Source organism: Hippocampus zosterae, chromosome 20 (genome assembly GCF_025434085.1).
Source record: "Hippocampus zosterae strain Florida chromosome 20, ASM2543408v3, whole genome shotgun sequence".
Taxonomy (NCBI): domain Eukaryota; kingdom Metazoa; phylum Chordata; class Actinopteri; order Syngnathiformes; family Syngnathidae; genus Hippocampus; species Hippocampus zosterae.
Genome location: NC_067470.1, coordinates 6,155,834 through 6,272,324, shown reverse-complemented (window position 1 = coordinate 6,272,324; position 116,491 = coordinate 6,155,834). Strand labels below are relative to the sequence as shown.

General features: G+C 43.9%; 9 protein-coding genes and 5 non-coding genes across 23 annotated transcripts; 10 read left to right on the top strand and 4 right to left on the bottom strand.

Annotated features, from left to right (window-relative positions):
• Nucleotides 1–419: 419 nt before the first annotated feature.
• On the bottom strand, nucleotides 420–9,948 carry rdh10a (retinol dehydrogenase 10a). Its single transcript, XM_052054224.1, has 6 exons — nucleotides 9,346–9,948; nucleotides 8,475–8,701; nucleotides 3,515–3,613; nucleotides 2,425–2,570; nucleotides 1,642–1,773; nucleotides 420–1,567 (listed from the first exon to the last, which is right to left on the bottom strand). Exons 1-6 carry the CDS (start codon nucleotides 9,629–9,631, stop codon nucleotides 1,444–1,446), a joined length of 1,014 nt encoding a protein of 337 aa, XP_051910184.1. The 5' UTR covers nucleotides 9,632–9,948; the 3' UTR covers nucleotides 420–1,443.
• A 1,613-nt stretch (nucleotides 9,949–11,561) lies between these two features.
• Nucleotides 11,562–17,826, top strand: LOC127593043 (60S ribosomal protein L7-like). 4 transcript variants are annotated; one of them, XR_007960298.1, is made up of 10 exons: nucleotides 11,562–11,669; nucleotides 12,139–12,238; nucleotides 12,332–12,498; nucleotides 12,857–12,994; nucleotides 13,688–13,797; nucleotides 14,317–14,532; nucleotides 15,754–15,871; nucleotides 16,324–16,431; nucleotides 16,540–16,595; nucleotides 16,972–17,826. XR_007960298.1 is itself a non-coding variant. In XM_052054231.1 (7 exons), the coding sequence occupies exons 1-6, from the start codon at nucleotides 11,656–11,658 to the stop codon at nucleotides 14,523–14,525; spliced, it is 738 nt and encodes a 245-aa protein (XP_051910191.1). In that variant the 5' UTR covers nucleotides 11,562–11,655; the 3' UTR covers nucleotides 14,526–14,532; nucleotides 14,740–14,788. The 4 variants fall into 4 exon arrangements, 3 of the variants coding, with proteins under 3 accessions (XP_051910191.1, XP_051910192.1, XP_051910193.1); XM_052054231.1 differs by lacking the exons at nucleotides 15,754–15,871; nucleotides 16,324–16,431; nucleotides 16,540–16,595; nucleotides 16,972–17,826 and adding an exon at nucleotides 14,740–14,788; XM_052054232.1 differs by lacking the exons at nucleotides 11,562–11,669; nucleotides 12,139–12,238; nucleotides 12,332–12,498; ... (1 more) ...; nucleotides 13,688–13,797; nucleotides 14,317–14,532 and adding an exon at nucleotides 15,014–15,379 and having other exon boundaries at nucleotides 16,540–16,597; nucleotides 16,959–17,826.
• On the top strand, nucleotides 12,698–12,788 carry LOC127593497 (small nucleolar SNORD12/SNORD106). The gene has a single exon (XR_007960428.1). It is a non-coding gene; the product is annotated as a small nucleolar SNORD12/SNORD106 (small nucleolar RNA).
• On the top strand, nucleotides 13,453–13,542 carry LOC127593502 (small nucleolar SNORD12/SNORD106). The gene has a single exon (XR_007960433.1). It is a non-coding gene; the product is annotated as a small nucleolar SNORD12/SNORD106 (small nucleolar RNA).
• LOC127593503 (small nucleolar SNORD12/SNORD106) lies at nucleotides 14,144–14,233 on the top strand. Its single transcript, XR_007960434.1, has one exon. It is a non-coding gene; the product is annotated as a small nucleolar SNORD12/SNORD106 (small nucleolar RNA).
• Nucleotides 14,574–14,664, top strand: LOC127593496 (small nucleolar SNORD12/SNORD106). The gene has a single exon (XR_007960427.1). It is a non-coding gene; the product is annotated as a small nucleolar SNORD12/SNORD106 (small nucleolar RNA).
• Nucleotides 17,827–18,167: 341 nt separating the features above from the next.
• pabpn1 (poly(A) binding protein, nuclear 1) lies at nucleotides 18,168–25,389 on the top strand. 3 transcript variants are annotated; one of them, XM_052054227.1, is made up of 7 exons: nucleotides 18,168–18,641; nucleotides 20,409–20,517; nucleotides 20,891–20,958; nucleotides 21,179–21,285; nucleotides 21,386–21,473; nucleotides 21,607–21,758; nucleotides 24,713–25,389. In XM_052054227.1, exons 1-7 carry the CDS (start codon nucleotides 18,507–18,509, stop codon nucleotides 24,900–24,902), a joined length of 849 nt encoding a protein of 282 aa, XP_051910187.1. In that variant the 5' UTR covers nucleotides 18,168–18,506; the 3' UTR covers nucleotides 24,903–25,389. The 3 variants fall into 3 exon arrangements, with proteins under 3 accessions (XP_051910187.1, XP_051910188.1, XP_051910189.1); XM_052054228.1 differs by lacking the exon at nucleotides 24,713–25,389 and adding an exon at nucleotides 23,680–23,940; XM_052054229.1 differs by lacking the exon at nucleotides 18,168–18,641 and adding an exon at nucleotides 18,905–19,074.
• Nucleotides 25,390–30,950: 5,561 nt separating this feature from the next.
• ngdn (neuroguidin, EIF4E binding protein) lies at nucleotides 30,951–33,973 on the bottom strand. The gene is made up of 11 exons (XM_052054225.1): nucleotides 33,953–33,973; nucleotides 33,628–33,687; nucleotides 33,356–33,427; nucleotides 32,737–32,874; nucleotides 32,570–32,654; nucleotides 32,439–32,491; nucleotides 32,251–32,353; nucleotides 31,755–31,929; nucleotides 31,515–31,668; nucleotides 31,250–31,316; nucleotides 30,951–31,075 (listed from the first exon to the last, which is right to left on the bottom strand). Exons 1-11 carry the CDS (start codon nucleotides 33,971–33,973, stop codon nucleotides 31,056–31,058), a joined length of 948 nt encoding a protein of 315 aa, XP_051910185.1. The 3' UTR covers nucleotides 30,951–31,055.
• Nucleotides 33,974–34,970: 997 nt separating this feature from the next.
• LOC127593046 (receptor activity-modifying protein 3-like) lies at nucleotides 34,971–79,487 on the top strand. 2 transcript variants are annotated; one of them, XM_052054238.1, is made up of 5 exons: nucleotides 34,971–34,984; nucleotides 66,475–66,702; nucleotides 73,421–73,450; nucleotides 73,542–73,701; nucleotides 77,678–79,487. In XM_052054238.1, exons 2-5 carry the CDS (start codon nucleotides 66,651–66,653, stop codon nucleotides 77,931–77,933), a joined length of 498 nt encoding a protein of 165 aa, XP_051910198.1. In that variant the 5' UTR covers nucleotides 34,971–34,984; nucleotides 66,475–66,650; the 3' UTR covers nucleotides 77,934–79,487. The 2 variants fall into 2 exon arrangements, with proteins under 2 accessions (XP_051910198.1, XP_051910197.1); XM_052054237.1 differs by lacking the exon at nucleotides 34,971–34,984 and having other exon boundaries at nucleotides 66,306–66,702.
• cebp1 (CCAAT/enhancer binding protein (C/EBP) 1) lies at nucleotides 35,059–37,735 on the top strand. 3 transcript variants are annotated; one of them, XM_052054236.1, is made up of 3 exons: nucleotides 35,059–35,174; nucleotides 36,029–36,280; nucleotides 36,365–37,735. In XM_052054236.1, the coding sequence occupies exons 1-3, from the start codon at nucleotides 35,172–35,174 to the stop codon at nucleotides 36,671–36,673; spliced, it is 564 nt and encodes a 187-aa protein (XP_051910196.1). In that variant the 5' UTR covers nucleotides 35,059–35,171; the 3' UTR covers nucleotides 36,674–37,735. The 3 variants fall into 3 exon arrangements, with proteins under 3 accessions (XP_051910196.1, XP_051910194.1, XP_051910195.1); XM_052054234.1 differs by having other exon boundaries at nucleotides 35,060–35,174; nucleotides 35,993–36,280; XM_052054235.1 differs by having other exon boundaries at nucleotides 35,061–35,174; nucleotides 35,996–36,280.
• Nucleotides 43,036–49,721, top strand: slc22a17 (solute carrier family 22 member 17). The gene is made up of 9 exons (XM_052054216.1): nucleotides 43,036–43,579; nucleotides 45,245–45,348; nucleotides 45,444–45,598; nucleotides 45,680–45,845; nucleotides 45,957–46,081; nucleotides 46,190–46,295; nucleotides 46,373–46,596; nucleotides 47,451–47,562; nucleotides 48,356–49,721. The coding sequence occupies exons 1-9, from the start codon at nucleotides 43,106–43,108 to the stop codon at nucleotides 48,630–48,632; spliced, it is 1,743 nt and encodes a 580-aa protein (XP_051910176.1). The 5' UTR covers nucleotides 43,036–43,105; the 3' UTR covers nucleotides 48,633–49,721.
• Nucleotides 51,982–64,900, bottom strand: zmp:0000000991 (mucin-17). 2 transcript variants are annotated; one of them, XM_052054207.1, is made up of 5 exons: nucleotides 64,571–64,900; nucleotides 60,635–60,714; nucleotides 60,247–60,400; nucleotides 58,873–58,918; nucleotides 51,982–58,147 (listed from the first exon to the last, which is right to left on the bottom strand). In XM_052054207.1, the coding sequence occupies exons 1-5, from the start codon at nucleotides 64,672–64,674 to the stop codon at nucleotides 53,216–53,218; spliced, it is 5,316 nt and encodes a 1,771-aa protein (XP_051910167.1). In that variant the 5' UTR covers nucleotides 64,675–64,900; the 3' UTR covers nucleotides 51,982–53,215. The 2 variants fall into 2 exon arrangements, with proteins under 2 accessions (XP_051910167.1, XP_051910168.1); XM_052054208.1 differs by lacking the exon at nucleotides 64,571–64,900 and adding an exon at nucleotides 62,344–62,481.
• A 17,522-nt stretch (nucleotides 79,488–97,009) lies between the features above and the next one.
• On the bottom strand, nucleotides 97,010–97,081 carry trnac-gca (transfer RNA cysteine (anticodon GCA)). Its single transcript has one exon. It is a non-coding gene; the product is annotated as a tRNA-Cys (tRNA).
• Nucleotides 97,082–97,319: 238 nt separating this feature from the next.
• Nucleotides 97,320–98,926, top strand: pomp (proteasome maturation protein). Its single transcript, XM_052054242.1, has 6 exons — nucleotides 97,320–97,474; nucleotides 97,751–97,848; nucleotides 97,962–98,022; nucleotides 98,370–98,471; nucleotides 98,566–98,659; nucleotides 98,736–98,926. Exons 1-6 carry the CDS (start codon nucleotides 97,472–97,474, stop codon nucleotides 98,801–98,803), a joined length of 426 nt encoding a protein of 141 aa, XP_051910202.1. The 5' UTR covers nucleotides 97,320–97,471; the 3' UTR covers nucleotides 98,804–98,926.
• The last annotated feature ends 17,565 nt before the right edge of the window (nucleotides 98,927–116,491 follow it).

The following is a 116,491-nucleotide window of genomic DNA, read 5'->3' as shown; positions in this document are numbered from 1 at the left end:
GCAGGATGAAGGGACGGGGGGAAAATTCTACAGATGCCTACAGAGGTAACGATTCACTGTGACTGTAAATTCAAATGTTTTCGTAGTGTCAAATAATGCGGTGTCTGTGTGTGTGTGTGTGTTTATATACACAATGTACATTATTTCACAGTTTGTTTTGCTAGCCCCATATTACGCAATGCCAAGCCACTGATTTGTGTCATCCTTCCTCATCATATTCTATTGTTGTGTTCCCGAACAAAAGACAACATGCCGATACCGCAACACACAAGGTTGGTGAGGCAGAATGACGAGAACACCTCAACAAAGAGAAACGGAGAAGACGGAAGCTCTCTTCGGGTGAGTCACCCCGTTCTGCGAAAGCGCACAAGCTTGTCACGCGTTGTGTAATGAAGAAGCAGTCCCAAAACACCACGTCATAATAATCTAAATCATTTTATTAATTTAAGTTAGGTAGAGACACTAAACATCGGAACCACACTTTGCTTTGCTATGGAGTGGTCTGCAGGAAACTACAAAAAAAAGTCATACTGTCAAAAAATAAAAAGGAAAAATAAAGAGGTAGAGAATTTAGGCTCATCACTGTGACCGAAGGAATGACGCCTATTGGAATGTCTTTTAAAAACGGTGTCCTCCCCATATTGCAAATATCCATACATGACACACAGTATAGGGAGACAGTCATTTGGGTTACTGGGCTACTCACAACATTCACAACACATTTTCAACTGGACAAACTGGCAGCACAGTGTTACTTTTTTTTTGGGAGGGGGGGGGGGGGGGTTGAAGAAGGAAAATAAAGAAATCTTTTCATCCGTTTCCCTCCAGCAATCACCTAGTAACAGATACTACGCCATGAACATACACATCCTCCATTTGAGAGGTGACTTGGACTGATTCATGAAGGGAAACTCGAGGGCTCCTTTAAAATATGTAAATTCATCGTTAATGTGTATTTCAGAATAGGCAGTGTAGAGAAAGCTTAGAAAATTACAGTGCAGGTCTACAAAAAAAAGTGAAGAAAGGTTTCTTGTTTTACTGTCTGTACAGTAACATACTGTATAGTTCCACATTGACACTAGATAAGGCTGGCGACTAAATAGTTAATTATTGGATACCGCTTCAAAACTAGTGACATTATACAGTATAGTTGTTTCTTTAAAAACACACACACACACACACACACACATACAAATGACAAATAAATCCATTGTGTAGTACACAGCTTTCTTTGTCCCAGAGGAACAATATGGTAAACCTTTGCATTTGCTCAATGCAAGTGCACCAGTCCAGATTCAGTCTTTTCACCTTGCCGCCATTTTCTTCCCAAGCCCCCACCCCGCCCTTTTTCAGTGGTTCTTCTCCTCGTGCTCGCAGGATTCGGCGTCACCCCCCCCCCCCCCTCCAACCCCTCTCCATTTTTTGTGTTGCAGACAGCGCCCCCTAGATCCCGTTCTTGGCCTCGTTGTTGTTCATGGCCTCCTTCCGCTGCGCCAGGAAAGGGTACATGCACTTGTCGGCACCGAGGAAGCGGTACATGCACACGATGGCCTCGAAGGGCAGGATGCTGCAGAGGCAGGAGACACAGGCGCTTAGTGGTGACGTTTGCTATGGTGGTGTCATGAGGGCGGAGGCGCTCACCTTTTCATGAAGTTGACCATATAGACAATGCGGGGCGTGCAGATCATGGGCTGGTCGGTGAGGATGGCGCGCATGGCCTGCTTGACGCAGAATTCAGGCTTCAAGGGAGGCAGAAAGGGTTCGATCTCCTTCCTGAGTACACGGTTAAAAGCCAAGAATTAACCCCAAACACTAAATCGAGAATTGAATAACCTCGTTTGTCATTCCGGACCCACACACACAACAGCTGACTAGATGCAGTATAGAGACATCATTTAAATGTTTTAAATAGCTTGAGTTAGTTATTCAAATTCACTTTTACAAAACCAAAAATATATTTGAACTCCTAGAAATGGTTTCAACTTTAAAATGTACACAAATAGACTCCATGTATTGTAGTGTCTCACACACACACACACACACAAATCAAACGTATTAGATTTGCGAATGACAAAAGTTCAAAAACCTTTCACCCATCCGTATTCTTGGATTTTTTTTTCCCAAACCTAACACGTATGCCGTTTCTTTTCAGGGCCTGGTGACTGAACTGGGAAGGTGCAAGGAGTTGGATGACAGGGTAGGCGGAGCTTTTTGCGCCAGGTGCACCTACTGGCAAGGCTCCCTGGGAAAGCCTGTTTGCTCTCTTTGTCGGCAACCACAAGGCACAAAAGAGGCAACTCTGACCGCTACTTTGAAGATCATACGCTATCCGTCAGCCCTCTTTAATGGGGTGAAAATCAGAGAGCGCAAACTCTTGCCAGATGCACCAAAAAGCCCCGTTCTCGCAAATACAAAAAGACTCACCTTATCCTACAACCTTTGAACATGCCCGTGTCCACCAGGTAAGGACACACCAACGTCATGTTGATGCCATCCTTCTCTGAGGCCTTAATTTCGTGACTCAGGGACTCGTGGAAGCCGATGGCGCCAAATTTACTTGCACAGTAATCCTGTAAAGGAAAAAAAAATTTTTTTTAATCCCTGTCAGGTTAGCCAAGAGCCCTCACGGAACAGACCAAGCCAGCAGGGGTGTTCATTAGCATTCTTCTGCCGGAGCTTCAGAAGTTTTGATGAGGTACCAAATGTTGTTTTGAGTGTACAGTAAGTTGAGGTGAGACCCCATGATAACCGTTTCTTAAACGTTACCTGAAAAACAACACATTTCACCACGGGTGGATGCTATTGTTGAAACGGTTTGATTCGATATAGTACAGCGCACTTTGAGAGCGTATGATGCAATGAGTATCTTGTTATTTTACAACGTGAATCAACTTGTCAGTAGGTGACTGTCAATGAGGCGTTTCCTTCAAAGATATCTCTCCCCAATAAAAGATGAGTCCATACATATCTGAACAACATACACTCCGAGGATAAATTGCATGTGGAAATTTTGAAATTTCATATGCAAATAGAACTTTGGACGGTGGCCTCACAGTGAATGAGCCACTTTTATAGCTTGAAGTTGTATTTCTGCTTATTAATTCATTGCAGTGTTTGGGGGGGGGGGGGGGTGGTTAAGTCTTTTAAAAAAAAAAGTGCACTGTGGAAGCCAGAGATTTTCCGTGGAAATCGGCAGTGACATGAATACAGTGTGAAGCGAGATGAAGATGTCTCTGTCGCCTGGGGAGCTGTCAGCTCATTGTGGAGTGCCCCTCAGACCCCCCCCCCCCCCCCCCCCCCCCCACTGTTGCACATAGAAGAATCTATAAGAGGCTCCCCCATGCTCATCTGTGTCCCTTAATTTAACGGGTGCAGGGGGGTGGGGGGGGGGCAAAAAGGGAGGGCCAAGCGTCTTCTTGCATTTGCTGTAAAAAGGATTGTGTTTTTGTTTTGGCTTTTTGGGATGGTGGGAACCACGAATGTGTGCTGTGCTGTGCTGTGTTGTGATACGAACCTCCACTCCAGCTGTGCTGAACAAACCCAAGGAACTGGCAACCGTCACAATGTGGCCGTGGTTCAGCTCCAGCATCTTGGGAAGAAACGCCTTGGTGGTCTGCGGGTGGGTAAGGGCGGGGGGGCACAGAGGACAGTGGAAAATCAAGTAAGTTCACTTGTGCCGAAGCCCTTTGATCACCCTTTTTCCCCTTCTTACTTCTCCATGGTGACGCACAAAGACGCTTCTGAATTCAAAAGATGCATAAAAATGAACAATGCAATATGAAAGAGTTGACTGTCTCTTTTTGACAGGTGTGTAAAGAAAAGAGTGGGAGGTGTCAGCACACCCCCTGCGCCCCTCCCTGCAGCCTTCAGGTATTCACCGGACAAGCAGGTATGTGATGCGACGCGTGTGTTTCAGTGCAATGTGTTCTTTTCCCACACGGATCTGATGGCCATTGTTGAAGCGGGCACTAAAGAGCTGGCGAGAGCACCAGTCACACAACTCAACACCTCACCACTTTTCATTCTTAAAGTCGACTCAACTTAAATCCCGTTCCAATTCAATTCACCAATATATATTCGGTGTCACCCCCCACCCACAATAATTTCTCCACTAAAGATCACGTGAGTTTTCTCTGAATTTATGTTCTCGCCTTCCGGTGGTCAGAGAAAAAGAAAATGCAGAAGGAATTTCAAAATCGACCCCGGGGGCAATAAGACATATTCAACATCAAACATGAAAAGTCCGTATCCTTGTTGTCTATTCCATTGCGCTTTTAAAAAAATATATATTTTTGCATTTATGTGCATGCAACTACTAATGCTCTTTGCCATTCAATGAAAACCAAGTGAGGGCAAGCAAATGCACTCGATTTGATTATGGATCGGCCCTTCGAGGCCCCCAGCGGGAGCCAATCAGCAGGTGTGACATGTGACTGCCATCATAGGAACTGACCAATCACTCTCCCGGCAGGGGGTCCCAAAAACAACCAGCAGGCCTTTTGTTGAGCGCCGTGCTGGATCTCCAGGCGGATATGCGCCGGCATAGCGAACAACAATAATTGTAGCAAGCCTGCAGTCACCCACACACACACATACACTTTGGCATTGCCACAAACTAAAAACATCAGCTAAGATCTGATAATCATAAAAGCAATACATTTATCCGAACGAGTACGCAAGAGAATTCACCCCTTAAAGTGGATCCATTTGACTCAATGCGTGCCACTATATTTCCAGTAAGTCTGTCGTTTTATGGCGTTGAAGCAGCAGGGAAGAAAAATGCACCTTCTCTCTAAACAAAACCAGGGGGAGGGTGGTACCAGATAGTACACTTGTGAATCCATGTGAGGGGGAGGGAAGGCCTTGTCGAAGCTGCGTCAGACCAGACACAGTATCTGCTGACGTTTCGGTTCCTTTTGCCAGGTAACGCAACTTGGAAGCAAAAAAGAGGAGAACTTTACCGTTTTGGATGGCGCCGTGGACAGATAGAAGCGCTTTGGGCGCACCTCGACACATCTGTACTCCCCCCCCCCCCCCAGACATTTTAGGCAGCTCATCAAAAATCTGAGGGGGCGGCGATGCACGCGATTCAGAATGGCGGCGGGCGAGGGAGGATGTTGCGTGCAAATGAAGCATTGACTTAAGATACGTCCCGACGCGACTTGAGCCAAACTTTCCCACTTCTACTGTAAACACTCAGAAAGCAGGGGATGGATCGCTCTGGCAGGAGGTTCCCTGAGGTGGGCCAACACTAATAACACATTCTGTGAAATACAGCGAAGACGCATTTATCACAGAGGATACCACCTACAATGGCTGGAGAAAAAAAAGTAATATTTTCACACTCTTTCAATAGAGTAAAATGTAGTTTTGAGTTATGCTCCTCCCACAAGTTTTTCAAGACATTTTTATTAAAATCACTTAAAATACGGCTTGTGTTGCAATAATAATAAAGCTCGCTTTGTTCCAACTCTCTTGAATTTTTTATTACTGTTAATTTGTCAGCCCTCCTTGAAGTTTGCTGTAAAACTGACAAAAAACAAAAGACAATTCAATATGATTTAACAGACCGGAATGTTTATCTAAAGCAGATATTAACAAAGGTCTGTTAGCTTCATGCTAATGCTTATATTTTCTCTCCTCTGTGGAAATTTAGCTAAGTTGGGGACCTGCCGGCTCTTTTTCTCTGACGCTGCATCTCGAGCTCGGCATGTACAGACTACACCAAAGGCGTGCCACTCTTAATTTTAGGCCGATTCTTCAAATACCCGCTGCTTAGAAATCTGCAAAATCACACGGGCACAAAAGATGAACCGCAATATAGGTTCTCTGTGACTCCAGAAGATGAGAAACTCATCGCCTCGCTAAAAATGGCCACGCCGCCTCTCATGGCAGCTCTCGGCATGCGGCCGTGACCCCTGCTGACCTATCAGACACAAAATGTGTGAAGGCAACCGGGGGGCTCGTGTCTTACATCAGAGCCGGGCATAATTGGGCCTCGGCGTTCCCTTGTTCCGCTAAATTACCCGCTGACACAGGCCTACGTGGAGCGGCCCCCGCCCCGCCGCTCCACCTAATTGCGGCGGTGGAAAGCACTGGGGTTCCGCACAAAAGCCTCTTGCACCTGGGATGTCAGGCTGCATTAGCGCCTCACCGACACGACTATGAACAAAATATTGGCCCCTCCAAGTTGGGCCAGATGGCCTCTTAATTAGGCTGACTTCTCCCGGAACAACAGGATGAGGCTGGAGACGGACGATCTGACATCACATCGTGGAATTTGATTCAGCTGCTGGCAGTTATAACTCATACTCCAAACGACGGGTACCAATAAATCGTACCATTGTGGTCCCATTCACCATGTTTTTTTTCCTGAAAATGAGAACAATGGTGTCGCCAACAGCACTGCTGGGTGGACCGTGAACACCCAATACCCTCGAGATTGTTCCACTCCCCCCCCCCCAAAAAAAAATCAGCTCGTCAAGGCGTCGCTTTGGAGTTTGACCCGCTGTAAATGATGATGCGCTGCGTTGGCATAGCTTCATGGAATCGTTTGTTCGGACTCTGGATTATGTCACTAGCATGGAAACTGAATTTAGTGCCTGTAGCTATAAAAACATGCTCGCGAAAAGGAATGATCTTACAAACAACTTGGTCCTTTTCAATCACTAAGACATGTGCAGGTATCCAGTAGCGTAGCCATGTCTGGTTTTACACAGGTGCACTGGGCTTGAGGACCCCCCCCCCCCACCCACACACACACACACACACACACACACACACACACACATACACATAAAACCAGTCAAGTAGGACCCTTCTGCCTGGCTGCCTCCATTCTCTGGCTACAGCAGGAATGCAGCCTGCAGAACTTGGCTCCTGTCGCCTGGCATCTCGTCAAGCGGATCCGCAGACAAGAAACCAATTGTCAGATAAAGTGGGTCAATAGCAGCTTACCATTACCCTCTCATCTCGCCCACCCTGCGGCCCGGTGTTGCCTCCTTTGCCCCGCTCTTTTCCCGCCACAACGCTGACGGCATATCATTCGGAAAAAACATCTTAACCGGCTCGAGATGCAGTGGGGGACAATCGGTCCTTCCAAAGTGTCCAACGGAAAAGTCAACTCTCGCCGTCTCAAAGAATAACTCCGAACAGACAGCTGACATGACCGATCCCCATCTGGACTAGTGAAAGCATCCTTAGACAGACTCACTGCTTTGAGAAGCCAGTGTGACAGACAGCTAGGGATCCAAGCTGCCCCCCCCCCCCGTCCCTCTTCAAGATACACGCTCTCTCACCATCCATATCTATTCCTCAAAGCTTTCCTCCCTGCAAAACTGTGTGACAAGTGTAGAAACAAAGTGTGGGTCTCCCCGAGGGACAAAATGAGTTATTATCAGCACGTTGGCATGATGGCTTTGCTCGTAAAATGACATTTCCTGCATGCTAAATCAGGTTCACTTGGCTACGCGTTAACCCAGGGGGGGTGCCTTTGAGGTGACGACCATGTTGTAAACCCGCTGTCATGATTTTGTGGGACCCCTCGCCATGCGTTTAGACACAACCGCGTGCCACTTCAGCCTTGACGTTTCCGCATTTTTAAAGCATGAGGGCTCCGCATTGCCCTCGATATCCATGTGTATGTTGGCATAATGAATTCCCACTGGGGAGTCATGCTATTTTAAGCCATAAGCTCTTCTTTCATAACGTATGCATGCAGCGCACCGCCTTCATGTGTTGATGTAGGAAAAGATGGCTGGTCTGAGTTCTATTCAAGCAGCTTGTGTTTTTAATGAACCACATCCCCGACTCAGGCTGTCTCCATTCATTAAGACCCTCTTTCATCAGAAGCGCACACGCACGCACTTTGGTGCATTTGTACTTCAAATCCCATTGACATGTTTTGCTCACGGATTCAATGGCACTTGAAAAATGTACCGCGATTGACTTGACTGACCTCAAATCAACGAACGACGTCACAAAGTGGACACACGGGTTCATTATGTGCCAGCTATTTATTTATTAGAAAAAAGACTGTGTGTGCCAGAAATCCAATTTCTGGCACACACATATCTGTATTCTTCTCACCGCTAAAAGAAATCTAAATGCACATCTGGGTTTTTTTTTTTCAATCTTGCAGAAAACAAATATGTCTTTTCCTCAAAAACACCCCACCAGGCAATCATCTCTGACTTAAGCCGCCTGAGACAAGAACAAGCCTGTGATTTCCTTCTCGTGGCATTCTAAAAATGCATAAACAACTATTTGAGGTCTTTTCTTATTCTCCGCGCATGATTCCAGCAGTGTCATACAAGCAACTCAAATCTGATGGTCTAGGTTGGCCCGGGACAAGATTAATCGTTGGCATGCATGTTCCAGTGGAAACAATACTGAGAAGTCGGCGTGGAATCTGAGCATATGGATACAATAATTGGTGTGTGTGTGTGTGTCGAGAGCATAGCGCATCACCTCACCCAGAAGTGTGCGTGGCAGTTGACCACCATGGTGCGTTCGATCAGCTCATCGGGGCATTCCAGGAGGTGGTAGCCCGACACCACGCCGGCGTTGTTGATGAGTATGTCCACCTCGCCCACCTCTCGACGCACCTTCTCTGCCGTGGAGTACACGCTCTCGCGCTTGCCCACGTCGCACGCGTACGTGTACACCTGGGGCTGAAATGGGGGCACTTCTTCAACGCCGCCTGAAGGAGTCACAGTGGATCAATGAAATGGTTGGCAATGTGATTATTTGACTGTTATCCTCTGCCAAGGATTTTTTTTTCATCGCCATGACTGTTGGTTGGCATTGAACAAAAGTATTTTTCACAAAAATTACTATTCAGGATTGCTGAATTAGGCCTTTTTTTGGGTGTGGGGGGGGGGGGGGGTACTTTTCTAAATTCCCAGTGCATAAACATCGCTGATTACATACATGGAAAACGTAAAATTTTAATTGCAGTCTATCATGGAGCATTTTTGTGACCAAATATTGAGTGATTTGCTGGAAAATTGCTTCCTTTTGTGACAGAAGAGGTGGGCATGCCATCTAGTGTGAAGGGGTAGAATTAGGATTTTGGGCGCCTCGGCACAGTTGGCATTCAACTTGAATCCGCGGGTTGCAGCACATTGTCGTATGCAATTAACAGACTGAATCATCAAATTACTGCAATGTCAGGCGAGTAAGATTACATAACGAGGGTACATTTCAGCGTGCAAGAACATTTCCCAGGACAGAATGCGGAGAGAACGTGCCTTAGGCACATTGCTGATTTCAGTTTAAATTAAATAATTTCAACAAAAAAGAGCGAGAGGGAGAGAGAGACTGTCATTAAATAACGCCACTTACCATCTTTGGACGTCGGCGTGTCCACTTCGTGGTAAATCTGCCGCACCATCTCTGCGGTCTCCTCGTTACTTTGGCTGTTAATGTCCCACAGCACCAGGATGGCTCTCCGCCGGGCGAACTCCTTGGCAAAGAGCCGCCCGAGGCCACTTCCAGCCCCAGTGATCACGCACACCTGTCCGGCCACGCTCTTCTCCTTGGGCCGCACCACCCACTTCGCCCCGGCTGTTACGAAAGCCCACAACACCTTCAGGATGACCACGAAGAACTCCGCGATGATGATCATCATGTTGGACAATTAGGTAAACCGAACAAAAATAAACGAGCAAGCGAGCGCGAGGGTTGTACGCTCTTTATGCAAACCGGAGACGAGGAGACGGCGACGACTTCGAGGATCTCGACGATTTTGAGAAACGAGAAGCCAGCGGGCGGAAAGTAGCCTACAAGTTCAGTCTAAAAGTTGAATGGGTGCACACTTTGAGCGTGCAAGCAACTCACTTCGAGGCTTCCCGCTCGCCTTCTCTGCTCCGTCTCATCCCGAAGCGCATCTCGGCTCGCTATTTATTCGGTCCTCCCATCAACACCGGACCCAATCGGACTGAGCCTTTCAGCGCCAGTTACGATGATGTGTCAGGAGCGCACAATGCACTCACTCAATGGGGGTGAAACCACAAAGCTTTGACTCAACACTAATCACATGACTTTTGTTATAGGAAGGAATTGGGGCGTCAACTATCTATCTATCTATCTTTCTATCTGTCCTATTTGGTCAAAAGGCACAAACAAGAAAATTCTAGAGTTCACGGACTTGTTGCGTAAGCATCTTGCGGTATTATCGTGGATACCGGTGGTGGCTGACAAGCAATAATTGCTTCATTGCAATGCGCGCATTGCGCAGCTTGAAAGTGGATCCATCACCCCTGAGAGACAAACGGGAAACGCCAGAGGATTTCAACTATGCGTGTCCTGCCTGTGTTTGTATGCTTTTGTCATCAATATAATTATTACTTAACGAAAGCTGCGGGGTGTGACCGGGACAAAACAAACGTGCTCGCACCACTAGATAAGTGGCGCACCTGAAGTGCGTTCAAAGTTCTTCTCCTCTTCAAATTGTGCAACCCGACTGCGGCACGCACGCTTCCCTCTATGCACGTGGTGGACGTGTCTGTGCTCCAAACCTTAATTTCATTTACACAGTTACTTGAAAAACAACTAATATGATTAAAGTACACGTATTCCGCTGTCGTAATGCATTTCTCCTGTTTAAAGAGCATGCGTTTAGCTGTATAGTCATGTAGCTTGAAAAAATTAAGTAAACCACCCAAAATGTAATTTGGCCAAATGTTGGCAGAGCTATGGATTTACTAACTAAAAATATTTGTTCTCATAATCACAGTTATGTATTCTAATTTGCATTACCAACGGAAACGAGTCCCCCAGACGCACTCCAATAGAGGATCTACTTGTAAAATAAAGCGAGAGCGCCCTCCTGCGAAAAACAAACGTAGAGCTGCCAAATGCCTTTTTCGTTTATTTTGCTAACCCGGTGTGCTGTGAGTACTGTAGTTTGTGTGGCGCACCACACGAGAAAAGGGATCACACTCATGCTGTCATGCAAAAAGAATGCCGGAGTGACATTTATTATGATTATTGTATTGTATTGTATTAATTGTTATTAGTATTATTATTATTGCTGCCGTTGTTGTTTCTGATAACACATCAAATATTACCATGCATTCTGTGAACATACATGTGCAAAAGAGTACACGATAAAAAAACCATGATAAAACGTGAATCAATTAACAAAGGTAACAAGCTGTGTCATTACGTATTGATAATAAGTAAACGAGGGTCTGCTGATGAACACGCTAATGGCTCCTGAATTAACATTTCGTAATTCACAATTTTATATTATTAAAACAAAACAAATAAGTTTCATAAAAACGGAATATGTTTATAATGCGGAAAATATATCACCACGATAATTATGAACTGCAAAAAAATAAAAAATCAGAATTCTTAAATATTAATGTATTGTCCAAACATTAACATTTGAGGTAACGTTACAGTTTACATGGTCTGGCAGCATGTAAATAGAATTGAATAAGTTATTTGGGAGAGGGGCATAAATTTATAGCATAGTTTTAAAACTAAATTGTCCCAAAAGTTTGTCCATTTAGATTTACATGATAAAGTACAGTACACGATATTCGTTCACAATTAATCAGGCAGCTAAGAGAACAGCTTCATTGGGTCCTGAAATCTTTAAGCTGCACATGCGCATCCTGAAATTTCTCTTTCTCGGTGGACGCCATGGCGGACGCAGAGTGAGTGTCTACTGCGAAGTTGAATCTGAATGAATCCTGTGATGAAATGCCGATGAAAATTATTTTAATCTTTGAGGGTATCATTTAGTTTATGTACCATGTTGCCTTGTTTGTATTGTAGAACATAGATGCATTGCATTGCCGTTTAGTCAACGTTTACACACCGTGAACAGAGTACAATATGGCTGTCTTTCCAGGTGGTAAAAGATATGTGGCAAAAGTTTCGCCGTGAAACATTTTAACGGGATAGCTGTTGGAAAAAGTTCGACGAACGCATACTTGGCGAATATTAATGATAGCCAACATGTAGTACTTATTGATGCCTTCCTGTAATGGAGCCGGTTAGCATGGCTGGCTTGCAAGTTCGCGTCCTCCCGACGCTAAATTGAGACCAAACTCTAACCACCTTCAATATGCGCGCACTGTTTTTTCATACCTAGTTTGACTCAAAAATCCCAATTTATTGCAGAAAAAAGGTGCCCTCGGTCCCCGAGAGCCTTTTGAAAAGGCGAAAGGCCTACGCCGCCAGCAAGGCCTTTCGCATAAAACGGCTGCTGGCAGTTAAAAAGGTAAACGGCAATGATCACACCAAGTGATGCTGGCGCAAGTGTAATGCTGTAAATGTGAGCTGCTAATACAGACGGACCTTATTTTTGTTTTAGGCCCGTAAAGCAGAACGAAAGGTCATCTACAAAAGGGCTGAGCAGTACCACAAGGAGTACAGGCAGATGTACAGGCGTGAGATCCGCTTTTCACGAACTGCCCGCAGTGTGGGAAACTATTATGTGCCAGCTGAGCCCAAATTGGCATTTGTCATCAGGATCAGAGGGTAAGTGAAGGCTGATCACCAGAACCGTAGTTGTTGGGTGTTTGCTATCAAGAGAAGTTTATCTGTCCGTGTTGTTTGTGCTGGAGCTGTAAAAGTTGGATTTCTTATGCCTACTTTAAACCAATTAAACTGTTGACCCTGAAAACGCAACTTGCGTTTTGAAATTCATATACCAGAGTCCATGTCCTGATGTTTGTCGCGTGTGGTTAATGATGACTACTCTTTCCCCGACTTATCGACTATGGTGATACAACCATTACACTAAGTCAGATTTGGTCTGAAACTACACAGAAAATCAAAAATAAGCAGGTGTTGCTCTACCCGTGTATTTTTTAAGGTAATGTACCATGCTTTACAGTATCAATGGCGTCAGCCCAAAGGTCCGCAAAGTTCTGCAGTTGATGCGTCTCCGTCAGATCTTCAACGGGGTGTTCGTCAAGCTTAACAAGGCTTCAATTAACATGCTCAGGATTGCAGAACCTTACATTGCATGGGGGTAAGTTCATTGCTGTTGATTGTGAATCTTGCTGTGAAACCTGTCGACTAGTGCCGTGTAAAACCTTGATGCGCTGATATCTGTATTGCTGCCAATATTCAACCTCCTAAAAATGCACAGATTCTGTGGTACTGATACTGCTTTACTAGCCATGTGTAGAATAAAGTACTTCTAGGTGAACATGGACAGCACTTGGCAGACGGCAAATAATTATGATCTGCTTGGGGATTGTTGGAGGCGGACATGCCAAAGGTTTTTGTCATGATTAGTTACCTTAAGTAGAAAATATATTTTGAGTTTTAAACTATGTTTGGTCAGACTAAAACAAATTTTCTCCATCATTGCAAGATGCAATGGCATCAAGTATTGGTACTCTGCATTAAGTACTCAAATATGAGGGCTTGTAGGGCAAGTGTCTCAAACGTATTGGTGCATCCTTACTAATAAAACACTATTGGAATGTGGTATGTGATGCAAAACTTTTTTCCCCGTCTTATCGACCATGGTGAAAACAAACTGAAATTGCCAGTTTTGTCTGAAACCACATTTCAATTTAAATAACATTCTCTGTGAATAAGTTCAAATAATGGCTACGGGATTTTTATCCCCAAGTGAAACTGCTGTTCCTACAATGATTACTTTTTAGTTACATATTTTTTTTCTTACCGAATGTTACACCTTGAAACATGCCAGATATCCCAACCTGAAGTCTGTGCGTGAGCTCATCTACAAACGTGGCCATGGCAAGATCAGGAAACAGCGTATTGCCCTTACAGACAACGTTTTGGTGAAGAACAACCTTGGTAATGCACACACTTCACCACGTGACAAACTAGGTTCACATTGCAGAGACCCCATCATATTTTTGGGCCATATATTTGACTGCTGTCTGAACAGCCAAGTTGCATAGATTTCGCCGCAAGCCAGCGAAAGGGCAATTGGCAGGGATATTGATTGTCTGTGAATTTACCAAAGTTGATTTCAGTAACTATATTTGACTTTTATTATATATTCTAAAAATGGATTTCACCCCCCCCCCCCCCCAAAAAAAACTAATTGAGTATTAAGACCTGCAGTGTGAACCTTGCCTTAGTTTGAATTGACTCGTTGCAGCTACTGCAACAGTTCAATCTGCATGTGGATACATTTATTGTGGTTAATGATGCACATTTTTTCCCCGTCTTATCGACAATGGTGAAAGAAAATTTAAACTTTGCCAGTTGTGTCTGAAACCACATTTGGAGTGCAAGATGTTACCAATGTTAAAACCATAGCTTTTACGCCATTCGCTGTTTACGTCATGTTTAAATGCTCACCTGCAGGTAAATATGGCATCATCTGCGTAGAGGACCTTATCCATGAGATTTACACCGTTGGCAAGAACTTCAAGTCTGCCAACAACTTCCTGTGGCCCTTCAAGCTGTCGTCACCTCGTGGTGGCATGAACAAGAAGACCACCCACTTTGTGGAAGGAGGTGATGCTGGCAACAGGGAGGATCAAATCAACAGAATGATCAGGAGGATGAACTAGTCCAGCAGTAAGTCGCAAAAGATGCTTGCCAACCAAATTGCTTCCTCAGATGTGATTAAGGATGCACTATTTTTTCCCCGTCTTATCGACTGTGGTGAAAACCAGCTAAAGTTAAGCCAATTTTGTCTGAAATCACATTTACCCATGAAGTCAACTTAAATGCTGTCCATCCATATGTTTGCTGCTCAAACTCAACATTTGTTTTTCCTTTCAGGTTTGTACAAGACTCTTCAATGTTCAATAAAAAAATCTTTTGGTGTTGACTGGCTTGTTGTCACTGTGTTCAAATTAGCATTATGGGCAGCTACACATTTGGCGTACAATAGTTGAAGTAGTAATTGATTCTCAGCTGAGACTAAAAGAAATCTTGTGTACAGGTACTTTAAGTAGTTGCTGTAAACATGGCATCAGTCTTATAAAGAGCTGTTAGACGTTTGAAGACTGTATCTAATGAAGTAGTCAGTCAGCCCTTAACGTTCCATTTGTTTACATGTGGAAAATTTGTTGACTGAACTGGAGGCTTCATGGTTGTCTTTTCGGAGCCATGGTAACGTGTCGTAAATTAGCCCAAGTGAAAAGCGGCTACTGTAAATCCGACAACAGTGAGTCACTTTCCACAAAGGCAATAGTGTACGGTTAAGTCGGAATGGATAACATGAAGTCGTTTCCTGACGTATCACTGCTGTCCACGGAAACTTATCTGGTTGAAGGACACGCAAATTGCGACCTTCGTGGACCCGGCTCAGGTGGTTGTCAGACGAAAGCGTTCGGCAGATGGGTGAGGAGATCTGCTTCGAGACGACCGCCTTTTCGACAACCAGTTCGGACCTTACCATCGTTTCAACCGTGCAAAGGTGACTGGATCCCCAAATTGTAACGCATACGCGACCGTAGCTTTGTGTGAAACGATAGCTGACAAACACGTTGTGCAGTAACGATCTCTATAATTTTCTGTTCGGCATCCCAAAATCCCACGTGTCCCTATGACTTAGTTTTATAATCCGTACTCTATCTGTGATGATGGGGGAGTCCGATTTCTACGGGTAACTAATGATCAGCTTGTTTTCGTGTTAAAACTACGGACCACAAGGTGACTGGGTGTAACTTGCCAAATGCCCGTAGATGGCGCCATTACCTTTATAATCAATAGCGGTCTGACGTCAATAATGATTCAATTTGACTTTTTGTACCCGATTTGAGCGAACATTTTTTTTGGGTGTTGCGTTAGAGAAGACAAGTGTCCTCCCTCCACTAGGAGGCAACCTACACCACCAAGAGAATATGCAGCTCTTTGGCTTCTCCAAGATGCTTTCAGACGGCCCTGGTTGGAGGCCCTTCACGTTGAGGTAACATCTCAATTGAGTGCATGACAGGTGATCTTTATCACAATGAGCGTATATTTAATTTGACTAATGTTTTGTGGGACAACTGAGAGGCGGGATGCTTTTAAAAAAATACTGTATGTGGCTGAATGCACCGTGAGTGACATGTGACGTAAGATTGGCGCGGAAGAATACCGGAAGACGAGGCAGCGGAAGTGTGTGGAGCAGGTGTGCTGAGAAGCGTGAGTGCCATAGGAAAGTGTTTGCTGCTCAAATAGGAGGGAAAGAAGCCACAGTTGAATAAGCAAATAAGACCTGTGTCTCCCCACTATGGTTGAAGTCACTAGACCGAGAGGTGAGTTACGGTTACGAATCGGGAGTTAAGGGCACTGACGATACACGTAAAAGGTTACATGTGCAAAACTCGCAAGTACACATGTCGGGTCTATTATCCCTTGTTTTTCTATTCCTTGCAGCTACTCTGAGGGGTACAAACCCAAAGTGAATCATGCTGCCTGTTTCCCATCTACGTTAGTCCTTCAAGGCTTGAGCACTTTTCCAGTGCAGAACTGCAAGTACAGCAGGTATCTGAGGATGGGGGTGGCATTCTGAAATAAATTGGTCATTGATAACTCTAAAATCGTTCTAGTTATAGTATAGTTCTCATGCCTCTCCGCTCGACATTTCTGCAGGGCCAAAGTGAATGATCCAGGCTATGACCTCCCCACAGTTCAAGACAATGTGACGAGTGAGTAAGCATATCAGATGTGGACTCAAAAGGAGTCTAACACCTACTGAAGAGGGAAACATTAACCTAACATGGTGAAGGTCCCCTTTCGCGAGATGTTTGTCTGTGGTGATGTTGTCCCTTCATCCAAAAGAACATGTATAAGTTTGAGGTTTTTTTATTAACCTGGGTGTTAATATAAATTCACAATCTGGCCCATTGCTCGTACCCTAAGTCTATCCCAACCCCTGATTAATACAATTAAGAGGTGCGTCTCTATACTTTTGCCCATAGAGTGTGCTTGTATATACATTTATCTTCATTTTAAATTGACAAAATGGATGCCCTTTTAACAGCATCTCCTCTCTACATTCTCTTATTGGTCATCCTCATGTAGGTCAGTCATACGCAGACCCCGTGATGGGAGCCTCCTGCTCCTTTCTCCATCGGATATCTGAGTTGTCCTGCTTGGAGGGTGAGACGGTGAGGCAGGAAAAGCTCAAGAGAACCAGCATGTCCAGAAAAGCCTCGTCATCTTGACAATCACTGCTACCCCAGTCAAAGTGGTCCAGAGGGGAAACAGACTTTGAGTCGATGCCGAGGACGGGCGAAGGACATCAAACCTTGAGGGCAACCTGTTCGTTTAAGTGGCTCCTTTTTTCTACTCTTTTGTCTTCATTGGTGCTCATTTTCTGCCTGACATGGTTAGCTGTTTTACTCTGTCATTAATTAACCTTTCAGCGTGTCAAAATCAATATATAAAGTATTGTATAGAGAGAGTATTGAAGATTGATTTTACAAACTTGATGCATGTTCTCCCCGGGCCTGCGTGGGTTTTCTCCGGGTGCGCCGGTTTCCTCCCACATTCCAAAAACATGCATAGAAGGCTGATTGAACACTCTAAATTGTCCCTAGGTGTGAGTGTGAGTGTGGATGGTTGTTCGTCTCTGTGTGCCCTGTGATTGGCTGGCAACCAATTCAGGGTGCCCCCCGCCTGCTGCCCGAAGACAGCTGGGATAGGCTCCAGCAAACCCCCCCCCCCCCCCCCCCCCGCCACCCGGGTGAGGATCAAGCGGCTCGGAAGATGAATGAATGAATGATGGAACAAACTTGCATTTTGATAATTGCAATGTGTGTTTGTCTCATCTCTACGCATGTCTTATACTTTCTCCCTTTCATAATGTTGCTGCTGTAAATTGGGAATTTCTCCATTGTGAGACAAATAAAAGTTTTCTTATCTTACCAGTCACAACTTTTTTTTGAGTGTTAAAATTATTAATCTGGAAGGTCCAAATAATGAAAGGCCCACAAATGTTAGGTGTTAGATTTTTTTTAATACATTCAAAATAATATATCTTAAAAAGTACTCAGAGAACATTTAAAATATATATCTCTGGCAATTATGCGCGATCGTGAGTAGCGTTTTTGAATGCTATATCTTTAATCCAATCAAAGTCTTCCATTCGTTTTGACACCCGGAAAAGCTACTTTATCAACCAATAGAAATGCGATGTGGAATAAAAAGGCTGACCCCATTCGTCCAATACTGACGCTATTTTCTCATACGTCCGTAATGACACTTTGCTCCGCCTCTGGCCTCCATTTCTGAAAAGAGCCCGCTGCCGATCACAAGTCTTCGCTCGTGTTTTTTTTAAACAGTTAATTCATTGAACTCGGCTCTGACGGGAATTCGGGCGATTATCTGGAGGTTGAGGTTCAAAACCAATGTTATACGTTTTACGATTTTACGCTATTCGAACGAGGGCCGAACCGTAGCTTGGATTTTATTGAACCTTTTAACTTTACTCGGCGTATTCTGCCTCTTCCCCCTCTCTCTTGACCGCCCCACTCACTCCCCCTCCCCCCTCGTGCGTGAGTTGGGGCCTGCTCCGTTGGTTTGGCCACGAGGCGCATTTACACTTGGTCGAAGCGATGGCGGAGTTCGGAAATGGGCTGGCGGAGGAATCGCTACTAGATTCTGACCCTGGACACCCCGAATTGGAAGACCCCGGAGTTGGTGACGAGGAGCCGGGATTAGAAGAGGGAGAGGCGGCAATAGAAGACCCGGTAAGTGAAGGGCATTGTTTCATTCGGTGCATGCCTACGCGAATAGCCATGCTCGTCAATTGCGATATCCCAACCATTGCGAAGCGCTCTTTGATCACGTTTAGCGTGGCTCTTGAATGCTATCGATTCCTCACAAAGATTTATGTCACATGTCGTGTGCGTGGCTATTACCGCCAGCTCGGTCTGAGCCGCCATTATGGTTCGCGCAGTGCAGTAGAATTGGGTGGTGACATGCGCGATATCGGCAGCCATCTTGGCGCTAGAGGGGCGCTAGTTTCTGCGCCAGGCGGCGAGACCGAGCCTCTGAATACAAATCGCCGCAAAGACTCAACACTGGGATGTTTGAGCTAGTCGGGGGCGAGGGTAGGACACGCCGCAACCACTGTGCACCGTCGCGTCAGTCTCCTTGATTGCGAAGCCGCCCTCGTTGACGGTAATGGCACGTTATTTGTGTGTGTGTGTCGCCTTTACACTTGACGGCTTCCTCGCTGCGGCATTTCAAGCACCAACGTCGAGACGTGGAAATGACCTAGCGACAACCGGCTAACATGCTAGCTTACCTTGGTCACCCTAACACAATACAGTCATCGTGCTAGACCCAGAACCCAACTCGGTCGCCCGCGAAACCATAAAATGCGCCCGTGTTTGTAGGGCCGAAGCGTATGACGCGGTTTGATGGACCGAGACGAAATGTGCGTCTGGCCAGGCAAAGCTCGCCGACAACACGAGATCTGGGTGGAGATGGCAGCCGTGATTGTCTTTTGAGTTCGCACCGTGCTGCGTGGCGAGCGTCCTTTAACGACTGGACGTGTTTGGCGTGAGGTGGAAAGAGACGGTTTTCATTTAAAACCGAGGGAGGATGCCCAGTTCACGCGACACGTTGATCTTTTAAGGCGTGTCTGCCAGCCAGACTCAATGCAATCGTTATTTTATTGCAGGGTCGTGCCTTCGTTTGCCATTTGTCTCATTTCCATTGAGACCTGACGCTGGCAAGCAAGCATGTGCCACAAGTCATTGTGTACACATGCGTTTACAGCAGCTATTTATCGTGGGTCATTGCATTTGGTTTATGTGCTGGATGTGTTTGTGACAGCATTGCCCTGAATGGAATTGGAATGACTCCCACTGCAATGCACCACTCTCTAGGAGGCTGCACGCTCACACGGGGACACTGTCGTCTGTGTGTTCCAAGCCCTATTTATTTTATTTTTTTAATTGTACAATAGCAGGCGTGAGGACTTGCAAACACACATTCCCATATTTGTGTGTGTGTGTGTGACAGAGATAATGCTGGTGTATAAATAAACAGTAAATTGGTTCAAAATATTGGGGTGAGTTTTTGTTTATTTAAACCCACATCTGATCTCATAAAATTCTCGAGTCTTATCAGTATTTGTGATTTCTCAGCATTAAAACGTTACAAAAGCACATCACGTCACTAACTAGCTGTAGAACTGAGGAAAATCGGAATATGGTCAAATGAAGTTATAGCTGGTACGGCCAAATACTTTATATTATATTTTGCAGCTTTAATGTTACTCAGGGTTTTATCTTGAGAAATGCGTGGCAGGTCCCATCAAATAATTCCCCGCCCTTTAAAGTTTTCGCAGGCAGCTGTTACCACAACTTTTCTGCATGTAGTCAATTAATGAAATAATACCCTGTAAGGCTTGTCATTCAGTAATCGTGAATCCATTATGGCGACAGCTTGTAATTCTTACTTCGATGTACGCTCAAAGGCTTCACCGACATTTGTATCTTCCGCAGGAGCTGGAGGCTATCAAAGCCCGTGTGAGAGAGATGGAGGAAGAGGCAGAGAAACTGAAGGAGTTGCAGAACGAGGTGGAGAAACAAATGAATCTAAGCCCTCCGCCAGGTAAATTTTCTATTTTTTTAGGAAGGGCTCTTTAGATGTTTGAAAATATGCATTGAACACAAAAATTAAGTATTGTATCCAATTAGTAGTGTTAGATACAGTATCTCTTTGTCTTTAATGGTGCACCGGACTTTACATGCACCTAATTTGTAATGTAGATTAAAGGAAATGGCTTTGAAGCACACATAAAACTCATCGGTGAGGATTTGACTGGCATTCACTGAGATTAAAGTGTTTTACAAAGCATGTTCAACAAGTTTGACAATTTCCAATGTATCTTTGATTAAAAATAATAATAATACTAATACAGTACTTACTTCAGCAAGCTGTTGATATTTTTGATCACTGTTTTTTTTTGTTCTGCCTTTTGTAGTCGGTCCAGTCATAATGTCGTTTGAGGAAAAAATGGAAGCAGATGGCCGATCGATATACGTCGGAAACGTGAGTAGCTTTTTTCTTAATTGTCATGCACACGGACAAAAATGCAGCTTTTGTTGTGACTCGGATTTTGTCAGAAAAGACACGGCTCCCACTTTTGTTGGTGTCCTCGCGGAATAGCTTCAGTCCTAGACGGCTTGTTTACAACAAATAAAATACCTAATTGTCGTTCTATTCAATTATGCGGGTCATGAAATCTTGAGCGCTTTGCTTTTTCCTTTAGGTGGATTATGGTGCGACTGCCGAGGAGCTGGAGGCCCACTTCCATGGATGCGGTTCAGTAAATAGAGTCACCATCTTGTGTGACAAATATACGGGGCATCCCAAAGGGTAAAGTATCGAAGTTGAGGTTCTCGCGTTCACATTGGTCTCTGCTATGTGTTCTGTCGGATCAAATATTTGCCCTCACTTGATGCTTTTTGTTCCACAGGTTTGCATATATCGAGTTTGCAGACAAAGAGTCTGTGAGGACAGCGATGGCTTTGGATGAGTCTCTGTTTAGAGGAAGACAGATAAAGGTAACAGTTGCAATGGGAGATTATTGTTTTGCATAGCATTGTATGATCGCGGCACGATGCTTTGACAATTGTCGACTGGACCACTAAAAGTTGGCGTCAAATGTTGAACCATCACCTTTTTTTTTCTTTCCAGGTCGGCGCAAAGAGAACAAACAGACCCGGCATCAGCACCACAGATCGCGGATTTTCCCGGGCTCGGTTCCGATCACGGGGGGGAAACTTTTCTTCACGCGCTCGCTACTACAGTGGCTACACACCGCCCAGAGGCAGAGGACGGGCCTTCAGGTCAGTGAACACTTTGGGGGAGGACACACTGCACCCGCATGAACATCATCTTCACTTGTTGCACTCAGAGAATGGTTGGGAAGACTTGCTATGACATGCGCTCATTTGCACACTTGGGAAATGTCACGTCTCATCTGCGGGCTTCATTGCATGGCATGGCCATTTCACGAAAAAGGGCATTGCACACACTGGGTTCCTCTCGGCTCCATTGACTGTCCATGGATCCAAAATCTGTATTCTTGTGATGTGCTCCTGAAAAGCAAATGTTTCAGAATAGCGTGTGACGACCCGCATGTTCCCATCCTCTCCTTCCAGCCCAGTAGAAACCAACTGCTCATTACTCCAGTTCCTCGGTTGCGTTTCCCTGTTGCGGATGATGAGCTTGCGTTTTACTTGGCGAATTTGGACTGAAACGCAAGACTTTCCCTATTGGGATCAAAACGACGGACAATAGCAAAGGCGCCACTTGTTCCAACACGGGCTTTCTCGATGGCGCCTTCCGTTTTAGGACTTTAGGAGATGCTCTCATTCGGAGTACTTTGTCAGCTCAGCGGTTGAGGTCCGGCCCGTCTTGGTGACATCCAAATTGACATATTCAGAGTTAAGGTACTCTATGTCTCAGTCTTTAAAGGCTACCCCCAATCAGTCATCACACTCCGTGCTGCTATCTATTGTCGGTTCTGGTAGCTGTGCTCAAAGGTCATAGCCGAAGTGCACGTTAATTTTCAGGGCCGTTCGAGTCACAAGTATAACTTTGAGGAACAATCATGTAAACTTTTGAGTCAAACTGCGCGCTAGATGAAGTGGCGGTTGAAAGGGAATTTGGTTCCCTTTGCAGTTTTGAAAAGTTTACCCCGCACATACAGAAAATGTTGATTTCTGTATTACATTAAAAGCCTTTTTGGGTGGTGGCCCCGCCAATTTATCGTACTGTCATGAAAAGGTCTTGGAAGATACCGCCGTACTCTGCAGTTGAATCAGAATTCAGACTGAGGCAAAGCGAAAGCGCAACATGAGTTGGCGTGTGTCGAATGTGATTGCATGCATAACATGTCATCTTTGCAAGTCGGAAGAGAAGAATCTGGGCGCGTGTGGGGTTTGGTTTTTATTGAGTATTTTTGATTTTATTTTATTTATTTTTTTTTTTTGTTTTAATGGCTCCCAACCTTTACGTTAGTGTGCACTCCCAGAGACAAAGGTTCATTACTGCAGCCTGATCTCAGCATCGGTCCACTGGTGTCTCTCTGCGTGTGTGTTGAAGAGGTGACCCCTGTTTGGGCTTTTGGAATAGTGTGCTTGGCTTTAGTGTGGGTTTGGCAAGTGATAATGCTGTGGTGTGTGCGTGCGCTGTGTTTTCATTTGAGTTTACCCCCACCCCCAGTGACCCCCCAATGGTGGCTCTCGCACGAATGGGAGCCCCCCTTTTGCACAGCTGGTTCATGAGGGAAATCTTGATGCTCCTCTCCATGAACAGCTGGGGCGTACCTCTCATTGTCAACGCCCCCATCACCCCCCCACAAAATGTTAATTTTGCAGACCAGAGTGGCACCATAGGTGGGGGTCATTCTTCAGGGGCTGTTGTGCAACGTGTCCAAAGAAGCTAGAGAGAGAGAAAGAGGGAGAGTGTACCTTTGCTACCCCCGTTTAACCCAGCCACACACCCGCTCACGTTGGTCTTGAAATTAAACACTCGCCCTTTTTTGGCAAAGCTGACCCAAGCTACTCTTGGCCCATTCCTCCGCACTCACATGTTGTATTGCTACACTGGCATAAAAGCAAATGTGCAACAGTGTAAAATGTTAAGTCTGCACCTCCGCCCTCAAGCGCGCACACCAAATTGAATACCACACCAGAAAATTGGTGTCCATCTTCTCAAGCCAACCAGAAAGAAACTCACCCTCTTTTTCTCTCTCTCTTCCAGGGGCCGAGGGCGAACATCGTGGTATTGCCCTTACTAAACACTCCAACCCCTCCCCTCCTTTTACTATCAACCCCTTTTCCAAAACACACACACACATACACACACACACTCTCTCACTCACACATTTACACACACTCGTACACATTACATACACTTTAAAATTGCCCTCCCCCTCCCCCTTTCCTTCCCCAACCCAAAAAAAAGAGAAGAGTTCCAGAAGAGAGAAACAAAAAGGAAAAAAAAGGAGAAAAAAAACCTGGACAGAGAGACTGACTGTCTGCAGTGTGCATTTGTATGTGAGCGTGCGTGTGCAGAGGTTGGTGCGACCCCCCCCTGGTAAGGTATACGCTGGCCTTTGGGTGCAAGAAGTATAATGGCAAGTTTTTTCTTTGTTTGTTTTTTTCTTTCTTGTTGCTTTGGGTGTGGGAATGTTGATGTGATGACATCTCAGGCTGCAGGCATGTCTCCTTTGGTCTGGCTGTGACATCCTGCTTCTACACCATCCACAGCCCACCCATTCTCCCCATTCACCTACCACCACTGGAAAAAAAAGCAACAAAAAGGGGGGGGTTACTTCTATGACAATTTTTTTTATTGTGTTGTTCTAATGTGAAATGTTGATTAGCCAGGCTCTTGATGTGTTTTAAGTCTTTTTGCTGTACCACCCTCTCCTGCTCCCCCTTTCCATCTCTTCTGACTCTTTTCACCTTATAGCCTCCCCAGATCAACGCCCCATGATTTATTTGTAGTTTTTTGTGTTCTTCACCACACTACTTTTTGGAAGGCGACTGACCCTCTTGCGGTGGAAAATTAGAAATGTGTATTTCTTTTATTATTCTGGAAAGTGGGGCTCTTCCCTGTGTGGCCATCTACCCACCATACGTTCATAGCGGTCTCCTGCTCGACAACCTGCGCTTTATTCTAATTTTTTGGCAGACAATGTTTTTATTTGGTGCAACCCCAGCCCGTGTGTCTCCTTCCTTTCTCTCACCCCTCCTCTCTCTGTATATTAGACCACTTCTTGTCGTTTCAGGTTTCAGGACCAGTGGAGGTTGACGACCCCTCCCCAGGTGGCGCCGCCGCCCCCCACTGTCTCCGCAGCGTCTCTCTCTCTCTCTGCTCCCGCTATGCACACTCACCCCATTCTCTCCGTGTGGGGGGGAGGGGGGCAGGGCGACCACAGGCCGGCCACAGGGGGCATTTACTACAACAGCAAACGCTGATGATGCTTTGGGGTTCCCCCCGTCCCCCACAACACACACACACACACGTTTAATTCGCACGACAGCACACTGCAGCACAGACACCACTTAACAAGTCGCTGGGCCAACCTGTGATTTTTATACATCGCCAACATAGTTGAAAGGCAGTTTTTCGGGAGTAAGAAAGGCAAGATGTTTTGTCTGTGTGCGTGTGTGTGTGTTTTGGGGATGGGGGGGGTACAGTCAGGCCCCATTCCATTCTGACATTGCGCAGTGCAGTCACGGCGTGTCAGAAGGGAGGCTGACCAGTTTGTGGCATTGATTAAGTTAACGGAGTGGGCAGATATTTTACGCAGGTTCAGCAGGGAGCGGTTCGAGTTGTGTGTTGACATTTCTCCTGGGTGAAAAAGAGGGACGCGGGGTTCAACAAAAACATTTTTTTTAAACTTTTTTTTTCTTAATTCATGGTTCTGTAATTACAAACAAAAATAAAGACCTGTAAAAAGTATGTTTCTGATGTGATTCATTCAAACAGTGCCACACATGATGAGCCATTTTAGTCAATGAAACAGCAAAAATACCAAATGGGATTTTATTTTTGTGCACCGCATTGGTGAATTTGACCGCTGAGCGACATTGTCGTACTTCCTATATTTACAACATTGTAACGACTGTCTTGCATACTATATAATGATATATATATATATATATATATATATGTGTGTATAGTACGGTGTTTTTAGTTAAAAAAAAAAACGACTATGGATAGACATTTTTTACAGCCAAAAAAAACAACCGTGTTTTGAGCCGAAAAAAACGACCATCTCTAGTAAGGTGTTTTTAGCCGAAAAAAAACGACCATCTATCGTAAGGCTTTTTTAGCCCCACCAAAAAACAACCATGTACAGTACGGTGGGGTTTTTTACCCTAAAAAAAAATCCTGTTTCGAAGTGCAGAGATAAACGCGCCAGCTTTCGGTCCATGCACCCTGGGTTCAAACCCCGCTCAATGACGTGTGAAGGTACATTGCTTTCTGCAAAACCTCTAGAGGGCATGTCAAATACACATAGTGCAGTTTGAGTCACCGATCCTGGTGGTGTAGAGGTATACATGTCTGTGTTCAGTCCAGGCAACCCCGGTTCAAACCCCGCTCAATCACGCTCAGTGTCAGTACACTTCGTTACCATTTCCTGCAAACCCTCGAGAGCAGGGTTCCCCAAACATTTGACCCGGCCCTCTAACCCTTCTGTTGTCCTCGGGTCAAAAGACCATGTATAGTAAGGCGTTTTTAGCCGAAAAAACGACTATGTATAGTAAGTCTTTTTTTAGCCGAAAAAAACGACCATGTAGTATGCCGTTTTTAGCCGAAAAAACGACCATGTATAGTAAGTCTTTTTTTAGCCAAAAAAAACGACCATGTAGTATGCCGTTTTTAGCCGAAAAAACGACCATGTATAGTAAGGCGTTTTTAGCCGAAAAAAACGACCATGGATAGTAAGGCGTTTTTAGCCGAAAAAAACAACCATGGATAGTAAGGCGTTTTTAGCCGAAAAAAACGACCATGGATAGTAAGGCGTTTTTAGCCGAAAAAAACGACCATGGATAGTAAGGCGTTTTTAGCCGAAAAAAACGACCATGGATAGTAAGGCGTTTTTAGCCAAAAAAAACGACCATGTAGTATGCCGTTTTTAGCCGAAAAAACGACCATGTATAGTAAGGCGTTTTTAGCCGAAAAAAACGACCATGGATAGTAAGGCGTTTTTAGCCGAAAAAAACGACCGTGGATAGTAAGGCGTTTTTAGCCAAAAAAACGACCATGTATATATAGCAAGGCGTTTTTAGCCGAAAAAACGACCGAAAAAACGACCATGTATAGTAAGGCGTTTTTAGCCAAAAAAAACGACCATGTATAGTAAGGCGTTTTTAGACGGAAAAAAACGACCATGTATAGTAAGGCGTTTTTAGCCGAAAAAAAACAACCATGTATAGTAAGGCGTTTTTAGCCCAAAAAAATAACGAAAAAAAACGACCATGTATAGTAAGGCGTTTCAAAACAAAAAAACGACCATGTATAGTAAGGCGTTTTTAGCCGAAAAAAACGACCATGTATAGTAAGGCGTTTTAAACCAAAAAAACGACCGAAAAAAACGACCATGTATAGTAAGGCGTTTTTAGCCAAAAAAAAAACGACCATGTATAGTAAGGCGTTTTTAGACGGAAAAAAAACGACCGTGTATAGTAAGGCGTTTTTAGCCGAAAAAAACAACCATGTATAGTAAGGCGTTTTTAGCCAAAAAAAATAACGAAAAAAAACGACCATGTATAGTAAGTCTTTTTTTAGCCGAAAAAAACGACCATGTAGTATGCCGTTTTTAGCCGAAAAAACGACCATGTATAGTAAGGCGTTTTTCGCCGAAAAAAACGACCATGGATAGTAAGGCGTTTCTGGCCGAAAAAAACGACCATGTATAGTAAGCCGTTTTTAGCCGAAAAAAAAGACCATGGTATAGTAAGGCGTTTTTAGCCGAAAAAAACGACCATGTATAGTAAGGCGTTTTTAGCCGAAAAAAACGACCATGGATAGTAAGGCGTTTTTAGCCGAAAAAAACGACCATGGTATAGTAAGGCGTTTTTAGCCGAAAAAAACGACCATGTATAGTAAGGCGTTTTTAGCCAAAAAAAATAACGAAAAAAAACGACCATGTATAGTAAGGCGTTTCAAAACAAAAAAACGACCATGTATAGTAAGGCGTTTTTAGCCGAAAAAAACGACCATGTATAGTAAGGCGTTTTTAGCCGAAAAAAACGACCATGTATAGTAAGGCGTTTTTAGCCAAAAAAAAAAACGACCATGTATAGTAAGGCGTTTTTAGACGGAAAAAAACGACCGTGTATAGTAAGGCGTTTTTAGCCGAAAAAAACAACCATGTATAGTAAGGCGTTTTTAGCCAAAAAAAATAACGAAAAAAACGACCATGTATAGTAAGTCTTTTTTTAGCCGAAAAAAACGACCATGTAGTATGCCGTTTTTAGCCGAAAAAACGACCATGTATAGTAAGGCGTTTTTAGCCGAAAAAAACGACCATGGATAGTAAGGCGTTTCTGGCCGAAAAAAACGACCATGTATAGTAAGCCGTTTTTAGCCGAAAAAAAAGACCATGGTATAGTAAGGCGTTTTTAGCCGAAAAAAATGACCATGTATAGTAAGGCGTTTTTAGCCGAAAAAAACGACCATGGATAGTAAGGTGTTTTTAGCCGAAAAAAACGACCATGGTATAGTAAGGCGTTTTTAGCCGAAAAAAACGACCATGTATAGTAAGGCGTTTTTAGCCGAAAAAAACGACCATGGATAGTAAGGCGTTTTTAGCCGAAAAAAACGACCATGGATAGTAAGCCGTTTTTAGCCGAAAAAAAAGACCATGGTATAGTAAGGCGTTTTTAGCCGAAAAAAACGACCATGTATAGTAAGGCGTTTTTAGCCGAAAAAAACGACCATGGATAGTAAGGCGTTTTTAGCCGAAAAAAACGACCATGGTATAGTAAGGCGTTTTTAGCCGAAAAAAACGACCATGTATAGTAAGGCGTTTTTAGCCGAAAAAAACGACCATGGATAGTAAGGCGTTTTTAGCCGAAAAAAACGACCATGGATAGTAAGCCGTTTTTAGCCGAAAAAAAAGACCATGGTATAGTAAGGCGTTTTTAGCCGAAAAAAACGACCATGTATAGTAAGGCGTTTTTAGCCGAAAAAAACGACCATGGATAGTAAGGCGTTTTTAGCCAAAAAAACGACCATGTATAGCAAGGCGTTTTTAGCCGAAAAAAACGACCGAAAAAACGACCATGTATAGTAAGGCGTTTTTAGCCAAAAAAAACGACCATGTATAGTAAGGCGTTTTTAGACGGAAAAAAACGACCATGTATAGTAAGGCGTTTTTAGCCGAAAAAAACAACCATGTATAGTAAGGCGTTTTTAGCCAAAAAAAATAACGAAAAAAAACGACCATGTATAGTAAGGCGTTTCAAAACAAAAAAACGACCATGTATAGTAAGGCGTTTTTAGCCGAAAAAAACGACCATGTATAGTAAGGCGTTTTAAACCAAAAAAACGACCGAAAAAAACGACCATGTATAGTAAGGCGTTTTTAGCCAAAAAAAAAACGACCATGTATAGTAAGGCGTTTTTAGACGGAAAAAAACGACCGTGTATAGTAAGGCGTTTTTAGCCGAAAAAAACAACCATGTATAGTAAGGCGTTTTTAGCCAAAAAAAATAACGAAAAAAAACGACCATGTATAGTAAGGCGTTTTTAGCCGAAAAAAAACGACCATGTATAGTAAGGCGTTTTAAACCAAAAAAACGACCGAAAAAAACGGCCAGGTATAGTAAGGCGTTTTTAGCTGAAAAAAAACGACCATGTATAGTAAGGCGTTTTTAGCCGAAAAAACACCATGTATAGTAAGGCGTTTTTAGCCGAAAAAAACGACCATGTATAGTAAGGCATTTTTAGCCGAAAAAAACGACCATGTATAGTAAGGCGTTTTTGACAGAAAAAAACGACCATGTATAGTAAGGCGTTTTTAGCCGAAAAAAACGACCATGTATAGTAAGGCGTTTTTAGCTGAAAAAAACGACCATGTATAGTAAGGTGTTTTTAGCCGAAAAAAACGACCATGTATAGTAAGGCGTTTTTAACCCCCCACAAAACAACCATATATAGTAAGGCGTTTTTAGCCGAAAAAAAACGACCATGTATAGTAAGGCGTTTTTAGCCCCCCAAAAAACACCATGTATAGTAAGGCGTTTTTGGCTGAAAAAAACGACCATGTATAGTAAGGTATTTTTAGCCGAAAAAAACGACCATGTATAGTAAGGCGCTTTTAGCCGAAAAAAACGACCATGTATAGTAAGGCGTTTTTAGCCGAAAAAAACGACCATGGATAGTAAGGCGTTTTTAGCCGAAAAAAACGACCATGGATAGTAAGGCGTTTTTAGCCGGAAAAAACCGACCATGTATAGTAAGGCGTTTTTAGCCGAAAAAAACGACCATGGATAGTAAGGCGTTTTTAGCCAAAAAAACGACCATGTATAGCAAGGCGTTTTTAGCCGAAAAAACGACCATGTATAGTAAGGCGTTTTTAGCCAAAAAAAACGACCATGTATAGTAAGGCTTTTTTAGCCGAAAAAAACCGACCATGTATAGTAAGGCGTTTTAAACCAAAAGAACGCCCATGTATAGTAAGGCGTTTTAAACCAAAAAACGACCATGTATAGTAAGGCGTTTTTAGCCGAAAAAACGACCATGTATAGTAAGGCGTTTTAGCCGAAAAAAACGACCATGTATAGTAAGGCGTTTTTAGCCCAAAAAAATACCGATAAAAACCACCATGTATAGTAAGCCGTTTTTTTCGGCTAAAAACGCCTTACTGCACGTGGTCGTTTTTTTCCGCTAAAAATGCCTTACTATATACATGGTCGTTTTTTTCGGCTAAAAACGGCATACTATATATACATGGTCGTTTTCTTCGGCTAAAAACGCCTTACTATACATGGTTTTTAGGGCTAAAAACGCCTTACTGCACATGGTCGTTTTTTTCGGCTAAAAATGCCTTAATATACATGTTCATTTTTTTCGGCTAAAAACGCCTTACTATACATGGTCGTTTTTTTCGGCTAAAAACGCCTTACTATACATGTTCGTTTTTTTTCGGCTAATAACGCTTTACTATACATTGTTGTTGTTCGGCCAAAAACGCCTTACTATACATGGTCGTTTCTTTCCATTGTTTTTTCGGCTAAAATTGCCTTACTATACATGGTCGTTTTTTTCGGTCTTTCTTTCCAGCTAAAAACGCCTTACTATTCAGTCGTTTTTTTCAGCTAAAAATACCTTACTATACATGGTCGTTTTTTCGGTCTTTCTTTCCGGCTAAAAACGCCTTACTATACATGGTCGTTTTTTTCGGCTAAAAACGCCTTACTATACACGGTTGTTTTTTCGGCTTAAACCAAGACCATCATCTTCATGAAGCTTTACTTTGCGTTTTTTGCACGGAGGAAGAAAGGACCGCATATATTTCAGTTATTTATTGTTTTTCAACCACATGGCAACAAAACCCCCCAAACATCTTTCTCTCCAAAACTTGGTTAAATCCAAGTGATGACAACTTCACGGATCTATCTGTGCTTCTTGAAGGCTATGGAGGAGAAAAAAAAAGATCAGAAAAGAAAAATTAACATCCACTCTTTTTGCATTTCCTCCATTAAAAAAGTGAAAAAGGGAGGGGAAAGACTTGACACATGGCCTGATTTGTATCATGCATTATAGCAATTAAATTTTAATGTGGCTGGTCTATTTGAAATGTCCTCACCTTTCCTTCTAGTTTTCTTTTTCACGATCTGTTTCTTCTTTTTCTTGGGCCGGGGGTCATCAGCATCCTGTGATTAGCCAGCAAGGACAAAGCGTTAGGACCAGAAACAAACTGTACATAAATGCATACATGTATACATGCACACAATTTATTCAAATACACCTGTTAATACTATTGCAATACATTTTTACAAGTTTTACTCATAGAAAAGAACCGATTTGGGTCTTCAAATCAAAAACTTTGCAAGGAAAGGACCACCGCTCACCTGGCCACCCTCACCACCCGTCAGCGCTGTGATGTCACCAAAGTGCGTGATGCCACCCAGCTGACCAGACATGGACATAATTCTTCGCTTGATGGTGTTTTTCTCTCGGCTGGGCACATTCAGTCGAACCATCATGGATTCCTCAAAATGTTTCCTGCGTTATTAGACAGGGGAGTGGGGGATGAGCATCAGTGTTCACATTCTATTAAACAAAGTGGATCCCGACCAAATAAAAATCACCTGTGTAGCTCCTCACGGCTCTCTCTCTCACTCTGAAAGTCCCGCCTTTCCCGGATCTCCTCGGGGGCGTCGCTGTACTGCTGCCTCAGCTCCTGAATCACGGAGCTTCTCAGCGCAGCACGCCGCTGGCGCTCCACCTGAGCTTTCTTCTTGTCTGCTTCTGTCATGTCGCCATCTAGTGGGTAAGGAGAGATCGCGCAAGTTTTCCCACAGTACTGTAAAGGCACATTTTCTCAACAGGATCCACCTTATCTGGCATGGCTGAAACAAACCCGTGCCGAAAATAAAAAAACGACATTATTTTGAAATGTCTTCATACTTTTGAATGTTTAACGCATGGGTGGCCCAACCTTTTTTGACCGCACGTGCACACATACATCTTATTGTTTGAAACAGTTGTTGATGAAAGAGAGAATCAAACAAGAACGTACTGGTTGGGCAGTCCTGGTTTCAAGGTTGTGGAGGGGATAAAACCGTTAAATATAATCAACATTACCATAGTATACAGCTGCAATCTTGGGTGGAATGTATTTCTTGTCACTGGAGGGGGCCACTTTCTTCGTCGATCCCTGGTTCTCTTCATCTTCAGACTCACTCAGCTGTTTCAAAATTTTATATAAGGTGAGCAACTATACAGGTAATTTCAGTGGAAACCTTTCTGAGTGTGAATGCCAGGTTGCGCACTTTGCTGATGAGATTCTCCGGGTTAGGCCGAAGCTGCAGCGGATCGTTTTCAGCTGTAAACACAAACGCAGTGTTTCATTCACTGGAACATGACTTAAGATATGCAGTCTCCAACTTGGACAACAACTTACCCAAACTGCCAGTGACAGCTGTGCGCACCAGTTTATCTATTTGGTATTTGAGTTTGTGGTCAAGAGGTCGCATCTTCTCCAGGACCTAAAACAAACAAAACCACAGGTCAAATACTACTCCTACTAATACAGAGTTACAGTGTAGTTAGTGGCAGTAAACGTCTTACCGTCCTGACCGTTACCACTCGGGTTAAGGCTTCGCTCTCCTTTATTTTTCCACCTTCTGTCTTGATGCTGATTAGGTGAGTGAGGTCTTGAAGATAGAAGAGTAGCAGGTGATAACGAAGGTCCAGAAATGACAAACCCTGCCTCAGAGAAGGAGAGAACACACAATGGCTAATAGGGACGGCGCAAGTGAAATCTATTTTAACACAAGTGAACCCTCACTAGAACGTGGTTCATTGCTTAGGGCGCAGCCGTATCACAGATTTTTAAGTTATAAAACAGTCAATAATAACGGTTTATTCAACTGTTGTTTGTTACTGTAATGAGAGGTTTGGTAACAAGAAACTGACAATGTGTCTCCTTTTGATTACATTTGAGCATTTTAAATTTTAGTAGAGATTTTAGCAAGTTGACATGCCAGATCTGGCCCCCGGGGGCCTTGAGTTTGATCTACTGGATTAGATGCGGCTGCAGCATAACCAGGAGTTGTTTGTCCAGAATTTGGCTTTGAGTACAGCATTGAGCCTTTTGTGAATCACGAAGTAAAATGTACTTAAACCTGCAGTTTTATGTATGTAAAGCATTGTGAGGACAAAATTTTACTTCCCATTCTGCACTCACCTTTGTCGTCTTAAATACACCGTCTTTAACTTTGGTGATCAGTTCTTGAACATGACTGGTAACTGCTGAAACCTAGAAAGTTGCGATCATATTAATGCATCGTATTAAGTAAATGGCATCACTTGACATTGTGTGTTCACCGGTGCATGAAACATAAAAAGAATATGTTATCAAATATGTTACGAATTTTTCATTTGCTGATATGCTAAGCATGCATTTATACTGATACGCTTTTTTCCATCTTAAAATAACGTAACACGCGACGAATGTACCTGCTCTGTGAGACTCTTCAGCAGGTTAACAGCTTTGGGCAAATCACTGTCGATCAAATCCTGCAAGAAAATTAAGTGGTTATGTTTTAAAAGGGAAACAAGAGTCAAAACGTCCAAATGGTGAGCGTGGGCAAATGTGTGTGTAGCTAACTGGCTAGCCAACGTCTTTATGACAAAACAATTATACTTTCCCATAAGCCTAGATTATATGCAACAACTCATTTCATCGGCCACGCCACAGTGAGGAATATACCAGCTAATACAACAACAATAATAACAGAAATAACAACTTGAAGTAAAAGTCAACTAGCACACGTTTACTCACATTGTCGACGGCAGAAGCCATTTTAGACTTGTTGAAATACGGAAGCGCAGTGGGACAAAAGTCTTATGGCGACATTCCATCCGACACAGAGATAAAAACGTCAAATACTTACGTACACGTTTTTCAAGTTTCTAACAAATACATTACAATGGCATGTTTAACCAAACAGGTATTAAATATAATTCATTATCAGTGAACGCCTGTGTATATATGTTAATCAAATACAAACCAAATTCCAATGAAGTTGCAGCATTGTGTTGAACATAAAACACGATACAGTACAATGATTTGCAAATTATCATCGACCTTTGTTAAACTGAATACTGTACACGACAAATACAAGACCACACACTACCATAAAATTAAAAGTTAATAATTGTTTGCCAAAAAGGGGTGTATTCAATTAAATATAGGTTGAACATGATTTGAAAATCATTGTATTGCATTAGTATTTGTGTTTAACACAACGTCCCGAATTCATTGGAATTGGGTTCTTAGGTATCAATAGCAAATATCACTTATCATCAGTGTTCACATGTTGACAGATGTTTACACTTGTGAATCATTATTACAATCATCCATCCATCTAACCATCAATTTTCTGATCTGCTTAATGATTATCCTCACAAGGTTTGCGGGGCGTGCTGGAGCCTAACCCAGTTGTCATCCGGCAGTCGGCAGTGTACAACCTGAACTGCTTGCCAGCCAATCTCAGGGCACACAAATCAGAACAACCTTTGGCGCTGACATTCACATCTAAGGACAATTTAGAGTGTTCCATTAGCCCGCCATGCATGTTGTTGGGAGTGTTGGAGGAAACCCCCGTACCCGGAGAAAAGCCAGGCAGGCAGGGGAAGAACATACAAACTCTGCACAGGAATACCAGAGCCGGAATCGAACCCAGCACCTCTGCACTGTGAGGCGGGCGTGCTAACCACTTGCCTTCTGTGCCGCTCATATTGACATCATACGTGGGTATATATTATGGGGACATTTTAATTCATAATTGTGTGTGCACGTGTGTATGTGTGTGTTAGAGTATGAGAGAGAGGGTGCGAGCAAGAGTGAGAGAGAACTGCGGTCGGAGGAGGTTGGTGTGGGGGTGGAAATTTGGGGAATCAAGCTTTTTTTTCCCCTCCCCTCAGACCATTTACCATCAAACTGTCAACCTGTATGATAACCTGCCAACATTATCTGAGTGTCTGAGGAGAAACTAGTCATGGTAAGTCTGGTCTTCACTTGTTTGGGGAATTGTATGCAGTTAATATTTCAACAAAAAAAAACTTACAGCAGCATACAGCTATTGAATGCGTAACAGCAATAATGTACCTTATTTAGTGAGCGTAGTGTGGTAAAATGGTCAAAATGGTTCTCAGTGGGATGAAGTCAAGTTCAAGAATACTGCAAATGGCTATTAATATAATTGATTCTTGATTGCGTTTCTGATGGTGTCAGTTGAAACGGAGAAATAATTGTTGAAACAGCTCTTGCAGTACATGTCATTGCTGCATTTAATTGTCTGGACAGTGTAGTGTTGGGAATAATAGCCTACATTTCTTTTTTTTTTTGGAAGGGGAAAAAAATAGTTTCCCCCGATTAAGGGGTGGTAATAAACTCCTATGACCAATGGAATTACAGAAATTACGCAATGGTATTTAATGTTTCTTCACTAAATTAAATCTCAATTGGAAAAAAAAAATTTTCTTGTGGTTGTTATGATATGTTTTGCAGCCTATTTGCATCTTTTACTGCCGTGGCACTTTTGTTCAGGGCTGTGACAGTTCGATTCGATATACTGCACATTTCAATGTTTTTTTTTTTTTCCTTTTTCATCAAGAAAGATGTTAATATGGAATCCATCTTGCCAATACCAACTTAAGCTTCACTAACATATTTAGTTTTCAGAGGTGACAACTGTGGGACATAATTGCATAAAGCAGACACGGAGTGGTTTTTTTCATGTTAATTCTTTTTCTTCTGCATCCAAACATTTGATCTTTTTTAAAAAAAAATAATTGATATTATGACATTGAAACCCAGCAGATGTGTGAATCCAGGGTGTCCTCTGTCATCCAGGAGTGGATGAATCCGTACCCGAATCAGGCCCATGTGACACTCAACCCAACGTCTTCAAGCCCAGCCGGGTCATCCAATTTGGTTTCAATGGACATGATAACATACAGCCAGTCTCAGGGACTGAGGGGCAGCAGTGAGGACAGAATGGACGAGCAGATGATGGGACTGTCGTACCTGCCGTACACGTCCTCTTGTCTCAGCAGCGCCACAAATTCCGGGAACCCACACCACAACCATGGCAGCAATTTGCAGGTGAGAGACAAGCGACGGGGTGCAGGTTGTACAGTATGTGATGTGTAAAATTTTGGAACTCTCTGTAAAACTTCGCATCCTCAGGAATTCCCTCCTCCTTTCATCTTGCCAACCATGCGTGCCCCGGTGGCCAAGAGGAGCATCAGCAAGGACAGCGCAGAGTACCGGCTGCGACGCGAGAGGAACAACATCGCGGTGCGGAAGAGTCGAGACAAGGCCCGCAGGAGGATCCTGATGACGCAGCAGAGGGCCCTGCAGCTGCAGGAGGAGAACCAGAAGCTGCAGATCAAGATCGGGCAGCTCTCACAGGAGCTGGACACTCTCAGACATATCCTGTCCCAGCAGCACCTACCGGGAAGTGAAGAGGGGGGCGCGGGGGTCCCCACCGTCTGAGCAAAGCCTTATAGAACAATAATCGGCCCGTCATATCGTACCCTCACCGGACTCTTCCTTAGGTACAGTGCTCAACACACTGATTAGACCACCTGTCATAAAAATGAGAAGAGTCCGTGCAGCATCATCAAGTGCTTCAGTGGACACTTTCCATTTCAAGAATGGACATCACATTATTTGACAATGTGATATTTTTCAGCCCAAAGAGCTTCTACTGTACATACGGTCGAATTCGCCATTACAAAACCCCCCCACGAAAAACAACTTTGCTCATTACCAATGCTGTTAATTTAGGGCAACGGTGGCCAATAAGCCTTACGCCGAATGGTGGTCTAATCATTCTGGTAAGCGTTTTAAACCTGCACAAACCGAGGAGAACCACTACAAAAACTGTATTCCAGTCGCGCATTGACAAAGATACCAATGCTGAGTTTGACTGGCAGCGCAATCTGCTTATGACTGTGAGCGAAGTGCACTGCACGCATCATCGGCTGTTTCTAATATTTTGGCACCCATGCGGCAAGTGCAAAATATTGCAGACATTTCTTTGCATGCCGCAGTGCAGTTCCACCACCGCAAACTGTTCCATCAAGCTCAGCATTATCATATCTTCCATTGAGGATAATAAATTGTGCATCTGTACCTCATCTTCTGGCTTGTTCGGTTTGATTCCTGTACAGGACATTGTGCGTTATGGTCATTTGTTGTAAAATGCATTTGAGGCTGATATTGCCCCAAGAGATACAAGATTCATCCTTTACAAGCAAATGTGGAATTAGTAAAGTTGCTGCGTATTTGGTTATTTTAGCTTCATTGTGGATGTTTTCTTTCCCCATGGCATTTGCTTCTTTCTAATGTGGACAATGTCTGTAAAAATATTTCATTCGGTACACCTGCGGCTGTATCAGATTAAAAATTTTGCCTTCGCAAAGACAGCAAAGATGATGACGCTCGATTTTAATTGACGTTTGTCAGAGAGATAATTTAACCAAACGGTTCTTATTATCGTGCCTATACTGTGCTGATGTTTATAACACCGCTAATAAAGATGGTTATCAAAATTGTTTTTGTCAAGGACCACTTTTTATTTTCACAGATTTGGCTATTTAATGAGAATCCGAAACAGAAAAAAACCCTGTTTCTTCAGGATTAAAAGACTTAGAGAGCAATTACCGTAATTTGTTATACGAGCATGCAGCTGACTCAGAAGCAGCATACGCACTGTATATTCATCATTTAGTAGATATTTATGCATGCATCCATGATCCTATAAATGCTGCATTGTAGAAAAAGTCACTGCTTGATGCCGGAGCTGCTGCAAAAGTGGTTACATTGCAGGCTGGAGTGAATTTCTGCTTTAAGGACTCAAATTTACAACAGATTTCAAAGAAACGTACGTGCAAATGGTTGCAGATGTGACATTGTTTGAACCGCAACGTACTTGATAATTGCAATACATTATCAAACGGGTAAAAGGAAAAAGACCAATATTTTGTCACTTCAAAATTCTCGCTCATAACAACAACAAAAATATTTTCAAAGAACGTTTGAAAGCAGCGTCTAACTAATCGACCGAAAGCTTGCATTTGGCTACTGATGTGCGGCTTTTGCACATTGCTTTTGCAGATTTGACATCAGCCAGCATGCAGTGAAAGGCCACATTCTTTCCTTCTCATAGATAAAGTTCTGATGCAAGCCAATGTATTCTCCGTCATTGCGTACATTAAGCGTGTGTTGTATGTTACATCAGGGAACATGGCATCCACCTGCCACATCATTTACCATAAGTCGTCTAGCCACAGAAACGGACGTCATGTCACGGACCGTTGTTCACTAGCGGTTTCCCTTTGTGAGATGGGTAAGATTTCGACACAGCGGAGAATGGAGATGAGGGAGCGTAGAGATCGTATCAGCGTTTCGGGCTGCCAGGGCCTTCCTGTGGCTGTGATGGTCGCGAAGGGACACAGAGATAGGAGATACAGAGGAGGGGGCTAGGGGAAGCCGCTGACACCCTCGTTTTATAGAAATATATCTGTCCAAGACCATTGTTATTTCTGGACTCATTTTCTAAACCTCAAAGTCTGACGTGGGCAAAGAGATCAGGGAGGGGGGGTGTTGAAAGCTTGAAACGACAACGTTCATTTCGGATAGGAGAGATCAAGATGATAAAAGATAAGGCAAATTAACTTTCGGTCCGTTCTTAATGCATTGCTATCCGTCAGTCTGTCTGTCTGTCTGATGAATGTCAGATTTTAAGACTCAATCTTAAAATGCAAACTGAAGGAACGCCTACGCTAAGTGTCTCACTTCTGAATCCTTTTCAAATGCCATGCCCACTGTCCTTTGTAATTGTGCCCCAGTCTTAGGACATGTATCTTGAAAGAAATCCACAAAATGGGTCCATATTTCGGACTTCAAATTGCTCACTGCGGAAAAACACACAACTCTGATTAGACAGCCACTTCTGTGATTCTGTGATCTATCTATCAATCGATCATGTTGCTGTGGTGAAACGCGAGACTACGCAGTGGCGATCACATATTTGAGCACCAAAGACTGACTTCTTGTTTGACCCGAGCGCGTCTGTTGAAATGTCCCGCAGTGTCGTGTGGGGCAATCTGTGGTCCTGTAGACTGCGACATCTCCACAGAGTGAGGAAAGACCGTATTTCATCTAATCCTCACCAAATTACCCAACACGCAGCAGCATATATGAACCACCACCACAACACTGCTAAGCATATCACTGATAGTCCAGTCGTTAGTTATTTTCAAAGTTCACTGGCACACTTTTAGGAATCAAATCACAGTGCCGGCGAACAAACCGCTAGAGGTGGCAAATGGAAAACTTTTCTTGAATCCTTTGAATCGTATACATGAGAGATACTCGCCTCTTTTGTTTCCCACCTCTTAAAACCACAATAGATACTATGAATCGATGAAGATCTAAACTGTGGTTAATTTTAACTCTCTCGATATACTTCTTTATTGCATCATAGCGCCAACCACAAAGGTTGAGGGGGGGAAAAAAGCGATATTATATATACAAAGGGTTAGAAAGAACAGATATCTTGGGAAAAATGAATAGTTAAGTACAGATGACTGGAAAGCTACTAAAGTATGAACAAAATATTTCTTCATTACTTTGCACCACTGATTATCGGTCTTCTCTTTGCATTAAGATGTGGATTTCCAATGAATTTCAAAAGTCTACACACCCTTGTTCATAAGCCTGGTTTTGAATGAAAAAATGAGACTGTGATAAATGATTTAAATAACTTTTTTCCATCATGAATATGACCAATAACCTGTACAATTCAACATGGGGGGGAAAAAACCCAACAGCAACAATCTTTTGTTCTTTATTACAAAAGGTATGTATTGTGCAAACACCCACAAGTGAAGCATGGTGGTGGCAGCATCATGAAGAGTGGCTGCTGTGCTTCAAATGCAAATGTAATCTTAGTCTATGCGGAGGGAATAATGAGCAGTTCCAAAAAACAGTCACTGTTAACACAAACTCTCCAGGCTTCATTTTTAGTCTTCCCTTTAAATGAGAGAATGGTAGCGAAAATGTGCGCAAATAAAATCTAATGCAGAAAAGAGAAGTCATTGGATTCTTGCAAAAACCAGTTCAGCTATTATGCGGGAAAGTGAAGAGGGCCCTTGGAAGAAGTCACTGACTGTGTGGCGCCACAATGTGGCAAACTAGTGTTCGTACAGTAGTTTTCCAATGATGACATTGGAATTTGCCATTTGTGGAAGCATTTGCTACACCAGATTCTTGTCCTGTCAATCATTTTAAAATAAAATGACATGCTAATTTGTAAATATCGGTTGGTTCCTTGAAAAAGTCTTTCCCTTCTTGTTAAAAAGTTACTTGATGTAACCGGTGCTAAAACTGAAGAACAATGTGAACATTGCTGACAATGACAATGTTTATTTGCCAAAAACAAATATGGAGGACAATTGTCCTCCATATTTTGAGGACACATCTCCAGCAGCGCATATCCCTGTTTGTTGTTTGTTTCGTCCTTTTAACGGTGTTTGTTGTTTTCTTCTTCTTTCTACCCACATTCTTGCTGCTGGAGGCTCTAAATTTCCCCAGTGTGGGACAAATAAAGGATTCTTATCTTATCTTATCTTATAGTCCTCAAACACATCGAGGAAAATGTGTATCTGTCCGTCTGTCATTTCTTACGAAATGATTGCTCTGCACCCGACAGACGACGTCTGGTCGCGCCGAGACAGCAGACGTCATCGTCATTTTGCCGATTGCAGCCGAAGTTTGCCGAAAGGCGAACCGCCGGCGGAGGCTCACACGAGCCTTCCCTCAGTGCAGTTCTCCACAAGCTCTTTGTCCGCGACCGGCTGGATGACGACATGCATTTGCCTCAGATGTTGCCTTTGGCAATACCTCGCTACTGACCGTCTTCTTATTTCGGATCGGAAGACCGAACCCGATCGGAAAATTATACCGAGGGAATAGAGGAGGAGCGTCACGCTCGGACTGCGTGTCGCCCGACTAGCTTCATCACCATTACGGCAGCTGCCAGTGTTAGCTGCAACACATCTAGCGCGTCCTTTTGTGGATCGGCGTCTTTATTTGTGTTTTCCCCTTACTTCCGTTGTTATCCAACAGTGATGTCGTTTTATTCGGGACTAGCGCACAAAGAAGACCCGCACACAAGCGAATGTGCGTTGACAGCCGTGGAAGTACTCTGAGCAGGCGCCGCGCGCACTCCGCAATGTTCGGGACGTTTGGAAGTGACGACGCCACACAGAAATAACACCATTCTAAAAAAAAAGGGTAAGTCATCGCGTGTTTTCCAGTCACGCAGTCACCGTGCTTGTCTATGCCCGCTGTGTTGCGTTGCGTTGGGGGCAGGTGTGCGTCTCACAGCTGGCCACTTCCTGCCCCTTTGGCTTACATTCCCTTCACGTTTTCCACCCCTCGTGAAAAAAAACAACAACTCTTATATAACCCCCGGGATTCCTCTGTGCAAGGTTTCCTGTGCAAGGAAACACTGGCTGCACCCAAACGAGAAGCGTTTGTAGTATCAACAAGGGAGGCTATCGTGCAATGGTGGCAAGTAACGAAGTACCGTACAATGACTTAAGACTCTGTCTGTCCCACTGAGGGTGGGGTAGGGGCTTCAAGTTGATGTACTTCAGTAGATTCTTCAGGTGTCTGGATTTATTTAACTGAATACTTTTGACTTGTGTTCCCTACATTTGATAGAGAAACAAATATCTGTGGTTTACTCCTTTGTTATAACAGACATATTTATGATTTTTTTCACATCCATGACGACATGATGTAAAAAAACACCTAAAAATAAGATTAAGATTAAGATATCCTTTATTTGTCCCACACTGGGGAAATCTGCAGTCTACTGCAGCAAGATTGTGGGTAGAAAGAAGAAAGAAGAAAAAACAAACACAGTTCAATTAATAGCAATATAAATACAAAATGGATAAGTCGCAGTGCTATTTACAATTGTTTTTCACATCATTTAAACATTATTATTATTATTATTTTAAATCCTTAAGACGTTCTATAACTCGGTGGTGGCCTCGGCCATCCATTATGGCATTGTCTGCTGGTCAGGCAGCATCTCGGCCCGGGACAGAAAGAGACTGGAGCGACTGGTCAGGAAGGCCAGTTCTGTCCTGGGTTGCTCCCTTGACACTCTGGAGGAGGTGGGCAACAGAAGGATGCTAACTAAGCTAAAAGCTATGATGGCCAGTCCCTCCCACGCCCTCCAGCCCGCCCTGACAGCACTTGGTAGCTCCTTCAGCCAGAGACTGTTACACCCGCGCTGCAAGAAGGAGAGATACCGACGCTCGTTCCTACCGACTGCTGTCAGGCTGATGAATAAAAAATAACAATCATAATAATAATAATAATTTTTATCCATTTGTGTTCATATTGTATTTAATTGAAAGATGTTTGTTGTTTTTTTCTCTTTCTCCTTTCTACATACATTCTTGCTGCTGGAGGCTGTAAATTTCCCCATTGTGGGACGAATAAAGGATATCTTATCTTATCTTATCTTAAATAGAGAGAAGTAATCGTTGTTGATTTCGTTTTTGGGGTCCTATAAGGTGGGGGGGGGGGGGAAACAGGTACAGCAGCAGCATGGAACAGATTTGGAGAAGCACGATGCATGACCTTTTTCTAGAGAATTATTTGATGTTCTCAGCTGCAAGAGGGATTCACGGCCAGTGCTTCGTCTCGGGCAAGCCTTAAAAACCGCCTGGCTGTGGCGTTCAAAAGTTCTCATCGTAATATGAAAAAAAAAAAATCACACACAAGTTAAGTGTGACTTGGAGGGAGCTTGTGATGATGTTCATGTGATGTATATTAAACCAGCGTATAATTCTCGCTCTCATAGGTCCTTGTTACATCTCCGCCTCCAGCACCTCCATCATGACATCGCCCGAGTCCCCCACGCTTGTGTCCCCTTCCCCATGTCCTGCTCCTCCTCCGTCTCTCCCCACGTCCCCCGTGCCATCCTCCCCCGCCCCGTCCTCCTCCTCCCTCCCGGTACCGCCCTCGCTGCCTCCCACTGGGGAAGTGATGGTCCTGGCCCTGGGGCGGAAGAAGCAAAGGGTCCTGATCGTTTTGTCCATCCTGCCAAATCTCTTCCTGGCCTTCCTGCTTTCCTCCGACCCCCTCATCACCCTGTCCTCGCCGCACCACTGCCACCTGCCGGGGCCGGCGCCGACGCCCGAGGTGCTGAACGTTTCCCTGCCATGGGAGAAGGGCCCGAGGCCCGGCGACAGCCGAGATCTTTCCCAGTGTAAGCAGTACGTCAACGGGAGCCAATCGGAGGTGGTCGATTGCCAGGCCGGCTGGGACTACAACATCACCGAAGGGCTGAGGAACAACATCGTAACTGAGGTAAAGCTCCGAACGGGAGCCTCCAGATTAAAGCGCCACATGGTTCTCAAAGGGAATTGTGTGTTTTTATTTTTCTCGCCGACGAGACAAACCTGTATTGCCCCATTAAATGGCAGCTGCTCATAATGTGCAGTCATGTCGAGAGTTTGACATCATCCGTCAATGCTGTTTTTTTTTCTCCAGGATGTCGCCTTTCAAGGTGAAACGGTCATAGATTCGATGGGTGCGTGAGGCCGACACGCGCAAGCGTTTTAAATATTTGATCACTATCACAGGTTAATCCTGTTGTCGGAGGCTTCTCTTACACACTCGGCCTCCTTCTCCTCTTTCGTTTTTTTTTTTTTTTTTTTGCTTCACTGGTCAGCTAGACCGAAAATGAAATCCTCGAGCCAGACGTTTTGTCTGGACCTTCCTTCATCAGTGTCTATGACAGCTGTGGCCCACAGTGCTTAATGTCAGAGTTGTCCCCCCCTTCATTCATCCCTCCCTCCTGAATGTGACCAGTCAGGGACATCTGGAGGCCATGCGCCTTTGGCTCTTTAAAAAAAGGCAACGGTGTCACTTAGATCATTCAAAAGGTCTGCGCTTTGCTTGTCGTTTCTCATTAAGCGTGCATATAATGCAAGTACAGGATAGTAAAACAGCATGTGTCCCCTGCACAAATACAAGCAGAATATAATTGTGTAATACAGCAGTAATAATGAAACAAAATAATGGTGCAAACTGGCGAACGCTAGACCGTACGCAATAATGGTCAGGCCTTCTCTTCAAAGTATTTTGGGATTTTGCCGCTGGCCTTTTGGCTTCCGCTCATTAAAGTTCAGCGCCTTTTAATTTTGTTTGGCCTGCTGCAGCTCCACATTGGAGCTGCTTTCTCTCCCTGGCCTTTGTGCGTGCGTTTCTACATATGCTTCGACACTGGTTGGTTGCGTGCCCGCACTGCGGACTGAGAAAGCACAAACGAAGCAGTTGCCGTTAGCAGGGATACGTTTCCAAATGGATTTCACTTAAGCAGAAGTGCTCCGGCGATTCCTGAGGGGGGCCGCAAGGGCATTGCTTTGCTCGGCAGGACTCGGGCATTCGTCCTTTGCCTGAGCGTCGGTCACAAAACTGGTCTGGGGAGTTTCTTATCTCGTTGCTGAGCATTTCCCGGTGTCCCCAGCGTGGCCTAATGTGCCTTGCTGCTGTGCGAGTCTGTGAATGAGCAACAGGACAGGCTGAGATGATTTGACACGCTTTTATGTTTCTGCACTCATGCTCCAATTAGGCAAAGGCTTTTCATCTGCAGCCGCCTTTTCCCGCTGTTTGTTGCTCTCTCTCGATCACTGAAAATCATTTTGGCTTTCGGCGTCGGGCAGACAGACTGCAACACGAGCAGCTCGGCTGTTAATGACAACCCGCGGCTTGCCTAAATGTGATTACAAGTCGTGTTTTTAACGAGCTTCCCGCTTCGGAGATGACGTCTTGCTACGCTTTTTTTCGGTCACGTTTTCTGTAAAAGAGATAAAAAGGTTCGTCCAACCCATTGTCAGAAGCCACCAAATGCGGCTTTGAAAACAGTTAGTCTCCCTTAGGTTCAATTCAAGCGAGTTGTTAGTCTTTCCCGAAACTCGAAGGCTGAATGGCACGCAGGAAGACATTTAATTCCCCCCTGTCTCTGTGCAGTGGGATCTGGTGTGTGATCGCTATTGGCTCGTACCTGTGGAGGAGGTGTGCTTCATCCTGGGGGCCCTGACTGGTTGCCTGGGCCTCGGTTTTGCTGCTGACAGGTGCACAAACAAACACACTTATACACACACACACACACACACACACACACACACAAAACAAGCACCTAACCACCGCCCGTTGGTTTGCTTCACAGAATCGGCCGCTCCAAGACTTTACTGACGTCACTCACCCTGTCAGTGCTGTTTGGCGTTTTGGTGTGCGTCTCCCCGTACCCTTCCATCTTCATCGTCATGCGCTTCTGTCTGGCGGCTGCGAGCGCCGGCGTCTACCTTACACTCTACGTCTCTCGTAAGTTTTTCACAAGCAAATACGTGATACCATTGGACATTTTTTTGACCTTGAGGTGATTGTGTTCGGTTGCTCTCTCAGGCCTGGAGTTGTGCGAGCCTTCACTGAGGCTGATCGCGACCGTACTGGCGGGGCTGATGACCGTTTCCGGGGAACTGCTGCTGCTGGCCGTGGCCCTCGGCTGTCAGTCCTGGAGAGGCTTTCTGGGAGCCGGTGCCGCTCCGCTCACCCTCTTCCTTAGCTATGGGTATGAGAGAGTTCAGATTCTTCACATTATTTAGACCTCATTTGTATTTTGGCATGTACATATTGATGCTGGGTAAAGGTCAGCTGTATTTCCGTGTCACTTGACCTGCAGCATTCCCGGAGTTTTTCCAGAGTCTCCTCGCTGGCTCCTGCTATCTGAAAGACACGGAGACATGAACTCCTTCAGCGAGAGGAGAAATTCAAACAGAGATGCGAGGGATGACGAGAGCTTCACGGGTGCGTGCGCGGTGACCGGGTTGGCTTGTGTCACGCTGATTCGTGGAATAGCACTTTGGTTATCCATTGGCTGTTGCCACCGTGCTCTTTTCTGTTCGTCCGCCCCAGAGCTCGATTCGGAACCGGCGCCCTCCTCGCGTCCCCGCTTGTCTTTCCCTGAGCTCTTCCACAGTAGGAACATCTGGAAGAACATTTGTGTGCTGGGCTTCACCTCGTGAGTCACATATTCATCCACGGTCTCCCTTGCTAAAATCATCACCATCTGGATGTTTGTCTCCACGCCGCCTTTAGATTCATCTCTCACGGCATCAGCCACTGCTACAGCTCTTTCCGAGGTGATGTGCGAGGCACGGCTCCCGGCTTCTATTGGACCTACCTTCTGTCCGTGTGCGCGGGCGGCGGCGCCTGGGTGTTGCTCTGGGCAACCGTCGACAGGTGCGGTCGCCGTGGCATCCTTCTGCTCTCCATGACGATGACGGGCCTGGCCTCCTTGATCCTCTTGGGACTCATGAAGTGTAAGCGGCATCATTTACTTTGACTTCAGCAAAGCATTCGCAAATTCCCATTTTTGCGGATTTTGCAACTCGGTGTATAGATTGGTGGCCCGCAATTTCTGGCCGCCCCGTCCGTTTTGGAGAAAATTCAGCCAGTGGTTGTGAAAATACGTTTCTATAGACATTCCAATGTTCACAGAAGGGCTTAGTCTCTCCCCTCTACATGGAGGGGCGTGGGGGGTCACCACTGTAATGGGTTTTAAGTCTCCTTAAAGTTCCAATAAAATTCTCTTCTCAATGTGACGTGACACGCCACAGAGTTGTTAAAAACTTGAAAAAAGTGATTGCAGCTTCCTTCTGGGTTTCCTCCAGTGCTACTAGCATGCAGCATCTCCCTCACGTGGCAAAAAATATACCGCATGAATAAAGCCAAATGATCACACGGTACAAGTTCAGGTCAGGTCGCCGCACTCACATTTGGAAGGTTCAAACCTGATTGAACCTGTGTTCACACTGTGGGAAATGTCAGCGCAACGAGAATGCCACTGACGTGACTCGTATGATATCATCGCAATCACGTCAAGAATCAAGGCACGTCCAGAGGAAGACACCGAGCACTTTGTGTTCCTTCTTCCTGGTATATGCCTTTTTTTTTCCTTCCAAGAAGAGGTTTGGTAATACCGCACCATGACTGTTACGTTAGCACTGACAGTTCTCTGTCAATTGATCAATGTACTGCGGCTTGACTGTATATCATCATCATGTAGGAGGAGGAGAAAAAGCCGATGTGGACAAGCGCAACGCAAAATGGATGAATGTCATTCTAAGGCCCGACAGTGAAGCGTCTCAATGACACGTTGCCTTTCCTCCTTCAGATCTCAGTGAGAACGCCATCACCGTTTTCTCCGTCATGGGCCTCTTCTCCTCGCAGGCTACTGCCTCCCTTTGCGTTCTCTTGACTGCAGAGATCATGCCTACCGTCGTCAGGTAGGAAGGCGCTTGATGATTATTCCTCGACTGCAGATGATGATGTATTTTTTGTTCATAATCGCTGTGCCAGCGACATGGTGGGAAGGGCAGATCTTTTTTTTTCTCTTCCACGAGGTAGCAGAAGGTATCGTTAGCCATTGTATCCACACGTTGCCCTTAATACAAGAGAATAGCTTTGCGTTTCCAAATTTGCAAGTAAATTGAGACGAGATCATCGTGACTTTAGTCTCTGCTCTACTTGGGGGGGCAAGGACCGTGCGCCGCCACAAACGTAGTGTAAATATGCAAGTATGGTGGCAAAGCACTACTTTTGTCGAAATGAAACACCTGAATTTGCTTCATTCTATAGTACAGGAGTGCTATAAGATTGCTGCAGAGCACCACCTTTGGCGTACTGAAGCTCCTCATCTCACTTGAACAAACAGTTCTGTAGCTCCTTGGCAGAAAGTGACTCTACAAGATGGCTTCAAAACACTACTTTTGTCCAAACGAACACACACACACACACACACACACACACACACAACACCCACCAACACAGCGTTTTGGCAGCAAGATGCCATAAGGTGGCGCCAAAGTAAAACTTGCTTTGACCTGAGCACAAACAGCAAATACAGTATGTGAATCGGGGATTAAAAAAAAAAACAGGTAACAGTTGAATTTATAAATGCTGAACCGCTAATATGCTTGTGCGCAATATTGATACATTTTTGTTTCGTGGCGTGCGACTGAGCACAAAAAGGTTGGGAAGCAAGCCTTTCAATGAAACGCTGAGGACGTGTGTCCACAGAGGGACGGGCGTGGGTGCCGTGCTGGCCTTAGGCTGCGTGGGGCGTCTCAGCTCGCCACTCATGGACCTGAGGAACCACTACGGCTACTTCCTGCACCACGTGGTCTATTCCTCTCTGGCCCTGCTGGCCGTGTTGTCTATTCTGCTCCTGCCTGAGAGCAAGAGGAAGCCGCTGCCGCAGACTTTGGCCGACGGGGAGCAGTACAGGCGCCCCCCGCTTGGCAGGAGGAGGCGGGACAACGTGCCACTGCTGGCTACGCCCAACCCAGAGACTTAAACAAGCCTGTAGGACTAGGAGGGGCTGTGTGCAATTCCACTGGAACATCCATATATGTAGATGGAGGAAGGAGAGTAGAGCGAGAAAAGGGCTGTCAAGATTTTGAACTCACGGTGATGATCCGCACATTGAACGTTGAAATCTTCCTAATATGAGCCTCTTCGTGCTTCGGCTCCCTCCAGCCATTTACCTCCATTGAAACGCACGAGGAACTCAGTCTTATCATCCATCACACACAGCCCTTGCTGGGCCGCATCCCAGCAAGCGCAAACCTGCAGCCCCCGCCATGGGTCATGTTTTGTTATTGTCGTGCTACACTTGTTCTCCGACACCTCCGCCTTCTGACGTACAGTAGAGAACACGGTTCTCAGATGTATCCTGTTACTCTATAAGGTGTTTGTTTGTTGTAAATACTTTTCTTGAAATGTAGGGTTTTTTTTTTTTAAGTGTGCCTGGAAAATGCGCACTTCCGTTCGCTATGCAGAGGAGAAGGTGGGGCATCGAGCACTTTGATACAACGCCTTCAAAAGTTCAAGGACAGTTGCCTAGCTACACACCCACGCAATCAGTATTAGGAGTCAAATTGAAAGTGTAAATCTGGCCCGGAGCCGGAGTATTTGGAATTTGGGGGTCTTTTTTTAACGCTTTTGTTCCTCAGAAGCTTACGGTACCTCTTTAGACGCAAAGTCTCAGCATGGACGTATCCGAATAAAAGTGGAGTAGAAGTTCACGCCGTGACTAAAAGAAGGTGAAGGTCTCGATGCAGTCGAAAAGGCCCTCTGACGAAGCTCCGCATTAGCTAAAGAAGGGCCCTGCGGGCTCCGTGTAATTCCTCCTCTTGACTTTTTTCTTGCTAATGTTGAATGTAGTGACTGCAGTCGATGTGTATGCTGTTGGGCTCACACGCCTCAATTGTGCACAGGAGCTGGGCATACCTGATTCAAGATTTTTTTTTTTGGCTGTTTCTTCACATTTTAGTACTTCCTCCGTTGAATTACCTTTTCCTGTGTCTACAAACACTGATTGTTCAATGCTGACCCAGTTAACTCTGTCACCTGATTTCACGTCCAATAAAACTGGTTATGTCAACGTTGTGCGTCTCTTGTTGGACTTTGACCAAATGGATCACTTATGTAAGATACACACAAATTGGCATTTGTTTGCATGTGGTTTGTTGTCGGAATGGGCAAGAACTTGCTCGACCTGCATTCGAGCTGTGTCAAAGCTACACATACACTATTTACATACATTATTTTGTAATGTCACAATTATTGCCACCTTTGAACCCACCCAATTTTTCTTCCTATAAACTGACTGTCCATTTACTTAAGGCTTTTTATTGGGCGTAATTTAAAATCAGGCAAAATGCTGAAGCCTGATCACAGTGTGAGCGCTCGCATAAACCTATTAATCCACTGGTGTCAAACTCAAGGCCCGTGGGCCAGGTCTGGCCCGTCATATAGTTTTACGTGGCCCGCGAAAGCAAAATTTCCAAATCGACTTCATGTTTTTTTGCTAAAACACCGAAATTGCAAGTTGTCTTGTAAAATCTGGAGATATTTCAGGCATTTTTGTTCCCACTCCCTCTGTAAAGTAAATGTAATATTTGAAAGGGTTTTACTACCGCCTGAATTCCAAATTGTCATTCGCCAGTTTTGTTGTGTGTATGTAACATGAGGCCATGCTACATTTGATTTGGTTTCGCGCTCACAAGGGACACAATGCAACCCCAGACAAAAAGGAGTTTGACATGCCTGCTCGAATCTGTTCAGGAATCTCTCTCTCTCCCTCTCCCTCTCTCTTGCACGGTGAAACGTGAGCTCGTCTGAAACGGACAGCCAATCACTACCCAAGGAAAGATGAAACGCATCAAAAGCATTAAAAGCAGTTAGAGGTTGTACGTAATGCGCACGCTGTTAACACAACCCTGCATGTGAAGGAATTGGAATCAAGGAGGGCACATTATTCCAGTCATGCCGTGCCTATTCAACTACTGGGAGTGTGCTCGTCCACCAGCCAAGCAGGTGCTGAACTCACAAAGGAAACACATGCATCAAAAACAACTTGGCAACAGAGACACAACTGGCCTATAATCCCATGCCATTTACCAACATGTTTAGGCACAGGATTCACACCAACGTGTCAAGAAAGGCACACGAAGATTAAGACAAATCGTTTTCTTCAACAAGAAAAACAAAACGTGTGATGAGTGTAAGACACGGCAGAAGGATAAATCACAACAAGGGCCGGAATGTTCCACCCAGTTCATGAAACAATGGCTGCAAGGCGAGAGTGGCATTTCTAACACAAAGGTGTGGAAGGCGGTGAACGTTGACAGTGTGGGAAAAAATGTTCCCGTAGGATACCAAGATTATTCAAAGTGCGATGAATTGCCTTATTGGTGAGGTGAAGTCAAGTTTCATTTATTTCTAGAGCCCTTAATCACAGTCTCAAAGGGCATCTTCACATGAATTCACAACACCCCCTGACCTTAAACCCCAAGAGGAAAAACAACAACAAAAAAACATCTGGGGAAAAATGAGAAACCTTGAGAAGGGGCCGCAGGTGGGAGAATCCCTCTAATGCATGGACCTTAAACTGGCTACCAAGGATATTGAATAACTGCTCACAAATTAATTTTTGCTCGTGAAATGTAAAATTAGAGCAACCAGAAAATTACTGGCTTTTTCCGAAGAAAGGACAAACAGAATGTTTTCAGGCAAAATCAATCTTTCCCATGCCTGACTGCTAGGGAAGATCAAACGTACAGAATATTAATTGCGGCACCTCCCTCCCCATGAAAGTTTATTGTTGTGTGAAAGCCAATACTGTTGACGTTTGCATGTGTCACTTGTGTAGAGAAGATCTTTATCGCCCCCAGAGTGGCCTGCTTGTTTTGGTCATGGAAAATGGAAAATGATAGAATCTGAATTTGACTTACGAAATATTACCATTTTGGTCCAGTACTAAAGTGCACACATTAAATTTCCAACACTTCAAGAACCAGTTGCAGGCATTAACCACTCTGCGCGAAGCCAACGTTAAAGTCCCGCTTTGTGACCAAAGCTGTGCTTTGCAAACGATGACATCATGTAATAAGGTTCTTCCAAATAAACGGCGTGCCCAATGAAGCAGCCACGCCTGCATGATGTCAGGTCTGTTGTCTCTAGGGCAACAACTATTTGGTCCAAAAACCATGAGACAGAAAGTGAATGGTGCCATCTATCACCCTAGCAAGTTGTGTTTTTACTGCAAAACAGACCTCCTGATGGAATGACTGTTGTCCTGTAATGATGACACGCTGAAGACAGTATTTGACAAAATGACATATTCCATTCCAAGAAAGAGCTTGTTGGAAACATTGCATTGATTTATAAAATGCATATATTTGGATGTTGAATTGTCAATGTGCAAATATTTAGTCTGGACAAACAATATCGGGCACCGTATACAGCACTTTGACAACAAATGCTAAAATTACAAACGGCAGTATGATCCCTTTACCAACTAAAAAAAATGTTACAAAAATAAACATAATTTAAAACATGAACATCAAATTCAAGAACACGATTTTAAAATTATTATTATTTTTAATTACCATAATCCTCCTTCACTAGTGGAGTTATTGCTTAGCAGCAGAAGAAACAGTATGGGTCTAGATGACCCTGATGCATTCAAGCAACAGGAGCATAAAAGCATAATACAGTGTTGTGGCTCTACCACCATTCACAACGTGACTTTAAAAAAATATATAATAATAAAAATAGTTCAACATGGAGAGATACCATTGTTTAGATCCGGAGTACTGCTATAAACACACAAAATATGAATAGCTCAAACTAAATTCCGTTCTCAAGAATCGGACGGACAACCACGAATCTCAGTGGAATAAAATGAATTCTTTATATCAAACATCAAAAAGGCCACAGCTGTAAATCCCGCACTGAAGCCATGCAACTGTCCAAAACGAGTGCTAAGCATCCATTATTTAGCAGAAATTTGCAACGCGTAATTGTCCGCACATACATCACTTTACGGTGTAGCCCCACAAAGTAGCGCTTCATTGATTCTGCCCTTGCTAAAATTTGAAGATTTTTGAAGTGACCATTTTTGTTTGTTTATGTACAGTGGACGGTGGGCAAGTCTAAATTTAGAGTTGCGAGCCATCTGTCTAAGTACCAGATTGTGCCACAACATGCCGGGCACCAATGAGATGCAGTAGTAATAGATGTAGTAGAAGAAGAAGAAGAACATCAAACTTTCTGTTGTGGTCACTTCGTATCACCAAGGGGGGCTGGGTCTGGAACGTAGCCACCGCAAATACAGGTTTCACTGTAAATAGAGGCCTGTAGCATGCTTACCCACTAAGTGTCGTCATGACAACACACTTGTATTTAGGCAGACAATGAAGATGAGCCACTTCAAGTCACTTGCCTTGACTGTCCGGCCACATTCGGATCTTTCTTTTGCACGTTCCTGTTGCTGTCTCGCCCTTCTTCTTCTTATTATTATTATTTTACAATATCAAGTCCTGGATCATGAATATCGAAGAGAAAGTAGCAATTGAATTGTGACTTTTTTTTTCACAATTCAGTCTCCTTTTCTTCGTCGTCACTTTTTTCTAAATAATATTCATCATCTGTCGTCGTGTCTGAGCTGCTGTCCGAGGACTCTTCAAATGTGCTTAGACTGGAGACGTAACCCCGAGAGGGCAAATGCCCCCTGGGGGATTGGCTTTCCAATGGTTCTGCATCGGAGCTGGGAAAATTAGGCGAGGAAAGGCTGGAGGGTTTGGACATGCGTCTGGTCTGTGGTGACAAAGGGGGTGTTGGAGGAGGAGTTGGGGGGCTCACTGTGTCCCAGTCAAAGTGACAAGTGTTCATGTTGGGGCTCCAGCGATGGGGCGACATTGATGCCGTGGTGTCTGCAGGTGGACAAACAGAAACACTTGAGCCCCGCTGGGCCAGACGGCGAGTCAGCGATCGAGGAAGAGATCTTGATCTCATTTGATCGGCCTCACCGTGGAAGTAGGACCGCATCCGACCAATTGATCTGTGATCGCAATTCTTCTCTAACCACTCCTTGAAATCCTCATCACCTCTTCCATGAATCGGGACGGATTCCGAGAGGTCGTCCACGCTCATGAATCTGGGGCCGGTGGAAATTCGCCCGGGCCCCGAAGGCCGACTGGAGAGTACAGAGCTCACAGAAACCGACCTCCCTGGCTCAATGCCATACTTTAAATCAGCATAGCACGATGCCTCGCCCTGTACCGGACCTGTACTCGGCAGACCCGCCGAGGCCCGGCTTCTCCGTGAACTCACCAGACCGATTCCTTCCCCCGGCTCACATGGCGGTGAAGTCTCCCTTCGCCGCTGCATCTTTGGGCTGTAGAAGACACTGTCGTCTGCCACATCGGTTGAGGAAAATGGCGAGTGTGGGGAAAGAGAGGAGAAGGGGGAGAATGGACTCTTGGAATTGGACGTCGATTTCCTTAACTTAGTACAGTGACCATCGCTGAGCTTCGGGCTTCTACTGCAACCAGGATCCGCACTGAGAAGAAACGGGTTTGTTGCTCTAGTCTTAGCATCATTCTGGTCAGATGGTGTTGTTGGACAAAAGCTTTCTTTGTCTTGGTCTTTGGGTTTGGGCTGGTCTGGCCAAATGAAGGACTCGTTGCCTGTCATAGATAAGGCTGGTATGAGGGAGGAACTGGTCTGTGCCAATTCTTCACCTTGTTTTGCCCTTCCACGGCCCTTCGGCTCGGCCGCTTGTTCTTCACGGCCAGCGGTTCTGTTGCCCTCAACCGTGGCATCGTTGGTATTGCCGGTATCGCTCAGCCCGCCCACAGACGCAGTTTCAGACGCTTGCCTCCATTTCCACGGCAATAGTTCGTCATCGGGGCGTTTGGTGCCGAATGTTTGCCTTAGTTTGTTGAGAACCTGGTCCATTTTATTCGAAGTTTTGTTGGCCTTCTCGCTTTCAGAGTTTGGCGTGCTGACACTTTTCTTCATAACAAAACGACGCCTCTTTGGGCTTTGCTCGTTGTTGCTCTCCACTGAGAAAAGTTTGAATTTACCCATCACACTCTCCTTCATTTTTTTGCTGCTGACTTCGTCACCCACAGACCGACTCTCTGTTGAGCTGCTGCCGCTTGAGCTTTGATTTGAATGACTCGGAGTTCTGTGCGTCTCTTCGCTTGGCTTTGCCGCCACAGAAGAGAGCATCTTTGTAAAAAATGGCAATGACTCAGGCTTTCTGTTCTCTGGAGGCGAAGCGGTTTTGTCCATTTTGGAACTCTGCAAAGTTTGGGGGATTTCATCAACTCTGCTCTCGATAAGTAATATGCCACCATTTTTCTGATTACGACAGATACGCTTGTAGCTGTTATTGTTTATTTCACCTGTTTGCGAAACACCGTGCAAGACATGTTCACCTGCAAAGATTGGGGTGCTGATGGGCGGTGTATTGGGGACTTTTGATGTTTGGCATGTGGAGCCGGTGGGAAAAGAATCTGGTTTGGAATGAAGCGGAGGACCGGCATTTTCTTTCTGTGGGAAACCAGAAACGTTCTTAAGAGGAACAACTTGAATCTGTGATAACATTTTGGTCTGCAGAGGAGAAGACAGGAGAGGTTTGGGGGAATTTACGAGTGACGTTTTTGAGTTAGATGAGATTGCATCTGCAACCGGATGAGAAAGTAAGGGATGATTTGAGGTATAATTTGAGGTGGAGTTAACATTTTGGAAAAGTGACGTCCTCGGAGTTGCCTTCTTAGTTTCACTACGGCTGGAGATGAGAGAGGAGTACGGTGGCGGGCTGTAGCGTATCTTGTATCCATTTGCAAAGTCGGGCGAGGGCGCGGTTGAATAATACAGGAATTCATCGGCCTGCAATGACCGAGACCTCCGCAGTGGGGATGGAATTGCGTCTCTTCTCTCTTGGACAAAACTCATTGCATCGGTGGGGTTTTGTTGCGATTCTCCTCCCTCTCTCAAGGTCTGATCCGCAGAGTCAGAAGACAAAGATCGATACTTCTCTCCTTCCCCCACCTGCAAGCTCGAGGTCTTGCGTGACGCGCTGCAAAGGGGAGTGGTTTTTGGGTTTGGACTGCTTAATCTTAGAAAAGAGAAGATGGATGGGGCTCTGCTAAGTCGCTGAGACATCGAGCGAGATAGTGGACTCGTCAGGACAGATGGATCGGGACTCTTTGTAGGTTCAGAGTTCTCTGAATCCTCCCACATGACATGCTTCACTCTCTTTCCGTATCCTTGGGCGGATTTTTTGTGGTCTTTTTCGGATTGGTTAGTTAATATTCCTCCCACTTTTCGGTTCGGACTGATTGCGGTGGCAGGAGGTGTTTGCGGATGTGATGTTACGGCAGGAATACTGGTACAAGTCATCTGGGTGGGAGTCATTGTTGCGGCTGGGGAAGGAGTCACAGATGCAGGGCTACGGTTTGTTTCCGAAGAGTCATTTACCATCGGAACATGGTGGGAGACATCTTTTGGTTGCAAAGGCTTTGTAGTGGCGGCATAGCTCCTTCTAAAGCCAAGAGGCGTGGCGGTGATGGGGGCTGTATTGGGGACTTTTGATGTTTGGGATGTGGAGCCGGTCGGAAAAGAATCTGGTTTGGAATGAAGCGGAGGACCGGCATTTTCTTTCTGTGAGAAACCAGATACATTCTTAAGAGGAACAACCTGAATCTTGAGAGTGTCGGTGCTCTCAAGAAATAAACACGGGTTCATCGGCTTGCTTTGGTGAGCGTTATTTGTTCTGTCGTCGATCTTAGGAGGCGCAGATCGATTTGGATTGAACAAAGAGGGCGCAAATGCAGTCACGTGAGCTTGAAATGAGCCATTACTTGCATCATGCCTCATGGAATCTCTTGGTTGACTGAGAGTCGAGTGCCTGTCAGGCAAATGTTGAGACTTGCGCAGTTCTACTTTTTTTGAACTGGATTCATGCAATTGTTTGGCAAGTCTTACTTTGTCAAATGAATCATCAGAGTACTTCTCTTTGACTCGAGCGGGCCCTCCCTTTTGTGGCTTCATCACAGCATTGGTGCTATCATTGCTACAATTGGAACTTTGACATTGGAGCTGAAGACTTTTGTTATTCGTCAGACTTGGAGCTGCTGTGTCACAGTTATTGTTCGGTAAAGGAATTAAGGGTGTGTGTGGCTTGCTTATGATGTTGGGTGTGTCGGAGAGAATTGAAATTGGACTGCCCTTCTGGCTATTTTCTTGCCACCGGGAAGTAGATGACCCAGGTGTGTTTCTGGAAGGTGCGCCGCTCTCTGAGAGCACACCGGAGTCGCGTTGTATACGTTGATGTGGAGATGCATCCCTATCAAAAAAGAGATTCGAACCTCTGCCCGAACCGATCCAATTCCGATCGTTGTCCGACGCTCTTCGACTGACAAATGTCTGTCCGGACCATGAAAGACTTGGCTGTTCCCGAGTCATCGGTTGTGGTTGTTCGGGTGTGTCAGTTGATACTTTGTTGACGGTCAAAGAGGAAAACAAGCTTGCTTTCGATGTGCCTCTGTGATTATTCAATGAGGAGGAACTAAATGCTTCCGTCTCGGACGCCCTGGAAGAAGCGGACAAAGACGAGGGGAGTGGCTTAAACTTTTCCCTCTCAAGTGTGTTGTGCAAGCTTTGGGGCACGTGTGTTGAGAACGGTTGAGCATCTTGGCCAGTCTTCAAGGACAGTGGCTTGACCTCAGACGGAGTCGGGTTATTGGAGTTCATGCTTTGACTGTTTATTCGTCGTAGTGACAGAAGGAGACCGCTTGTTGTTGGTTTTGAGCTCAAAGATGAGCGGCGCACCAGATGACCGTCTTGTGGAGTCCTCTTTTGCCCATAGAGGTCCCAGCTCGTACTTGCCTGCGCTTTCTTGATTTCTCTCTCTTTAGAGCTCCCATCCAACGAGATTGTTCGAGCAACGTTACTCTGTAATTCATAGTCCAAATTTTGGAGAACACTTTTAGTGGACCAGCCTGTTGTGTTCTGCCTGGTACTCAGAAACGGAATTCTTGGCTGGGTCTGCGTGACGTTAAACGCCCTCGTCGCACCACTTTGAGACCACTGAGAGTCATCTTGCGGACGACTTGCTTTCGGGTTTGCCGCATCTGGAAGACTTGCCAAAGTTTCCAAACTGCCCGTTGCCTCGAACCTTTTGGAGCGCCGCAGTCGGCCGCTCCAAGTAGGAGCGAGAACTGTCACCATACCAGAAGACAACATGACTTCACCGGGGTTAGACAGCTCCTCCACATCAGTTGGTTTCTCAAGATCGGCCCGGCCCTTAATCGTTTGCTCCAATTCAGATGATCCGCAGGCAGTTGTTCTTGGTTGCGATCCACATTGAAGACTACTTCTGAACTTACGACTGCTGCACACAACCGTGATAATGTCTTCGTCCTTCTCAGCCAGAAATGTTATCTTTTGCGGTAGCGGAGACTGGCTTGTTACTTCTCTGGAAGTGTCAGGTCGCGAAGTTGGTTTCTTCACCTGTGAAAACACAAACTACTCATTGGTAACCAAAGGTTGTTCTCTCCCAAAAAAATTATGTATGTTTCTGTTACGGAAACAACACACTATTTCCAAAAATGCATGGTTATTGATACATTTGGTGATGAGCCTGGATAAGCAGTTGACATCAGGTTCCGATGTAAAGGTCAACAAGAAAGGTCAGATGGAATTAAACGGGCAGGCAATTAATTAATACGATTTTTTTTTGTCGAGACCTCCGGCCCAATTCCACACATGAAATTGAAACGTAACCCACAGAAATCTGCGTCCTCTGTTCGACACAGAAGACCTCTGTGACAAATGCGTCAGACAGGCGACAATAACCAGCCGCAATTGTTTTTCTTTTAGCGACTATAGCGCGGTTGCAAGTGTGCAGTTTCTGTTCCCAAGGTGGATTAAACTAAAAATATTCAGGCCTGGACAAACTGGTTATTTAGAAGTACGTAACGCACCCTGCCCTTTCTTATTCAATCTGTGATGATTTAAAGAGGATACAATGACACTACATTCGTTAGGTCATGCTCTGAAATTAAAAACATTTGGTAATTACAATGTATTGAAGTTCTTTTAAAAGGCCCTAATTTGATGTACTGAGCGTCACTGGAAAGACTATACTGGGAATAAATTGTGCAGTGTTTATCCTATTCTCTTTCACAGGCAAAATGACAAATTTCATTTCATCGACCATGATAACCGATCTTCACCTGAGAGTCGATGCCCACCGTTCTACACCTCTGTGGCTCACTTGAACTGAAAGAGAAAGCAAAGGTTTGATTGGCTTCCGAAACGCTCAACAGGAGTCTCATTCAAGAAATGAGCAATTGCAATAAACCCGATCTACGGCGCAATCCGTGCACTCGGGGAGGCAAATCTTGCAAAATCGTTCGACGGGTGATTGAAAACGCTGAAAGTTTGGGATGGATTAGATGTTGAACATTTAGCGCCGCAATGCCGAGCAACACGACAGCCGGCATTCCTTTCCGCCGTCACTAAACAGTTTTCACACACTCGAGTCACACCTGTCTCCAATTCTGGCAGCACTTTGAAGGAATGCGCGTCTGCGACATGCCGGTAAAGATCACACAGAACCACACAGGCTCTCTCTTCGACGCACGCTTCCAGACGCCGACGGTGTATCCTGGAAGGGTGCGTTTTGGGTGAACTGAACATCGTTAGAGTTCAGGTGAAAGGGTGTGTCTTCAACAGAAATGGAAATTCAAAATCTGACGACAGGCGACGACAGATATGTCCACGTCCATGAGGCGATAATCGAGGGACTTTCTCATTGAGGGCGGTGCGGGTTGTTATTTTAGTTGGATAGTTTTCGTTGATATTGTTCAGGGATTGATGAATCAAGACGGTATTTTGCCAAGGTTGCAATAAAGTAGCAATGCAAAAACACTCCCAAATTTCAGGTTGGCATTTGAATTCTGGTAATGAATTATTCATGTAAAACTGAAAAAGTCAAACACAGCTTCACTACGCACAGATTGAAATCATGAATGATTGATTTTATTGTATTTTTTTTCAATCATTTGGGTGGTTAAAGCCACTGAAAGCCCCAAGTTGTCCATCTCAATAACTCGAAATATCATGCAACAATCACAAGTATTTTTCATGTAAAAGTAATGAGGCAGGAATCGCCCTACTAAAAAGTATTTTCCCCATGCGCTTATCAAGTATATTTAATCATGAATTTCAGTTCTGGAATTGAACTACTGAAACGCGTTTCAATTTGGATAGGAAACTTTGACATTTACATTGAACTTTTCTACGATATCCCACTTTATTGAGCTGCTTAGTGGTCATCCAAACATTTATATTGCCAGGATGAATCTCGTGCTGTTTGTTAAAGTCAAGTACGGATGTTTTCATGTCAACATTTCTCTCACGACGTCTGTGCCTGGCTCAGCATATTGCAGTATGTGTGTGTGTGTGTGTGTGTGTGTGTGTGTGTGTGTGTGTGTGTGTGTGTGTGCGGCATCCTTGCCATGCTTCAACTACTCGAGTGTGCACGCATGAACAGATCTGAAATGCTGTCGTGAAATTAGGTCGCGCTTTCTATGCTCAGCGCTTACCTATATACGCAGGATTCTTGCTTCCTCTTGAGGCTGATCTCCGATTTATCCAGGTCCAGGTTGGTGGAGACTGTTAAAACAATACAGGTGGCGTATCTGGACCCACGATCGACATCCACCTCTCGTCTTGATCCGTCTGCTCCAAGTGTGAGTGCTGCAATGCATTCAGGGCGACTGCTTAGACTTTGAAAAAAGCCAATGGGAAAAGATGGATTGTGAGCACGCCACTCCCAAAAAGGTAAAAGACACACAAAATCATTCACCGTGGAGCACCAAGTCAGTCAGACTTGCGAGATATCAACCTGCCCAGTTAGGCGCAACCGCAAAAAAACAGTCGGGGAGCAGACCGCATTAAAGCTTAATGCTGAATGTCAGATGCGTCTTTCACCTTTGGGCTTTCTCTCATGTGTGATGATGGCACGGCGGTGAGGAGGCGGAAGACGTGCAGTTTCATACCCGTCCCACTGTCTGCAAAGTCAGATCAAAATAATCAGTCATTAGAAAAGACAATAAGACCTAATTTTGAGGGACAACGTCAGAGAGGAATTAGTCTGCGTCATCTTTTTTGGGCTGCGGTTTTGCATCTATCCATTCATTTTCTAATCCGCTTCTCCTCACGAGGGTCGCGGGCGTGCTGGAGTCCATCCCCAGCCGTCTCCGGCCAGTAAGCGGGGTACACCCCCGACTGGTTGCCAGACAATCGCAAGGCACACAACCATTCACGCTCACACCTCGGGACAATTCAAGTGTTCCATTACCCTACCATGCATGCATGTTATTGGAATGTGGAAGGAATCCGGAATACCCGGAGAAAAGCCACGCAGGCACGGGGAGAGCATGTAAACTCCGCGGCCTGAATCGAACCCTGCACCCCTGCACTGCGAGGCCGACGTGCAGTGCAGTGCAGTAGAAATGTATCTCATGCTGAGTGGTAAGGATGAGCAATTTTGAAAAATAACCAACCCGCCCCCTCCCAATACTGCAATTATGACTAAGTATGCACATGTTTTTTTCAAGGATTGTCTTCCCACATATTTTTTTGAACATAGAAAAGCAAGAAATGGATCTGTTTGACAGTACACTGTCGGATTTATTCTCTGTAAATGTTTTAGTCTAATAGGTTAGGCTTAAATGTAAATTTCCCCAGGGTGGGACGAATAAAGGATATCTTATCTTATCTTACCCGAAAATAAAGCCAAATGAAGCACGAATGAATATGACAGAATGGTTCCATTATTAATGATTAAGATTAAGAAAGAAAACCTTTATTAGTCTCGTAATGGAGAAATTCCAGACCGAGAGGAAATGAAGTTTGCATTGGGCTCAGGTTGAAAAGCGCACAACGTGACCTGATGCACAGTCAAGCTAAACTCGGTGATGCATCGGCCCAAATGTGGAGCAACAGCAGATCCACAGCCGCCCATTCTGGGGAGCGCAGGCTTTTCTCATGCAAATGTTATCGTCTTCTTTGAACTACAAGCACCACGGTGCCAAGAAGTACAAACATCAAGTGCTGGATTTCTTCCATCTTTGGCTTTTGTTTTATTGCATCGGGTTCCTGTTCATTGTTGAAGCCGATGACAGGTTTCAACCAGAAATGACGTCACGTTATTTAAACTGTTTTTCCTTGTTTGCAGAGGGGGGTAAAGCAAAATAGCTCCCTGACAGCGTCAATCAAAGTATTATGATGTTGTCATGTTGGGATGTCAAACTTTTGTCTTGCCTCCTATTACACTTTGCAGGTTTATCGAATGAAGTGCGTCGATGTGTGGTGCAATGTCTTTCTTCCAAGAAATGACCCGCTCCATTCTTTTAGATCTCCGTCGTAGATCAGCTTGCTCATGTAATCAGTTTGACTGATAAGCGGCCGTTATGTAATCGCGCCACCCTTTCTTTTACGCGCGGATAACGGAGCTTCAAAACACCCACTTAAGATTGCTGCTCAAGTGCGCGTATGCCGATCCCACACCACTGTAACAACTCTCGGCGAGCACGACGACACGACAAAGACGAACGAGGCATTCGCGCAAACGTGACCCCGCACGTTAGGGCAACAGTTATGCGGCATGATTTTAGAAGTGAGAGAGGAAGTCCGACCGTCATCCGTTTGCCGTTGAACTTTGTGCCAAGGCGTCAAATGAGCGGCACGTCATAAATCGCTCCGACAAAAGCAAAGTGCCCAAGGTCACGCGTCTGACACAGCTGCTCTTCAGCGCATAATGTCTGGCTCACAAAAGAAGACTTGCATGACCCGACAGGAGAGACGGTTACAAAGAGGGGAGGAACGTGTTGAGCTCAACACACCTTTCATGCGGACATCTTTTGGTCCTGACACTCCCGCAGGCCATGAGAAGAAATCAAAACACTTCACACACGCTCGACACTGAACTCTCAACGCTTCTTCGCCATCATCGCGTTCGACCAGCAAGCCTGAGGAACATTCAGAGGAGCGCTGTGGAGATGTCCATCTCTGGACATTTTCTGTTATATTTTCCACCCTAAAACACACCAATTTCCCTGGGGGGGTCCATAAACTATTCAGTCTGTCATTAGTAACTGCTACAGTAATAAGCTTGCCAAGTACAGACTTGAAAGAGACAAACCAGCAAAGCTCAGGGCATCCACTGTAGGCTTTCTGTGTTTATTATTTTTTCCGTCGTGGTTTTGCACACACACCAACCTGCCACAGTATTAGGAACATTCATTCATTCATTCGTCTTCCTAACCGCTTGATCCTCACTAGGGTCGCGGGGGGTGCTGGAGCCCATCCCAGCCGTCTCCGGGCAGTAGGCGGGGGACACCCTGAATCGGTTGCCAGCCAATCGCAGGGCACACAGAGACGAACAACCATCCACGCTCACACTCACACCTAGTGACAATTTAGAGTGTTCAATCAGCCTGCCATGCATATTTTTGGAATGTGGGAGGAAACCGGAGAACCCGGAGAAAACCCACGCAGGCCCGGGGAGAACATGCAAACTCCACACAGGGAGGCCGGAGCTGGAATCGAACCCGGTACCTCTGCACTGTGAAGCCGACGTGCTAACCACTGGACTACCGGGCCGCCCGTATTAGGAACACTCAAACACAATACATTCTGCTTTTACAAAGTTATTCGTCTTTTGTTGACACCAACCACGACTCACAACATGCTGTTCCCAGTATTTGCGTATCGTAACGTGCACGTTATCACAACTGTACGAATTATGTCACCGTTTGCTTTTATGGCTTTCAGGTTGATGACAAATTGTTTTCTTTGACAGGCTCGTTAATCTGCAACATTGCGTGTGAGCTATGTCGGCTCCGGTTTAAGGGCCGCACTACTGGTGGGTGGGTGGGTGGATGGCCTTTTCAGGCAACTAACACTTACATAACCACAAGGATCCCGACCGAACTAAGTGTGGGTGTGTACTCGACACGGACAAACACGTAATTGAGATGTTCCAACTGTAAACGATTTATACCCTAAATGTCTCTTCCCAGCACATTTTTAATACCTTGCAATGATGAGAGACGTGAAAGTGATTCCTGGGCAAAATCAGATTTGTTTGATAACGACCCACACCTCCACTCTGTCACGCTTTGAGAAGAGACAGCAAATCCTTCAGCCTGTAAATGGCTTGAAGTGCAAAGAAGTGGAAGTTGCGCAGCCAGTGGCTTTGTGTATCCATGGTGATAGTTCTGTTGCAGATCTGAATGTGCATCGGAAAGTGCCTCAAAAATATCATTTGAGAATTCAATCGCGCGCACACGTACGAAGCTTCTATGAACAGACATGCAAAATATCCACTTCTGAGGAAAGGACGGCACGTGTGTTTGCCCCAAAATAAAAAAAAAAGAAAGAAAAATCCAAATCCACAATCATGATGTGATGCACATGCTTTGAAGAGGTTTAAAATCGACTTTTTACTAAATGAATCGCTCGACTGTCGATGTTTGCTTGCATTTATGAGATTGCACCAAACCACTAAAATATTAAAGTATGGACAAATGTAGCGTCTCTCGCTGGACATTAACAAAAAAGAAAAAAAAACCCGAAGAGAGTCAATAACCAGAATGCCGAACGACTTGGAATAACTTCACGGTGAGTGAAAGAAGTGTTTTGACCAGTTACAGCAGATGCAGGAGCATCATGGACAAGTTGAACATTTAAACACGGAGTTCATAAACGAGGTTCAGCGCCAGTAACTACTCGGCTACTCCAGCCCAACAGCCGCAACGCGAGGAAGGAAAAGAAGGGCGAAATCTACACACAACGAAACAAGCGTAGCATAAAGCTCTCCGAAACAAATATAAATACATATTCCAATCGATTCGGACTCACCGTGCAGTCGAACTCCGCGCTACGTGTGCATCGCCGTCCGGAGGCGTCGCCGTCTCTCCTCGAACTGTCAGCTCGGAGTGTACTGCGTCACTTGTTGTTGGCATTCTATTTGAACCGGTTCGGCGATCCAGGTTGACTAGACACGCGCATCTTAAAACACGACGTGTGGAATTTACACCCGTAGCGTGAACGACCGGAGTCGAGCAGCCGTCTACCGCAGTCAACGGGCAAGAAATCCAAACGCGACCTGCTGGTCAAGAGCACGCATGGAACTTCCCCCCCCTGCAATAAACCACAGCACAGATAGCGAAAGTACGTAGACTGTGCTCAAGTGAAAGTCCAAGTACTTGAGTAATAACGATGAACTCCTTTAAAAAGTACGAACAAACAAAATCTCAGTTACGGCTCTGCACATGAAATACATTCCCTCGTTTAACTTGCAGCGTTCTGAAATAAAGGGGAGGGGGTGGGGATTTTATGAATCAATATGCACCACTTCATTCCTACACATCTTCGCAAATATTAACATTTTCAAATGATCACTTCATTGGGGAGCTCGTTTTAGAACAGGCTCCTCATGTTCCTTGGGGGGGGGCACTGCGTTGGTGACCCCCTGCGCTCTCTAAATGGGTGTGAATTGATTCAGGTAATTAACCAAATAACAGTCAAAAAACGGGAGACGACAACAACATAAGAGAGAAGATAAAAAAGTATATATTTGTACAGTTAATTTGGCTTTAAGGGGGTTGGAAAGTAAATCAAATTATTTTGCCCGGCCACTGCCGGAATGCAAACGTCGCATCATGAACTCACATCATTATTAATGCGTGCCCTGGCTCAACATTGCCATCTAGTGGATTGATAAGAAATTACACAAAACTGTGGGTTTACTGCACAGTGAAAGGAGTTTTACTTGAGATAGGCCGTGCATCTGGTAGCTGGGCTCTCACATGTTAATACTACTCCCGTTATGTTACAATTATACAGCACAAAACGGTTCCATTTACATCATCTGGAGCAGTAATATTCATCTCATGACACGAGAAAAACATAGTCTAGTGCTCGTCGAATATGGTACTGTATTAAGAAATGTTGCCCTGGCCAGAGGAGCCAGAGGATGAAGACTGTGGGTCTGGTATTTGGCCTCCTGAGATGAATTTGGAATCTGACTCGTAAAATAAACAGTCCCATTGCTCATATAAATGACATCGGCCAGCACGAGTGGTTCTGACAGCCCTGGCCAGATACAGTATCGTGTACAGTATAAACAACATTTGACAATTCCGTGTCACCAGTGAAGCAAAACTACTAACTGGAACGTGACACAAGTTTAGTAAATGCGCCCGAGAAAGTGGAAATATTGATAGTACGGCACAATAGGTGACTTAAATTATATTTGGGTTAATTGTGCATTTGTGGGCTAAAAGTTGAACTCGTATTGGAGAACGTTTTACGAGAAGTGCATCCCAGTGGTGTGACTTGTCAGGGTTTGCTGAGATGAAATGTCCACAAGAGGTCAGTGTTGTCACGTTAGATTTTCTTTTTTTGGGGGGGGGCGGGGGGGACAGGCACAGTAGTTCCACATTTAATTGGCAGGAAAAATAGTCAATAAAGCGCGGAACGGAACAATGCCATTAATAACATCCAATAATGGACGATCGGTGTTGTATTTATCTGGAAAAAAAAGAACGAATTGCACTGATTGAGACGCGCCTAAAAGGTTCGTCGTGATGGCAGGGGAGTTCAATTCAATTGCACCGCTCCTCCTCTTCCACCTCCCCCCTCACCGGGATGCGGGACTGGTGCTGAGCTCTGACTCCTCGCCACAGACAAGTCTCGATTATCATCACGGGGATCACGCACAGGAATTTTGTCTTTTTGGTTGTGTATGTGTGGGTGGGGAGGGGGGCGCTTTCTCGGATTGCCATTCGAATCCTTTTTCGGTTGTCTCGAGTCAGCTGGCGGCATGACGGAACTTGCTTTTGCGTGTGAGGGATAATAATGGTCCGCTTCAAATGTACATTTTTACCCAGCTGAAGCCGAGCTTTCATTCCGAGTCCAACTGGATCCACACAGCGGGATGGATACAAATGAGTTTGCAGTGCTGAAACTTTTTGTTGTTGGCATTTTGGGTGAGTGCACTTGTTTTTCACCCCCGCATTCAAAACGAGAAAATACAAACTAGAACGTATCATTTAAAATGATTTGATGCCATATTTATCCCACTCACAAAAATGAACACACCGCACTGCATTCGTTTCACCCGCACCTTCCGCCAGAATGTAGAAGAATATTTAATTGTCTGACACAGTGTCATGCTGAAAGCAGTATATACATTTTTGCATCTTTCATATGAGTAGATAAGTTAACCGAAATACTTGAAAGATCTCTCAGTATGATGTAGCGCAGCTCCGCGCGGAAATGTACGATTGTTTTGAGCGCAACGTTCAATTGGAACCCATTGGATTGCGCACGTGTACTTTAAAACGCTTCACCTAAGCAGAGTGTTCTCCGTATTTTAACTCCCAAAGACGTTTTTAAACGTCTTTTCAGACTTGGTCCAGAATTGGCTGGTACTGAATGAGTTAATTGTTGCACTTATTCAACAGAAACATCGCAGACTGGCGTATGAATTTGTTTTTTGGGCAATGGCATGTTTATTTTGTACACGCGCTTTGCGCGTATCATCTTTTTCTTGAAGTAGTTCAGAGCAAACCGACGGAAAGTGTTGGTTGCGGCCAAAATAGGGCCCAAATTGGTTTGTGATGCCTTGAGCCTATTCCACATGTGACAGCATTCTTGATTAATCAATTGATATTGTTAGCAACAATTTTGGGATTAGAATTTGAACAACTGTGATGGTTTACAGTTGAGGGCTGATTTGATCTGAGGGCTGATTTGATCTGAAGCACAATGAACCCTGCAAATTTGTGGTTTGGCATTTAGCAATTTTATCTGGTTAAGCATTTTATTGAGTTATTTTTTTGTGGGGAACCTATCCTCCCTTCACTTAGACTGGACATTTCCGCCATTTCGTGTCCGTTGACTCATCAGGGAACGCTGGACTGTCCTGAAATTGAAAAGTGAAATGAAAAGTCATCAGGCCGCGAAAGGATGCGCTTTCATCGGTGCTCCCGGGACCACAAAAGTGGTTGATGGTGATAAAGAGGGGGGGGGGGCCGAGGGGAGTCGCTCACCAACGCGGCCTGGCTATCAGGAGCCGATTGCGTCCTGAAGAGTCAGCCTCGGCGTCACATTACCCGACGCTGCCCGACATTACACGGCGTCCGCACTTGACACGAGTTGCCGAATTCCAATTTCAAGCATTTTGCCTTTGTCATTTCCGTCAGATTGTGACACAACGCGGGAGGACGAGCTCACACCGAGTTGAGTCCGACTTTTTTTGCCATTTGAAAAACTCGTAGCAGACTTGAGGATGTGGTCTGTGTTTGGCTTTCACTTGGGACCTCCCCCTCGGTGGATGACAGCCACGTGACAGCTGCGGCCTTTACGGCAGTGCTCAGACATCGTGCTCGCATTGACATCCCCCCCCCCCCCCTTTGCTTCTGGTACAATGCAAAAAACACGCAGGACAGATTGATATGGTTGCATCAAATGGCAAGAAATACCGTCCGTGCCGCAGGGATTTCCCCATCGTGGCCCCAGGTCTAGACAAGATTTTCCCATCAAGCGTCCCTGTTGGGAGAGGGAAAGCGGTGTGAGAGCGGTTTGTTTCAGAGAAACAAGTCACCGAGTCCCTGTGATCTGTTACTTTCACAGCGAGGCCTGCGCTTTGCATCTGTGTACTGTAAGTCCTCCGTCTGGACTATGGAAGGAGAGGAAGGAGTCCTACTGAGTGCCAAGAAGCGTCTTGTCCTTCATTCTCCGGGAAAAAAGCCTCGCTGACATGAGAAAGAAACCTTGCGGGCTTTTTGTTTTGTTTTTTTTGACGTGCTGAATTTTGGCCCGTTGTATTCTACAATGTGCAGGCGGCTAAATCTTTGCGCTTTGTTTTGTTTCTCGATCTCTCCGGCCATTTTGGAGAGCGTTGAACTGTAGCCTACTGTGGCCGATTTAGGGCAAGAGACAAAACCGGCTGATAAATATTCACCCGTCGAGGAAAATTCAGCAGCTACAAGCCGCACGTGGTTCGGTTCCACTTATCGAGCCGGCTCATGGCGGATGCGGCGACTCGCAACAGCCGCTCTCATCGATCACCGGCGTGGCTGACAGCAAGCGGCGAAATTTGACTGCGAATGCGAGCTATGGCAATCGCCTTGCCCGTGACATCATCTTGCCCCATTTCCTTCTCTGAACGATGAGGTTTCCTCCCCAAATGCCGCCGCTCGTAAATTGAAGTATGAGACAGCAAACCCAGTTCCATGTTTGGACCAGCGGGCAGCACATCGATCATATTACCGCAAATAAAACGCTCGACTTGATTTGCCTTTTTAAGCCCGCTCGTGGCAGAGGAGAAGCAAGTGGCAGAGAACAATGAGCTCTACCTTTCTCTCAGAAGATCATCAAAAATCAGATGGGGAGGGGGGTTCCAAACGTCATGGTTGGATGGGTCAGTATTTGTCAGTAAGTGCGCAAAGTCGAATTTGAGTGACTCGATGATTGGTGGTTCTTATTGGCATGTTGGCCATTTTTGACCAAAGCGAGAGCGCTTCCGCGTTTTGGCTCTGCAGTTGCTGCCAGGCTGTGTCAGCTTGACTTTTTGTCCTCACAGACAGACAATGTGGGGGGAGGACGGCGTCTCTCACAACCATGAAGTGCCGTTGCGTCTTTGAATGAGTACCAAGGGGGGAAAAATGCTTGATGTCAGTTGATCCGCAGCCGAAAGACAATTGAGGTTTAATGTCCTACTTCTTTTTGAACATCTGTTCTTTTGAAACGCATGACAACGTTACTACTGTTCGGCGTGTTTAGTGGAATCGGGCACGTTGATGTCTGTCATGATGTCATGCCAAACAACAAATGTTGGACTTTTGTAAGCTGAGAGTGTTCTGTTCCAGCTTTGGGGTTTGTTTTTTTTTGCTTCATCAATGAGGCAACAGAAGTAAGATGCTTTGGTCTATTTTTGGTCTGAAATGTTTTCGAAATGCCACATTTGAGTTGTGTGGAGGTGTATGAGGATTCTGACGAGAGTCTGAATGGCGTTAACTTAAGACCTCTGCGGATTGTTTATACCGGTGGCGCTCGTTAACCGCTGGAGGTCGCGTTCCTTTGTTCCTCTGTTTTGTGGCATCATAAACCTTAGAGGCCAACTCCACACAATATTTGGACAACGATTCAAATCACAGTCGGCAAACGACACGCTGTTGCGATTCAAACGAGAAGAACATCTCCTGAAGGCTACCAGTTGATTTCGCAGAGCTCATGTTTTGAAATCCATTCAACTCTCAACCTGCCTTTCCTGACATCTGCCGCACTTCAGGGAATTGGTTGAAACGCCAGCCGCCACCGGCGATCCGCCTCGCTTACCTCAAGCAGATGACCCCTAGGCTTTGTTTGAGCGTCTGTGAGTCCACCCCCCCCCCCCCCCCCCAGACTCAAAAGAAGGAATCGCAAATCAGGAAGGAAGACATTCTTCCCGGCAGCGTGTGTGTTACCGAGCGGTTCGCATGTCTGCCTCGTTGCTTCAAAGTCTGTCTTTGAGGTTGATCTTTTGTGGCCTTCCTGGGCGAGGTTTGCGTGTTCTTCTCGTGTGCGCATGGATTTTCTTCCTCCCATCACATGTCCAAATACACGCATGGTTGGTGGGACGGATTCTGGCTCACCCAGAGTCCCTGATCAGGGCCAGTCGAGGCGACCGGTGCTCGATGTCACACTTTTATATAATACTTGGAATAACTGCAGCATGTACAAACAAAACGTGTGTCAGAGTCACACATCAAGACTGTAAATATTCACGTCACATTCACATTTTGTATCAGTGCAGAGTTACAAGCAATCAAATAGAGAGTGCCAAAGAAGCCACTGAATAAACGCCAAGATAAAATATGATGCAACATGTAGTGGATTAAAGGCCTTCAGATCTGATGGCGCATTAAGCCCTGGCGCTCAGCCCCGAATGCCCGTTTTAACGTCCCTAAACGAAAAATTCGATTACGGTACATTGACGACAACTGCTGGAAGTTCCAATTCGAATCACTCAAACAAAAGCTGACTACACACATTTCCTCACTTGTCCGACGCATCACCCGCACGGCAATTCGGAAACCGATTTGCCGGGATTTTTTATCAACGAGACGCACGTTTCAAAAATGCGGAACGTGGAAATTTTTACTTTGCGTCACACTAAATTGTATGCGGTATGCAGTCGATCCCTCGCATGCAAAGGCCATAATTGTTCGGAAATCTTGCAAAGCCACCTTCTTGATAACTCTTATTCTCATTAGGTTGTGTTTACACTCCGCTCGCGTAATTATTGTCTCTGCTTGTAAAACAAACACCGGCAACAAAAGCAACAATCTCTTGTGCTCTGAATATTTGCTGAAACGTGCGTGACTTTGGTTGTTCAGGAAGTTGAGTGAGCATCAGGCCTTTCCTATCCCAATTAAGCGATGAGATTAGAAAGGCGGGAGGCAAGTCGCTCTCGGGCATAGACACGCACTCGCACAACTTCATATCCTGTTTGGGATGCTGAAGACCCCCCCCTCCGAGTAAATACGTGCAGTACCTCCCCACGGCGATGCAAGTCACTTGCACCTAATGATGAAGACAATTAGATTGACCACCAAGAAGCACCTCTTTGGCCGGGCTTCAATGACCTCCGGAATCAATCGACGCATTCATTCATCTTCCATTTCCTCTCCTCATTTCTCTCTCTCGAGGCAAACAAACGTTGGATGGATGGCAACGGTGCCAAAAGCCCATCCATCATTCATCCCCGAGTGAAACGAGCACAGTTGCTGATGTTGTTTTTGAAAGGCCAGCTTGACTTTTATTTTCAAAGATTGTTTTAATAACGGCTCTCTCCAGGGGGGGACTGGATGTGAACTGGCCGTTAAGGAGGCTCGACGCTGAAGCCGATAAGCCGCGTAAACGACAAAGAGGCTGCTGGCTGGATTGCCCTCTTCCTTTTCGGGAGTCATCACTTTCACAGATGAATTTATGAATGCGCTTTCATATGTGAGTCGGTGAATATACTATTCAAAAGCGTGATGTAAACATTGCATCGGGTAGTCAAAGTTTGGCCTCCACCTGCATCCTCTCACACACCTTAAGTGACCCTAAATGTGATTCCAAATGAACGCTAAGTGTGTCTTATTTGGATTTCATACACCAAGTACACGTTTCAATTTCGTTGTATAAGAATTTACTGCCGCTTAGTGAAATTCTCTCTTTTGGCACTCTGCCGGGCACGATCCACTGGGTGAAACTAAATTCTTTGCACGCACTTTGCTGCTGCTCATACGGCTCATGAAGCACAGGTACTGTCGATTTAGAATCACAAATGCCGTCCAACATGAAAAAAATGACAAAAGGAAATTGTAATAACTTAAAAGTGGTTTCTGGCCTCATACCCAATAACTATAAAAAAAATTCTAAAAAAAGAGTGACCCCCACCACTTTGTAAAACTATTTAACAACATTGGTTCTATGAAAAAAAAAAATCTCTTCTTCGTCACTTCTTCAAACATTTCAGCAGCAGTGGGACCAGAATGTAATCCCGCAAATACATAATGCTGTGGCATATTTTGGCACGGCATTTGTCTTTAGAAGCTTTGCGCTATTCCAAGCAGTTTTCTTATCAACGGCTGCAGATGGGATATTTGTTTAGACGGATCGCTGGCGTGGGAGCAAGATGTATTTATACTGAGTGAGGACGGATGCTATTGTTGGACTCGCCGTCAAGAGGATTTTTGTTCACGGAAATGAAAGGCAAGAGAAAACCTTGAATGACATTCTATTGTAATTATGATAATAATTATATTCATTCATGCAAAGACACCAATCACGTTCATGATTTCCGTCAATATTTAGGGGACAAATAAATGCCAATATGCAAGACTTTGTCCTCCATCTGTAAATCTCTGCCAGTGTTTACATTTTCAAATGATCGCTTCTACAACATTCTCTAAAAAAAAAAAAAAAAAGCACCATGTCCCATCACTGGTAACCTATGTTTAGTGGGGGCTACTCATGTGGTCCTGGGGGCTACCTGGTTTGATTTTCCTTATACATTGGACTGCGGAAAGGGTTGCCTTTGCTCTAATCTCTCCAGCCAGCCGTTTCACAATTGCGCTTGGGTGTGATGCAACGAAAGGGAACGGAATGAGCGTGACTCAATCGCTGTCTGAATCCAGCAAGGAGGAACGCTTGGCATGTTTCAGAGAAACACCTCCATGTGTAACGCACGAGACTGTTCTCGTGGGAATTTAGTCGGCTGTCATGCGTAGACAAGAAGTCATGCACATGTTTTTCAAGTTAGTTGATGTGTGTGTGTGTGTGTTTTAAAAATTATGACATTGTAATAATGTGCACTAAGTCTTAAACAAAATGATTCCTCAGCGAAATAAAACATTTTATGCCAACATTATGGGGCAGCACGTCGCCCCCGTGTGTGTGTGTGTGTGTGTGTGTGTGTGTGTGTGTGTGTGTTTTGTGATCTTTGCAAAGTTAACATGGCCATTGACACAACAACGCTAGTTGCATGCAACATGATCAGAATGATGCAAATGGCAGAGGGGGATGAAAACATGGAGGGCTAAAGGTTAGGGAGACAGATGTGCATGTCAGAAAAAAAAAGAAATAAGCTGTTTATGGCTTATTTCCAATTAAATTCACCATGTCTTTTCACCAGAAGCCAACACTGAATTTTTTGGTTTGTTTTATTTGCAGTCAATGCCTGGATGGTGGGTGGCTTTTCAGGTAAGCGGGTATCCACTCATTCAATCAAAGTTGGATTCAACCAAATGTGTGTAGCGTATTCATTATTTTCTCCCCACATCTTACTTGCCAGCGACTGAGAGTTTCCACATCGAACCCACTTCTGCCAGGCCGGGGAGAGCCTGCAACGAGTCACGCTTGGAGTGGGAAGTGGAGGTCTGTGGCGAAGACTTCAAGCGCGATATGGCTCACATAGACCCTCAGTATTGGTGCAACCTCACCCACTTTATCAGGTACTTATCGGCATTTTACGTATGTTTTTATGACCGATTGCAGCAATGTGTAAGTGCACAATGTTCAAAGTTTAGGAATACTTTACGCCAGATTGGTCTGAATATCGGACATCGACATGTTGGTTTCCAAAGTGGCAAATTTTGAAAAGGACCTTTGCTCAGACCCATACTGAATATTTTCCCCCCAAAGACAGCCTTGCTACGATCAAATCTGTCACCGTCCCGAAAACGTTGAGATAGGAGAAATAAAAACATACATTTCCATTTGTAATACTTTAGAACAGATTTACTTATTGACTAGCATCACTGTTGGATTTGTCATTCTACATTCAACTGCTTGCTACACACATTTTTAAGCAGATGTCATCACTAATTGTACTTGACGGATAACACATGCAGTATATTGCACACAAGCACAGATGCACTGCAAATGTTTATACCATACTGTATTTAGAATTAGTTTTGCTCCCCCCCCCCCCGCCCAAAAGTAGGACTCTTAAGAAGCACTTCACCCTCAGCAATCTGTCTACCGCTAAACTTTTCACCTAATTTCTCTCTTCTGATCTTTGAACTTGCGTGCCTGCGACTGCAGGCTGAGAGAGAGGAGCAAGACGAGAGGTGACTTGTCGGACAAACGTGGACGATCAAAACGGCTCCCTTTTAATGACCACAAGATGAATATGATGGAGTAAATCCAGGAGGATGATGACCAATATTTCACATACCACGTCTGCTTGAGTGCTCAAATTAGCTTCTTGAACTTGGTCGTGCAGACAGATGTTTGATTTGAGGCGTGCTAGGAAACATCTGAAAAGATGACGAGGAGCACATACGGGAAGGCACCGCTGCGTTTCAAAGAGGACATGATATATATATATATGGGGTTGGGGGGGGTAGGTGTAGGAAAAGCAGAGGCTTTCGTGATATATATTACTGCATTATACGAACTTGTCATTTTGCGATTTGTCTAGAACAAGAGAAAAAAAATTGGCCCCGGATATCGTGGGAGAGTGCAAGTTCTGAACTCGGTCCAAGTCTGTATTATTTTAAAGTCTCCCCTGACTTTCTCCTTTTGACTTTCAGCAGAATTGACACAGGAAGCACACTGTTGCATCACTTGACTTTCAAACCATTATGCCTTTGCTTTGGGAAATGACACACGTGTTTGCTGGCAATTAGAGAGCGGAAGCGAGTGGCGAGTCACAAGAGCGGCGACCCATGCAGAGACATGTCCTGATTGTAATTTGCAGGCGACGCACGTGAGCTCACGCAGCAGGGCGGCGGGGATCTGTGGAGGAGTCTTGAGAGAATGGCATCCGTACTGAGATTGCCTCGAACGAGGGAACCGGAGCGGCGAGAGAGGCTCAGGCTCAGAGAGCAAAGCACCTCATGTTTAAACAAGCGGTGACCCCTGCAGGGCTTTTTGCGCTTTCCCATGGCGCAACTGCTGCACAAACAACTCAGATGAGGTTTTTAGCTTGTCGTATAAAGTGAGTCGGCTGGAAGCCTCGATGTTTCTGCCTGCAATTATGGGAATCCATCATTTACCTCCTCATGACTTTTGAATTGATTTGCCGCTCGGAGAGGCTTCACGTTTCAGGGGCGGGAAGTCTTAAGGAGCCGTGGTGCCACCTTATCGGGATTTGAGATAATGGAAAGATGTCTGGCACCCAGGAGGGCCGCTTGCGATTGCTCAGTCACAAATACAACTATCTGATCGTTTACTCTGAGAAGGAAAACCTAATCTTACCTTGTTAAGCAAAAGCAGCGAAAGTGTTGCACTGTTGCTGAAACAGATTCATGGACTGTTTTTTTTGGCCTAGCCACCATCAGGTTTGTTTCGCAATTTTGAGAGTTGAAAATTGAAATGTGTACCACAATCATCTATTATCCTTTTGTCACCATAGCATTTTTTAAAATATTGACAGAGTAACATATTTTTACCCATGCATTTGAAATTTTAAGAATGCGTGTTCCTTTAAAATTGCCCGTCCAGTTAATAAAAGATTTATGCAAACAAATGCTTCCTATTTACATGATTTCGAATGAGAATTTTTTTCCCCTTCTAATTCTGAGATCGAACTCTGTTCAACCTTAGCGATTCCACTTTAAATGCACTCCACGCTAAAGGGCACATTGAATATTTTACATCGTAATGGCCTCCAGAGACTTACCGGTGGTGTTGCAACCAAACATGAATCGAGTCAAGTACTTTGGGAGCTCTCCGAACAGATGAAATGCACGTGTCTAAACATTTGCATTGTTAAGTACGAAACATAAGAATATTGTGGGACGATGCATTTTAATGGTTTATCATACACCCCCAAAAGAGTTATTGACAAATTTCAAACTCCATCATGAATGCAGTAATAATATAATGTAACATTGCACAATTTTTGGCTTGATTGCATAACACCTTTAAAAGAAAAAAAATCTGGTAGACTCATAACATACAAGCAAAAAAAAAAAAAAAAAAAAAAACCTAAACCCTACACATCACAAATGACCAGTCAACAAGCAAGTTATCCATTTTGTAAGTCCACAGTCAGACACATACCACAAATGCACACTGTACTCATCATAATAGCCATCCCTAATTCATTAAATGTGTCCTTTTACACCCTCTTCAGCAGTCCCCACCACCCCTTTACTCCCCCCAAAACAAAAAGCGCCATCATAAAAATCACTTGCTTATGTGACATACTGACGTAATCGTTTTAGGGACCTGGTGTCCTTTCCCAACACCACCTATTCCGACACACCAGCATTCACTGAAATACGAGACGGTCATTTTCATCTTGTTTATCATCCCCCCCCAACCCCCCCTGAGTTCAGGTTGAAGAGGAAGCAAAATCCTTCTTTTATGGCTGACATCTGGTGCCTTTGCCACTGCCCGGCAGAATATAGCACATGTACATCTATGTGCAGTACAACCCCCTTGCAGACACAAACCAGATACATCTCTGACAGGCAGCCGAGTTGATTAGGTTAGCGGCGTTTAAGCAAAGCGCCTTCAAAACAATAGTGACGGCTTGACGTCAGAGGGCACACATTCGTGCAGTCCAAGGCGGGCATTTGGGGTGACGGCTCATATATTAGCGGCCAGGTCGGCCTCTCAGGAGTTTATGGCTCAGTCAAGAGGCTTCCAAGCTTACCATGATACATGTTTGATATTCCATAAGTGAACACCTTCAACCAGTATTTGATAATTGTTCAATATTTTTGCCTTAGAAACCCGACACCTGTCCACCCATTCATTTTCTATGCTACTTGTGCTCATTAGGGTTGGACACGGTGCCGTCCAAAACCCACAGGTCAGATTCAAGGAATTTCATGGTGCATCCCATTCTCGAGGGGGTGATCAGTTTTATCATTTATGATGACTTCATCATGAATGAGCAGCCTTCCAGTCAGTTCACTTCTTCATGCCGACGCCGCTGTGATTCACAAATCTCGTACTCCTTACCTGTGAAGCCACCGAGTGTTAAGCGAGGTACTTCAAGTGTTCACTGGTGGACAAGTAAAGTACCCGAAGGATTGGCCGTTTTGGATGAAGGCAGAGGGACGGGGCTGGTTTTAACGGATTTGTCAGAGTTCCGCTCTAAGCCTTTATGAAGCCTCTGAACCGCTCCGCTCGCTTGTTGCGACAAATAGGATTGCCGGGCCAAAAAGGGAGTACAAGGCAATACATTCCATGTCACTGTGATGGATTATTTGCTCTCAATGCCAGTAACTCTGACGCCGCTGTAGTAGTTTTGCATCAGAAAGCTTCTCATTAAAAGTACTTTGAGTCTTAATAGAGGGAAAAATGCTCACTTCTTCCATCATGAACGTATTAATACTGTGATTCCTGAACACCGGTCCATGTAGTATAAGTATTTCATCCGTAAATCTGACACTATTCAACCTTGAGCCTTGCTTCCAAATTGAAGATTTTCCGATAATCCTTTCAATTTGTGCTTCATTTTCTCCACAGTGAGTACCACATCTTCACGTTGTGCACAGAGACCAAATCCCTCACTGTCCACTGCTACTGGCCCAATCCTCTGGTGGAGAGCTACATCATTCGCATTCACAAGCACTTTTTCTCCAACTGCACCTTGGAGCAGGTGGTATGGGTGGACCCTCCGGACAACACGCTGACCATCCTCATCCTAATTCCCGTTTTCCTCACCTTGGCTATGATTGCTGTGGTGGTGTGGTGTAGCAAGAGGAGCGACAACCTGGCTTAGAAGGAGCCATACCACGATGGAGAAGGGCAGATCGATTCTGAATGAAAGACAATCAAAACATCCGTGTACACAATGAAGCGGCGGTTGAGAGATTTGAGAGTTTGAGTTAGTTGGGCATTTGGTCTGCAGATGTTCCAGCGATCCACCATCTCAAGGTCTTGATACAACGTGAACGAGTTTCAACATTTGAGGTTGCCTTCACACGAGCATCCTGTGATATATTTACGTCAAACTCAATTCCCCATCTTCAATGTGATTCATTTGGTTTTGTGTGAACAAATTATTGGACCAAAGCAAAGCAACTCCACCTTCATCCTATTCAAATGGCAAATTAAAGAATCAGCAAAGACCTAAAAGACATAATTGTGACGCCAAGTGCTCATGTGTCCTTTTTAGCACGTTTGCAATGCATGATAGATATACTGTACATTTTTGGATAGTCAGGACATCACGGAAAGAAGGGGGCGTTTGTGCCATCGTACGCAGCCGACCACTGGTCAATCGAAGCGGCTTCCCTTTTTCTCTTTAAATTCAGGACGGCCCAAGCACAAACAGAGCTCGATATTGCGGAAGCAGAAATTGACTGGCTGGGGTCCGTGCTTGAGATTGGCGCAGGCAAAATGTGTTTAAAAAGGGTAAACTGCAAGATCTCCCCTTGCAGATGATGTCGTTGGTCATGCTTGTGACTTGGGCAATCGAAAACAGTCTTGCACCACCGATTGGGCATCCGCAAGATGGTCCGGAGAGGTGCAATGCGGTCCCAAACATGATAGACTAAAGTACCATAAAATACCATACCAAGCCATCATGTTGATTGTCTTGAATAGTCTCAAACCCAAACGTTGATGCCACAAAGAGTTTCAAACCCCCTGTGCCTCTTGCACCAAAGACATTCACGATAAAATGTATTTCCCAACGATTCCATTCCACTGTTTGTACAAACTACAACGTGCTTGACCAAAACCGGTAGATGGAGTTTGCTAACTTCCAATCATGAGGATTGTGTGTGTGTGTGTTTTTTTTGTGCTTGATATGAAGCTGTTCCTTCAGGCACTGGTTGCTCATCCAACCTCTGGAAAGAGGTCGTGTATATTTGCCAAACTTTCAAGCTATTTATTGTATTTGCCTTAGAGTTATTTGTACATGTCCGGTGTGAAACAAGATGACCTGTTGAGGTTTTGAGCATTACAATGGAGGAATCGACTGGCCAGACGGAGACCAGTGGCCTTGGACATTCTCGTCAGTCAGAGCACTGTAACGTAAGCTGAAGGCCAAAGGATCCGGTGCTGGAACTCTTTCAAATCATGGGAAATAAAATTCCCGGTGGACAGCATTTTCAACACGACACATGAAAGGATGAAAAGGAACCCAAAGTTGGACTTAAAGGGATTCTGTAAATTTCCATACACTGCTGAGTTACTCAAGGGACAGTCATCACTGGAAAGGACAAACAAACATGAGACGACACTTGGATCAACCATTTTGAGTCTCTTGTGGCTGTTGTATAAGAGTGTAACTTATCAGACACTGAATAGAATAAAGTACTGAATACACCGTAGCTGTGAAATCGCATCTTCCTGATCATGGTTTTCTCTCTTTATTTTTTTTTTGAAGTGGTACAAACAAGTTACAACCAAACAATCACTGTTCAGGACCCTCAAAACTGTTTTGAAAGATTCTATTGCATTCCACTTCTCAACTTTTCACCTCAAAGCCCTAACAGCAACAATCATTTCAACATTTCTAAAAAATATACTCTTGCAATCATTTGTAAAGCAATAATACTTGAATCGAATGATTTCATCCTGGTTTTGGAGGATCTACTCCCAGCACCACGCAGTCGGTCCAACATCCTACAATGTTCTTTCAAACATTGTACCCCAGTTACAGTAAAAAGGGACAGCAATATAAGCATCTGTGTGTTGCATTAGCAGTTTGTGCTCGTTGGTGGCTGGATATGGATCATTTCCAAAAGCATTATAATAGAAATGGAATCCAACCAACAATACCAGCCCTGATTTTCACTTGCAACTCTATAACAATCCTCACTTTATTGCTCCTAATTGTTCTTTGACGTCAACAATACCTCTTACGTTTGGGAGTGGGTGAATTTTTTTATCCTCCAGAGAATTTCTTCTTGGAAACACATTGTCCTGAATTGGCTCATTGGTCCTCTGGAAGTGTTTATTCAAGCACGGAGACATCATTCTTTTCTGAAGCCAACAATACCGATGTGTGCAAACGTCCAGACGTCTGAATAGATAACAAATTTGCTACGCGTCAACCTACAAAACAATGAGAAGAAAAGCAAGGAACGCCGTTTGCATCTTATCGTAGTATTGTGTAAATACAGTGTCAAACAAGGCAGTCGTCGCTGGCAGCGGCCGATGGTCAATGATGTTGGTTTTGTTGTCGACACCCACATTAATCCCGAACCAGCGAGCCCAGAGGACAAAACCGGAAACCACAAACTCCGTGAGCACAATACAATGCCGGTATCATAAGTTACTATCTAAACAAACACACGCTAACACGCAGGGCACTATTTATTCCACCAGAACATCAGGAAAGAACCAGAGAGATTTTGTTTCTTCGCAGACATAAAACAACAGTGTTTATAGACGCATGCTGAAGGGACCTTAGTTGACGAGAGGCGGGGCCTAGCGTTGCAGGTTCCCCGAAGAATGCTTTTCCACAAAGCCTCCATGGCCAGCCACTTGGCGGCAGGAAGGATATTAAAGCTTTTTCCCAGAGTTGACAGAAGAATACAGGGAAGTGGGTTGACCCAGTGCTTTTTGACCAAAAGCGACGCAGGAAGTATGAGGGTGCCATTCAACTTCCATGCAGAGTTGCTTTTACATGACGAATCAACTTGTGGCAGAGCTGATGAACAAGCCGGGGACTTTCTGGCATTAGTGCAAAGAGGGCGACTACTTTGTGGTGCAACTTCAAGCCACAATGTCTAACAAACTGAATGTGGTTATACCATCTCAGCCTTGACCAATGCAAGCAATCTGCATCGTCAACAACCCCCCGGGCACCCCCACATCCCACACCCTCCTCCTATCCAAGAGGCTACGGAGCATCCAGAGTAGTACAGGGAAGCCATGACTTGTTTGGCTGTTCTCATCAGCTCTGTTCCTTTCACTCATATCATGTGTGCCTCGTTATTTCGCCAGTTTGCGTTAGTTTCTTTTTTTTTTTTTTCAGCCTTTGGGTCATCGTTGATGTGGTTCGTCACATGAATTTTGTTGCAGCATTCAGAATGAATCGCCTGACATGTATTACAGATTTGGAAATGGATTTTTGAACCTAATTTCCGGACAAATTGACTCAGATTCAAAGAATCTGCACAACATTCAAGGAATGATTCCCTTGCAGCGGTCACCATGGTGATCAATGCTGTAACTGCTGTTTCTAATCTCCAACATGTGATTTGTCTGCTTACGGGCATAATTGGATGCATTGCAAACGCTCTATCAAAAATGCGCCTTTAAAAATGTAATGTCGAGGAAATTAATGCCTACCGAAGACTTTACCTTTACTAGAACACAATTTGTTGGGTGGTATTCAATAGAATGGTCTAAAAGCTTTTTTTTTGGGGGGGGGGGCATTTTTTTTCCCCACAAATTTATTGCAACAAATATTCATACTACCTCGGTGGTCTGTTTTGATTCCGCAATGACTTCCCGAAAAAAAAAAAAAATCGGTGACAGCTGTCCTGAATGAATAGCGGACCCGGAAAAAAAAAGGAAGAGTTCTCACAAGTCACTAAAGCAGACCGCACACTAACACACAGTTTCCCACAGTAAAATTGCTCCAAAGCACATGACCCAAACAGGACATCCTCCCAATCTTTAGCCCGCTTTTCGTTCCCACTCTCACCCTACTACTGCACACTCATCATTCTCTCGTGCTCACTCTTTAACCTCATTTTCTGCTATGATGAGTGCCGAAGGAGGTCACTCGCGAGAGCTCGCCATTATTGCGCCACCTCAGTTACTGTAGCTTCAAATGTTATCAATCTTCTAATTTGGTCTTTCATTTTAGTTTCGATTTGAAAATTATTTGGCTCTCCAAAGACCCCGCTTCATGACTAATATTCAAATACAGCAGCATAGTAGGCCTAGGTGTTGATCCAAAACAAGACAAAGTTTTATTGCTAAAAGCTGTATTTACTATTATCAGCCACTGGAACAGAAAGCATACTTTCGACTCTGTAAAAACAATTATTACTTATCTATTTAATTAAAATATTAAACACAGTCAAATTCTTTCAAAATAATAATAATAAAATTTTCCTTAAAAAATGTAACACAAGTGTGTCTTACTGGAAAGTTAAATACAACTGAACAGTACTTTGGCAATGATTCTTTTTTGCCACTAGAGGGAGGGTTTTCTGCTCAGATATTTTAGGATTGAAACACAATGAAATGCTTCCACGACCAAACTGTACTGTTGAGCAATGTTGTCACCAAACACATCTTCATAGTTGGCCTTTCTTTCTTTTACTGCTACCCAAATGATGACTGACGAACGTTTCCACGTCGGCACAAAGGTATCATGTTAAACATCATGACATACTTTATATTCCGCGTGCGGCTATTTTGACATGATTTGCTCTCCCTGTAATCGTCTGTCATGCTTTCGCTATTTTCATGTTTGTCTTTACCTCGTCATCCTCCTCCTCCTTCCTTCTCCTTTCCCCCAGTGACCTGAGTGGCCCTCCCTGTTGGACTCCCCCATTCACCATACAGCTGGACTCAGTCTCTATTTTTCTCTCTCTCACACACACACACACACACACACACACAAATGATGTAATTTGGTGACTTCAAATGTGTTTTACCACTCCGACCAACAAGTTTGAGGCAATGTTATGTTCTTTGCCATTTGCACGAGTTATGCAACAATCAGCTCTCTTGTTTTTCCACTTAAACCCTTTTATTGTAAGTCACTCTGCTACCCGGAAATGTGTATAATGCAACCTTGCAAAAATCTTTCAAGCCCTATAGGGCAGATTCTCAAGAGATCCTTTGTGTGACTTTTCAACGTTGAGAGCAGATCTGAGTTTGGAGTAGTGTGACTTCAGGATCACATTGTGCCAAAAGCAGTGAGGTCTACACTTGAACCGACAGCAAGGAGAAGACGAACAGAGGCTCCCCGATTCTACTCCACAAATAGTCATTCTCACAGAGCAAGTGGAATTTATGGCTGCATGAATTATTTTGCGTTCTCTATTTATGTGCTGCAGCAAATCCAACTTCTTGTACAAGTGATCAGAGACATCCGTTTGTCCTTGACCAATGCCTTCTTCACCCCCCCATGTCGACTGCTTGCACTCCCGTTTTTAATGTACTGTATAATACATGCAAAACAAATGGCGGTAAATGTGTACATGTCGTAAGTAAATCCAGGAACGGTGTCAAATCATTGCGTGTTAAGTGTCTCATGTCTTTTGAAAGTTGATCCAAAGTATGCTGCTGTAAATACGAAAGTAGAATCAAAGGAGACTTTTTTTTTCTTCTAAAAGTAGAGTTCCCTGCGTTGGATCTTCCTGTTTACACGCACCTTCACATTTACACGCCAGCGCTCCTTTACATGATAACCACTCGTTGTTTTTACAGAAGAAATCGGTAGCCGCACGCGTGACATGGATCTCGCACAGTCATACCACGCTTGACCTCACACAATGCAACAGTCAACCACTTGAACTATTTGAATAAACAAGATTTCCTATGACATCATCCAGTCATCCAGCCCCTAAGAGTCTATTATTTGAGAGGAAAGACATTCTCGCTGGAATGCAAAAGGGCCCCTGATTTATTTGTATGCACCTAAATGAGCCAGTCAGTGGTTCATATTGCACCCTTCTGTCAGGCCCGTCGTGGTTGCGGGACGGCCTGCATTAGAATGGATGACAGAGGACCGAGGCCCAAGATGAGGCAATGAATCAAAGACAATAATTCCATCACGCCATTTCTCCCATCTTTTTTTTATGTTAATTCTTTTTAAGGGGAAAATTGATGAAGGTGATTACTTTTGGACACCAAGGGAGGATCGACTGACTGCAAAGAGCAGAAGATAATCTTTTAGATTCTTCACATTACCCCACCAGGCAATGGGAGTTATCGCGAGACGCAACCGCTGCAGCATCTCCTTCACAGCAAGCATTTCACATGTCACTTTTGATCATTTTTTTGTGATTTGAGTCAATGTGCTGCATTACCTCTGAAAGTAACCAACGCGTTAACACTAAATCATGCTGCGTACGTTAAACAAAGAACTCACCCCGTTTTTATGATGGTGGAGTCTCCATAGTCAGACATCCCTGTGGGGTGTAAAAATTGCAATTCAAATTTCGGGGAAAAATATGCCTCACAAACTCATCGGCAACCGTGACGTCAGCGTGTCCCCGCAGACTTCAGCCCAACAAGCAAAGGAATAACTCTGTGCTTGTGCACTTTGGCTTTTCTTTGATAGATAATTTTTTTGGAACACTGACTACTCAAAGAGCAAGCACAACAAGAGACATGACAAGTTCTGCCGGAACTTCTGAGGGATCTTTTTCTTGAATGTCTGCTATCCAAACATACCAGAACACTGTGTTATCCCAGTTCGGACTATTTAATGACACCAAGAAGATTGAGTAAAGGGGCCTGTTGCGGATACAAATGATTCCTCAACTCAACTGTATTTATCGTGCACTTTAAACCAACCACCGATGTATACCTAGTGCAGTTCATGGAGTGAAAATATTTCATACAACAATTAACAGTCAATGAATAATGAAGACAGCAGAAAACACAGAAACAGACAAACTAAAAACCAAGTCACATGCCGAGTCAAAAACCAAAGGATATAAATGAGATTGAAGACGAGTTTTAAAGATGGGCAGCCATCTTTAAATGCATGATTTTTATTTCTCATTTTTGCCCAACAGTCAACTTTTACACCTCGAGGTCGTTAAGACCAAGTGTCCTTGGTCACTATGGTAATGCGAACAATGCATAACCATCGGGCCACCTCACGTCTCATCCTCCACTAAAAGCCTTATTAAACATCTGTTACCAAGCAACCAGAGCAGATGTGAAACACGGTGACAGCTATGATGCGTGTGCTATTTGGGAAGCTCATTAAACAAAAGCCTTCATTTGTGGCCCGCACGAAGTCTGCGTCGGAGTACTTTACTGATCTTCACTTGCCTTGCGGCAAAACAACACGCCGACGCGGGATCAAGGTGATGAAGTTTAATGACAAATATGCCGTGAGCACAAACACAGCTTTTTTTTGCTGCACGATCCTATTAAAGTGCTGATATAATGCGTGTGCAGCAAAAGACACACGGTGCGATGTGTCATCTGCGCTGAGAGGACAAAGATTATACTACAGGACCTGTTCTATGTGTGCATTCAAAGAGTGGATAGAAATAAAAGTCATGGCGTGGATGATACGGACACGTTCACATGAAAACATCTCTCGGCGCGGGTGTGGACGTTTTGGGCTTTCCCACCAAACAAAAGCTGACAGCTAAATGGATCTACGGTGTTCACAGCAAGAACGCTGAGAGAATGTTGGACAGCGCTCTGAATTATTGAGCAGGCACATGTATCTTTGGGAAAAGAAGGTCAAATCGTGCGGTAAGTTACTCAGTCAACCAAGGTGACCGGGATAAAACGGATTAAGCGCAAATATTGCGGAGATATGAGTCTTTCTATTTTCATGTGCTTATCTGAGGTCGGCTCGTGGGAGCAGCAACCGAAAGCGGGACATCTGCGCCAAGGTGCAGATGCACCGTCAACGAAAACAGAGCCCAGAGGGGGGTCTGCGGTTCATTTCAGGAAAAGAGAAAAAAAAAAAAAGCATGACAATTCTTTTCAACGGCAATTCTAAAAGCCTCGCCGTGACTTTGCACATTCAGAGAATTTATCATGGAACAATCTTGTTCTCACTTTCGGAACTTTGAAACGCTCCAGAGACCGCAAACTCACCATCAGTCAAACTCATCCATTTTATGACACAGCGAGCGGGAAGAGTGGAAAAATTCATCCCCAGGCCAATAAAGTGCTGCTGGATAAACAGAAAGTCTGCAAAACTGCACGTTGATGGCTTTCCTCACCATGTGACATATGACGCAGATCCTCCCTTCCGGGGGAAGGTCACCGATGCCGTTGACCTCTTGTTGGGGACATACGGGAATTCTGTTTATGTTGCATCAAGGTTTATTTATCACGCAGAAGCCCTGAATGGATGGCGACTGCTGCCGTAGACCGTATAGCAGGGGACTCAAACTCAGGTCCTAGAGGGCCGCTGCCCTGCATGCTTTCCAAGTCTCCCCGTTACAACACACCTGATTCAAATGATCAGCAAGCTCTGTGGAAGCCTGACGTTGAACCTGTTCATTTGAATCAGGTGTCTGTCACCTAAAGCAAACCGAAGTGGTGCCTAAAACCAAAAGAAGAACTTTCCAGGCTGATTTCCCTGCGTACTTGCTGGGATCCTTTCACTCGATCTGAGATCCCTTATTTATCTGCGCAGGTCCATATTTCCTTTTGTCTCTCCGGACCGTATTGCATTTGTTGGGAAGGATGTTTGGCTTTTTCGAATGTTTGGGCTAAAGGTCCTGTGGAGATGTGTTGTGTATACACACAGATAATGCTGTTTGCCTTGAGCGCTGGCCTGCATCCTGCCTGGAGGACGACACGAGAGAAACACAATGGACGCCCGTGGATCTTCCTCGGGGGTCCCACGCTGCTTAATATCGCCTCATCCCACTGACATGGGCCTTTATCCATTGATTGTATGTGGCGTGCTCATAAGGCCAATTGAATTGAAGAAAACCGATAGGAGATACCACTAATAATAATGCACATTAAATGAAAACGTTTGAGTACAAGTCGTAGTGGTACGATACATTCTAAATCCCAAAAATGTCATTTCAAAGTCAGGGCTGGTAAAGCACAGTCACCTCACTGCTTTCACCCCAACAGGACAGCACGGAAAGTTAAAAATAGTGTCACGTCTGAAAAACCACAGTAGTCATCAGTGTCACTTCTGTCTCTCTGATCTGTCAAAAATCAAGCGGTGAGATGAAAAATCTATATCCCGGCCCTCTGTGCCGTGCAGGGATATCATATGATATGATAGCTTTTTGCCAGCCTATGCCAAGGAACATTCACTTCGGTCCCCAAAATTTAACCTACATGGGTGTTTTAGAGGAGGATTTTGTAACGTAGCAACGATAAGCGCTAGAGTGAAGGAAATGAGGTCATTGGCACAAGCACATCTGGTGCATTCGTGCAAAGTGCTCGAAACGTGATGGACGTCTGGAAAACGACTTCCTACTCGCATAGAATTTGGTGGTGATGCATCTGTCCCTTTACTCTTTTGCCGATTCATCATTTTTTCTTTGTTGTTTTTTTTTTTAATTCACGTTGCTTGTCATGTCATGATCTGCCCCCATAGCTCTTATTTTTGTCACTCCTCACACGCCGCAAATAATACTTTTTAATGGATGTGCAAAATCCACCAACAGAAGCGCAGACTGCCACAAATATCCATGTTTTAATGTTATTTTTGTTTAATAACAGTAAACAAAATTGACAAATTAATTGTAGGAAATGTCATTACAACCCTAATCAATATTCAGGATGTTTTTTTTTTTTTTGCAGTCACTCCAGCATGCATAGACTCAGGTGAGAGGTGATGTTACAAATGTAATCAAAAGCATTTATAACGTCATCAAGATTGAGAGTCTATAATAAATAGAAACCTTTCAAGTGGAACCGAACAAAAGGACTACAAATCCCAGCGGTCAACCCGGAAGTAATGCCCCCTCACTTTCATCTCTGGCCGCAAATGCAAAAATCGTCATTCAAACTTTCCAATGCAGCCGGACAAACGTGACGTGTCAACACTCCAACAAAACACAACTAAGCATGGACACCACTGCAATTGCATGTCTTAACTTGATAACTTTTACCGACGTTGTTTAAACGCTACTCCAGCGAGTGTTTGCACTGCCGATTGCGAATAGCAAGTATAACGTTCAGCGATGCAGCGTTTACCACGGCCACAAAGCAAAGCAGACAAACAAAGCAAGCAAGCATGATCGAATCTAAAAGATAATTCACCAGATCTGACAAAGAAAAGCGGACATGAAAAAACGTAGCTTACCATTGGAGTTCTGCTGGCGAGGAAGTGAGTGATTTCCTTTTGAATCAAACTGCGATTTTTTTTAAAGGATCATATGAATGGTCACCTGTCAGTCGCAGCCCCGCCCCATCTCAAATCAGCAGGTAAATCCAACAGTCGTGGAAAGCTCACGTTAGCGTCAGCGACTAAAGTTCGAATTGACTCACGTCTTGCAATGCTGAATAATAGGAACGATTATTAACTATGACATTTAGGTTGCTTTCCACTTCGCTTGCTTTCTGACCCATTTTCTGCTTAAATTGGGTGTATTTGTCATTCAATGCAATACAGTTTCTCATTACTTGTTTGAGTCATATTCTGCAGATACATATTCATGACCAAATGTGTTGGCAAATCTTTGCGTGACCACGCTCCTAGTCCTGGAAACACTGAAAGCATTTTTAGTAATGCAGATCCCCTACACTGAATAGCTGCTCTGCTTTTCAGTCAAGTGGAACCAAAATGCCAGAAACAAACAATTTGCACACACGCCGCTTTGTGCTGCTGATGCCTGCATGACAAGCCTTCACACGTTCCATAATCATGCACATCATTAAAAACTCAAAAATTGACTATATATATATATATATATATATATATATATATATATATATATATATATATATATATCTGCGGGTGCTCCGGTTTCCTCCCACATTCCAAAAATGTGCGCGGCAGGCTGATTGAACACTCTAAATTGTCCCTAGGTGTGAGTGTGAGTGCGAATGGTTGTTCGTCCTCTGTGTGCCCTGCGATTGGCTGGCAACCGATTCAGGGTGTCCCCCGCCTACTGCCCGGAGACAGCTGGGATAGGCTCCAGCACCCCCCGCGACCCTAGTGAGGATCAAGCGGTTAGGAAGATGAATGAATGAATGAATGAAAATATATATATATATATATATATGGAAGCCCGGTAGTCCAGTGGTTAGCACGTGGGCTTCGCAGTGCAGAGGTACCGGGTTCGATTCCAGCTCCGGCCTCCCTGTGTGGAGTTTGCATGTTCTCCCCGGGCCTGCGTGGGTTTTCTCCGGGTGCTCCGGTTTCCTCCCACATTCCAAAAAAACATGCGTGGCAGGCTAATTGAACACTCTAAATTGTCCCTAGGTGTGAATGTGAGCGTGGATGGTTGTTCGTCTCTGTGTGCCCTGCGATTGGCTGGCGACCGATTCAGGGTGTCCCCCGCCTACTGCCCGAAGACAGCTGGGATAGGCTCCAGCACCCCCCGCGACCCTAGCGAGGATCAAGCGGTACGGAAGATGAATGAATGAATGAATATATATATATATATATATATATATATATATATATATATATATATATATATATATATATATATATATATATATATATATATATATATGTGTGTGTGTGTGTGTGTGTGTGTATACACATACACATACACATGTGACATACACATACACACACACATATATATATATATATATATATATATATATATATATATATATATATATATATATATATGTGTGTGTATAGATATATATATATATATGTGTGTGTGTGTGTATACATATACATACACCCCTCACTGTATATAAATTGAAGCAAATTTAACAATACAGATTTGAAAGGGCGCAGCGCTCGGTAAAAGAAGCCGCCTCCAAGCATTAGATTAGTTGTCGCATTTCACTCTGACATCAGTCGAGAGGAAAAAGCTCCCGGCATTAAATTGCACAAGAAGTGAGTGTAAACTTGATGTCAGGCAATAAAAGCGATGCTTATATAAGTGCAGCTATTCATTTATCTGGTCGAAATGTTTGTGCATGGTCGCCCTTGCCTGAATTATGAATCCTGTCTCTGAGTCGCAGGGCTTTGCATCCATTTGTTTTGATGTCTACTCTTCACAAGTGTACCGCTGTGTGACCTTTTGCTAATAGCATGTGTGCCGTCCATAACCCATTTTCTGACCCCCTCTTTTGTGAGTCTTGCTTATTGACTTAAGCTTGCTGCGTGGATGGTTGGATGGATGGATTCCTTGCGGAAACTGATTATCGACTTGTTGTCGTGGCAATTATGCGCATCATAAAATTATATAATCACATGGAGCAAGCTGTTGCGCAAAATGTCTCCTGCATTGCTTGCATAATTGATAAATGACGAATCAGAACTTTTATCAAGGTTGGATTGGCTCCACTTGTGGGGTTTCAACCCGTTTCCACGCTTCGTTTATCTACACATTCAGAGGCATGGTTATAATCACCTTACTTAAGCGCGGCTTTGGCTCAAGTTTAAGGGATTGAAGAGAACTCAAGCAAAAGAAATCCATGTCTTTTAAGATGCACTGTGACAATGTTCTGCATTGCTGTGTCCCTGTGACACTAAAGAGGAAAACTTGCACAAGCTTGGGTTGTTGCACCAAAACATATACCGAACTCCATCAAGAAATTCCATCAGATCACTGTCTGATGTTTTTTTTTTCCTTTGGGAGCAATTTAGCCATGTCCCTCGGGACAAATGTTCTTATGAAAGACATCAATCACCACCGTGCGGAGATAAATGGACAAAAAGAAAAGCTACGGGGCTATAAATGCAAATTCTTACATGTATGCAGGTCAGCATATTGCGGTGTTCCATCATAAGAATTGGACAGATTCCACTCTGTGCTAGGTTGACTTCTTGACGACACCAGACTTGTCCCCAAGGTTTTACAGAAGTATTTCTGAAGTGTCTCACACAAACAAAAAACTATTCGAGGAATGAATGACAGCGCGGTGAGTTGAATGTTGATAAATGTGATTATGATGGAATTTGGTTGATTTACACAGCTTCATTTTTTTGAATAGCAACCGTTTTATGAGTGTGCTGCTCTGCAAAAACTCAAACCTCTCTCCAGCGAGAGAGTCACAGACGCAATCCCTGAGAACGTTTTCAAACCCATCCTGCTGAAATGGCTTCTTTTGGCTGTGTACTGCCTCATGGGTTCTTTGCACATGAGTGTCACGACCCACTGACTCGTGGATGGCAGCAACTGGTTGAGGGAGTGCCCGCTCTTATTCATTTCCGGTCAAATGTGTCTTGTTGGGAAAGTACAGTCATGAGACAGTCTGCTGGCAGGAGCTGCTTTCGCCTGCTCCTGCTGTTAAGGCATTTTGTTGAAGTGTGGGTGTGCGTGTGTGTGTGTGTGTGTGTGTGTGTGTGTGTGTGTGTGTGTGTGTGCACGCACCAAAATGTGAAATAATGAGTCAAAGTCTCTTGTGGGTTCAGATAACCCCTGCACAATAAGCCAACATACCTGACTGAAAAATCGTGAGCACTGGACAAAACAGTACAGGCCTAATTGTAATGTTTAAGGTAAATTATCAGTAGATACAATATGGTGCTGAATATCATTCCTGAAAAAAATATATATGTATATACCGATATATATATATATATTAAATATATATATATATATATATATATATATATATATATATATGTATATGTATGTACCGGTATATATGTACTGTATATTTGGCCACTTAAGAGAAACGGCCAAGAAAAGTGTCATCCATTGTGGTGTGGATCGGATTTTAATCATGTCTTGAGATGAAAACCAGCCTCTAACCACTTTCAAACACTTTAATTAAGTGTATCAGCCTGACTGCCAAATCTCCCACAGGGACTCCTATCTGGTGTTGAAAAAGCCTTCACAACAATACCAACCTCGGAGTGCCGTTAAATAGGGTGGAGAAAAAAAAGAGATATCCACCTTTTATTAAACCAACAATAAGATGAAGAAAAATGTCACATTTGTCCTGAAAGCTTTAAGTTAAATCCGAAAGTACAAGCACAAAGTAAAAGTGCTGCTTATTACAGTCACTCTTTTCAGGATGCGTACCACACTTGCGTCATATAAAAGCCATTGCTTATTTGTCGCACAGAGCTCACATCAATACAGTTGCTCATTAGAATATGTTCAGATCTTTTTTTTTTCTTTTAACTTTTAAAGATTCGCTAATTGCCAAGAGAATATGTCAAAGGCTCAAGGCAAACTATTTTGCATTATGCAAGATTTGAAATGCTTGCACTGGTGGTGCTTTATTAATTAAAGCATATCCAAATATGTTGGGTAATTCGGAATACGTTGTGGCAACATTTTATGTACAGTATTAGCGTAGTCAACATTGGAAAACAACTATTTCTTGCCCGCAAGAGGATACATTGTCCAGAGCACACACAAAAAACGCGGTATACAAGGTTTTCTGTCAATCTCTGGAACCTCCTCGCTCTCCTAACATGTTTCTTAACAGTCACTTGGAGTAGAGCTGCCAAAAATAACTTATACATATTAATATCGTCACTCCATTGAGACTTAATATTTTGAATCGCAATCCCTAAGCCTATTTTGTAAAAGACGGTTAATTAAATGAGCGAGGCACTTGTTGGGGATCCATGCTGCGCTCCGACGGCTTCAAATTCTGAATACATTCATGAGGATAAAACATAAAAAGCAATTAAGCAACCAAGAGAAGATTGGCTTTGAATTGAGAGGAAGCAGATTGTTCCTGATGAATGAATCGAGGAGGGCGAAGACAAAGCAAAGAGGAAGATGTAATTATGGTACAAGTTGATTACGGCGATGGGAAGAGGCGAGGCTGATTACTTACGGCTGCAGAGCATCATAAGATTAAACTGGACGTAAATCAGAAAAGGGACAGGGCGCTATCATTATAACACACCATCTGTTTCATCTCACAATTCATCTTCTCTGCTAGATTCTTGTAAAGAGCAAAAGTGCCCCCCCCTCCCCCATCCCCGCCCCACCCGTTACCCCATATTTCTAAAATATCCAAAATTCTAAAGAGAATGATGTGTGATCTGTCTCTTTTGGCGCATTTCAATTCAACGTTGGAGGGCAGAGACACTTACCTTATTTTGGTAATTCCACAAATACAACACCCGGCTGTCTACATTTCAGGGAAATGAATGAGCACTCCCGGGAAATTGCATTTGGGAGTCCTCGCCTGTTTTTTTTTTCTATAACCCCAAACTGCATAACGGCTGATATAATATACGATTCGGGCAGATTAGTGGCATGCAATAACCCAATGTGCGGTGGTCTCCGTCCATTAACCTACAATGATATAATCCTTCTTTGTCCGCCATTATTCGACGGCTGCATTATGGTGTGACAGTTTTGAGATTACGCTATTGCATATTTGATAGATATTCTAATGCCATTACTTTCCAGGCTACATCAGCAGTTTGTGTGCATGCTGGCGCTGTGCAATGAGAGCCACGCACGCATGTCAGCATATACAAAGCCCTAAAGAGAAAAACTGCTGAGTTGTTTGGAACGAGTAACATACTTTCGCTGCTTATTATAATTTTTTTTCAATGTTTATAATTGTGACAACTATCAGGGATGGCTTTTTTTTAACTGATTCAGAATGTAAATTCTGCTTTTACGAAGTGAAGGTAGCGTTCCCCCCCCCCCCCCCCCCCCCCCAGCCATGTTGACAGCTGGTACATAAAATGAATATGAATGCGTCATATTGACGGAATACGCTATTTAGTTCTAAAATATATGACCTTTTCTATTATTGGTATCGCACATCACCTGGAATGAAATGATCTGTTATCCTGTATGACTTATTACAATCTGATGATAAAATATGGACCTGAAGTCCTACAAGCATCCAGATGCCAAACAGTACTTTCATTAAAATAAAGTTCTCATTATTCAGCATTCATTCTGCTCCCTACCTCCCCTTGAAAAAGTATTTTTCTTCCCCATTACATGTCGCTTAAAGACACATTTTGGCCATCTACTCTCAGCATTACCCCAGATGAACTCAGAGGGGTTTTGTTGCTACTTTTCAGACCACTGGATCCAGAAGTGACGCACTGACTAATTCTTGCTATTTCAGTCTTCAAACTTCCCCAGCTATGAGCTTGAGTGTTCTTCTATAACTATGAAGGAAACCCTGACATGGGCTGCTAAAAATAATGCATGTGTGTTGAACGCAAGAGCGTCTGCGTGCTCCTGATATCTGAAAATGTGAAGCATAGGGCTCGAGCTTTTTGGCGCCTGCAGAAATACAAGAAAAAGTAGGAAGCACCTGATGCTGCTCTCACAATACTCAACATGCACACATGTGACTGTGTCCAGCAAAAAAAAAAAAAAAAAAGCTCTCTGCTGAACATGACCCACAATTATTTTGGCCACAGACTCACAGTGATAGAAAAACTGCGTCTATGGAATCCATGACCAATGTAATTCTATCTTTGGAGGATTCACTGGAATACAACACCGTATTATGCTGCAATAAATTTGAGCATGATTAAATTACACATTTTAAATGAAAAACATGAATGAAGCCAAGTAAAGAAGAACATTACTGTTTGTGAAAGGAGCATTTACGAGGCGACGGTGTTTACTGACGGGTATTTGTTGACGCTCGATTGCATCCCGGTAGGGAAAGGAAAGCTTGATCTAATGAGGCCCGGAATCCTGACAAGTAACTGGTTAAAAAAAAAAAGAGTCAAATAATGAACCTTAAAAATGCTTCCTTTCTGTGAATGTGAGTGTGTGTGTGCTTCTAAATATCTGGGTATCATCTCCATCCCATGGTTAAAATTCAAAGCTAAGCTCCGACTAATGACGAACAATCCCTCACTGGACTCCTGATGTGAACTCGGAGATATGATCAGATCATAACTTGGCTGTGATTGTGAGCTAGCTGAGTTCATTATGCATGCTGTGATTAGATCCAATAATAGTACAGGAGGTGATTGTGGAAATTTGCCGGTTCACGGTGTCCCCCTTGCCCAAAGTCAGCTGGGATAGGCTGCGGCAGAACAGAACAGACCACGCAGCTTTATGTGACTTGACAAGGCAACACTGACACAAGAAAAAACATTTGAACTCCCCAAATGTCACACGGTGACCCCACCAGGTTATCAAAGCAACGGCTTCCAAAGGCCCTTCGGCTAAGTAAAACCAAAGAATCAGCACGCATGGCTCTCAGTATTGCCAACAATATTAAATAATATCGAGGCAGGCTGCTGTGGGTACAACGCGCCGCATGGATTGTCACAGCCACTTTCTCATTTGCAGTCAGTCAGCAGAATACCACAAAACCTTTTGGCATTTATTCAACAAAAAAAAATCTTTACACATATAGTACTCGATGCCAAAAAATAGGATATATATGAAACACATGGCAAGATAGCTAAAATGAAAAATGTTTAAATCACGCTACTTCACCGAGTAGGACAAATGCACGGGCGGACCAGTACTGAGAGGACCTGACCACCCGACCGACTCCAGCAAAGGATGACTTTTAACTAGATGTGGAATGAAATTGATGAAGTGCTCGAACGTGCTGAACATCATTAAGAGCTTGGGTACTGCCGTTCTTTCCTTGGTCCATTGCTGCCGTCATTTGCCCGTATGGTGGTACTGCATTCAGTGTGAGCTTTGAAGCAATACAGTACTTAGAAATCGATTACATTGAGTTCAGCGTAGTGGTTCATTCGCCTGGTTTTAATACTTACAGCTGGGATAGACTCCAGATCACCTGTGACCCTGAACAGGATAAACGCGAATCGGAAATGGATGGATATTTTAATGCGAGTTGTTATCTAAACGGCTAAATAACAATCTGTACCTATTCTGGTTTGCAAGGCATTACCGTGCCCAGTTAATTTGTTATGTAATCTGCATTTTCATGCAGACTTTATAATGGTGCAAAATGGATATTCGGCTAATCAATGGAGCAGGTTGATTATTTTTCTTTTGTCAGTAATTTTACACGTGCACATTTTATAAAAGCACGTTTTTTTTCTGTCTTTTTAAAATGCGAAATGCAAAGCGAGGCGATGACATAATGGATGCCATTGGGTGGAATTCAAAGCTTCAGCCTGGACGCGGGCCTCTCTAATCATTACACGAGAGAAAAGAAGATTGGCAGAAAAGTGCTGTCTGTGTGTTACTCTCAAATACGCCATGAGCTGCATACACGCTCACGCACACACACAATAATGAACCGCAATCTGCAATTTGAATGGACAGTGTCCAGAAACGTACTCATTTAATGATATATTTACTATTGTGGCCATATTATACATGGCTGTAGAAATACGCTACATCATAGTGAGAACTGTTCTTGTAAGAGATAAAATGATAATCGCCTCTCAGTATGACTCAATACAGTTCCACACTTCAGAGACAGCGATGGCAAAGCGGCAGTATGTTAAAGAAGTGATTCAAAAGAGGTCAGTGGCTCTGCTGACCTGATTTCCTCCGGCAGCTCATAGCTTCAGGTCTGTGAATATACCCTACTACTTCGACTTTGGCTCTTAATAATAAATTCACTTGGCACTTTTTGGGCCAATGAGCTGAAAAGAGATTGCAGGGGTAATTGTGTGTGAGTGTGTGTCCATGCGTGACTGTATCTTCACTGTCCGTGAGTGTAACTTACTAACCAAAGTGATTTTGAGCAAGAGGTGGGGTACATACTGATCTTGTCCCCAGACAGGTTTATTCCTAAAATGTAGATTTGATATTGTACATACTAGATTTGTTTTTGCTGCAGTATTTAGGTGTTCGTGTTTATACTAGTTTCAATCAAAAAATGTGCTTTTAGCCTTCAACTACAGAGAGGCGGGAGAGTAATTAAAAATTATGAGTGTGGATATTGTTTTTTTTTAGAAAATGAGGGGGCACCCGGATTCCTATTGATATGCTCTACCACTGAGCCATACCCCCATCTTACTGACAATGTCACTGTTTATAATATAAAGGAATCACTAATAGAAATAACGGGATTTGTCGAACTGCAATTCAGACGCTCTAAAAATAAACTATACCCTCCAAAATGAACTATAAACAAAATTATGAGTGTGTATATTGTTTTTTCTTTTTTTAGAAAATGAGGGGGCACCCGGATTTGAACCGGGGACCTATTGATCTGCAGTCAATTGCTCTACCACTGAGCCATACCCCCATCTGACCAACTATGTCACTGTTTATAATATAAAGGAATCACTAATAGAAATAACGATTTGTCGAGCTGCAATTCAGACGCTCTAAAAATAAACTATACCCTCCAAAAGGAACTATACACATCATTAGCGACAACATTAGACGTGTGTGGTATGGTATCTTATGCCAAGTTAATGCAAATATATTTTCACTCGTCGGTATTCTTTATTGCAACAAAACAAAAAGTTTTCGGCGATAACAAAATCGGAGGCTGGAGCTAAAATACAGTATTCGAGAACGATAGAGGGGGGAAAAAGCTTGACGCATACTCCGTAACGTCACGCCGGATATGGCGTCTTAAAAATGCGACGCATTTTAGTATTAACTCCAAAGCGCAAGTCGTCGAATCATAATGGTACCTCGATTCACTTTCTTCCTGTCGTTAATGTAAAGTAATACTACTAATATGACATTGACTGCTATCTTTAGTTATACTATGTGTGGTGTCCTCTGCAGCCATCATCAATGCAGCACCATTTATTGTGAATATGATTAGTCACTGGAGCTAACGCTCGTTAGCTTGCGCTTAACATACGGGTTGCTTCCCTAAACGTAGATTGATTGAATTGAGAATTTCCTGTGTTTAATTCTGCCATGTGAAATACTAACAAATGTCTGGGATGAATATCAGAATTCTCGAGGTATCCAGTCTCAGCTGAAAGAGAGCGTACCAGTGGCTGGCTTTTGTCCACCGGGGGCTTACGGCGTTCACGATACGCTGCGCAATGGGTGAGTTACGATATATAACATCCAGTATATACAGAATAAATACTTTTTATATTTCGTTAAAATTGGACGTGAACACGTGACGTCTTATTTATACGTTGTCGTTTACTGATTAGTTTCAACAATGTAAACACTGAGATCATCCCTGGACATCCACTGGAGCTGTCAGAAAAAAATGTAAGTTGATTCTAATAACGACTCACTTTAGGATCCAGAAGCTTATTTGGATTCTCCTTTTTTATGTTTCGTTGTATCCAGAGAGCTGGCAAAACACAGTGGTACCTTGATGCCCAGACACCTTTTTTTAAAGAACACAAAAAGTGACACATAAACTGAACGCTTAACCCGTGATGTTTTCAATAATACTGTGCAGCAATTTTATGCTGCCTTCCAGCCAAAAAAGACGGACAAAGAGTTCCATCAACCATCACCAAAAAATATAAAACAAATTCTTTGTGTAATTTGTTGATGCAAGTATTTTCTGTTGACCCGTTAATGCTGTGATGTGTTTCCATGGTGAACAGTTCCAGTTGAACCAGGACAAGATGAATTTCTCTTCACTCAGAAACATCCAAGGTCTTCATGCCCCACTTAAATTGCAGATGGAATATAGGGCAGCAAGACAGGTAACGTTGAGAGAGCTTCTGTGTACGTTGACACCTGAGCGGTTTCTTTCTTTATATTTCCATTGTTGCCTTTTGTTTCCTCCTCTGGTTCCAGATCCAGCGTCTGCCGTTCTTACAGAGCTCCAACCTAGCATTGGACACGCTCAGGGGCAGTGATGAATCCATCGGCTTTGAGGACATCCTCAATGGTGATGTGCACGCAAACTCATTGACATTCAGAATTGTCAAATTTGTTGCTAACCAGTCATACTTTTTTCCCCCCAGACCCAGCACAGAGTGAAATAATGGGTGAGCCGCACATGATGGTGGAATGCAAGCTGGGGTTGTTTTAGAAGATGACAAATTCATGTTGTTATATGCTTGTTTTATCTCATGAAACTGATGATGAGATAACCAGCATCGCTTTTCTATTATTCCAAACAAGTTGGCAGTTATAATAAATGTCACTAAAAACACTCATACTGTGATTGTTTTGATTGTATGATGGGGATGAATGTGTTTTGCAACATATGAATCAACAGTTTTGTTTTTAGTTTGAAGAAATTAATTTCTGCAATTTGAAGGTACAGTAACTGCTTTCTATCATTATCAATACATGGGGTAAAGCCTGAAATTCCTCATTACGTTAACCAACTTTTCTGACACTGACCACGAAAACACAAAGTATTGCACAAGACAGTGTGAACGTGAAATCAGGCACATTAACTAAACATCCAAATCTTGTCCCGTTTTTTTATGTAAACACCCATGTAAATTGGAAATTCATTCATTTTAGAACTATATAATCCCATGTTTCTGTCTCTTCCTTTTTCATGATGAAAAGGAGTTTGTCTTGTCTTAGTTAAAGCATGAAGGCACAAAAACGTTGAGAGTGCAGTGCAAAAGGGAAACGGTTGAAGCCCAAATTGTTTCGTTTTTTTAAAATTAGTTTTTACAATTATCATTAAGTTGCGCTGACATATATAGTAACAATGGATGAATTATCAAATTGATAGATACATAGGTCTCTATAGGGCAGTGGTCACCAACATGGTGCCCGCGGGCACCAGGTAGCCCGTGAAGACCACTTTAGTAGCCCGCCAGTGCCTGGACATTGTGATTTGCTAGTAGAAATTATGATTTAAAAATGCAAACATTGGCAGTACTGTGAGACATTTCGAAACACGATCAAAGTCTGACAATTTAAATCATCAAGTATTAAAAATAACACATCCTCATATTATTGAAGGTATTTTGGACAAATATGTTATTTCAGACGTGTATCAATTTGGTAGCCCTTCACACAATCGGTACACATGAAGTTGCTCTCACCCTCAAAAATGTTGGTGACACCTGCTATAGGGGAATTAAATTGTATAGCAAGATTCATATATTCATTCATATTATTAGTATGGATAAAATTACCCAAGTGAAAAAAATGCAGTCTAACGGAAGAATTCTGATTTAATCAGTAAAATGTATATATTTTTTCAAATAAAAATGATAACAGTGCTCCGGTAACGTTTTTTTAAAAGGCTAGTCAAGGCCGGCGGTGAGGGAGGGGAGAGAAGAAACGTAGAGGTTCTGTAACTCACTGAAGCAATCAATTGTGATCTCACCGCCATCGGACCAGCCGTGGGAAGTTGATAGTCTTTTGGTATATAAATACTATTATGTTGGTACGTAGTTAAGTATTGGTGTCAACATAGCATTTTAACACATAAAAATGCACGCAATAAAGTACATTCTAAAAAAATAAGCATGTATATTTTTACGTTCTAATATTTCATTTTAAATTAAATTAACTATCATTCAACGCTGGGGAGTGAATTACCGGGCATTCTGGGTAACGGTCACACAAGCGCAGTGGGCAGCTGCAGGATATCCGGAAAACAGTGAAAGCAAAACGAAGCAGTGTGTTTTCCCCCTTTATCTTGACGTTAGTAAAAGAACAACTTAACGCTTTCCCTGATCCTCCAATGGTTCTCCCGTTTTCATTTTTCCATATTTGGAGGCAATCGAGGTGACCCTTTGACGCACGTCATTTATGTTGTTCACAAGAGCATCCGTCAGGTGACAGTATTGAGCCAAACTGGATCAACTCAGCCACGTTCATTTTGATCCCGCACAACAGGTCTGTGATTAAAAAAAAAGTGAATTCTCAGATATTGCACTTTGAAGATTACACCTTACACCCATAAACGGGACATAATAACCAATGTTCATTAAGTAGTTTAAATTGGCATCATTTAAGATTGTAAAGGAGATTTTTTTTTTACACAGCTGAATCTGATCATCTTGCTCAGCCTTCCCTCAGTCAATTTTACTAGTACTGCCATCTAAAATGAATGTAGGCCAACTTGAATATATGAGTATATGGTGTAATTTGCATTTACTTGCCTTTACGTGTTGTGTTTTTGGGTGACACTGGAAGAATTTGGCACATAAATTAATGGGACAAATAAAGGATATCTTAATAAAACAGGATACAGGTACTGATGAGTTTGTCACAAGTGCTCCTTTCTCTCTTGCTGCGTGGTAATTGCTCAACAAATCACATGACAGCTGTAAGGAGTGAAGAAGAGCCAGCAGGCCTCATCGGCACTCACCATTTGGGAGTGGGTTGCCATAGCCACAGACCCACTTCAACTGGCTGAGAGTGGGATTAGTCTTAATTAACGCTAATGATCAGACAACTGAATGCAATTCATTTGATTGAGCCTAATGATTTCACTTAGTCATTTGTAACAGGGAATCAATACATTTCCCTTACAGTGCAGTTAAGGTAAAAAAAAAATACCATCTCCTTTGGTCGATAATTTTGTTTATTCTCATGGACGGTGATCACAAGCTAGGCTGTGACTGGGGGCATTGTAGAATCGAAATGTGCTACCTAGTGTCAGGCTTTGTCTCAGCCGTAGGTCACGGTCCCTCCAACGATATCTTGACCCTAAACAAATACTTTGTAGTTACAGCACCCAATAATGGCAAAGAACAAAGCACTGGATTTTTCTGACCTTTAACAAACTCTGTTGAAAGGCAACGATCACAAACCCTGCAATTTGTTTAAATGTTCATTCAATGATGCTGTGTTCAAACCATTTCTGATGTTTTTCGTCTTCTTACACAATTTAACACAGCTTCCCACACACACCTTCTCTAAGAAAGTCTCCGCGCCCACTCTATCGTCAAATGCCAACCACCCTCCTGGCATTTTGCTTTTGTTTCCACGCGCCATCTGCCACTAAAGGGACGCAGGCATCATCTTGTAGATTAACAAAATGTCATACCTGCCTCTCACTCTTTAATTTTCGTCTTTTGTCGACTGATGGGAAAATATGATCAAATCCAAATTTCCAGCCCAAGTAATTGTTGGACTGCTAATTGTAAACTTGACCTATATAACATGGATATGAATACAGTGTGTCCCCTATATTAAGATACTTTTTTCTCTCTCTTTCTTTTATTGCATCTGTGTCATGGTCAACCGTCATTTAACCAGCCGGAGAACACCGAACGCCGACAGTTGTCCTGGAGCGATGAAGTCTTGTAATGTGCCAAAGACCACTTTGAAGGTAAAGTGTAACCGATATATAATTTCAAACATCCAACACAAGAGCTCTATGAACTTACCGGTAATCATTCACTGGTTTAGTGCGACATGTGCTCGCGAATTACTGTATAATTGCCGATTGTATCGATATACGGTATACAGTATTTTGGCGATGACAAATATAGCTGTGTTGGATTTGTTTCTGCTTTTTTCAATAAAATATTCGAGCTTAATTGGATGGCTGGTGGATGGTTTCTAAAAAAACAACACAAAAATGGGACTCACATACTGTATGTGAAAGATGGTAATTGAAACACTGCCACCGCTTAAAGTTCAGCTCAGGCGAACGTCTCAGCTGACAGTTCTGTTGACGTCGAGCGTGACCTCAATCTCATCCTCTGTCCTTGGATGAACTTCCTGCGAATTGTGGGTGTTGGGTATCTCCCATGGGAAAGTCACAGTTTGGATGACCGTTTGTCACATGATATTTAAACGGATGCAACTTCTACATTGTCACATATACCAGAGTTGTTATTTTTGCTTAGTTTGTGTGCTAAATGTTTTGGCTAGCGCCACATTTCGCAGAGGAATGGCCCTGCCCGTTTATTTACTTAACGCTCGAGAGTTGGAGGAGGCCTTTAAACCTTATATAAAAACCTGTCCATTTTTCAGTTCTGAGGTTTGGAGTTCCGAGAAGTCTCTGGCCTTCCTGTTTGGAGTTTGCATGTTAATTCTCGGGGCCTTATTTCACGTTCCAAAGCTCACGTTAGGTTATCTGTACTTTGTATCCGGCTGATACTTTCAGGAACTCGACTTCAGTCATAGAGCGCCCAGCTTTAAAACAAATGCAAACACATTAAATCAGTGGAACAAAGAATAGATGTTCAGAAGATTTGTTAATAAATGTTGGACGGAAGTCAACTGCATCAGAAAACAAGCGCTAGCTCAAAACCAATAACACGAATTTCAAAACATAGGCAACAACACTTAATGGGGCGCCATGTCTAAAGCAAGGAACTCTCTGTTTTAAGTGTTTTTTTTAAACAACACTATCCATATCACATGCTCATTACAGTATTTGCTTATTGCTTCTTTATTGCTCTCCTAATTTGGCTCCGGGGTTGTTTATGCAAGCCGCATTCTCCCCCTGCAGATAAGCGTGTATTATTACCAGCTACAGTAATCTAATCAATATTAATTACTGCTGAATTAACGATTCACAAAGCTCCTTGTCATCAATCAAACAAAGGGTGGTGCCTCACATCGCTATCCAGCACGGCAGCGTTGGAGCCGCAAAGCCGTTTTCAAAATGCATTTGGTGTTCAAATGAAACCTTCAAAGACATTTGCTTTTGTAGCTTTGAAGTCCAGTTGAGTTGACCTTTTCAGATGACGCACGAGCCTCCTCCTCAGCTCCTGGAGTGGTGACTCAGCTGACAATTAACTCCAAATAACATCCTGTCAACTGCAACGGGATTCACTCAAGGCGGGGTGAAGAATAAACCGTTTTTATTGAGCAGAGGAAGCATTCATAATCCACTTTTACACGCGCACACACGCACACACACGTGGTGGTTTATCACAAAAATTAACATTTTCATTCATCGGTCGTAGCTTTAACATGCTGGATAAAGACGTCCACAAGAGGTGTTTGCAACTGCGGTGACTCACTTGACCTTTAAGTTCCCCATCGGTCCCATGCACTCCTTGTCTGTGATGGACTGTAAGCGTTGCCTGCGATATCATGTGGCTGTGGCTGGAAAGAGACGGGATGCACAAAGATGTGCTGGTAGCAATATGGAGACTGCTTCGATTGAATAATCCGACCACATTTATGTGCCCGTTGACCTTGGAGTTAATAACCCGTTTCTCTATTAAGAAGATGGGTGCAACCTGAGAATTTCGAGGTGGATTGCACAGAACGCTGTTACAGGCGGCGTTAGTCACCATAAAATGACAAGCCTCCAGCAGTAAAAAGATTCTCATAAAATGCCTTTTTTATATACCGGTATATATATTTTTTAATCGAAAAAAGTCCAAGGTAAAATTATTTCAGGAAAAATGGGTCAAGTTTAAAACCCTAAAGTGAAGCCAGAATATTCTTGTGAAGAGCCTTTTACTTTTATTACACTTTCTAATCCGTCATCTGGACTTGAGGCCAGTGCGGTATTTCAAAAAAGCTTTGACAGCTCAAGGACAGAAGCCCCCTTGAGGCCACCCACAGGTTTGCTCACTCACTCCACGATGAGGTCACGAGACAGTGACGAGGCCACGCCACAGTGGCTACCGGCTACCGGCTTGCCATAACAACAAACAAGCAACAGGGCGACACGGCAATATCAACACACCACATAATTAAGAGTTTCTTCAAAGTCGCTCTGCACATCCCTTTTTCTCTTTCCCTTTAGGTGTCACTCAGAGAGCCGTGAGGCCATCAGCAGTTGAGAGCTTAGACGTTGCAATTTCTGTAATCGTCCTTCCCTTGCCCGCGGCTCGCCCATTGACACCAGAGCAAGCGTTGCAAAATTGGCACCTGATAAGAAATTCTTCTGTCCCCAACTGCAGATCGGTGCCATTTACTGACCGCTTTATGGCTGGCACACTGTTACAGCTGGTTGAACGATTGACGCAATTCATTGCAACTTTCTCCAAATTGGAGCTTTTTTTTGGGGTGTCGGGGACAAAATGTGCAGCGGAGGGCCTTCTCCTGCCACCGCTAATGGAAACAGCCTCCTTCAAAAGCAAGCATTCCCATTAAGCTGAGGTTTATCCGAAGGGATGCGCTGGAACCATAAGCAACAACAAAAGCTTGATTCAATGGATGCTTCGGCAAAGCTTTACATGTACTGATTGCAGGTTGTTCAAACGCATCGAGAGGAAGATTATGTTGCTCAACTACCAAGAATCGAATGATTGCTGTAATACAATCGGGCGTTGGTGCACAACTATACATCACTATGTTGTCGGTGTAACCAAAAGTGAAACTGACAAATCTTGAACAAGTTCTCGATAGCTTTGTTTCTTGAACTGGGTAGTCGCCAAATTCACACATGCTAAGCTACTGCCAACCCCAATATGAAAGGTTTTTGTTGCTTTCGGTCTAATGAAGATCTCAAATTTCCACTAAACCGTATGGGAAAAGAGGTCCTCGCCTACTTTGACTCTTGTTGTTTTAGACACTGAACATCGCATGTCAGACTCTCTACAGACATGCATATTTAAAATAGAAGCATATGGTTGTCATCGGAGGAGGTCAGCGCTTGAGGCGAAGCTTGGGCTGTTTCCTGCGGGCTTTGCATCTGCCCTGCACTCTTTAAACTTCGGGATTGCAACTGAAAAGGAGAGATTCCCATGAAGTGAGAGCCCAAAATGCATGATCTTCATCACTACATTCTCTGAACTTTGGTGCCACTATAGCCCACCCAAAAAAACAAACGGAGAAAGTGACAGAGAGCTATAGGGAGGAGAGAGGTGTAGTGCAAGCTTGGAGCGACAATTCAAGCCAAGGCATCGTTGGACATGACTGAACTGTAACAACAAGGTCTTGGCTGACAATATGCTTTTAAATCAATATATACTTCTCAGTGGAAGAGCAATGTCCTTTGAGTTCAGTGCAATGTGCGCGCAAGACAGACTAATGACGTTTATGCATTCCTGGAAAAAAAACCTCCCAAAAAAACTAATGAATCATGTGATGTAAAGCATCCAGACTGCTGCTTAAGTTGTGCCAGTTAAATCGAATTATGCCTAAACTGATTGTGCGGGCTCGCAAACCATTCATCTATGTTTATGGTTGTGCGCCCTGCTTTTTGTTTAGTCATGGCAGATTGTTTGCAATGTGGCAGCTGTGGATGAGGCTGATCTCCCTAATGCACCCTCCTCTGCAGAGGGTATAAATTAGTCTGAACTATAGAGCCGATCTACTCCTGCCAACCTCATCTGCAAAGTGAGTCGTGTGAGGCGGCATGGGGAAGATGCAGCGTCAGGCTGCTCTCAAGTCACACACGTGGCATCAACTCTGAATTTTCTTGACTTGCACTTATAACATGACTTTCATGTCTTTTCTCAATAACTGTCACTTAACTATTTTGCAAAGTTGTTGGCATTCTCTCACTTTTATTATTATTATTATTATTATTATTATTATTATTATTATTATTATTATTATTATTATTGAAAGGCGGCCCGGTAGTCCAGTGGTTAGCACGTCGGCTTCACAGTGCAGAGATACCGGGTTCAATTCCAGCTCCGGCCTCCCTGTGTGGAGTTTGCATGTTCTCCCCGGGCCTGCGTGGGTTTTCTCCGGGTGCTCCGGTTTCCTCCCACATTCCAAAAACATGCATGGCAGGCTGATTGAACACTCTAAGTTGTCCCTAGGTGTGAGTGTGAGCGTGGATGGTTGTTCGTCTATGTGTGCCCTGCGATTGGCTGGCAACCGATTCAGGGTGTCCCCCGCCTACTGCCCGCAGACGGCTGGGATGGGCTCCAGCACCCCCCGCGATCCTAGTGAGGATCAAGCGGTACGGAAGATGAATGAATGAATATTATTATTGAACGAAATTAACATAATGTTGCCATTTACAAAATAACCAAAATGGGGTTCAAATCAAAAGTTCTGAGCCAGACCATACTGGGAGGCTACTCCCAATACACAAAAGTTGCATCGACTATTCTGGGAATTTTGTCGATGTGCTCGTTCTGCTGTTAAATAAACAAATTCAGTTTAAAGAAAGTAAAGCCATCGAGGAACCCAAACAAGAAGACTGCACTGAGTCCGCAAAGGTGATGGCATCAGGTGGTGATGTTTCTTAACTTTCTTTTCCTGCTGGACCAACCTTATGAAAGTAATTAAACATGAATGAACCATAAAGTAAATGGGTCTAAAGAAGGAGCCCTGTGGGATGCCACAAGAAGAGGAAGCCTTAATAAAACTGACATGCAGGGACCAAGTGACAGAGTTAAACATATCCAAGGATTAGAAGTTCTTTCGGGGTTGATAGTTTGAGCTCTCAAATCTTTAAGAAACTTGCAGGCCTCTTAAGCCTTAATACCAGTATTTGGAGTAGTCACTGGCTTTGTACTTTTAAGTCCCTCATCAGCCTGCACACAGTCCAGGTTGTCAATGATCTGTCTCAGCAATTTAAATGTGCGGGGTCTTTTTTTTTACTAAGGTTGGTAAAATACATCACCATAATCAGTAGACAACATCATTCACAACCTTTGGTCCTGTTTAATAACCGATGAATAAATGTGAAGTCTTAATCGAATCTTTTTTTTTTAACAAAAAAATCAAAAAGAGCCAAGTCACGTCAGCCAAAGTCAGGCACATTGGGTCCTCTTGTGAATTAAAAAGTGTCCTTGGAGATCTCCCTCCTTTTGGAAAGCTTGTTTCAGCAATCTTTTCCTCCCGTGCATCGCGCCACTGCCCGCTCACTTGTGCTGCAGACACACTTACGATAATGAATAGCTGCAAGGGGCAGGCGTTCTTGACTGCAGCCCAGAAAATGGCCACGCCGTCTGCTTCCACAAAGCAAAAAATATATACAGCAGCAACTGGTTAGACAGGTCAAATCACCGCACTGAATCTTTTGTTGTTTTCCAAAGATTTGACTTTTATCATCGTCGATAACCTATGCCTTGGCGGCCAACCCAGGGAGATTGTAGTAAATGTAAAAGTAGCCGCTGAGAACATGCATACAAAAATGTAGCTGAGTTACACGCTTCAATAAAACAATTCCACAACGGCAACTTCATCTTAAATGTATCAAGAAACCTTTAAGGACAACCACCGTTCCACCCTGTAATAGCAATAATAATAAGTACCGGTATAATAATGTTTGAGGGTGGCCCGCTGAGCGGCTGGTTAGCATGTCTGCTTCACAGTACGGACGTGCGGGGTTCGATTCCGGCTCCGGCCGTCCTTTGTGGAGTTTGCCTGTTCTCCCCGTGCCTGTGTGGGTTTTCTCCGGGTACTCCGGTTTCTGCCTACATTCCAAAATGTCCTACTTGCCTCCATGAATAGAGCTCAGTTAATGTAACACTCATGACCTTGCCACACACGTTCATCCTGGCGCCACATTGGCGGGACAAACACACCAAAATGCGCACAGCAAGCACACAAGCTTGTGCTTGCCTACTAACACAAAGTAGCAGGCACATTCTCGAAACGCAAAACATACATACCGGAAGCATTCTGCCGCTTACGTACGCTCCCGCATGTATGGGGTCATGTCACACTTTGTCAACCTTTCGCCGGCTCCAAACACACGCAAAGGCAAACACGCTGTGCAGAAAGGCCAGATGGAATCACAGCGTGGGCTGTTGGCCTTTCATGCACTCCACAGACTTGATTTTTCACCATTTCTCCTCCTTCTGCTTTTTAAAAATTCAAATATCATCCCTCGTTTGACCTTTTTACGTGCCGTCCTCGTGGCAATTCTATTTATTTTGCAAACAATGCGCAACGCGGGCATGCTGCACGAGCTGGCAAAGGATGATTTTATTGTGAGGAAAAGCCACGGCGAGCTCACTTGGACCTCCGATGCTTGGATCTTCAAGGCTTTGTGTTGTCAATGCTGTAAATATCGATTCAAGGTTAAAGGCAATTACAATAATGGAGCTACTAAAAATGCTGCTCTGTCTGTTCCTGGCTTTGCTGCTCAGCTTCGACAATAAAGATGGTTGAGAAAGCTTCTAAGCAGCCCACGGTGTGATTTAAAGAGATGCGGTCTCTCACGGAAATAAGCCCTAAATACATCTTAGGGAGGAGAATGCGCTTCGTACACGAGCTATCAGCATCTGAGTAAGGGGAATCGCTTGCCAGTGCCCTGGAGGTGAATTTAAAAGGAAAATGAAGACAACATTAGAAGAGGAAACAGAGGAATCGACTGCTCGGAAAACATCAAAGATTGTAATCATTGAAAGAAAGAATGCTTGAATCCCCACGGCTTCTGTCCACCTTTCAGCTCACTCCCCCCCCCCCCCCCAAAAAAAACCCATTTAATTTAACCAGTTGGATATGACGGCAAAATATGTTTTACGGGGTTAATTAGGGATTACAATGTCAACACGCTCAGTGTCAAATAGTCATTCAGATTTGTTGGTACAGCACGAGCATTCACTTGGCTCAGTTTCTGAAAAAAGTCAAAGGGAGAAAAGAACGGATCAGTGTTCTTAGCGAGTTTATTCTTAATGTCCGAATGTTTTTGCGTGTGCATTTGCATAACAAACGGATACAATTTGACCATCTTGTAAGATACAGAGCCTGACTGAAATTGGATTCTTTTAAAGCTTGCTTCAGTGTGAAGTCTTAAGTCCTTTGAGACTCTTGTGATTAAGAGCTATAAAAAAAACGGAAACTATGGCGGAATGCACATCTCTGATGCTAACACTACTTGAGCTTAGATAAATGTACAGAGTTGTTGGTCAAAATGACCAATTGTGTGATGTCGTCAATGGTGGCCTTTGAACAAGTTCCACTGTAAATACGCCCCCCCCCCCCCCCCCCCACACACGTATAGTACAAGACTCCACTGCCAAATGTCAAGGGAATAGTTTTAAAATGCAGCACGGGATGGCTGTCGGGGAGCCAGGTAACGCGAAGGCTTTCAAATGTTCAATGCGTCAATGCTCCTCATTTTCTAGTTCAACACATTCCAAGAGATCAAAATATCTCTGGCACGTGCAGCCGCGCACGCAGGCGCACACTTTATCAATACGACCATTTAATCGGCAGAGCGGGGTAAGCGCTACGTGGAATATGCTTGCGTCAGGAAGCTGCCTCTGGCACAGAATCCGTATCGACCACGTCTAAATCCATCACTGTGATTCTCTTGGCAACAACTGACTCTTTCTTTTCAAAATCTTCGGCTTGGTTAAGTTGTCCGAGCCCATCTCAGCTCTGGTTGTGATAATAAAATCACCCTGCTGTTTGTCGATTCCACGTCAAACGGAACTCTGTGCCCGCTTCTTTCCATCAGCGCTCCCTCCACTCAGATGGGCTCTTTTAATGAGAAGCGCATCATGTATGCGTGCGGGGTATGCTCGTTTGTTTACATTAGGATCAATGCAATACTCTAAAACGCCGCGAGTGTGCTTAAAATGAATAGATTTTCAAAGTACACATCTCGAAAGGGACATATACTTGGTGAGCACAAAAGCAGGTGCACCTGCAAAACCGAAATACAAATCTATTCATACTAGGAAGGTCTTTAAAGATTTTTTATTTGCGTGTGTTTGACCTTTACGCGCTGGAACAGTATCGTAACGTGTGCAAACGGATGTGTTGAAAATGACTAAAATAGAGGATTGGCTCCGATACTTCAAGGAGAAAACAACCAGGCAAACAGTTTGTGGAAATTGCTTCCAGCTTTGGAAATAGGAAAGAGGAAATACCACTGGAGGGGCGATCCGAAGCATCTATGTCAAACATCGCTGCGACTGTTCATGTCTGCAGACTTTAAGCCCAAACACCTGCTCAAGGAGGCCCGCTCAAGCTGAGAAACATGTTTTGATTTTATGGGTGTCAGTCGTAGGAAAAGAAATACAGTCGACGAGCAAGACTGCTCTCTGGTGATTTGAATGCTCAACTTGCGGTGGCTAGTTTGACCGCAGTGGGCAGAAATATTGCACGTCTCACACCTTCCGGCAGGTAAAGATACAATCCCCTTCCGCCCCCTCCCAAAAAAAACAAGTCCTAAAGAGGTGAATTTGACTCAAGTCATCGGGGCTTTTCCAAGCTTTTCTCTGTTCCGCTGATTAATTTGAACAAACTTGCGGGTGATGATTCACAGAAACAACATCGGCTTACTTTGACACCTACTTTGATTCATTCTTTTGATTTGGAGATTCATCAGCGCTCTCATAATATTTGCTCAGCGGCTACTTGGGCGCAGACTGCAGTACCAGATGGATAAAAACAAGAATCTGGAGAGAACATGTTCAAGCTGGCGAGATCAAGGAGGCGCCATGTTTTGACATAGTCATTCATCTCTCGATTGAGTTCCACCAAAGCGACCCAGTTGAATGACACTCACACACGTTCATTGATGAAGTCGGGATCGTTGAGATGAACTACTTTTAATGCACGTTCGGCGTCACACAGTATTTATGTTGTGGTTCTGACAATCTGATCAATAAGAGCAAATGAAAAGTCCCAATTTTGCAAAAGAAGCTCTGTTTTATTATCGGAATAATTGGCTTTGCAAAGACCGCAAAACAAATTCATGAGCACCCCGACTTCTTTCTTTGAAACGGTGCTTTAAAAGGACTATTTTGGAGCCGCCCTGCTTTGAACTACTGGGCACACTACGAAAGCTCGGAATTTCACAGAGTGTGGCAGTCGAGCCTACCTCCTTAGATTTACACCTTGCTTGCCCAAACTGGAAGATTGTAAGGTCCGTAATTCGTACCGTCAATGTGACGGGACCAGTGGAGCAATTGGTGAAATTCTGTGCTGAATCCTTAGTGTGCATTGATCCAAAATGTCTCACCTGACCTCTCTTTGATGCACGCGGTTGCATTACCAGCGAGGACCGTGCTCGGGGAATGAAAGTCTATACTCAATTACTTTATCCTATAAGAGCACCGCGACCCGGTTGGAAAATAGACAGCGCTGCAGGACAAGGCCAATGGAGTAAGATGGACTCATTGGGACCATCTCGAGAAGAGAATCGGGCTTGACGAGACCACGCCCAAAGTTTGTTTTGAAGGCTGGATTGTCGTGGTTCCTTAACTCGTGTTTGTTAATGATGCGGCGGTGATGTTCAGGAACCGCAAAGGGGCAACTCAAATCATCGAAGCGTAACCTCTGGTTTTGTGATTCAACCTCATATCGCTCTGGACTTTTGAAGGGTTTCCGCTCTCATTGTTTTGTATCATGTTTTGGCTGTGGGCGAGCAGTTTATTGCTTGATAAAGTTTCATCTACAACTTGCATTTTTGCACAAAGCCCAACTATAACCGAACCGCCAACAGTTGGGGTTTATGACTCAGAGACATTTCTTAAATCTTTTTGCTCTTTCAAAAACTCCCTCAGGTTATCTCGCTCGCTCGGGCGTATCGCTCATGTGCTGAATTTAAGACAGACAAGATAAGCAGGAAAGGCCATTTCTTTGACACTTGTCCTCCAGGAGCTTCAAAAAGTTCATCAAGTGGACTTTGCAGACAGCAAATCAAAGAGAGACTGATTTCTAAAAGTTTACTCTAAAGAGAAGGAAAAAAACCGAGCGGCTCTCCATATCACAGTAGCGTTCGGGGGGGGGGGGTAAAAAATACTCTGATGTTCATTTCACAAGACCAACTTGAGTACCCGTCTGTATGTCGCTATTGTTGTTTATAGAAGACTTTTTTTGCCCGCAGTGAAGAATTCTTGCTTAAATTCCTTTGTCTTGAGGAGGATATAACGCTTGACCTGCCATTGGGAGAAGAAAAAAAAAATACGAATCTCATTCTGTTGTTACTCAAGATAACGGAAATAAACCGTGACCGTTTTACATCCCATTTACATTTATCCATTCCGAGTTTGAACTTTCCGTTTTTGGGGATAACACTGGAAGGCAAACTAGTTATTTCAAGTTTCTGAATTATATGGCTTTAGTTTTGTTCATTGTCCTCCAGATGACTGCTCATTACAGGCATTAAAATAAAACATAATTCACACTCTGTACTCGCCCCCCCTCCCCCGCCGCCCCTCCACCCCCTCAAGTTGAAATTTCAATGGGAACACGTCAAAGTCAGGTACTTTGCCAGAGGGCAATAATGAATGGCTTCCAAAGTTTCCTTCTTGGTGAAGTGAGCATTTCTGCTCCTTGTCTGACACGGCATGGTGACAGTTCCTGTCCAAGTGCGCTATTAAAATCCCCCCCGTAGCTATTATTTCACTTGGGGATGAAGAGGATTAAGAAAGAACTCCCCCCCCATCATTTGCTAAATTAAAGCGATACTTTGTATCATATCAATGTGGCCAGTACTTATATGAACCAAACTTCCAAATTGCCTGCATGCATAAAACGAGCAATAGCCAGTTTCAGTCTCATTTTTATATCCGTCATTTCAGCAATGTTGTTGTTTTTTTTTTGAGAGCGCGCATCTGTTCTTTGAAACGCGCGTGTAATTCGATTCAAGTTCCTCCCCGCAGGATTCCCCCTCTCTCACATCTGTTTTCGTCATTTGAGATATGATGAAGAGTATTCCATCTTTGCAGCGAGTGCCCTCCTCACACCCGCGAGTGTGTTTCATTGATTTCCTGAGTCAGATGCCTTCATTCAGGGAGACGTACCTTTTTAGCATGGTTTTCATCCGCTGATTTAACAAGTGCTATTCAGACTGACTGGCCAACACAGCCAAAATGTTTTTCATAACTCTCACTACTCCCCAGCGTAGTGCCATCTAGCATAAAAGGCCAATCCTATATGGGGGTATAAAAACAGTACAGTACTTAAAAAGGTTCTGAAAAACTGACCCAGATTCCGAGTGATTCACGGCGCTGTTCTAAATACCAAATGCCAAATCACACGTTATAATTGTAGCGTTGCAAATTTAAAACGCGTTTGGCGAGAATTTTGAGTCATCGTATCGACGCTCGGAGAGGATTCAATGATGGAGTCGCAACAAAATGTGACTAAGCCAAACGAACAATGTGCCACTTTAAGCTGAATGCACTACAATGTACACGGGTGAATTAAAACATCCATAAAATTGTGATCATCCTCGTATGACATAGCAAATGTTTTCTCCTCTTTTTCACATTATGCGGATGAAATGTTTTCATTGTGCCAAATAAAAATCCTCTGACACTCGTTTATGTCATGTTGAGCGATCTAGTCAGAGTTAGGAGGACTTTGAAACTCTATTACATTGGACCGAATATACCTTTTAGATCAACTTTGTCATGTTTATTGTTGGCTTTTGATGACAGGTTGTAGTACCCCCCTGAATTTTATCAGAATTTTATTTTGAATTTTATTTATTCAAATAATTTTTTTTATTTGAATAAATAAAAAAAATTATTCAAATACAATTTTATTATTATTTTAAATAAAACATTTTTTATTTATTCAAATAAATGTTTATTTATTTGAATAAATATTTTTTTAATTTATTCAAATATATATATTTTTTTATTTGAATAAAACTGTCCTTCACAGTTTAAGCTTTCTTTCGTCTCCAACAAATCCATCTGGACGCCAATTATGAGTTGGACGAGAGAGGTGGGTGGAGAAAAGAGGCAAAGGCGCCATGTGACCACTGTCCCTCCCCAATGTCAGCTGCTGTGCGACAGATACAGATTGCAGTGGGAGAGCGACGTGCCGTTTCTTTGCGTGAGTAACGCTGAAGGCAGACGGCCAAATGATCCCACTCAGAGAACACAAAGTGATGTATGCCAACGACAAAAACAAGTGTTGGATCAAGTGTCGACAAACTGAACTTGAAAGTCTTTTGTCAGGAAGCAGCTCGCCGGGCTGTCTCTTTCTTTGGCCCACATTTTCTGAAAAGAAACAAAGCCGCAGGATGTGTATGTAATCCCTTTTCCCTCACCAGTCACTTCAGGGGAGTCCAGACATATTTTCGAGGAAGATTCCACAACACTCTCAGGTGTAGCGGTCGTGACTTGCTTACTAGTCCAAGTACGTGCATGGGCAGAAATTCAAATTCAAAAAGAAATATCACTTTGCTGTGTTGCATTTGCGACCGTTGGGAATTCAGAAACTCTGACTAGAAGTCGTAAAGATTACGAACTTACGAAAATACCGGACCCTAAGGGTAATGGAATCAACGCTTTCACACTCGACCACGAGTTTGGGATTTGTATCGGCGCCTCGCCGTCAGAGCAGCAGCAGGTTCCCGCGTCGTGATTGTGCTATTACCTCTTGGAACATCTCGCCCGCAGCTATCTTCACCTCACAATAGCGATGCAGACTACTCGTAAACGACTCAATCAGAAAGCGCGAGCACACCCGTCAGTCCAACCGGTGCAGGTGAGCTGCCTGGGTTTGTTATTAGCCTCTGATTACTCCTCTTGCGGGGATTGCCCATCATCATTTTAGATTGCGTTTTCAATTGCCATTTGTAACAATCTCATCCTGGGCCCAATGGGTCCGTTTGCCCAGAGCGGTGTGCGGCATTGATAAGATAGCGTGCTGATGCCGACAGCTGTTTGGCACCACCGCCGCTGGCGGAGCTGGTTCATTAGATTTCGTGACAAAACTGAATTGGAGGAATGAAGAATCGTTCCAGGCAGATATTACTCTTTGGTTTCCGTAAGGGGAATAAATAGCGATAATGAACCAAGTGTGCCTCAAATCCATCGGGGTGAGCGTCTGAGAATACACACATGCACGCAGGCAATCCACGCAGATTTGATATCGCATCTGTGAATATCATTTCTGCACTCGGACAATGACAAAAAAAATAATAATAATAAATTACCGAATGGAACATCAGAACAACTGCCTGAACCCAATCTGATTATACTTTGAATGCATTTTCCTTCTCTATATTCTCATTCGGTTGTTTTCCTATCCAAGCATGAGAGCAGTACAAATGTTAGGCCTCCTGTCGGCTTTATCTGGCTGTAGCGTAACCTAGTATTTGTGTCAGACGACTTCCAGGACTGGTGTCACCAAAAAAAAAAAAAAATTTGACGGTATTTTCCTAATGCCCAACTCTAAGTCTTCTGCTTTAACGTCATCCCCCGGGAGTCATGACACCCGTTGCCAGGCTTTTCTGCCGCCCTTTCAGGATCTCTGCAAATCCAGCCGTGACGGCTTTCATGATGTCATCCACGTCTGCAAAACAGGTCCGCTTGGGAACGAGGGAGAAAAGAATTCCACGTAGCTCGTTCAGGTGAGCACAGATGTTCACCTCAGCCAGGGATTGTCGGTTGCTTAAGGCCTTGTGAGGAGGCGCGTTGTCAAGGTGAAGCGGTTGCGAGTGCTCCACTCTCGACCCTTTTTGTGGATGGAACAAAGCAAAGGCCGCAGGAGCTCTTGGTAGACTTGTCGGCTGATCGCCTTGCCAACCTCGAAGAGGAAAACTCCTGGTCTCCGGCTAAGCTTTGAAACTTTTCCCGACACATCTCATATGTTTATTTCTTCACTGTCTGGACAACCTCTCACTTCCAAATATTCCATTTATAGATAATGCCATTTCGCAAGTATCTTGAGGTGTCTGCCGGAGACAGGACTGACCTTTCAACTGAATACATCCTTTTCACTTGATGGATTCATTTGTCCTGCAATGGAAGCACTCGCACTGGCATTTTGACAGGCTGGGAGCAGTTCATCGGGGCTAGCTCATCATCCTTTTGCGGGATATCGTCGAGGTGCACCGTGCGCTTGATGCAAGCCAAAGAGCCCGATTAAAGACGGCTTCCTCGCTTGTGCCCAACAGTAATCGGTCAATCCACAAAGCCTGCGTGCCGTCCATTATAGTTCTGAAGATGATCTGTCTCGCCCGATGGATGCAGACCCACCCTCGGACCTTATATAT

What these genes read in the sequence shown, in the direction of transcription:
- rdh10a (XM_052054224.1), bottom strand. Translation starts at nt 9,631, where the DNA reads ATGATGATCATCATCGCGGAGTTCTTCGTGGTCATCCTGAAGGTGTTG. An exon ending in CACGCCGACGTCCAAAGATG is followed by an intron (nt 8,702 to 9,345) that starts GTAAGTGGCGTT and finishes TGACTCCTTCAG; the next exon opens with GCGGCGTTGAAGAAGTGCCC. An exon ending in ACTGCCACGCACACTTCTGG is followed by an intron (nt 3,614 to 8,474) that starts GTGAGGTGATGC and finishes ACCCACCCGCAG; the next exon opens with ACCACCAAGGCGTTTCTTCC.
- LOC127593043 (XM_052054231.1), top strand. An exon ending in TTTGTCATCAGGATCAGAGG is followed by an intron (nt 12,499 to 12,856) that starts GTAAGTGAAGGC and finishes CATGCTTTACAG; the next exon opens with TATCAATGGCGTCAGCCCAA. An exon ending in GAACCTTACATTGCATGGGG is followed by an intron (nt 12,995 to 13,687) that starts GTAAGTTCATTG and finishes GAAACATGCCAG; the next exon opens with ATATCCCAACCTGAAGTCTG.
- pabpn1 (XM_052054227.1), top strand. Translation starts at nt 18,507, where the DNA reads ATGGCGGAGTTCGGAAATGGGCTGGCGGAGGAATCGCTACTAGATTCT. An exon ending in AGGCGGCAATAGAAGACCCG is followed by an intron (nt 18,642 to 20,408) that starts GTAAGTGAAGGG and finishes TATCTTCCGCAG; the next exon opens with GAGCTGGAGGCTATCAAAGC. An exon ending in TATACGGGGCATCCCAAAGG is followed by an intron (nt 21,286 to 21,385) that starts GTAAAGTATCGA and finishes TTTGTTCCACAG; the next exon opens with GTTTGCATATATCGAGTTTG.
- ngdn (XM_052054225.1), bottom strand. Translation starts at nt 33,973, where the DNA reads ATGGCTTCTGCCGTCGACAAT. An exon ending in AGCTGTCACTGGCAGTTTGG is followed by an intron (nt 32,492 to 32,569) that starts GTAAGTTGTTGT and finishes TTGTGTTTACAG; the next exon opens with CTGAAAACGATCCGCTGCAG. An exon ending in GATTGCAGCTGTATACTATG is followed by an intron (nt 31,930 to 32,250) that starts GTAATGTTGATT and finishes CTTACCCACTAG; the next exon opens with ATGGCGACATGACAGAAGCA.
- cebp1 (XM_052054234.1), top strand. An exon ending in ACCATGGCAGCAATTTGCAG is followed by an intron (nt 36,281 to 36,364) that starts GTGAGAGACAAG and finishes TCGCATCCTCAG; the next exon opens with GAATTCCCTCCTCCTTTCAT.
- slc22a17 (XM_052054216.1), top strand. Translation starts at nt 43,106, where the DNA reads ATGACATCGCCCGAGTCCCCCACGCTTGTGTCCCCTTCCCCATGTCCT. An exon ending in CCTTACACTCTACGTCTCTC is followed by an intron (nt 45,599 to 45,679) that starts GTAAGTTTTTCA and finishes TTGCTCTCTCAG; the next exon opens with GCCTGGAGTTGTGCGAGCCT. An exon ending in GGATGACGAGAGCTTCACGG is followed by an intron (nt 46,082 to 46,189) that starts GTGCGTGCGCGG and finishes CGTCCGCCCCAG; the next exon opens with AGCTCGATTCGGAACCGGCG.
- zmp:0000000991 (XM_052054207.1), bottom strand. Translation starts at nt 64,674, where the DNA reads ATGCCAACAACAAGTGACGCAGTACACTCCGAGCTGACAGTTCGAGGA. An exon ending in ACATGAGAGAAAGCCCAAAG is followed by an intron (nt 60,401 to 60,634) that starts GTGAAAGACGCA and finishes AATGCATTGCAG; the next exon opens with CACTCACACTTGGAGCAGAC. An exon ending in CAAGAATCCTGCGTATATAG is followed by an intron (nt 58,919 to 60,246) that starts GTAAGCGCTGAG and finishes TTTCTCTTTCAG; the next exon opens with TTCAAGTGAGCCACAGAGGT.
- LOC127593046 (XM_052054238.1), top strand. Translation starts at nt 66,651, where the DNA reads ATGGATACAAATGAGTTTGCAGTGCTGAAACTTTTTGTTGTTGGCATT. An exon ending in GATGGTGGGTGGCTTTTCAG is followed by an intron (nt 73,451 to 73,541) that starts GTAAGCGGGTAT and finishes CTTACTTGCCAG; the next exon opens with CGACTGAGAGTTTCCACATC. An exon ending in AACCTCACCCACTTTATCAG is followed by an intron (nt 73,702 to 77,677) that starts GTACTTATCGGC and finishes TTTTCTCCACAG; the next exon opens with TGAGTACCACATCTTCACGT.
- pomp (XM_052054242.1), top strand. An exon ending in CACGATACGCTGCGCAATGG is followed by an intron (nt 97,849 to 97,961) that starts GTGAGTTACGAT and finishes TTTACTGATTAG; the next exon opens with TTTCAACAATGTAAACACTG. An exon ending in CTTTGAGGACATCCTCAATG is followed by an intron (nt 98,660 to 98,735) that starts GTGATGTGCACG and finishes TTTTCCCCCCAG; the next exon opens with ACCCAGCACAGAGTGAAATA.